Source organism: Musa acuminata, chromosome BXJ1-10, assembly GCF_036884655.1.
Source record: "Musa acuminata AAA Group cultivar baxijiao chromosome BXJ1-10, Cavendish_Baxijiao_AAA, whole genome shotgun sequence".
NCBI classification, from domain to species: domain Eukaryota; kingdom Viridiplantae; phylum Streptophyta; class Magnoliopsida; order Zingiberales; family Musaceae; genus Musa; species Musa acuminata.
This window is the reverse complement of record NC_088336.1, coordinates 33,850,576-33,976,416: the sequence shown is the minus strand read 5'-3', so window position 1 is coordinate 33,976,416 and position 125,841 is coordinate 33,850,576. Positions and strand designations below refer to the sequence as shown.

At 38.1% G+C, this 125,841-nt stretch overlaps 16 protein-coding genes across 27 annotated transcripts; 8 read left to right on the top strand and 8 right to left on the bottom strand.

The window, feature by feature from the left end:
• Window positions 1-3,009: 3,009 nt before the first annotated feature.
• LOC135594632 (ubiquitin-activating enzyme E1 2-like) lies at window positions 3,010-11,369 on the bottom strand. 2 transcript variants are annotated; one of them, XM_065085005.1, is made up of 7 exons: window positions 11,235-11,369; window positions 10,738-11,045; window positions 9,903-10,120; window positions 6,328-7,122; window positions 5,370-6,238; window positions 4,362-4,794; window positions 3,010-4,072 (listed from the first exon to the last, which is right to left on the bottom strand). In XM_065085005.1, the coding sequence occupies exons 2-7, from the start codon at window positions 11,030-11,032 to the stop codon at window positions 3,473-3,475; spliced, it is 3,210 nt and encodes a 1,069-aa protein (XP_064941077.1). In that variant the 5' UTR covers window positions 11,033-11,045; window positions 11,235-11,369; the 3' UTR covers window positions 3,010-3,472. The 2 variants fall into 2 exon arrangements, with proteins under 2 accessions (XP_064941077.1, XP_064941076.1); XM_065085004.1 differs by having other exon boundaries at window positions 3,243-4,072; window positions 10,738-11,330.
• An 8,596-nt stretch (window positions 11,370-19,965) lies between these two features.
• On the top strand, window positions 19,966-23,963 carry LOC103972740 (protein G1-like7). Of its 2 annotated transcripts, XR_010480159.1 has the most exons (3): window positions 19,966-20,604; window positions 22,772-22,938; window positions 23,849-23,963. XR_010480159.1 is itself a non-coding variant. In XM_065085003.1 (2 exons), the coding sequence occupies exons 1-2, from the start codon at window positions 20,070-20,072 to the stop codon at window positions 22,810-22,812; spliced, it is 576 nt and encodes a 191-aa protein (XP_064941075.1). In that variant the 5' UTR covers window positions 19,966-20,069; the 3' UTR covers window positions 22,813-23,055. The 2 variants fall into 2 exon arrangements, 1 of the variants encoding a protein (XP_064941075.1); XM_065085003.1 differs by lacking the exon at window positions 23,849-23,963 and having other exon boundaries at window positions 22,772-23,055.
• Window positions 23,964-27,672: 3,709 nt separating this feature from the next.
• LOC103969544 (PRA1 family protein B2-like) lies at window positions 27,673-28,598 on the top strand. The gene has a single exon (XM_009383105.3). The coding sequence runs from the start codon at window positions 27,706-27,708 to the stop codon at window positions 28,357-28,359; it is 654 nt and encodes a 217-aa protein (XP_009381380.2). The 5' UTR covers window positions 27,673-27,705; the 3' UTR covers window positions 28,360-28,598.
• A 2,990-nt stretch (window positions 28,599-31,588) lies between these two features.
• Window positions 31,589-36,095, bottom strand: LOC103969543 (F-box/LRR-repeat protein 3). 2 transcript variants are annotated; one of them, XM_009383103.3, is made up of 8 exons: window positions 35,158-36,095; window positions 34,579-34,707; window positions 33,894-33,998; window positions 33,407-33,800; window positions 33,200-33,329; window positions 32,778-33,069; window positions 32,436-32,687; window positions 31,589-31,927 (listed from the first exon to the last, which is right to left on the bottom strand). In XM_009383103.3, the coding sequence occupies exons 1-8, from the start codon at window positions 35,944-35,946 to the stop codon at window positions 31,871-31,873; spliced, it is 2,148 nt and encodes a 715-aa protein (XP_009381378.2). In that variant the 5' UTR covers window positions 35,947-36,095; the 3' UTR covers window positions 31,589-31,870. The 2 variants fall into 2 exon arrangements, with proteins under 2 accessions (XP_009381378.2, XP_009381379.2); XM_009383104.3 differs by having other exon boundaries at window positions 34,579-34,704; window positions 35,158-36,094.
• Window positions 36,096-40,640: 4,545 nt separating this feature from the next.
• LOC103969541 (biogenesis of lysosome-related organelles complex 1 subunit 1) lies at window positions 40,641-43,710 on the bottom strand. The gene is made up of 4 exons (XM_009383101.3): window positions 43,545-43,710; window positions 43,347-43,459; window positions 41,720-41,925; window positions 40,641-40,957 (listed from the first exon to the last, which is right to left on the bottom strand). The coding sequence occupies exons 2-4, from the start codon at window positions 43,444-43,446 to the stop codon at window positions 40,868-40,870; spliced, it is 396 nt and encodes a 131-aa protein (XP_009381376.1). The 5' UTR covers window positions 43,447-43,459; window positions 43,545-43,710; the 3' UTR covers window positions 40,641-40,867.
• Window positions 43,711-44,130: 420 nt separating this feature from the next.
• On the bottom strand, window positions 44,131-47,126 carry LOC135581160 (G2/mitotic-specific cyclin S13-7-like). Of its 2 annotated transcripts, none has more exons than XM_065085002.1 (10): window positions 46,902-47,126; window positions 46,114-46,222; window positions 45,977-46,012; window positions 45,834-45,900; window positions 45,545-45,763; window positions 45,338-45,466; window positions 45,011-45,259; window positions 44,763-44,930; window positions 44,516-44,694; window positions 44,131-44,429 (listed from the first exon to the last, which is right to left on the bottom strand). In XM_065085002.1, the coding sequence occupies exons 1-10, from the start codon at window positions 46,942-46,944 to the stop codon at window positions 44,273-44,275; spliced, it is 1,356 nt and encodes a 451-aa protein (XP_064941074.1). In that variant the 5' UTR covers window positions 46,945-47,126; the 3' UTR covers window positions 44,131-44,272. The 2 variants fall into 2 exon arrangements, with proteins under 2 accessions (XP_064941074.1, XP_064941073.1); XM_065085001.1 differs by having other exon boundaries at window positions 45,834-45,897; window positions 46,902-47,089.
• A 1,334-nt stretch (window positions 47,127-48,460) lies between these two features.
• LOC103969539 (rhomboid-like protein 20) lies at window positions 48,461-55,972 on the bottom strand. The gene is made up of 8 exons (XM_009383097.3): window positions 55,822-55,972; window positions 55,627-55,727; window positions 54,791-54,931; window positions 54,545-54,611; window positions 52,407-52,555; window positions 52,208-52,309; window positions 50,583-50,702; window positions 48,461-48,863 (listed from the first exon to the last, which is right to left on the bottom strand). The coding sequence occupies exons 1-8, from the start codon at window positions 55,844-55,846 to the stop codon at window positions 48,693-48,695; spliced, it is 876 nt and encodes a 291-aa protein (XP_009381372.1). The 5' UTR covers window positions 55,847-55,972; the 3' UTR covers window positions 48,461-48,692.
• A 3,052-nt stretch (window positions 55,973-59,024) lies between these two features.
• On the bottom strand, window positions 59,025-62,856 carry LOC103969538 (disease resistance protein RGA2-like). The gene has a single exon (XM_009383096.3). It carries the CDS (start codon window positions 62,586-62,588, stop codon window positions 59,244-59,246), a length of 3,345 nt encoding a protein of 1,114 aa, XP_009381371.2. The 5' UTR covers window positions 62,589-62,856; the 3' UTR covers window positions 59,025-59,243.
• Window positions 62,857-68,153: 5,297 nt separating this feature from the next.
• LOC103969535 (uncharacterized) lies at window positions 68,154-71,971 on the bottom strand. Of its 2 annotated transcripts, XM_065084999.1 has the most exons (7): window positions 71,820-71,968; window positions 71,569-71,705; window positions 70,843-70,943; window positions 70,144-70,229; window positions 69,981-70,041; window positions 69,540-69,626; window positions 68,154-68,541 (listed from the first exon to the last, which is right to left on the bottom strand). In XM_065084999.1, exons 3-7 carry the CDS (start codon window positions 70,921-70,923, stop codon window positions 68,449-68,451), a joined length of 408 nt encoding a protein of 135 aa, XP_064941071.1. In that variant the 5' UTR covers window positions 70,924-70,943; window positions 71,569-71,705; window positions 71,820-71,968; the 3' UTR covers window positions 68,154-68,448. The 2 variants fall into 2 exon arrangements, with proteins under 2 accessions (XP_064941071.1, XP_064941072.1); XM_065085000.1 differs by lacking the exon at window positions 71,569-71,705 and having other exon boundaries at window positions 70,843-70,941; window positions 71,820-71,971.
• Window positions 71,972-72,594: 623 nt separating this feature from the next.
• LOC103969534 (uncharacterized) lies at window positions 72,595-75,876 on the top strand. Of its 3 annotated transcripts, none has more exons than XM_009383090.3 (4): window positions 72,595-72,794; window positions 74,925-75,337; window positions 75,411-75,527; window positions 75,616-75,876. In XM_009383090.3, exons 2-4 carry the CDS (start codon window positions 74,963-74,965, stop codon window positions 75,691-75,693), a joined length of 570 nt encoding a protein of 189 aa, XP_009381365.2. In that variant the 5' UTR covers window positions 72,595-72,794; window positions 74,925-74,962; the 3' UTR covers window positions 75,694-75,876. The 3 variants fall into 3 exon arrangements, with proteins under 3 accessions (XP_009381365.2, XP_018674641.2, XP_064941070.1); XM_018819096.2 differs by lacking the exon at window positions 72,595-72,794 and adding an exon at window positions 72,822-73,463; XM_065084998.1 differs by lacking the exon at window positions 72,595-72,794 and adding an exon at window positions 73,573-73,705.
• Window positions 75,877-76,014: 138 nt separating this feature from the next.
• Window positions 76,015-81,199, top strand: LOC103969533 (transcription factor GAMYB-like). 3 transcript variants are annotated; one of them, XM_018819116.2, is made up of 4 exons: window positions 76,015-76,503; window positions 77,794-78,169; window positions 79,374-80,373; window positions 80,503-81,199. In XM_018819116.2, the coding sequence occupies exons 1-4, from the start codon at window positions 76,373-76,375 to the stop codon at window positions 80,814-80,816; spliced, it is 1,821 nt and encodes a 606-aa protein (XP_018674661.2). In that variant the 5' UTR covers window positions 76,015-76,372; the 3' UTR covers window positions 80,817-81,199. The 3 variants fall into 3 exon arrangements, with proteins under 3 accessions (XP_018674661.2, XP_018674659.2, XP_009381364.2); XM_018819114.2 differs by having other exon boundaries at window positions 80,494-81,199; XM_009383089.3 differs by lacking the exon at window positions 76,015-76,503 and adding an exon at window positions 76,583-76,928 and having other exon boundaries at window positions 80,494-81,199.
• Window positions 81,200-81,842: 643 nt separating this feature from the next.
• LOC103969532 (uncharacterized) lies at window positions 81,843-85,902 on the top strand. Its single transcript, XM_009383088.3, has 3 exons — window positions 81,843-81,978; window positions 83,201-85,252; window positions 85,349-85,902. The coding sequence occupies exons 2-3, from the start codon at window positions 83,284-83,286 to the stop codon at window positions 85,663-85,665; spliced, it is 2,286 nt and encodes a 761-aa protein (XP_009381363.2). The 5' UTR covers window positions 81,843-81,978; window positions 83,201-83,283; the 3' UTR covers window positions 85,666-85,902.
• A 2,897-nt stretch (window positions 85,903-88,799) lies between these two features.
• Window positions 88,800-90,997, top strand: LOC103969531 (F-box protein At4g18380). The gene is made up of 2 exons (XM_009383086.3): window positions 88,800-89,127; window positions 89,493-90,997. The coding sequence occupies exon 2, from the start codon at window positions 89,728-89,730 to the stop codon at window positions 90,790-90,792; it is 1,065 nt and encodes a 354-aa protein (XP_009381361.2). The 5' UTR covers window positions 88,800-89,127; window positions 89,493-89,727; the 3' UTR covers window positions 90,793-90,997.
• A 1,556-nt stretch (window positions 90,998-92,553) lies between these two features.
• On the bottom strand, window positions 92,554-94,630 carry LOC103969987 (uncharacterized). Its single transcript, XM_009383616.3, has 2 exons — window positions 93,077-94,630; window positions 92,554-92,943 (listed from the first exon to the last, which is right to left on the bottom strand). Exons 1-2 carry the CDS (start codon window positions 94,628-94,630, stop codon window positions 92,554-92,556), a joined length of 1,944 nt encoding a protein of 647 aa, XP_009381891.3.
• Window positions 94,631-100,187: 5,557 nt separating this feature from the next.
• Window positions 100,188-109,784, top strand: LOC103969530 (ADP-ribosylation factor 1). Of its 3 annotated transcripts, none has more exons than XM_009383085.3 (7): window positions 100,188-100,328; window positions 100,530-100,702; window positions 105,232-105,302; window positions 105,561-105,680; window positions 107,885-108,003; window positions 108,779-108,860; window positions 109,476-109,784. In XM_009383085.3, exons 2-7 carry the CDS (start codon window positions 100,555-100,557, stop codon window positions 109,479-109,481), a joined length of 546 nt encoding a protein of 181 aa, XP_009381360.1. In that variant the 5' UTR covers window positions 100,188-100,328; window positions 100,530-100,554; the 3' UTR covers window positions 109,482-109,784. The 3 variants fall into 3 exon arrangements, with proteins under 3 accessions (XP_009381360.1, XP_009381359.1, XP_064941069.1); XM_009383084.3 differs by having other exon boundaries at window positions 100,201-100,328; window positions 100,444-100,702; XM_065084997.1 differs by having other exon boundaries at window positions 100,215-100,328; window positions 100,536-100,702; window positions 109,476-109,615.
• Window positions 109,785-110,802: 1,018 nt separating this feature from the next.
• LOC103969529 (phosphatidylinositol 3,4,5-trisphosphate 3-phosphatase and protein-tyrosine-phosphatase PTEN2A) lies at window positions 110,803-125,266 on the top strand. Its single transcript, XM_009383083.3, has 13 exons — window positions 110,803-111,096; window positions 112,958-113,450; window positions 115,435-115,536; window positions 115,613-115,669; window positions 117,942-118,007; window positions 118,745-118,921; window positions 119,022-119,108; window positions 119,204-119,268; window positions 119,351-119,427; window positions 120,678-120,724; window positions 123,320-123,450; window positions 124,085-124,154; window positions 124,445-125,266. The coding sequence occupies exons 2-13, from the start codon at window positions 113,031-113,033 to the stop codon at window positions 124,985-124,987; spliced, it is 1,842 nt and encodes a 613-aa protein (XP_009381358.2). The 5' UTR covers window positions 110,803-111,096; window positions 112,958-113,030; the 3' UTR covers window positions 124,988-125,266.
• The last annotated feature ends 575 nt before the right edge of the window (window positions 125,267-125,841 follow it).

Below are 125,841 nucleotides of genomic sequence, written 5' to 3'. Positions count from 1 at the left end.
AAACCAATTATGTTCATGCATTTTCTTTTAATCTTTTTTGGCAACATTCAAAACTGAATCTTGATCTTACACCTCATTTATCAGCACTATTCGTTCAAAATTCATATGAGATTATTCAATATTTGTTATCCATACACACACGGTGAATATATTGTGGTACGATAATTATTCACGATCAATCAAGACTCGACATATGAAACCCGATCAACTAGAAAATGCTAACATGCCAAAGACATGACATTTGAATGATTATTTTTGTATTAGTACGCCGATGATGGTTATAGAATGAACATCGAGAGAGGAGGGCATCCAAGTACGTGAACTTTTTTCGATCTTCTTCGGGAGATCTTATTCGATTCACTTACGATACAAGTTTTGCAAGAATCATCCTAACAAAAATTGAACAATCAAGATTTTTGGGTTCAACCATACGTCTCTTTACCAACTTGGAACGATAATAAAATTCAGGAAAAAAAAAAAAAGAGTCATTATGGATCAAATTGATAGTAAGGCATTATTTGTTATTGTCTTTCACGTATCTGTTTTCTCGACCGACTTTGTGATTCATACATTGACAATTATCCAATGATGATATGTATCCAACGTGACCGGTGCATGAGATATAATACCACTAATTGAAATATGATGTAGACGACGCGCTTGATTGTAGCCGCAGCCGTAGCTGTTGGTTGAAGTTAGTCGTCTTCGCAACGTACGCATAGTAGAAATCGAGATGCTTGTTTCCATCTAAACGGGAACTATTCAATTTCCACGCCTCTCTTAATCGAGGGTTGGCGTAATAAAGCGTGCAAAGGTCTTAAGAGCGTAGAGAAGCAATCAGCTACATCGTAGACTGTCAAAGATGGCGGCTGTCTTCACTTGGACGAAAGAGTGCTTTCCACCAGATGGCTTCTTGCTGTCGTTTAGAGCTGCGGCTCTCTAAACGATTGTGATCGTTGACGACATTTGATCCCCCCTCGTATGCGTCTGCAAAGGTTGCTGAGAGTGGTGGTCACAGGCACTCCATCTGTTCTCTTCGTTCTCATCCTTCGAGGACTCGAGCGTCCCCGTCAGCTCGATATCTAGTTGACTATTGTTTTAGCCTGACGTGTTATCTACGGAGCGTATTGGCTATGATGCATTCGGGTAACCCTTCGTATCCAAAGAACGTTCGATGGTTATGCTAATCGTTTATAAAAAGGATTTTAGGGACATTTCGAATTATATTTGTAATTAAATATCCTAATTTGATCGTCGAATTAGGATGTATACGCTCGACTCGTATGTCATTCGATCGAAGCCTCTCATCATTTGAATACCGATCTTGTGACGAGAATTTCGATCATTGGCACCTTTTGTTTTAAGTTTGGTTGATGAACTGAGGGAAGTACATTATGTGAGGTGTTACATCTTAAAATAATAATGCTTCGAGTATTGATTTGTTGTCATGTTCTTCTGCCATCACTCGGGTTACGCTTTGTTCTTTGGTGTGCTTCAGAATGAAGCATACTACCAGCGTGCTAATTAATCCTCGGTGTCTTATTTAGTGCATCTGGCAACAACAGCTTAACACAAAATGATAAGGTTAATGCATGACGAAGCCATGTATTACGTGGCTTACCTTCACGTCAGCAGAGGAGGTTGATCTATTATTGGGCGTGTACTGGATGGACACCAATAGAAGAAGTGCAAGAGGGGTGTTTTGAGAGCCACCGGTTGCTGTGGTGGCCATGTGAGGATTTTAAATGCATGAGGCAACATGCACAGGTCAACAACCACCATCAGAAACTTCTTTCTTCGTGATGTGGACCATGCAAGAACCCTGTGATACCCATGCCTCGTCATCCATACATCCATGTCATGCTGCGAAAAATCCCTTGACCAATTATGGTGTCTCCGCGCTTTAGATTCACAAGAGACCATCCATGTATAATCAATCTAATGACTGTCCTCTTGTAGGTTTTATATCATGACTTGCTGTGCGAGATGTGACGAGCGTCCACATGCATCATCAATTTCAGCCACAAGATAGAGAGTACATCTCTTTTGTAAACCCTTGCCGACCATTTATTTTTATGGCATCGTACTGAGTTAGGTAGCAGTCAAGACCTTGCCTCCCATGAGATGGGCCATAAGTTCCTCAGCATGCTACCTAAGCTTAATATTTCATGACCTTCGTGTGAGTTGGGGAATCTCCTGTTGAAAGAAGAAGATCGCCACATTATTGAGATGGAAATAAGTGTCTTCTCGACCTGAGGGAATGGTGCATATATGTTGTTTCTTCTGTGTTTGATCAAAAACATAAACAAGAAATTGATCATTTTGTGACCCTTTTGTTCTCACCATTCGTTTAGCTTATCCTTTTGCCTGATCTGGATTTAAATCAATCCATTGAGCCATTACAAATTGCATCAGATGACATCAGTTTTGTGACTACTAAAATACTCTTTTAACAGTAACACTTACTATTCAATATTTTAGACTTTAGCTCCAACATGCTATTGCTGAAACACGACATGTCTTGATACAAACTAGCTAAATGAAAAATTCTTGAATGGCGACCAACCAAACACTATTATTCACATCAAATGAGTCGAGAGTTGAAAACTCGATCAAGTTTTTGCAGTAACTCCAGAAATCAAGACAACTGCGAGTAAATAACTAAAAGGTATTTTATTTTTGCATATTACTAGTCCAAATATTTATGTTCTAGATTGATTGATTATATATCATGCACGTACCTTGACATACTCATGATCGATCTCGTTCCCGCACTCCATTAAGTCCGAATGTGGCATCGTCCAACATACTGGCTGAACAGAGATCCTATCAGTGATCACAAAACATTCATATTTCATCCTGTTTACCAGTTAAAGAAAAAACCAGAATAAAGCAGGCCATTAACCTTTACATCAGAAGCAAAACCTCATAATTGCATGTAGGTCAAGGAATCTAATATCCCACATGAGAAAACAGTGCCATCCATGTTAGAGAAATAGGAAGCTTAAATTAAAATAAAGATCATATCCCCAGGTAAATTGCTCAGGAGTATTAATCAATCTTTAAAAAGGACCTAATATAACCAACCTGACATGTGCAACAGTGATATAACATCATATTGAACACAAAATTTCAAAAAAAAAGGACGGAAATACAGCGACACCTGCAGCTGCATGAGAGCTATGAGGTTTGAGGTTATTGTAACACCAGTCGCATGCTGGAGCATCTGAGTGACATGTACATGTCTGCAACAGATGGATCACTTAATTCTATCCACCATGCTTATATGTTCTTCAGAACTAGTTACGGAAAGATAAACCAACAGAAAATACAGTGGAGACAGTCTCAGGCTTTGCTTCCAATACAGTGGTAAAGCCAAGTAACTTCACAACCACCCGTTTTGGGAAGATATAATAGCTAGACAGACAATATTTTAAGTCTTCAATTGTGTTTCTTCTAATCTCAAGCTAGACTACCGGAAGTAAATTGATATCAGTGGGATATCTACGTCACTGCCATCCTCCTCGTCCTCACAGGCCACCACAACATCCACATGGCGCCTGTAAGAGGGAACTTCTACCTTGGCGACCTCCTTCACCAGATCAACCACCTTCCTATCCATCCTATCCTTGTGCTTGGGAAACATGCTATTGTAAAGTAATGAAGTACCACAAGAAATGCTGTAAGCGCTTAGTGCTTTGTCCTTGAACCATTGAAGCAGTTCCCTTAGGGTAAGGTCACCCTCGACAATCCAGCGATCCCATACTGTCCAGCTCATGTCTCGGTGCTTCATCATCTTCGGAGGAACCGGCTCGGCCATCGAGAAAAGTGGGAGTGCAAGGTTGGCAAATGTGTTTCTGTAGTCCTCCAGCTTATGTCCACCACCTAGCACTTTGTAAAGCTCCAGGCACACGAGACCAGTAGCCATGGCTGTTGATGTGGCAATTGCTGGGATGATCCTACCAGCAATAAATTTTGCCTTCAGCTTATCAACTTCTGGAATGCCATAGTTTCTTGCGCGCATGTTAGCTAGCCCAGCTATAAAATCCATATGGTAGTTTGTGTCATCATCCTGCATATTGAATTCCAGAAACATGTCGTCTTAAGAAACCCATACAGGAAAGTAAATCCATAGACTTACCTTATATAAGCTACAGATATGACGAGAATCAAAAGTAATGGCTAAAGTGAGCATAAGAGTAATGCCAATAGTCAAGGTATATGGCACAACAAAGAAGGAAGCGGAATCAAGCACATCAAGAGCAGAACTCATCAATAAATGTATTGTGGGATTCAAAAAGATTAAAGCAGAACTTTAAAGTTTGAAGATGACTGAAAAATGAGAGAGGAGAATCATTTACCTTCTCAAACTGAATAGGATTCATACGAAACCCTGGGGGCAGCCTCTTGGCACACTCTTCAAGTTTTGGAATAAGGTCATTAATAACAGCTGCATCATCGATAGAATCAACGGACAGGCTAGTAGCGTTCTCATCTGTTACAATTTTAACACCTGCCCTGGGCTGAAAGTCAGGAACTAATACCTTATCAACAGCATCAGCTAACTTCTTTGAGTTTTTGGCCCATTCAGGAACAGGAATTCCAAATGTCTCGGCTCTAAGAAGGGAAGCAGCCATGACAAATTGAAGGTGGCTGGGGTCACTAGATGAGAATTGCAATGGTTGTGGAAAACGTTTAGGAGCAGACCAGAAAGGTGCACCTGTGCTGGTGGCTGCATCCTCAGGGAAAGTAAAAGTTAACTGCTTCACACGATTGGAGAAGTAATCCTCAAACCTGAGGCATGAATTAATGTCTTAGTTCAATAACATACGAAAAAACAGAAGAAAATATGTCGCATGACCAAAACAAAAATGAATGTCTTTGAGTAAAGTATCAGATGCCTAATTCTGCTTGAACAAAAATTGTCACATCAGTCATCAGAAATATAAAATAAAGTAAAATAGAACTTCAGCGCACCAGTATGGTCCTAGCATTGAACTTTAGGACCAATACATGTATAAACATTGAATTTTTTTTATTACAATATATTAATTATATGCAGGTACAAAGGGCTACAAGGATATCAGACACCAAAATTAGGTGAGATATCTAGGGGTGAACATCAAATCCAAGTTTCAGAATAACACATCCCTCTGATAACAAACTGAGTCCACAGCCTTGTTAGCTGTCAGAAAATGTGACAATAAGGGTGTCACACTAAGGAGATGCAAACAGTATAGAATATTAAGCCCATAAAAAATAATGCGGTAAAAAGATTGAAAATATATATGCATTACACAGGTGGAAACAGACATCCATTAGGAAAAAGCATAGTAACAAATCTCACACATCAAGGACAACAGACTCACCTTAGCCGTGCCCAGCGAACACAATCTTGGAATGTCTCACATCTATCCTTATCAAGGCACTCAAGGACATGTTCAATAAGATCCCTAGCCTGAGCGTCACCTGCATTTCTCATTGACGAAACATATGCACTTGGATTAGATAGAAAGGTATTTACTTCATTAGGTGTTTTCTCAAGCAAACCCTCAAACTCAGATCTGGCCCATGTTAGACAGTGATCGATATTGTGGGGAAAAGAGTGAACTGTGCACATAGGTGCCTGTTTCTCAGGTGGATCTCTGGAGGCCCCATAATTCTCCGTCAAGTGAGGAATGACCATCTGTGTGTTACACTTGGCACCTAAAGTTCCAGATTCTAAAAGTGGCTTCTGGAAGTATAAACACCGACCATCAATGTACATTCTGGCAGTTACATTATCCAGTGCATTAATAACTGCATCTAAACTCTCCCAAAATGCATCATCAAACACATCTTCTGTCTCTGGGCTTGCTCGGTTCTGAAGAGCCTCAATATGGAGACTCGGGTTTATCGACATTGCAGCAGCAGCAGCCACAGTGGATTTGGCTTGCCCAATATTCCAGTCACGGAAAAGAAACTGGCGACTAAGATTACTCTTTTCAATGACATCATCATCAGTTACAGTAAGCTTCCCTCTCGGACAGCAGGAAACTCCCATTAATGCTAGATTCTTCAAGAACTCGCAACCCAGGGCACCAGAACCTACAATAAATACTCTGGCCTTTTCCAGTTTCTTTTGAAGCTTGGATCCAAACACCGAGATTTGAGCATCATACCGACAATTTAAAGGCCTTAAGTCACCAGATTCCAACGGTTCGACAGGGAGAGATTCAAGTGAATCAAAGTAAAAGAACTGCCAAAATTCACATAAAACATATGTTAGGTTGTGAAGCCTAAAGACAATGAATTAATCGAACAAGCCCTAACAGACATTATATTCACCTGCAAAAGTGGATGGAATTTTCCTGAACAGGCCTTAACAACCTCTTGCCCAACAATACCACCAAACATTGCAGCCATAGGATTCAAAACAGCCCGGGAACCATAAGCAAAATGCTGTAAAATTTTCTTGTCAATATCTTCTAGCTTACCATCACCGAGGCTTTCATTGATATTGACAGCAAAATCTATAAGTTGTTGAGCATCGTCCTCTGATCCAGCAATCGGAAAACGTCCTTTATCATGCCTAAACTTGTCCAAGGCTTGAAAAGCCAAGTGCAACAGAGGTGGACGATCAAATTTGGAGAAGTCACTCAAAAGGAAGTCACCTGGATCTTTAAGAGCATCCCTTAGAGGCTTGAATCGAAGGACTTTAGGTTCTTTTACCTGTTTAACTATACCACCTTTCTTGTATACACCAAACTGAGTTGTGTCCTCTTCGAGAGTGAATGAATATGGCCTCGCATTCTTAATTTTTCTGGGCTTTCCGTCGTTTAATTCAATCATCCCCTCGACTTCGGAGAAGACAACAAGATCTCCATCCTGGAACTCAAGCCGCTCATCATCGACACAGGATACAATTGCTGGATTGTCATTGCTGATGGATGCAATTATACCAGTATGTGGATCTTCACCATCGACATCAAATACAGTAAACTCTGGACCAAAATCACAGAACACACTGCCAAAAAGTCCTCGAATTTCAGATTTAATGAAGCAAATTGGAGGCTGGTGATTATGACAATAATCATCATACTCGGTCGCTTTTTCCAAACTCAAATCAGTAAAAACAACAGCCTGTAAAGTACAAAAAGTTACAAACATGAAAATGTCCGAAAAATTTACAAAAATGAATCACTGAAGAAAAGATGGTGTTTGAATCAATCTTACTTAGCACGCTCAATAACATAGCAAGCTCAAGTTTACCACAAACATAGGTCATGTTTCATTAGGATTACTAGATTAGAGACATCAATATCCTAGAATGATAACAGAAACATATTCTTAGATTTCCTTTTTCTTAGCATTCACATTAATCTGATAAATTACACACAAGACTGCATCTAGCATAAATGCCTAATACATTTAATGAATAATTTTCTTCAAAACACAGAGTGTTGAAAGTGATGCTTTAATTTCAGCAAAAAAAATGAATAAGGGTGGAAGTTTAAATTTCACCAGCAAAATTAATTCTTATAATAAATTGGATGGCTCGTACCAAAAGAGGAATAACATATCCCAACAAAGAGGAAACTGGTAGTGATAATCAACCTTGCTTGTAATCAATTCCAATAAAAAAGTTTGACCTGTAAAGATCTTTAGCTAAACACAAGGGATGGGTACATCAAAGTTACATATTACAGCCAGAAGGGATGTGGCATCGGATATGAAATCAAGAGTGTGACAAACTTAGAAGTAGGCACTTCAGGATAAAAAAGATAAACAAAATCCCCCACCGAAAAAAAAATTTCCTAAAGACACCAGGAGTGTTATAGCTAAGTCACAATTGACCCAAGGAAAGGATTAGCTATAAACAGGCCTACTGATATGATTTGAGCTGTTCAACACTGTAAATCATAATTGACAGGGATCATATGGAAGCAAAGTAAAACCTTCTTTGATCATTAGTTCAGCCAGTTGGAGATAGTGACTCAAAAGATTGACGTTCAATTTTACATATTATAAAAAAGATGTAGATAATTTAACCACAGCTTAAGAGCTGCTGAAAAGAGACTAGTGAATTACACAATGACCAACTGGATCTCTAGTTGACGACCTATAGTAACTATAGCAAGAAAATGCATACACTGCCACCAAAACCGACAGCTAATTTCTTGACTGAAAATAAACATGTAATATATTGTTAAAATTATGCTCATTACGAGAGTGTCAGACATGTTTATCCTTCGTAGACACAGAGGCCTCCTTTAATCAATCCATAATAAACATTGTCTTTGCGGATAGAATCCACTGTGAAGGATTGGAATGGAAGTTCCTGCACCTTGGGAGGTAACAAATAAGTGGTTATTCAAGTCAGTGTTTGGGGCATAAAATAATTACACTGGTAAAAAGTGGCCCCAACCCTTGAGAATAGGGTAATACATCAAAGATATTATTCCATCAGGTGCATTGTCCCCTAGAATTCCCTAGATTTGGAGTTGTCATATGACTAAATTTCCATACGGGGAATGACAAAAGTTGGGCATCATAGTCAATATAGCCAGGTTGGATAAGGAGGCACCAAATACATACAGTGAGCCACAATAATAAAAGCCTTCTCTTTTTACAATAAATGTTCCGACACAATGACCAACTCTCTCTTGTATCTACAACCTTGCTCTTAGAGTCCTAAAATTTTCTTTTTTCATGCGCCTAATTTTGGTATTCATCAAAGATTATACGGTATAACAAAGTTCCCATCCATCTTCCAAATTCTTTTATCCTACTACAAGAAAACCTTGTCTTATCATCTTTTAAAAATTCCCCCGGAGTTTTGTTAAAACAACTTACAGTAATTTGTTTATTCCATTAGCATTTCCATCCATCTACCAAACTCTTTTCTCAATTAAAATATCTTGTATTATCATCTATTTAAAATTGCATCAAAGTTGTCATAAAAGGACTTACTATAATTTGTCTTGTTCATCACTAAAACAATGATATGTTCATCATTGTGTTAGACTCTTCACAAGCAATAAAAGAGCTAGCAAAAGTTTTCTTACTAACCAGCTAAATTAATTAAAAAGGATAAAACATAGAATGATTTAGCAATATAGATTAAAATCAAAGCCAGTTGTTTGTGAAGAAAAATATCTAAGATTTTACCTCCGATAAGACATCAGAATTGAAAAGAGAATATCAGGTATCTTTATATCCATAAGGAATGACTAGCAGAATCAATGAAATATCACCAAACTAAAAATGCACTTTGTAAGCTTATGGAAACCAATCATGCAGTTTCCAAAAAATCACAATTGAAAACCAATAAATAATATCAAATACAAATTACAAAATGCACCTGATAAGCTCATAGAAACCAATCACGTATATATTAAAAAGAATATCACAATTGAAAACCAATAATATAATATCAAAGATGACATCAGGATGCACCTAAGGGCGAGAAAAGTTCATCAATTATCAAAATTATCAGTTAATAGAGTAAAAAATCAGATGCATACAGTGTAAATGATAAATTTTCACAACCCTAGAAAGATAGCTTATCATCATCAACCTAAAAGTGAGTGAGGGCAAGCCTTACAAAAATATACTAATAAATTTAACATCAAAAGACTAGCAATTGAAAGCTTTTTTACATAGTCCTTCATGTTCACACTAAATCTTGACAGGTAGTCCAACTTAGCAATGTATAGTCAGAAAACTTGTTTAAGACTACTATATCAGAAGCATTTTAGTAAACTTATGCATCTAAAGCATTCATAATATTGTTTGGCATCACTGATATTAAAAATAAACAATAGCAAGTGAAAGGAATAGCAGTATTTGCACTTTAATGTAGATGGCCACTGAAAACAAAGGAATAAACCATCAGAAGCACGGGTTACTGGGCAACATACCTGAAAATTAGAGAGCTGCTCAATAGACAAACTTCCGCTCAAGGTAGAAACTGTAACAGCACTGTTAAGCTCTTGTAGCTTCATAACACAAGCAAGGGCTCTGTTCTTACCCACATCCTCCTCAGAGAAAAAGAAATTGCCAGATAAGTCCCACAGTTCTACATTCCCTTCATCATGCAAGGTGATAGACTTGACACCTGCAAGAACAAGATTCTTCGCTGCACGGACAAAAGTTCATGTCATGATGAGCACACCACTCGCAATTTGCACAGCACATAAATACAGATTGGGAAGCCAGATGATTAATTGGCTGATGCAGGCTTTCATGATTACACACATATCAGTGGATAAATTTAACCTGCCATTGTACGTACCCAAGTCCAACAACCTGGCATCATATTGGAACAAGGTGCACCTAAAAGAGAATGTACTCTGACTAATGGCAAGCAGCAAGAGCTGATCAAATTGAAAAAGCTTGACATGATATTCTCGTATATCTTTGCCATTTAATTTGATGATTAATGAATTTGAGGACACTTAACAACACGACTAACAATCATTTAGTCAGCATCACACAACAAATCACTAAACTCTCGATGGATGAATGTGACGAACACTACACGGTAGTTAACTATATGCAATACGGCAGCAACCAAAAGAAATGATAAACTCTCGCATATTATGTTCCATGTAATATTAACGATCAGAAAATGAGGTCCACCAGATCTTGAGATCTACATCCCAACTCCAAGAAACACCCAAATCCATAAAAAAACACAGAATATAAATTCAAGAATTTAGACATGAATTAAGAACCGTTGTACAAAAATATTACCAATCTCGGCGCCAAGGCCCTGGAGGCCAGAGACGAGAACATTCGACGCGAAGAGCCGGCGCATGGTCTCTCGCCCGTACACCGCCAGCTGCCGGCTGTGCAGATCCTCGTCGATCTCAGCCTGCTTGCTCCCAACCGCATCGATCTCCATCCCGTTCGCCCAGCTGTTCTCCTCCTCCATCGCTGCAGAAGAAGAGATCAGGTCGCCCCCCCTCGTCTTCTTCAGCTGATCCTCGTCCGCCGCCGCCTGGTTCTCTTCGTTCTCCGCTCCCACCACTCTTTTTCTCGGAAGCATATAAAGCAGCACGCTGCTCACAACCCCCACCCCAAGTATCAGAAACAAGAAATCACGACGAGACAAGAACACGTCGCCGTCGCGGCCCGCCGCGAAAACCACCGCGAGGATCCCGACGAGAAGCGAAGCGGAAAGCCCCAACCCCAATCGAAACCCGATCGCCATCGGTCGATCGGGAGAGACGGGGAAAAGAGGGACGTACCGAGAGATCGAGAGAGAGGGCAGGAGGGAGAATCGAAGTGGAGTGCGACTTTCGCTCTTCTTCCTTCTCCGATCTGTTCCTCGTCTACCTTTATCGCTTTCTTCTCTTAGGGCTCCGATCGAGGTCGAGAAAGAGCGAGAGAGAGGCAGTTGGGCTTTGATAGTGGAGGCCCTCTGAGACAGTGTCTGGCTCCCATAACCCGTATACTTATGCGGAAGATAGAAGAGATCGCGACACCGTCTCTTCTTTCCCCGACCGGATACCCGTCTTCCTATGAACCGGGACCCACGAAGGCTAGCGTTCCTGTCACGGTAGGCAAAGGTGTTGGCCCGTTAAAATGTCCCGCAGGTACTGTGTAAAGAGACGGTTGCTTGGAGAGGAGGCAAGCAATTAAGATCGCTACTATTATAGGAAGCTTTAGTTACTTACCCGTAAGATTGTATTATTATGGTGTCCCAGTCCAACTTATGAGAGTTTAAATTTTTATTTAATATATTTAAATATGTTAGCTAACTTAACTGGTAATTTTTTTATTGTAATATCGTAGGTTTGAATCCTGTCTTTATTATTTAATATTTATAAAAAAAATTATTTGTTTGTAGTTAGAGATACCGAAAAAGTTACGAAGCATTTGATCTATATTATATTAGGAAAAAGTTATTGTTGTCAGGAGATTGTCTATTTCTCGTGATATTTGAAAAAATCATCATCTCATAATTTTCTTTAAAAAAGGACAAAAAAAATAATTATTAAATTAAATTTACAAAGAATAGATCAATCTTTATTATATCAAGAAAAATTCTTATTACTAGGAGATAATGTATTTCTTGTGATATTTGAAAAATCATCTCATAAAATTTTAAAATAAACTATTTGGAAATAATTTTTAAAAAATATATTCAATTTCCCAAATAAATATAAATAACAATTTATTTGTAGATTAATAATTATGCAAGAGCTATTGGCCATGATCCTTTTCTATCTATTCCATATTAGATATAATTTGTTCTCATTACTCTCTTATAATTCCACATCTAAATTTTAATTATTCACTTCTATTTATAAAAATAAGCTTATTTTCTAAATAATATTTTTTAATTAGATTCATAATCTTTTTTGTTAGGATCGAAATCAGCATTAAGAGGGGGGAGTGAATTAGTGTTTTCGTAAAATTACGTCGGTTTGAAAATTTCATTCGATGAAATCATATTAAAAAGACGTTTAAACTTAAAATATTTATAAGAATAGTAATGACTAAGTAAAGTAGTTATAAAATAAATAAACAAACAGAGAAAGGGAGGCACGCCAATTCTATAGTAGTTTGGTCATTGTGATATGCGTCCATTCCTGATTCCTCCTCCGTTGAGGCCACCGATGTCCACTAACAGACTTCCTTCAATGGGCGAAAATCAACTACCATCTTACAACCATTTTCTCCTTTTCACGGGTTTAGGAGATAACTTTTACAACCACTTAGCCCTCTCTCAAACAAAAATTATACTTTAGAAGGAGGAACTCTCAATATTGCAATTGTATTTTCCCCAATTTATATTCTCAGTTCGTGTATAAACCGAGCAGGGATGAGCAGGGTTTTTATAGGCCCTAAGTAGATTCAAATTTAGAGCCAAAAATTTGAATCCTCGGGATTTCAGGGTACTAGCGATACCACTGCCTTACATTGAGCAGTACCACCGCTTGGACTGATGGTTCTACCACCTGACCCAACTTTTAGGTCATTGAATGAGCATTTTATTTAACCCAAAATAACCCTAATTCGGGCTCAATAGGCCCCAAATTGAGTTGACTTAATTACATTCTAAACTAACCCAATTATAACTAAACTATTTCGATCTAGATAATTATTATAAAGCATTAATCACATGTTGTCCGACATGTCATTGGTTCATCTGGCACTTGTATATGTGTGACATGTCATATTAGGAGACCAAATCATAGAAACATCTCTCGATAATATTAAGTCGGTAAACGTGAGGCAATTAGATTGACCCACGTGGCCTTCCATCGTTATAAGTAGGAACCGATTCCCGGTGTAGATTGAGTTGGTCGAGTCCCTCGAAACTCACCTATATCGCGATTCACTATCTTGTTTACGACATAGAGATGTCACCGGTGACCTGAGGGCATGGTATACTTGGTCGAGTCCCTCGAGGGTATATCATCAAATCGGACTCATCTTGTAACGAAGGTGTTGACTTAACCGAGCATCATGGTTGGTCGAGTCCCTCGAGACCATGGTGATTCGGAGGCCGAACAGGACGGGAATCACAAGGAGTTGTGATCGGCAAGAGTTGCCTACCTTTTAGGCTTAGTGTGATTGGTCGAGTCCCTCGAGATTACACTAAGACGCTGATTGGATCCTGATCCCCACTAGAAGTCTGCCGGAGACTTCCGTTTCACGTGCTGAGGGTGTCGCGTGACTCGTTAGTAAAATAGTGGGAGTATATTAAGATAGAAGTCCATATCTTGATAGTTTATTTCTTGCAAAATCTGCATGTTATTCATTTCTGCTGCATCTTTATTTTCAGAAAATGTCGTTTTCAAATCCCTTACGTGGCATACTTGATGTCAACCGCCTCACTAGTCCAAATGCAAATATATATACTTATCTAGTATGTGTATAATCAATTACACCAGATGATCATGGACCACAACCTAATGTGATTAGGCCCGAGCCAGTAGGCCTAATCACTCACATCAAGATCTATGTGTGCAACGGTGCATCTCCATGCCCTGTGATCATCCATCTCGTCCTCATCGGTTCCGTCGACATCTTGATGCATCTTCATGCATCACGATCGTCCGTCTCGTGGGTCCCGCTATCGCATCCACGCTCCCGCTGTGCCTCCTCATGTGATTACAACTTAATCATAGGCACGCAGGCCCAACAATAAACAAGAAATATAATGGAGGCTCGCAAACCTCAATAATAATAATCACCAGTACGTGCATCGTTCTCTCCTTCGGCATATTGCTCAATCGACATGTTGTTTTCCCGCAACATCTGATCTCCTTGGCGCAATGTCCCATCTTCTTGGCTCGATACTCGAACTCATGGCACAAAGTCTTTTGCCGATACATCGACCGATCATTCGGCTCAACGTCTAATCTTATGATATGTTCCACTTTGGCCCAACATTGATTCTTTCTGCTTTAATCAAATTGTCTATCTATGATCGAAGCTAGTCCTACATCACTCAAAATACAAATTAGATCACAAACTCATCAATTGATTTCATCGTCAAAATATGAGATTCAATACTTATTTATCTATGCTATATTATCCAAAATACTATTATTGATTGAATTTATAAAATATACATTAATTTTGTAAATAATATTTTTAATTAATAATATAAAGGAGCTCTTGTCCAAAATCCTTTTCCATCTTTAAAAAACATGTATTTTTATGTTCAAATGGTTACGAAAATTAATCTCTATTTTAATTTATGTTAACCTAAAAGTTCATCGTCAATATGAATTATTGGAGTGCGAATCTTATCACCCAATGATACGGATAATCAACACAAATGTAAATAATATATATTTTAATTTATGTTAGCCTAAAAGTTTATCGTCGATACAAATTATAAAGTTAGATAGTTCGATTATGATATGGCATATTTTGGTACCACCCCCACGGCAACAATCAGCAGCCACGTTCATGCCAACATAGAGCCTCAAGGATAATATGGTGCACTACGTCAATGCGACACCTCGGACTCAAATGGGACGATCGCCTGTTCCCGTGTTGTCTGAGGCTGTACAAGACAATGCCACATAGTACAATGACGCTTTGGAAAGCTCAAAACAGTGTCACATAACACCGATCATGTAGGTCGGTCGACGCCTACATGGAAGGTACGAGTCGATTGCCCGAGGAGTCGACGACCATTAATAGACCATATACGATCGATTTTCGTTCACAGGTATAAAATCCAACCTCTTGACCAATGTCAGGATTCAAACTTCGAGCACCTCAACGACGGAGGAAGAGAAACTTCTTGCTCTACGTTCGATCGATCCTGGAGATAAAACCTAGACCCGACTTGATGACAACCACCCTAATTTGAGCAACCACATGGGTGTCTATGCTTACTGATCCTATGTCGTGTTGATCCATCGATCACAGCATAAAGTTGCTCAACAGATTACAAATCTTATCATGGAGTGAGACAAATAATCGGCACCTAGGAGTTGAAAGACCATTGTGGCTTAAATTAGGTGATGCCTAATCGAAGAGGAACTTATTTAGAAAATAGAGAACTAATGGGAAAAAATACATTTTACTAGTTTAAACTAAATAATATATTTCAACTTGTACTTGTTGTGCCTAGAAAGATATTTATCTACCCGCATGTGACTAGGAAAAATATTCTTTAAATATTTTAAAAACTTGATCATATTATTTTATTCTATTTGTTTACAATTAACATAGACCTATCAAGTCTTCATGAGGCCATAAATATTGCCCAATTCAATTTGATCATGACAAGGTGGATGAGCTATAATAATGGATGTTACCGAGTCCACATCCTCCGCTTCTCTTTTTATCTCTCGCACATCACCATGCTGTGATCACTGTGACCGATCACAGTGAAAGGAAGCTGAGAGATGGATCACAAGACCACTGTCTGCGTCATGGTCGTTCGTTATTCTCGACCCTGCGCAAGCTTTTCAATGCACAGGAGTCTTCTTTGACCGCCCTCCTCCTCCTCGTGGCTCCTGCTGCTGCTGCCTTGCCATGGCAAAGCATGCAGGAGTCGTCGTGCATGTGCAGCCACCGAAACAGTGCAACCATGCAGTTCTCAGAGACTGTTAAGAATCCGCCATGGGAGGGAGGACCGCACGAGAAGACGGAGGAGGAGAAGGTACAGTGCCTGCTCTGCTACAGTACGGGGGTGGTAGAGCTGCCATTTGAAGGGAAGCCTGGAGATGGATCTCATGATCTGTTGGCTTGAGCTTCCGCTGGGTCCGAGTAAGTACGTGGTGGAGGTGACCGGTGCCTGCAACCACGACGGTGTGTCTTCTAAAGAGGCGATAGCGTCTCGTGTTCCTATCGTACCACTCGACTATTTCCTTCGCTCGTCTCGGCTTGCGTGCTGCTGCCGCTGCAGCACAGTGCAATTTTGAGCGCCACCACAGCATCCGTCCAAAGTTTTGAATGCTTTGCCTCGATTTTATCCTACAATTTTGTTTGAGCGAATTGTCGAAAAAAATCGTTTGAATTATCCAAAAAAGAAAAAAAAATATCTCTTTTATATTTTTATTCCGAATAAGTGCTCATTTTAAAATTTATGATCTTTCTTTGTCTACACTTAAAATAATTTTTCTTGTGAATCGGTCCAATTATAATATTTTTACATCGTGTTATAGTGTTTTCAATAATATTAAAAAATATTATAATATACGAAAAAATCTATAATTTTGTAAAAAATAATATATTTATAATGTTCTTACACTATATTATAGTATTTTTAATAATACCAAAAAATACTATAATACAACATAAAAATACTATAATTGAATCGGTTTATAGAAGGAAGACAAATCGGGTTATAACTGAATATGTATTTTACATATCAAATAAAAATACCGTATAATGAAGGTTTTTTTTATTTATCCTTTTTTTGCTATCCTTGATGATGATTAAATTTTAAATGACATTTTGGAGGACTTATAATGATTTTGCAAATATAGTTTATGAATCATATAAGCACTCTTGTAAAAAAGTTAGTAACCATTTATTTCATCTCTGTTTGTGATCTAATTTGCCAATCTAATAATTTGATTGATCACCATAAATAAAATAATATATATTTTATAGGATTTTATTATTAGTTTTAAGTTTTATTATGATTTTACAAATTAATTTATACTACAATTAACTTATAGTTTTGAATACTCTTTTTTTTTTCCCTTATAAAACAACATTTCAAATCTTTGTCAATTACTAATCTTCAGAAGACATTTCCTTCGATAGTTTAATATATATAAATTAATATCAAAACTAGAGCTCAAATGGTGCCTCTAAACAATCATCAAGTCTAAATTTACATTAATAAATATTCTTAATTGGATAATCAATCATTTCCAAAAAAAAAACCTAATATATTAAGGAAATAATCGAATATAAAAAAGTTGACTCTTGAAATTAAACTCAAATTATGTCATGCAAACCAACTAATGAGAAGGGATAAATCAATGATAAATCCCAAAAATCTGAGTTTTTAAGATTTAACATGCATGATCAAACCTTAAATTAAAAATTACAATCTTTTATTTGTTTTAGACATCCAATTAGTTAATGTATTATTGCATGTGTGATAGGTCATAAGTTTGAATCCACATGTAAGTAATATATTTTATATTTATTTTTTAAAATAAAAATAATATTTATCGAAATCATATTAAACCCTCTATTGGCTTGCTAGTCATGAAATATCAATTTAAGCTTGTTCACCAATGCTTCAAATCAACTCATACAATTAATGTTCATGGGACCTACTTGTAGAAATTGGCTGAGTTGGATGACGTCCAAAGTTATCGAAGGAATCGTCCTTGATGGGGTCACTTGGGATCATGATAAAGGAATCAAATAATAACAAAAGGTTTGGTGGAGAGTTCGGATTGGGAGCCTTGGAATCTCTCATGGGGGTTTTTGAGGAGTTTGAGAGGAGGAAGAAGAGGAAACTATTCGCCACTTCATGGATGATGACGATGGTTTTGTGCTTCTCTTAAATCCGTATCCAATGTTATTGGCCATTAAAAAGGTTTTATAAAAAGATTATATATATTTTTGATTAAAAATATAAAAATTAGGATGATTATAATATTCCAAAAGATTGACTTTATTTTTTAAGAAGAAGAAATAATGGTTGAAAAAAGTTTATTAATGATTTAATCAATAATTCCAGTTGATTGGGACTCCACACATATAATATAGTCGATCAAACCTATCACATCAATATTAGATGTAAAGATAATATTTTTTTAAAAAATATTTCTTATTTCGATATAAAAAAAATTTCTCATCATTCTATAGAGGTACTCAGTTTGGGGAATACATATTAGTTCTTGTGATCTAATAACTTTTAGAAATTGGATCAGGTGGATGCAACATTCATGTGATCAAAATTGATACCATATATATTGTCAATCACCAATTATTTTAACTACTGAAATGATACCCCATTTATGCTTAAAATTTCATCAGAAATTTCATGTCCAGCTAAATGAATGTTGTGAGACAATATGATGGCCCATAATTTGGCAAATTTCATATTATTATTATTATTATTATTCAATCTTGTAAAATATTATGATGTCTTTTTCTCTATTGGTCATTTACACTTCATACAATGTGCCCTTCTCAAGGTATGAAATAGCAAATGAAACCTATGTGAATGAAATAAATGATAAAATGTTCAATGCAAATGAAAACTATAAAATATATAAAATGATAACCAGTTTTTCAAATATGTCACTGTAATTAAATCGTTTAACTTTGATACATATAATCTTCTCATTTTCTTTAATTCAGTAAGAAGATATAAGTGAGGAAGGGAAAAACTATGTTGGAAAATTCCACCACCAATTTATTTCTATCTACCAAGATGTGTATGGTTAGCCAAGGAACAAATCAATCTAATCCAAGCTTTGACTAAATCAAAAGATGTTGCCAGAAGACCATATCCCTTCTTGACCAAAAGAAGAACAGAGAATTGGGGAGATGCATGTATGAAAACAACCTAAAAGGTTCCTCCAAAGTGAAATCCAAACGGGAATATGAAGTGAATTAGTATATTAATCTAATAATTACAGTGTTTTGTGGGTTATTTTTATCCATAAAACACTGTGTAATTTATTTTAGAAAACACTATATAATGATTTTGTTTAAACATACTGTGACATAAAAAATATTATTTAGTATTTCTAAAACAAAACACTATATAGTTTTTTAAAAAATATACCATATAATATTTTAAAAACACTGTATAGTGTTTTGTGGATAAAAACCAACTCACAAAATACTGTAAACAATTGACAAAAAAAAATTTAAATTTGGGCATAAAAAAATGACAGGTTTTTTAAGAGATGTTTTTGGAACATTAGAGATAAGGGATGAAGGTTTTATAATTTAAAAAATGGTACCATCCTAGAAAAACTTAAAAATAGAATATTTTTCCTAACAATAATATATATATATATATATATATATATAGAATAATAATGTAATCTTCATAATATTTAAATCTTTTGCAAATGCCACTTTCATTAGTAATCATGATTATAATGAAAAATTAATATTGTCACACTAATTTTCTATTTTAATTAAAAAAATATATTGAAGGAATATATACTTAATTTTCTTTTTGAATTTTTTACCTTATTTATTCAAAGATTATTATTATTTTATTGGTAGCAAGATATACTTCTCACAAAGTGGAAAGTTTGTGACATGATAGACATTGCATCACCCAATTTATGCAGCCAATTATATTGTGAGACTCATTGTTTTGCCTTACCAAGGTTGTCAGACCCAAATGTATACACATCCTCGACTCTGTTCTTCTTCCTACAGTGGAGAGCGCCATAAGTGACATCCCAATCCCCGGGGGCCACCACGTGTTCTCACACACCCATCTCCCTTTTTGTTGTCCTTCCCATATCGCATCTTCTATCTCTCTTTCTCTCTCTCTGTCTCTCTCACTCTGGCTCTCTTTGCTTCGCTCCTCCTCCATTCTCTTCAGTCGGAAGTAGAGAGAGAGAGAGAGAGAGAACGTAAAGGGAGTGGGGAGCAGTGGAAGTTGGTGCATGGACTCGGCGGGGGCAGCAGACACGTCCACGGGGGGCGAAGGGCCGTCCAGTGGCGGCGCGGGGAAGGCCGGGCCGCAGAGGGGGGCGGCGGCGGCGGCGCCGAGCAGGTACGAGTCGCAGAAGCGGCGGGACTGGAACACCTTCCTGCAGTACCTGCGGAACCACAAGCCGCCGCTGGCGCTGGCGCGCTGCAGCGGGGCCCACGTGATCGAGTTCCTGCGCTACCTGGACCAGTTCGGGAAGACGAAGATGCACGCCCCCGGGTGCGCCTTCTACGGCCATCCTAGCCCGCCGGGGCCCTGCGCCTGCCCCCTGCGCCAGGCCTGGGGCTCCCTCGACGCCCTCATCGGCCGCCTCCGTGCCGCCTACGAGGAGTCCGGCGGCACCCCCGAGACCAACCCCTTCGCGGCCCGCGCCGTCCGCATCTACCTCCGCGACGTCCGCGAGAGCCAGGCCAAGGCCCGCGGCATCCCATACGAGAAGAAGAAGAGGAAGCGCGCCCCCGCCGCCGCCGGCCAAGCCCACCCCGCAGGTGAGTCATCCACCTCCACTGTTCTCAGTGGCGGAAGTTCTGGTTCAGGGGCCGGTGACGGATCTGGCGCTCTGCTTAGGGGCTCCTCTAGTTCCTGAGTCGCTCTCTCTCTCTCTCTCTCCCTCAACCTCCATCTCTCTTCTATTGTTCTTGGCTCGTGCATGATGCTGTCATTGGCGATTCTCTACATACCTAGTGAAGAAAGAGGGAAGAGACGGCAACTCTCTGTGTCTCTCTCGAGCTTCTTGGAACTGAATCCGACTACTGCCGACATTAATTGATCGCAGATCGCTGTGTCTTCCTCTTGTATTGAACCCTTTGGTAATCATCGTTCATTTGTTCCAAGAGACTAGGATCAAAGAGATGTGTCGTGTGGAACTCCTCTCTTGCCTTCTTTGCTGTGTTTGATCTGCTTGAGAATGGAAAGTAGAGAGAGAGAGACGAGATATCTCAATCCATCTGCTATCAGAGAGGTGCAATAACTACAGTATGTTGCCTTCTTTCCCATTCCCACCTCTTCTATCATAATCCCTGTCTTCTTCGCACTCCGTCTCATCTTGCTGCACCATCTTCTTCCACCCAGTGTAGCCTTCATCATCCACGTTCCACACTGACGCAAGGCAACACCAGTCATCTTCCTGGATCGATCGACTGTGCTCTCTGCATCAGATTAGGGTTGATGACGAGAGAAATCGATGGTCCCCTACTGGTTCAAGCCAGGTCTCGCCACACGTGCGGCCTCCACCTTCTCTGACTCAACCTTGCTCACTCGCTCACTCTCCCCAGTTTGGCAGCGATAAAAGCAGGCTGCAGTATTCCTCCTTCCTTCTCTCTATTCTGCACCTGATCTCCTCCTCCTCTCTCTCTCTCTCTCTCTCTCTCTCTCTCTCTCTCTCTCTCTCAAAGACCCTCTTTGCAGTAACGTTTGTGAGCATTACCACTTTCGTCATGCCTAGTTCTTCGTGACAAGTCACTGAATCCTTTTTTAGTAATATCTATGATCATTGCCTTCTTGTTCGACTTCTATCTATGTCGACTGCCTGCCATCATCTCCAACCCCTCATTGCTTGATGTCACATGTTCATGTGATGGGTCGTCCGTGGAGCAGACCGTGTCACAAGAACAACAGTAACCTCCTCTCTCTCTCTCTCTCCTTTCCCATGGACAAACCTTTAAGAACAGTATGCTCTCTTCTTTGCTCTTCTCGGGATAAAGCTTCTTTCCTCCTTTGTTTTCCTTTTGAATGGGTAAAAGCTCGATCTCCTATCTTTGTGGGGTATGAGACTGTCTCTGATGAGATTTTGTATTCTTATTCTTCAATGATGTCGTAGTGGAGTAAGAGAGCAACACCACCGCACGTCTAGTCTTGTCCAGACTTATACCGCAGGCTTCAAAGGAATATATCCTATAAACAATTGCGACCCCATTACTCACACTTTGCACCATCAAGAATAAGCTAATGAATATGATCTAACTTCATACTATCTAGTTTGGTGTTCTAATCTCTTGCGGTGCTGTTTTATGAACATTCCTTAATTTATTTTTGTTGCTGAAGCAGTTTCATTAGGGTTTAGAGTGACACTTGACGATATCTTCAACCATTGTGTGGCATGAGCTATGATTAAGCCAGTGATATACATGGCTGCGATCTCATATTCTGACATTTCTACTATAAGTTTATTTCCTCGTATTTATGATATCCATTGAGATCTTATACCAGACATGATGTAGTATTGGACTACAGATATAGAATTGGTTGGAGAGGCAGCTGGAAGTTTATCCCAGACAATGGATAGTGTTCTTTGCTTATAATTGCCGGTGATGTTGATGGCTATCAAAAGGTTAGATCTAGGGAGATCTAACACTTCTTTTCTTCACCATCATCAACTTGTCCTATTAATTAAACGACTTTATCATCTCACTCGTTGGCTGATGCCACCTTTTCTAGAACTCACAGTCGCATCAACCACGAGCACGAATCTTTGTTTTATGCATCTTTCAGCATCTGCAATAGATAACAGACAAGTGTTGGTGCTGTGGCTCAACTCCTGTGGAGAAGCTAATTGAAGCTTCGCATGGTTCTAAATTCCTCTGGCATCAGTTCTTTAGAGGTTCTGATCAGAATGAAACATTCTCTAGTAATACATGCTGTCTTTGGTTGATGAAGAGCCTGGAGGATCAAGTAATGGGGGAATTGGACCTCACTAGCTATAAAATGAAGAGGATTCAGTTGATGCTCCTCCCTTGGAAATGCGCAGAGCTTGGAGAACTTGCTGCAGAAGTTGAAAATAATTGATGAATTGCAACATGGAAAGGCAGCATAGTAATCTCAAGGTAAGAAATGATTATATTCCATGAATACAGCTAAACATAAAAGAGTCCAAAACCTTGTATGCATCAATATGACTTGAATTTTCCAAGTAACTCAAGAGCAATGTTCTTTTTCTTTTTCTCAGAAAGCAATATCAATCATTGCCATTGATGTTTAAATCATATTCCCATGAAATGCATAGGATTCATGACTTAAAATTTAAGCTAAATGTGGATTAAGTGGATCTCAGCTCTATGCCTTACTTGAATAGTATGATTGACATCAAAGGATCTGCATTCAAACATTGAAGGCTAAACATGGACTACAGTGAGAGAACCGTTTCTTCTATCAAGATTCTTCTGTAAGTCTTGGAATGAAAAGAGTGATAGCCTACAAGCAGTTCTTTGGTGCATGTGAAGTTACCCACAGTGTTGTTGATATCAGGGAACTAATCCCTGGTCCCACAGATTGGTTCTCTTCTTCCTACTCTAGTTTTACTTCCATCTCTCCAAACCCTTAATAGAATTGTTGTCTGTGCTTATCATGCAACATGTTGTTTTACTACTTGTGTTCTTTTAATTCACTTGAAAGCTTTTCTAAGATGATATGGTTTCTCAAATGAACTGTGCAGGCTAATAAAATGCAGTAATAACATAAACTTCATCCCTAGCTGAGAGAGTAACAGAAGTCTAAAGTAACAACATGTTGTTTTTCCTCCTCCAATTCTCTCACTACTTCAAAAAATGTTTTTTTGGGCATGTCTTTATATAAAGAAGCAGAGTTAATGGCCTATTAATTATCTACTTGGACTTTAGATGAGGTACTGTAACTTAAATACAAATTATCCGGATCACAATGAGCAACCTACTTATAGTTGATATGGCTGTCGCAGTCCTTGATGAGATCAAGATGAGTTTAATTTTCTTAATGCAGACTTTGAACTACTCTTCAAGTTGGAGCATCTTCTTGTGAAAGCTTTACTAGAAATTTCAAAGTGGAATTGAAGATCGGAGACCAAGGGTTTGCTATCTTCATGTTGCACTTCACCACCACTACAAGAACCTATTGAAATACCAGCAGCAGGCAGGTTAATCTAAATGGTTATCTGGAAAAGCTGCATGCAGCATTACTTCGTTAAGCTTCCTTGAGGGAAGCAAACACCAGATGTGTAAGTATAAATTTGGTCGTCAATTCGAGGGCTCCAAGTTCATCTGGCCTGGTCATCCTTTCCGAATCTTGTCGCCTGCGAGTTGCTAATCCGCCTAGTCAAGCTTCCTTCTTAGACCTCGATTTGGAATCTCGACCTAGATCTTTCTTTTCGATGTGATATTGGCCTAGGTATCTTGAATTGAGCTCCTCGAGATAGCTTGGCTTGAGACTCGCTTCTTCCGATAAACTGTTAAGTAAAGGAATCATAATATGATTAGAATCTATAATGCACTTTCAGAAACTACTCACACCAACACAGGTTTCATGGGGGAAGACGATAACAGGCGAGTCATCGAACAGTTCATGCTCATCTCCAAGCACTGACATGATCTGCCCATGTGGGTTCTGATCCAAATACCTGAGGAGCATGGCGGTGCGTCCCGTCGACGAGGTCACGGGAGCCCCGGGGCCCGATTCCACGCCCTTTGACTCGGTGTCGACTCAGTCCCCGACAGAGTAATCTGCGACCCGGATTCGACAGCTTTGCCCGAGGGGCCTCCTCCTGGAATCGGTCGCCATGGGAAGCAAACTTTCCCAGTCCCACCGCCACCGCCATGGCCTACGTATTGTGTGCATACACCTGCGTAGTTACCTGTTGATAGCAGATGGGGCAGAAGGTCATCAGCGGCGCGCTTCATGTCGCAGTCTCAAGCAGGCCTTCCTATGAATGCTGCTGCCTCTGTCTGTGTGTGTCGGTGCACTGCGGAAAGCTGGGGTAAGTGCTGTCACTATCCATCATGGTTTGTGTTGTCTAACTTAGATCTTTTCCTTGCCATTTGTGTCTCTCAGGAATCACCCTTCTTTAGTGAAGACTTAATTGATGTGGGGAAGCTCACAAGTGGATTCTCGAAGGACATCCAATCAATAAATTCGTTGCAGTTCGATCAACTCAACTTTTAGAATCCCAATGCTATAAAAGGGTCTCTCTCTTGTTTGGTGCTCCTATGTTCTTGTATTCGTTCTATTTTGGTTGTTTATTTTTGTGGATTATCACCTCCACATTCACCTCAATCTTAGTAATCGATGCTTCTTTTCTTGGAAGAACCTATCTCGAATGCTGTAACGGCTTTAATCACGGAAAGTGATATAGATATGCTCTTACCATCCATTTTGAATGGGCCATCTCAATTCTAACTGTGGAAGATGATGGTTAATTATAAAAACTCGCAGACGAGCGACGGAGAAAGCAACGGAGATTAAAACATATTTGATTTAGAGGTGGGAGAAAAGAGACGAGGAGAGAGCAGCAGAATCAAAGATGCTAATTATATATTATCCTCTTATAGATTGTGTCGCATCAGTTTTATCAATAAAATATAAAAAGATAATCTTAACGTTTTAATTAGTGATAACGGATGACGTTACTGGTGACGGAGGATGACACTGCTCTGCATCTATATCAACGCTGACGTAGTTGCAGAGCGATGAAAGGATCGCTTAGCATCTACGTCGGGTCGACATAAACGTAGATCCTCCCTCACCTCTTGTTATCGTTATTCTCATCCATAATAACTATCTGTGGTCCTCAATGACGTTGTATTCATTACCATCAACAAAAATGTTAAAATTATTTATTTATCTTTTTTTTTTTCTTATTTCTATTGATAAAATTAATTATGTTAAGATAAATAGATTTAGATGTTTAACGTTCGTAACTATAGGGATACTGATATAACTTTTAAAATATAAAGATCGAGATATAATTATTAACTATAAGGGGATAATATGTAATTAGCTAAACGAAGATATCGTTGCTTAACCTCTCCAGCAACATGAGGTTTGAGGGTATCCCCTCTCTTCCTTCTTTACTCCACTCTCACTATCACTTCTTGCGTGTCTCTCTCTTTGAATGTCCCTTCCACTACTCTTTTCTCGATGCAAAAAAAAAAATCCTACTTTTATTTTATAATTCTAATTTTTAAAATTGTTTCAGTAACATATGCAACGCAAAAAAGGGAAAAAAAAATCTGATCCCTTTATAAGATAACACTTTTGTGAAATTAGTAATCTTGCATATAATGTTATTACTTTCTATTAGTTTTTAGCTTATTTTGATGATTAAATAAGCCAGTGAAGTAGAGTTGGCCTATGACACTATTATAGGTTGTGCAAAGATTAATTTTATGGCTGCTCAAATGCACTGGTTTAAGACATTGACTGTTTATTTTTCCCAATTATGCAGGGTTCAGAATTTAGATGGAGTGGCTCCATTTTAGATTGATCAAATCTTGACTAGAAAGAGTATGATTATTTCTTAGGAAATAATCATAATCATTTGATAGGGAAAGTAATAATGCTAGCGTGACAATGTCAATTCACGTAGTTAAGACTATCATCTAGGCAATGACCTGATCGAAAGAGCACGTGCCCTTCCTTACGATCATCGGTAGGAGTACAATTCGTTGGCTCCTACCCAACTCGATCTCCTTGAGGGTAGCATGATATCATCGTAGAATGCATTAATCTATGACAGTGAGATTCGTCCCCTTTTTTCTCTTTCCTTAAATCATCCATCATGAGTAACTTGACACATCTCGTCAAACCATAGTTTTGGGAAGGCCCACACGCATAGCAGCAAAAGACATTAAGTCTAAACAATGTGGCCTAGTTTCTCTTCTCTCATTTTCCGGACGCCTAGTGTACGAGGCTATTCCTGCTTGTCCCAAACAGGCCTCGATCCCAACAAACAGTACCCCTATTGTCATCCTTCCATGATGCCACCCACAAAGAGGTGCATCCGTCGATCGTCAACATTAATGAACCCCGAGATAACGTAAGAGGCACTCCAACCTATCATTGGTCTCACATCAACGACAACTCAAGTATAAAAGTCAGCCTTCAATATTCAAAGGAGGCAGTTGGATTATTTTTCACTTCTATACTAACTTAATCATCGGAGAGGTTGGGTTAGAAACATCCCTCCGACGTTGATCGCTTATGCGAGCATCTTGGCAAAGCTTAGAGGCACTTCAGGACAGCTCTAGAACATGTTTCTGGCGAAAAAACAGTACCTCGAGATTGTGCCAATCGAATCCGCTTCCTATTCCGATCTCCTCACATGACCCATCCCGTGGACCCCTTTGGACGAACTTGTGCCTTCGGGACCGAATCGAGCCATGTCGACTCTCCGATCAACGACATCAACAGTAATAACACTGACCATAGCCCCTTATTGAACGGTGATATCGATCATATTTTCTCTATCACGATATTACTTTTAATTCAAAAAATATTTATGACTTTAATAAATCGATTTTAATTTGACGATAAGATTGTTCATTTGCTATTCGAACCTTATGTTCGATAATTTACAAATGATAAAGCGACCATCGTGTCGTTTAACCCATTAGTCGTATTGAGCCTTATACCCAACCCAATTTATGCTTTATTTAAATATTTTCCTTCGAGTCCGTTGACCATGCAAGATGGTTCGTTGCCGAGTCCATTTTCTACTCCCAACCGTTCGTCCTCTAGGAAGCACGCGGGACCCGTCGAAATGGCATATAAAACCCCTCCCCACCCGAATCCCGTGAGGGCAGGAAAAGGAGTGTCTCTCTGCTTCTAGAGTCTTCCTTTCTCCGATGATGTCCTCCGCCCCCTCCCCGGCTCCCCTCCCCATCTCCAATCCCCCCTCCGTCGCCGGTGCCTCCACAGGCCCCGTCTCCACCCCCGCCTTCCGACTTTTCCTCTCCCGCATCTCTGACTCCGTCCGCCGCTCCCTCGCCGAGCGCCGCCCATGGTCCGAACTCGCCGACCGCTCCGCCTTCTCCCGCCCTGACACCCTCGCCGAGGCCTCCTCCCGCCTCCGCAAAAACCTCGCGTACTTTCGCGTCAACTACGCGGCCGTCGTCGCCGCCGTCCTCGCCGTCTCCCTCGTCACCAACCCCTTCTCCCTCCTGGTCCTGCTCGCCCTCCTCGCCGCCTGGTGCCACCTCTACCTTTTCCGCCCCTCCGACCCGCCCCTCGTTCTCTTCGGCCGTGCCTTCTCCGATCGCGAGACCCTCGGTGGCCTCGTCCTCCTCTCTTTCCTCATCGTCTTCCTCACCTCGGTTGGATCCATCATCATCTCCGCCACGGTGGCTGGGACAGCCATCGTCGCCGCCCATGGGGCCTTCCGCGTCCCGGAGGATCTGTTCCTCGACGAGCAGGAACCCGGCGTCGCCACCGGGCTCTTGTCCTTCCTCGGCGGAGCTGCCTCCTCCGCCGCCGCCGCGGCCACCCCTGGCCGCATCTGATGCGTGGGATCTGATGGATTTTGGCTTGATCGGTGCTAGTTAGATCTTCTCCCTCATGTTTGGGTTTGTTTCATCCTCTCGCATTACAGAGCGAAAGAGGTCAGACTATATCCTAAATTTTGGAATTTTGCTCGCTTACAATATATTATTCATTCGATTCTTTTGATGGATAACTTATATCTGTAGATTCATTACCATTCTACATGCCTCTGAATGAACTGCTGCTTTTGGATCTTGAAGTCGCCATTAGATCTGGATCTCATTGTTATGTTTTATGCTTTCGATGAATTAGTGCTAGATGTATCAGCAGTATTGATGATTGCTGCATGGATCTGCTAATTGGCAGGTCTGTTTTTCACAGATCTGAATGTGATTCATATAAATTTCCGATCTGAGTATGAATATGAAGTTAGATGGGCTAATTACAGATTACCCATACGGTTAGTCATCTTTAACATCCTGATTCCTAGACTTAAAAAGGTTATGAAAGTAAAACATTTAACCTCATTTCTCCTCATGTTGTCAGCTTTACTGACAGAAGATATGGCACGTGCTGTCATGTGCAGGAATGATATAAAAAAAAGGGGATAAAAAAGTAATTTTGCTAATAAAAATGTCAAAATCAATAGATGCTTTAATAAAAGGTCGAAGAGCATTGGCTCCACTATCACTACCTCTTGTTAGTCGGAGAGGAGAAGGTCACGGTATATATCGCGATGCTCGGAGAGGACGTCAAGTAGGGGATCGATCGAGTCATAGTAGCGGTAGAGTGTGACATTGAGGAGGCTAACATATTCCTTGATGAGGGCGAACTGGTCCTCGAGCACTGACACCATCTTGGTTATATGGCGATTTCCCAGAGAGCATCAACATCGGGCCGTGTGATGAGGTCGTCACCCGTGCGACGGATGCAATCCTCGGTGATGAAGAAGCCGACGATTTGCGCGAAGAAGATCTGGTGCGACTCGAGGAAGGGAGTCAAGGAGGAGACCTGGAAGTGAGAGGTGAGTTGCAGTTTGCGATTCTTAAAGTAGTATCGCCAGAAGCACTCCTCGAGGCAAAGGATTACGTAGATGTGGTGGGCACGATAAAGAGGGGTGAGATCGAGGGTCAAAGCTTTGCTATTAGCAGTGGCCACGGTGAGGTAGTTGGATTTGTCACTTGACTAGTCCTCCTCCTCATCTTCAAGGCGGAGGGAGTATGGATGGTCGTGGAAGATAGGGGTAGTGATGGTGGAGCCGAAACGAAGACCTTGCTCTTCGACCTTTTATTAAAGCATCTATTGATTTCAGTCTTTTTTATTAGCGAAATAACTTTTTGTATCCCTCTTTTTTGCGCCATTCTTGCATGTGACAGCATGTGCCGTATCTTTCGTCGGTAAAGTAGACGACATGAGAAGAAATTGGGTTAAATATTTTACTTTCATAACTATAGGGATGGAATGTAACTTTTCTAGGTCTAGAGGCTGGGATGCTAAAGATGACTAATTATAACGGGTAATTTATAATTAGCCCGAAGTTAGATCTAGAACTTATTTTGTAACATCCCAATTTAGTCTCATATAGAAAGTGGGTTAAAACTTAGATTGATAGGTAAACTATTATTAACATGGGATTCATGCTCAACGAACTTGACAAGTGAGTTATCATATCAGGCCAGGTTACTACAATTAGTATCGGAGCATCAAGAAACTCGAGTAGGAAAGGACTAATTGTGAACATGGGATTAGTGGACACGTCATCACGTGGAGCCAACTATGTTTCATATACACCATGCTAGAGTTTGATTTTGAGTTTTTGGGTCTTGACGAGGATGTCAAGCCCTTGAGCATGGGAGATATTATATAGTTTGTAATTTATTTTTCATTTGACACATTATTTGGTTGCTAACAAATTTGGAAGATGTGGTGTTGCTTTCCATCTTTTTCTTAGGTAAGGAAGTTGGATGATTTTGAATGGTGTTTGAACTGGACCAGAAAAGTGAATCTTTTAGTTGAATTGTTGAACCAGGTTTCTATTTCTTTGGGGAAAAAGTAAATTGGATTATTCATATAATAGAAATGTTGCAGTGGTGGTTGTAAAATCAAGTGAATATAAGCTTTTTATGTCACCAAAACACAAATTGACATGTATCAGATGAAAGGGGGAAAAACTCCAAGACACTTTGTTGATCGATCTAGAGTTGTTGGTGGAACCTCATATGACTTGACCATCTGACATTAAACCACATTCTTTCTTAATAACTAAACAGTAAGCAAAACAAAAATATTTGTGTTCAGAAATTGAGGGATCTTGGAAATTTGATGTTTGAAAATTTTGTTGTTTGGAATTTGAAGTGTTAAGCACGGTAGTAAAGATCATGGGATGGTCTCAATGACTATTAATCATCTTTGCGACATGTGGATGCTAAGTTACAGTGACTCAAATCAAAGTGATGACTGTTATTAGTGGTAATCCCTTTTAACGTTGTTATGTTAAAAACAACTTGAGATGGGACTTCAACAGGTGTCCTTAACTGTAATGCTGCAGATGTATCGTTGCTCTCTTTGTTTCTTATGATTGAATAATTTTAGGGTGATGATCCTTTGGCACGATGTCAGTCAGGATTCCAAGTAATGCATCAAAATTGAAGAATGAAAAAGGCTACATTTTATTGTCTGATGTTGAGCGTACGAGGCTACTTATCCTATCTCCAATCAACATTGTTATGTTAAAATAACTCGAGGAAATATATATATATATATATATATATGTCCTTAACTATAAAGCTGTAGATGTCTTGTTGGCTCATTGTTTCTTATGAATGAGCTGTTTGATTAGTTTCCAGTGCTCCCATATGTTATCGCATAATGAGCTTCTGTGCTGGTGGTATGTGTGACCTATTAATCCTGGGTAAACACTTGCAAGCAAGTTTCCCTTCCACAGCACCTGATGTGCATGTGCAGAGTTGAATTGACTTAGAAATATCAACTGTATATTCTTTATCTGTTACATGCCTGCGTAAAGGCCACCACTGTCACAAACGAATGTGCCGCTTACATTTGAAGAGTTAGCAACTTTTTAATGTTTGTTTTTTCCACAAATTTTATTACACGAGTTAGCCGGAAATAATACACTCTAAATGCTTTTATCGTGTTTGGCAACTAGCAGTTTCTCAGTGTATCAAAATTGACACCAACTTTACGGATTCTTAAGTTGTTTGTACTCCTTTAAGAAAAAAAGTGATGCTCTTGTTTTTCAATGTTCCTGGAAGAATTTTGATATTTAGAAGTGTATAGCATCGGTTGCAGGGAGTCTAGTTTCGCTACCATTTTGAAAAAAAAAAAATATATTTTTTCACTCTTCCTCGCACAGAGGTAGTGTACATCATTACTGGTTCAAAGCTTCTGTTTCCTCTACATTTGTGGTTGTGACTTGCACTTCCCAGCTTTAGTTGAATCATCTTCTGACTCGGAAATACTCAGTGTTTTTTGGTCAAAGACGGTCCTGAGATCAGAGAAATTTTTTTTTTTCTACACATGCATTTCTTGTGATTGCTGCTTCCAAACTTCACTTGGCTCAAGTTCAACCTGGCAAGAGAAATCCTTATCAGTCAATTAAATGAAACAGAAACAACCATAAAATGATAAATTGCTTGTTTTTGTCAACTCAAGGGTATACCGGAAAGGTATAATCTTATCCGTTACAAAGTGACCCAATGCTTCTCTAAGTTAAAAATATATAAAATGACAAGAATTTATAAGCCATTCATCCTTGGTAAAAATTCAGGGAACTAACCCTGATGAAAAATTGTTGAACTCGTGTCTTCATTATGTGAATTTAAACAAATAACAACCATAATATGAACAACAATTTGTCGATCCTGGATATTATAACTGACTGTATATCAAGAGACAACTCAAGTCATCTTGCTACTATCATTATTTCAATTGTATACATTAACACTCATATCTAGAATTCATGGATGTGACTACAAATATAAATGAAGAAATTGATTAACATAATCAAACATTTGGAAGTACCATGGGCCAATGAGAGAGAGAAAGAGAGAGAGAGAGAGAGAGAGAGAGAGCATACCTGGAAAGGTTTGTCCCTCCACTGGAACAAACACCCCCTGGCTTCGACGTGTTCAAGAATAGGCTTTGGAATCAATGGTTTAAATGATGAGTGGAGTTTCACTTTTGTTAGACCGCCACATGCCACCAAAACAGCGGCCAAGCCATTTGATGTAAGCCCCCCCGAATGTAAAATTGTCATGTTTTGTAGGCAGCTGACACTAGCAAGTGCCAGAAGCCCCACATCTGTTACTGAACAATATGACAAATTTATCTGAAAATTTGGCACAATAATATCACAGGATTAGGCACAATGATCAAACTATCAAGAGCCACAAGATAGAGAACACAGAAATCGAAGTACCTGACGCAAATTCTGGGAGAAGCGAGCAAGTAGAAGCATTCCAGCATCATCTACGAAATAGCATTTCTTGATGTCAAGCTTTGTGAGTTTTCGACATCCCACAGCAACGACAGCAAGTCCTGAAGATGAGACTTGGCAACCACGAATCTCCAGTGTATTCAAATTCGAGCATTTTGACAATGATCTTAACGAATAATCAGTTACTTCTGTGCAGTATGATAGATTGATTATCTGCAACAGAGGGCAACCACGAGCTATTGCCATAACACCGATGTCCGTTATTCCTACAGACCTGAAGGCATAACTCATATTCGTTAAATCTAATCTAATCAAGAGCATGCACACAAAACCTAACAACATTATGTCAATCTCCAATCAAAGTATGAAGACCTAGCAGTTTGTTCTACCCAAAATTAATTTACCTGTACAGATCAAGCTCTTGGAGGTTTGGACAACCTTTTGCAACATGAATAAGACCTTCATCGCTGATCTTCAAGCATATGCCAATTTTTAAGACAGAGAGATTGTGACATCCTGAGATGGCTCTAAGGCCTGCATGTAAGAACATAATGAGCAACTGGAATAGCAAAAACTAATAAATTCACATAGTTGAGACAATCTTGGAAAACCTTCATCGTCCAAGTCATTATCAGTAAGGTCTAGTTCCTCCAAGAGATGACAATGCTGGCCAATCAATCGGAAACCCTCCCTAGAGACCAGGATGCAAGATTCCATGCTAAGATTGGTAAGAGAGGTGCACGAACTAGTAATGCTGGCCAGCGAGAGATCGGTTATATTGCGACAGCATGTGACATCTAATTTAACCAGTCCCTTGTGTTTCGTCACGAAAAAAGAAAGTCCTTCATCTGTCACTCCTGAACACTTGCTCAGACTAAGTTCCCCCAGTGATCTGCAAGAATTTGCCATAGTTTTCAGTCCAGAAGTAGTGACCTCACAACCATCTAATTTGATAGACTGCAAATTGTAGAGCTTCTGTAAGCTGCTAGCAAGTGAATGTGTTACCTGCACTAATAAAAAAATTGTAAGCACAAGTTGGAAGAGAGAGCCAAAATATTTATTCAGATGACAATTTAGTACATGAGCAACAGTCTTTACCTTGCAGTAGTATGCTAGACTTATTTCGCGTAATCCAGGAGTCTTACTCAATAAGGAAGAAAATCCAGCATGATTGACATGTTGACAGTTTGACATATCCAGAACCTATATCAAACAGATTTGGATCAATACATAGTGACCAGCAAGATTCAGTTTTGCACATGTAGATGGTTTTTAAGGTAATATGATCCACATAAGGTAAAAGGCATCCACAACAAACAAAATTGCTCATGAAGTCATCCTAGAACATGGGAGCAGTTGAGCAGAAAGATTCGATTTTGCACATGTTGATGATTTTTAAGGTAGTATATAATGAATCCTACACCAAAACCACAAAATACGATCCACATAGGGCAAAAGGCATCCACAAAAAAATGCTCATGTAGTCATCCTACAACTTGGGAGTAGTTGCCATAATAACAATGAAGAAACAGTGGTTATGGCCATGGCAAACATCCAAAAGCACACAATCCTGTATGTTACACACTTTTTCCCTGATAACATAAGATACAAAAGATGTTCTGCCAGTCAATTTGACCAATTTTCCAATTCCTTGAAAACAATATAAGCATCGAATATCTTGTATCACTAAACATCAATTATAGCAACAAAATTTTTGGTTGTACAATTCCTGACAACACCAGCACTAGGTATAGGCATCCAGAACAAAAACAGATATGCATACCTGAAGTGACTTGGACTCTTGCTTGACAGACATGAGACCTTCATCATCTATACTCAGGCATCCTACTAAAGCCAAATCTTCAAGATGTGGTAATTGTAGGACAGCAGGAAGGCACTTTTCTGTTATCTGCTATGCACAAAAAGGTAAATATCAAACAAAATATTCATCAGAATTAGGTTTTCTTCTAAAAGTGCACATAGGAACATATAAAGCAAGAGTGATTGGAGGAGAACAAGTATTCTCCAATACGACTGACAATAAGCCCGGTAGAACTATGTCTACAAGTGGCCAAAACTAAATAGATCGGATCATTACTCTAAATTTCAGAGCGGCTGCCTTTTTCCTTTTTTTTCCTTTCTTTTTTTTTATTTTTTTTCTTCTTGAGGTTTGAAATAGATACATAGAGATAAAAACATTTTCGAGGAATATATCTACACTATTCCTTCCTAGTGAGACCAATTGGATCAGTTACACACAGATCAGCAAAGAAAGACCATCAGATTAGCAAATCTCTTGAACTTTATGCATCGGAAAATGAAGAAAAATGGTGCTAAATTAGGAGAAATGTTCAAAGAGTACCGGCACGAAGGAGAGATCCAAACTCCGTAGCTGCTTGCATTTTACAGCCACCAAACCGACCCCCAAATCCGAAATCCCCAAGCACCATTTCAAGCAGAGCAACCTCAGCTTCTGGCAGCCGACCGCGATGCACCCGATCCCCATATCCGTCACCATCTTACACCTCGCCAACCACAGCTTCTCCAGATTCCTGGCCCGCCCGATCGCGGCCGCGGCCGCATCGTTCAGATCCGTGGCGTTGGAGAGGTTGATCTCCACCAGAGCCGCGCAGTTCACGGCGACGCTCTCGATCCCGGCGTACGAGAACCCCCTCGACCTCGAGAGGTCGATCGAGCGCAGCGACGATCGGAGGGCGCCGCCAACGGAGGCGAGGGCGGCATCGGTGACGCTGGGGCAGAGGGAGAGGTCCAGCCGCGAGACCGAGGGGTAGCGGGCGAGGGCCGCCGGGAGGAGGCCGGACCGGAGCGGCGTGAGCGCCCGCCGGTGGCGTGACTCGGCGGCGTAGAACGACCTGCAGACGAGCGAGAACGACTTCTTGTCGAGTGGGTCCGATTCCAGGCGATCCAGGATCAAGAAGAGGACCTCCTCGGAGAGCGAATCGAACGGGTTGCTCCGGTTCTCCTCCGCAGCGGCGGCGGCAGGGGAGACGCAGCTGACGCGGACCCGCTTCGCGGATCTGGAATACGAGCAAGGGTTAGGGTTTGGGGACCCGGAGAAGAGATCGAGGGTCAGGGTCGCGAAGCCATCGGAGCGGTCGATCCTACGGCAAAGATCGCGGCTCTTCGCCATGCCAAACGAAGACACGAGCGGATACAAAAGATAGGGTTCTATCTCCTAAGGGTCCGCGACGGAGATGAGGAGCAGAAGGTGAGCGAGCGAGCGCGCGAGAGAGAGAGAGAGAGAGGGGCAAGTTCTAACAGAAAACGGTGGGCGTTCAAGAAGAAGAAGAGGATGGCAGGATGAAATTACCCAAAAGGCTCTGTGAGTGCTCGAATCCAAGAACCGTGAAGAGCGATATATTAGCCTAAACTGACTAAAATACCCCGAGGAATGACGGTGACATCTGTCAGCAATCAGCGGAGCCCTGAGGGTATAAATGAAATAACGGTGATATAAATCCGTACCGGAAGGACGAGTGGGAGGGGTAAAAAGGGGAGAAAGGGGGTGCGGTAAGCATTGGGATGTGGGAGAGGGGGATGTGGGGAAGGACAATGCGGACGCGTACGAACGCGAGCAACGCGCGGTGGGGAATATAATAATTGCCCATAAAAGGACAAGTTCGGGACGGTCCCTACGATCTATATTTTATTCGCCGAATCCCACCTTGGTCACTCTCCCCGGTATGCTTACCTCCATTTTTTTGTTTTTTCCCATCCTGTTGCATGGCTTATTAATTGGGTTAATTATAAATTATCTATGTACTTATTAAAACTTTTAGTAGTCCGATTATCGATTTAAAAAATGTATATTAAAATTTTTATAATTATAAAATAAAATATTAAGTTCTATTTATGATAAGAATAATAATAATAAAAAATTTAATGTTTCAATCGATGATAATGGACGACTTTGGTGATAGTGGACGACGAGGTCGTTAAGAGCCGTGGGTGACTATTGTGAATGATAAAAGTGACAAGAAAAGATGAAATCTTCGTTGCATATGCATCAACGTCAACGTAATTATCGAGCGGTAAAAACGTCTCTTGGTATTTGTATTGGTACCAATATAGATGTCGAGCGACTTCGCTCAATAATTACGTTGACGTTGATACAAATATAAAATGGCTCTCATCTCTCGTTGTTGGTTTCCTCATCAACAACAACAACCACTTGTGGTATCCTAGCAACATTGTCATTCATTACAACTGACATTGTTCGTCATTACTAACTGAAAATATTAAGATTATTTTTTTATTTATTATCTTTATATTTCTATCGGTAAATTCGATAATATTAGAGTAAATATATCTAAATATTTTACTTTTATAACTATATGGATTCGAATATAAATTTTTTAAATCTAAAGACCGAGGTTAACTATAGAATAATTTATAATTAACCCTTACTATTTGACATGCTCATGGATTAGTCCAATTTCAATTATAATTTTAACTCTCATTAAATAATAAAAATTAAAAATAATTTATTGAAGAGCCCGACTCCACATAACGAAGAATCAGATGAACATGTCGACTATTTTTTCTAGCAAGATTCTGATCATCGATTATTATTTTTATTATTTATCTTTATTCGAGAAGAAGGAACACCAAAGAGAAGAAATCTTGGAACGTGGGGAGGCGGGTGAGATTGTCTTAACGTAGGGGGAGGTGAGCATATGCACGAAAGCAAGTGGAGCAGAAGAAAGGGATGGGGTCGGAGAGAGGCGAATGGGGTTTACCGTACTCAAGAAGGACCTCCTCCGGTGTACCGAAGCGTCCAAATCGCCGAGGCCAGGCAGGCGGCATCCTGGGGAGGCGCTGCCTCGTCCCTTTTGCCCCGCCAACCCGGGGCCCACACCTTTGTCGCCGCTCAATGAGTGGGCCCTACGTGGGCCCGACGCTGGGTGGGGTGGGTGGGTTCCTCCAATGAGAAGAAATCGGCCGCTGGGAGACCATTAGGTGGTGAGCGGCGAGAACAAGAACGGTGGAGGTGGCACCTGAGGGCTGAAAGCTGCATTCCCGAGTGAGAAACGTGTGTGGACCAGCTGTTCGGATACATCAGCATCTGATATTTGACTGCCATTAACACCCATAAGAACCTTCACTTATTTTTGTAAATAATAATCTATATTTAAGTCTTATCTGATAATTTTTTATATCTTAAATATTATAATTCCGTAATTGGTTTCCTTATATCTTAGCAACCAACTTCTTACCGTTTAGAATTAATAAGAATTTTCACATATATTCCTCATGTTAATATTTATGTAAAAAAATTCATATTAATTGTAGCTAAAAGTCATTTAAATTGACTAACTTAATTATTTGATGTCTCTTCAATTTTTTTTTTTTTTTTTATCGTTGTTGCTAGTATAAATTATTTCCTAAGCCTAAACATATATCACGAATCCAACATTAAATGATGTTCGGAATATCAATTCTCATTTTAGATTTATTGGCTAAGATGATCATATATGCTTTGTATGTAAATTTTATTTGATAAAAATATTTAGACAGGATTAGAAAAATCAATAACTCATAAGTTTGTCATATCATCCTTATCCAAGTATTTTTCTTTTGGGAGCTTAGACTTACCAATGATGGATCGATCATGACTTATCACCGTTCGAATCCGATCCAATAATATATATATATATATATATTATTGCTAAGAATAATATATATATAGGGAAAGAGAAAGCTGCGAGATTGCTAAGAATCAGGTTGTGAGATCAAATATATTATTGAGAATATAAATCAAATATTCTCTCTCACTCATTAATATATTCTGACAATGACTGATCATAAAATGTGATATCAGACTAATATATCAGACTAAGGATTTGGTAGAAAACAAACAAAAAACAATCATAGAGAAATTTATTTCAGATGTCACTTGTGGAGCCACAGAGAAATCACAAATTCTAAAGTCCCAACAAAAGTCAGTACTTTCACTGATGGACGCAATTAATTTGCATAAGCTAATTGGTGTTGCTAAGTCACAAGATTTAAGAATTTAAACAGGTAGAACATGAAAGCAGGGAGTTTCCATTTATTAGGTGAGTGTTGTGATTAGATACAGGCATCTTGTTACTGCCAGGACCTTCATTTCTTATTCTTCACTCCAAGAAGTGGCACTCTTTCCAATCTTCTGCAGAACCCTGATGACTTCTTCTGATGTAACATTTCCAGTCACAGTGATCTTGTTCAGCTCTGCGTCAAGCCTGTATGTCTCAACATCTGCACCAAACAAATTAAGAATGAGCGGCTGCAAGCTTTGGCAACAGAAGAACACAGCAAATAAATTTATAGTAAAAGAACATGAGCTGATTAATCTTCTTCTCTCTTACTTTGATCAAAGCTAAAACATTTTTTAGTTCATGTGCTGTGTCAATGATTAGATATGAGAAAGATTAGGTGTTTGTAGCAGGAACTTGATTTAGATGAGGCAAACATTACCCTCAATTTTCTTGATGGCCTTCTTGATTGCTTTGATGCACTCCTCACAGTGCATGCCGACCTTCAGCTCCACCAACTGATATCACATACAAGGACATCAGTCGCTTTGGGTTCATCTCAAACGAAGAGAATATAACAAGCACTAGATGAAACTAAAACAAGGAATAGTGCTGTTTAAAACAGTGAGAAAACCAGAGAGTAACATGAATTGTGCCACCAACAAGAACACACACACACACACACAGAGAAGATAAAAATAGGTTTAAGCAGGAGCGTGATACAAAAATAAATGCTTACAGCCATTGGACTTCAGTTGCAGAATGAGGAGCTGTGGTTCTTGGGAGAGGATGCAGATGGGTGTCTCCACTCCAGCTTTGGAACTTACATGGCTGACAGATTCCTTTCTTTGGAGCATGGTAATGCTGCTTTCTGTAAAGTGATCTGATTGATGTCAGCCATTTCACTTAGTAATCAAGAGAAGGAATCTGTTTGTGACAAGCTTGAACCGTTCTTTTCCTGAAGCTTTGACTTTAAGCTAGTTCAATCATTATTCCTCTTGCAGAGATTAACTTCAAGAAAATGATGCAAGTGGTTATGCCAAACCTGAAAGGTATCCACTTTATAGGGTTGTGGAAGACTGATGCCCGAGTTCTCAGCCTGTAGATCAGTAGGATCCCTCCAATATTGCTTGGACTTATTCATAATCTTCTAAAGAATATATTATTGGCATGTTAATCTATCAAGTGATATTAATGGAGACGTAATATATAAAATAACATTATTGGGAAACTTTGCCCTGTCTGAAACATTTTCTATGGCTCTTACAACCATATATCATTAACAGGCAACAAAGTATGGTGTTCCAAACAAGATTAGATAAATTCACTGTTGTTTCAGTATGGAATTATGATATACTTTTCATTGTTCTTTACTTGAACTCTAAACCTATTTTTGATACCTCTTCTTTTATCCTGCTGCTCTTGACAAGAAGCTTGCTTAGTAAAAAGGCAAAAGACATGCTACTCAGGCAACAAAACCCTAAAAATAACAGGAAAAAGTATATGCTTTTGAGTTTCAACCATTTTTTGGTGTGGAGGATTCCAATCAGCAGAAAATCTAGTGCTTATCCAATTTATGAGAATATGAAGTAAAGCACCATTGAGACATAGTTTGCAAAAAATGCTCCATTTACTAAAAGAGAACCCACACTCAACAGCATATTGCCCACGTACACGGTATACTGGTTCCCTAAAGTGACACACATTCATCCAAGAGATCAAGTCATGATGCATCAGGCTATCCCAACTAATTAATTCTACAAGTAGCTGCACAATTTAAAACACACAAAAAAAAGAAAACAAAATATTCTTTAGAAAAAAATTCACTTTATTGTTTTCAAAATTAGCAGAGTCTTAACAACCAAGGTTATCAATTCAAACAACAGCAATAGCCAAAGTTGCATGCTAGTTGTTCATCTACATATGTTTTGCTGAGCAAAACAGCAGAACCTTGAGGGTCATTTGTACCGGAATATGCACCACTGGAACTTTGAGACATTAACTTGGCATGGATTATAGCCCTTATTCATGAGTTCACATCTGATGGATATTTCGGATGGCAGCATTTATGCTTTTACAATCAAAGTCCATTATCTTCATCCAGTTCTCAAAGTCACCAATCTCCTGTGATAAAAACAGACATAAGAAAAATATCGAGAAAAATTTAACTTTTATTTCATATATATGTATTCATGAGCATATTAAAAAAAGATAGATAACATCGTTAAACAGTTTCCTCCATTTATTTTCCCAGAAAATAAATAATAAATTATCCTTCTAGTAGGAAGACAATTATGAACTTAAATAAAAACAGGACAGCAAGCTTTAGTAAATAGTGCCTTACAACTAACCAAAAAAACTTTACCAGTTTCTGGTATCAGCCAAAAATCTAGAATGTTAAGGAGCTGATTTAGTGTCCCAAAGATGAACAGTCTTCTGAACGATGCTTCAGATTGATATTAAAAGTTGTTATTTTATTACTCATGAAAACAACACTAGATTCTTCATGAAGCAAAATGGTTAATAGTCTCAATCCATTTCACCTTACCTGCAGTAAAGAAGCTAGAGAACAACAAAGTCTACCACTGAAGAATCAGCCACTGAAAACCACCTAATTCAAATATTTTATCATTTTCCTGGATCCTCACAAAGGTCCCCAGAAATCAATTATAACTCTAGTGCATATGGACATCAGTTGGTCAAGCATACATCACTCGTACCCTAGAGCCTGAGATAAATAGCAGATCAAGGACTTCTTCTGAGTAGATTTAGTCAAATTTAGATATAACAGTGACTAACAAGGTCTAAAGATTCTGAGAATCACCATTGCCAATGTATATGATAACATAATGAAATATTTTACAGAGCATTTTTAATGGAACAAACCTTTATAACAGTGTTCAGTGCATGGGAAGCAGCAAGCCACTGGTCTGTTTGCTTCTTGTAGCGCATGATAGTACTAGCTAAAGCACGAATTTCAAGTTCAACTCTCTTCTCATTTATAAATGACTCTTCAACTCCTCCATTAACAGTGTCAACCAGAAGCTCAGAAACCCGCATGGCGGTTCTGAGAGCATTCTTCTTTGCTTTATCTGTGAGACAAAGGCACAGTATGATTAAGATATACCAAGCTCTCCACTTGATTTACTAAACAGTGAACTTGTATCACTAGCTGCAGTATTTTATGTCTTGCATATAAAAGCAGGTGCAGCATCATATATAGAGTCATTCTAAAATACATAATTAAGTTATCTAATCTCAGTATCCTTTATAACTCACTGAATGCTGAGTTATGTGCAAGATTCAGCTCATGGGCAAGCAGTGCTCACTAGGCCTTTCAGGCTTTGCATCAAATTTCAGACAGCACTCTTATAAATTCACGCCAATAGAACTGTTATATCTGATCAACCACAAGTATTGCTCCACGAAACTGAAACGTCAAGCCTTGTTGATCCATCAAATGTACAGACCTCATGCAGTCAATAAGTTACATTGAAGAATCATTCTAATGAGAGACATACAAGACTTACATTGATGTTTTTCTTATGAAGCTAATAATCAACTGTTCTCATTATATGGGCTACCATATCATTCTCGAAAGCTTGCAAAACCCTTTCTTATGAATTAGAACCAGGTTAACTAAATGCTTGTAAAAATATTTGATTACCTGGGATAAGATAAGAGCCGGCATAAGAATCTAAACTCGCATCAAGCAAGCTCTTACGGTATTCAAGTCACATAATAATTACATGATTAATCACTTCAAACCCAACATAAAATTACCATAAATATTATTAATTGTTTTGTCTTTTGAAACTTTTGTAGAGGTCAACACTCACTATCAATAACAACAGAAGACATTTCACAATTTACTCCTTTTCTTTCAACTTTCAACATGAGACCTATACAGCGATGACCAACAACCAATTAAATGTAACTCATGACAAGAGATCATCAAATAAGCAAGTACATGGACCAAGTCACATAATAATTACATGATTAATCACTTCAAACCCAACATAAAATTACCATAAATATTATTAATTGTTTTGTCTTTTGAAACTTTTGTAGAGGTCAACACTCACTATCAATAACAACAGAAGACATTTCACAATTTACTCCTTTTCTTTCAACTTTCAACATGAGACCTATACAGCGATGACCAACAACCAATTAAATGTAACTCATGACAAGAGATCATCAAATAAGCAAGTACATGGACCAAGTCACATAATAATTACATGATTAATCACTTCAAACCCAACATAAAATTACCATAAATATTATTAATTGTTTTGTCTTTTGAAACTTTTGTAGAGGTCAACACTCACTATCAATAACAACAGAAGACATTTCACAATTTACTCCTTTTCTTTCAACTTTCAACATGAGACCTATACAGCGATGACCAACAACCAATTAAATGTAACTCATGACAAGAGATCATCAAATAAGCAAGTACATGGACCAAGGTACTGGAGATTCTGAATTGGTGGAGATGCTGGAGATATACCTGTTTGCTCTCTGGTCCAAATGGACCTCTGTTGGTGTTCTTGGACGATTTGGAGAAGCGACGACTCCAAGCTCCCCATCTGCGCCTTCGCTCCCTCCATTCCTCCCTAAAATCTAAATCAAGAGAAAAATCTATCGGGTAACAAGGATCACATGGCACATCTAAAAACTAAAGGGAAAAAGCAACGAAGGAATCTACCAAAGCGACTAAGCGGCGGCGTGCAGGGCGGGCGCCGTCGAAGAGGCGATCGATGCTAGCGGCGGTGCCGGAGGGGATCAAATGGCAAATGAAGGGCAGCGGATTTAAAGGAACTTGATAGTACCCATTAACTCTTACCCATTCGTACCTAGTCGTTTGATCGAATGTCACATCATGTGGGCCCCACATCATTCCTCCAACAACAGCACAGGTAGCCAAAGACGACGTGCAAATATGCAAAACAACTGCAAACAACCATGGGACCCACAGACGACCTCTTGTGGAGCCAGGGATCGTTCCAGTCACCAAGTAGGTAAGTGAAGGGTAGAATAAATGACGTGTCATTTAGAAGATTTATAGTTTTAAATCAAATTATTAATAATTGCATGCTCTTCAAGAACATGTATTATTAGTCTTCAAGAACAAAAAATCAATAATTTTTAGTCCCTAACACAAAAAAGAATTAGCATTTCAAGAAAATATTTTTCGCACTATAAAGAAAACACCATTAGCTTCAATGCTATATATATATATATATATATATATATATATATATATATATATATATATATCATATTTGCTTTTCCCAAACTATTCTGAGTGAAGAGGACATCAACCCCCAAAACCAAAAACAAAATAGTCCACCATGCTCTTCTTGTTCCCTTTGCTGCTTCCAGCCACTCTTTCATAAAGAACATGAAACACATGATTTCATTCTCACTTGGCAGTCACTTCCCAGCCTTCATCATCTCCTTCACCAGTTCGGTTGCTGGCTGTTGCAATGCCACAGCTCCAAATTGCTCACCACAGTACTTCTTGTACACAACCTTCAGCTTACCCTCGGGAGCAACCGCATGGGAGTTCACTAAAGTCTGTGTGCAGTCCCTGCAGCAGCATCCAATGCGCGTGCGTATCAGTCAGCATACGATGATATTATACTACCACTGAATCATGAAGGGAGCAAGACATACAGTAATTGTCGCTCCGTGAAGCCTGTGTGGCGTTTTAGTGTTTCGGTCCACAGAGGAGTCTTCTTCAGAGTGCAGCGGGCTGCGTACACCGAAGCAGCTGCAACCATGGACGGGGAGTGCAGTGCCATCGAGTACTCCACCAGAGCCAACTCGGCAAAGAAGAACACCATACGTTCCATCTGCAGTTTTAGCCACAGATGAGAAGCATGCACATCAACACACATCGAGAATCGTATCCAGCTCTCACCTCCTCGTCACGATGGCACGATGCAGCAGCCTTCAAGAATCTCACGAGAAACACGTACGGCGTCGGCACCGTCAAGTTCCATTCGAGCCTGTCCAGGATCGCTTTCTCCATCCCAAGGATCTGCTCTCTGGTGTACGCCCGATCTGAGATGCATATGAAGTCATTCACCTGCAACCAGAGATCCCCCCGTCCCTGTTCAGCTCAACGACACCGACGAAGCTTGTTGCGGGCGTGCTCTCTTTACTTACCTCCGGTGCCCAAATCTCCTCGTACTTGCTGGCAATGAGCATGGCAGACACCCCCACGAGCTGCAACTCTATCCTCAGAACAGTCTCCATGGAAAGGTACCGATCGATGATGTGGAAGGTTAAGTAGAGAGTCTCAGGCGTCAGCTCGAACTTGTGGTGCACTTCGATCAACCAGTCGGCAAGAATAGCTCTCATCTTGGCGTTGATCTCCACCTGGGCGCCCATGTAGTCGTGAGGCCTGCTTGATTGCTGCATCAACAATCGATGTCATCACAATGAGAAAGGGAGCTGCTGACAAGGTTTTGACCTCGACGATGAAGTACGTACCTCGGCGGATTTGTAGAACGTGTAGATGTCCTCGACGTAATCCACGACGGCCAACTGGTCCTCCGTATCGGCCGCGTCGATGTCGATCATCAAGTCCTTCGGCTTGTCAGTGAGCAGTCCACAGGCAGCCTTGAATGAGACAAACATGCAGATTACAACCAGTGCAAGTATCTACCGAGTAAAGAGATGCTTGGATTGGTCGTATACCTTGCTTCGAGCCGTGAGCACAGATGTGAGTGCAGTAATCTTCTTCCTGGAAGATCTGCTGCAGGATGCTTGCTTAGATTCCTCGTTCTTATCGGGGCTTATCACGATAATCTTCTCCTCCTTGGTGATCTTCTCCTTCTTGCTTTTGATTACAGCCTTCTTCGGTGGTTTTGCTCCACCTCTGCCTGCTGCTGCATCAGGTTGAGTAGCTACAGGTTTCTGCAATTGTGATGATGCAGATGGATCAAACACAAGACATAGAAAGAAGAGACTAGTGCTGAGGAGACACCTTATTGGCAGCAGTAGCTGCTGCTTCTGCAGCTTGTGCTTTCGCAAGAAGTTGAGCGCCAAATCTTCTGTAAGAAGATCACAGATGTAAGAGATTCTCGCGACAAGAATTGCATCCATCAAGAGTGTGTTCACTGGATTTACCTAGTAATGGGACGATTGATTTGGGGTTCCTGCTTCCTGATCACATGAAGATGTGGTAGAGTGGCATCAGAAGATTGAACCAAATGACTGTTACGTGAATCTTAGAAGGAAAGGAGGAGGAGGACAGCTGCTCGTACCCTTCCACCGCCCGGACGTTGACCAGATTACCGATGTCTCCAAGGGCTCGGCGATTCTTCCCATCCGCAGCCGCGTTAGCTTTTTGCTTGCCTGCTGGCACAGCCCCACCTAGTGTTGGCATCACAAGTAGAAAAGGTATTAAGGTAACGACTTTGAATCCTTGTATACGTGCTCGAGAAAATGGCCACAAAGCAGAGGAGTTAACCCAAGAAAGAAGCAGCAAGAACAGAAGTAAATTTCAGATCAAGGGGGAAACATACTCTTGGAACTGAAAGCCTCATCCTCACAGATAAAGGGCAAGAAGATGAGAAGAATAAATCACCAGAAATCAGCAAAAAATTTCCTCTTTGGAGTTCGGAGCTTCTAAAGGTATGCCATCAAGCACATATGAGAAGAAATTCCCTCTCAAATAGAGGAAAGAAATCGGCATCAGAGAGGAAAATCGATAAAGACTGGTCCTGATCGAACAAGAGCGATATCAGTCGAACAGAAACCGAAGAACGATCAGAAGAAAGTAGACAAAAAGATGCAGCCCAAATTGAGGAAGAAATCCACATCAGAGGGAAGACTCGTTCAAAGATTGATCCTGATCCAACAGGACTGATCTCAATGGGTGCGAAAAGAGACTTTTATTGGGTACTATGATCATCATCAGACCATAAAAGATGCTTCTTTTATACCCTGTCCTTGTGGAGAAACCAAACAAGGACGGGAGAAGAAAGAAGATTAAAATCCGATCGAGAACAGAGGGTTTCTTGATACCCTGTCCTTGTGGAGAAACCGTTACCTCTCTGTTGCTGCGAGACGACGGCCTGACTCCTGGACGCCATGTCTTCTCCCCCTTCGTCGCCGCTTCCTTCTTCTTGGCTCTGGCGAAAGAGAGTCGAGAACAGGGATGATAGGAACGATTGGAGGCGAGCCGCCTTCGACTCCCCGTTCCCTTGCGCTGTCGGATTGGCCGCCACTCTCACTCTCTCTCCCCTTCCCTCCGCTCCTCTTCGCTCTTCCTTCGGTTTCGTGGGGTTTAAAGGGGGACGAAATGAGGTCAAAAGGGGGAGGGTAAATTCGAACGGTCGGATGTTTTCGAACTCGCAACGGTCCGATCCTCGAGATCCTACGGCTGAGGACACGCGCCGCCCCCTAAAAGTGGAGTGTGAGAAGTTTGGGTTTAAAGAATTAGCATTGTAATAACCAAATTTCCATGTGTATTTTAGATGAAGAATTAATCCCTAGCGCTCATATAAAAAAAGGTAAAATGAATTAATTACTTAAATTACAATTTCTATTTAAAAATATATTTAACAATAAAGTTTTTTTTTTTGTGATTTTCATTCAATTTTTTAGCTTTTTTGAAAATTAAGAGTTTTCGTTAATTTCACTATTGAATTTGACAGTGTTCTATCTATCTTTCAATTTATCCATATGTTCTTTATACACCTTAATATACTTGATTTTATAAAAAAATAATCCTCATAGTAATTTTAAAGATGGAAGAGAAGAAAGAAGAAGATATCATAATTGTGTTATATTCAACACATAGTTATCAAATTCACATGGAATGGACTGATTAGATCGGAAAAAACTAAAATCTTTATTTGTCATCATATGTACTTGAATTTAAAAAAAAAATATTTAACTCATTTTTATTATCAAGATGAATGAGAAAAATACTCATATTTATAAGTGTCAATTTTGATCATGAAGAATTATTTGTTTTAGGAGATGAATGTATCAACATAATTTTATCCTTATGAAGCATAGACAAATTCGACAGATTTATGAATCTTAGTTTCATACTCTATAATCAACGTGGGATTAAATGATCTTATCATTTTAATCACTCTCGTGATCAGAAAAGATATTCTCCGAATTTAACCGATGGAAAAAATCCGTGACATTTCCTTCACATAGAGCATCATTATTTCCAGTGGATGCTCTGATCGATTTGATCGTAGCAACCATGCTCTGATCTGCTCTTGCAGTGACAGGACTTCAGGTTTTTTGTTACTCTTGGTTGGTCGGTCTTTGGTTGATATGTATGAACGGAACTTAGAGAATATATATGACAAGAGAATTAATTATATGTTATGACAAATATACTCCGCTGTGGTGCATCAATGCCTTCTGATGTGATAGGCGATAAGCTTGTACTTAAACATGGTTTTGCATATCTACAATGTTAGTGTGTGGCCGGTCCAACAGTTTATAGGGTCAACAACACAATCTACAATCAACGGTACTAAAAAGTACTAAAAATCTAGCCTGTATAAACCTTTGTGAAACATAATTTAACCCTTAATCAAGTTGCAGGCGCAGTTTAAAGTTCGAAATAAAAAGCTTCTAACATAAAAAATCAGAGTAGTCCATTAAAATTGTAGCATATTAGTTGTGTACATCAATATCATTACAAGGATTGCCTACCTAAGCTATCATATCTTTTTACAAAGTGCTATAACCCAGTGACGTTATTGTTCGGGCAGTCAAAATATTTGACAAATGAATATGGCCCCAAGTAGTGATCTGACGACTTCAGCAACCGTCGAGCTTCGAGTTCGGTACTCGTGTTTTTGACACAACATTACCGCGACTGTGATTCAAGCAGCATATTTGTGGCAGTATTGATGTCATTTCTAGCATGTACAAGTGCTTGTATTGCAGAATCCCTGTCGAATCCCATAGACACTAATGTCGCAACCGAAGTCTCAGATGGCTCCATGACAGGAATGCGTGGTGCAGAAGGATAACCACCCTGCAAGGCAGTGAAGAACGAGGCTGAAAGATGTACGGCAATGTGACAAATATTGAAATAAAACAACTTCATCGAAAGACTCATGAAAATAACAGAACACCCACAGTTTACTTGAGCATCTACTGAAACAAGCACAATTGCTATCCACTCTGATATAACAAGAAAATGATTTATACAAAAAAATGTCTTGCAAATTATATAATCGATATACTGGTTTGTAATGGAGTCTTTGTCCAATTTGACGGCCGTTCCCAATATGCACAGAACATTTTTCGCAATAGGCAATTATGGTACAATGTCTGATCCAGTTTTTCTTATACTCCTTATGGGATCAAGATGGTTCCTGTTCTACTGGCCATGCCAAATTCATCCACTTTCATGCACTTATTTGATGCTTCTAAATTTATTTTTCTGCCTGCTTGGTTCAGGATCTACCTTCACATCTGTTGACACCTATTGGTATTTATTTGTCAAAGTCATCTGGTTTGCAGGATAATGGACCGTAGCAGAACTTTTCACAAGTTTCTTCAACATGATCTACCATCGAATTACTCTCTTAATAAAGTCACTGCTCTCCCCACAATTTGTTTATCATGCATCATTAACATCCAAATGTATTATAATGAAATCTACTCAGAAATGATTAGTAAAAATTGAAGCAAAAGGCCAAAAATAAATTCTATTAGATCTTCTAACTTTTATGATACAGAAAATTGAAGGTCTAGAAACTTGATAAATGCTCAGGTTAGATCCATAGCTTTTTTCCAAAAAAGGAAATGAAATATATTACTTCAAAATTCTACAAGATAAGCTAGACTCCTCAGAGAACAAAATTGTGGTGCTTGGTTAGATCCATAGTTTTAATTATGGAGAAAAAAACTGTAATGCCTTTGATATTGGCCCTGCTTATACATTTGTGACAACCAAATGAGGAAACCAAGAATAGGACCTATCTTGTGAACATATTTCCATTTTTTTGTTTTAGGAACCTTTAACTATATTTCTGAATATTTTAAAGTAAAAAGAAAATTGCATTTGAAAATTCAAAGTCAAAGAAAGAACCCACCCACAATATTCCTATCTCGAGAACATGACCTCCCTCTGACCCTCTTCTGATTTCCATCAGACACTGAATTTCCACTTCCAAGCTTGTTTCAATTTCCATAAAGAAGAGTTAAAAAAAGACAAAAAAAAAAGTGTTTCTCTTCTATATTCAAGAAAAAGTAAACATTGTGTGACATGTCCCTGTCTTGCACAAGCCTATCATATTTTTCTTATTATTTGATTTTGCTATCAGAAATCATGTGCTCATAGCTCAAACATGGTTTACTTCTCTATCTTGAAGCTGTATTCTGATAGCTATTTGGCCGAGTTTAAGTTTTAAAATTAACTTTTCTATATAAGATCTTGCTGATTTCCAGTTCATCTAGTCTATTTCCGCATTTATGGAATTTGAGAGAAGATATTATCCGGTCATAATAATATAAGCAGTGAAATACATTATAGATGAAGATATTATCAGGCTTCAATTACTATCATACATAATCTACAAGCTCCATGCTGAATGGCATGCGAATCACTATAAAAAGAAAAACTCCAGACTTGGGTGATGGCGGACAGATTACAAGTTTTAGCATGGAAGAATGAATATATGAGAAGAACAGCTATACATCAATTATAATAAATAAAACATTTAGCCATGAAAGCATACAGATTTACCTCCATCTGATCAGGATATGCATGTACATTTCCTACAATGTTCCCATTTGATGATGTTGGTGATGAACTACTTGAGGGCCAAGATAACCGTGAAAATACTGACAAAAGTGCATCTGGAAACTGCACAATTTAAAAAGTTCAGCTATCAAAAGATACATTTTGGAAAGAAAAATCACGCACAAAAAATTATTGGCATATAAATCATGGTTATGTCAAAAATAATATAAAATAATAATCTGTAACACTATAATTTAAAGCAAAATTTTGAATAAAATGCTAAATCACAAAAAAATACAACTATGCATATCATCGACCCATTGAATTAGTTGAATGCTTTTCACTAGTTGGGCTATCTATCAGAAACCATCTTCATGGCTAAGGAGGATAATATTTTCCTCCAAGGTGCAAGGTCAACATTGCATGTCACAAATCCAAATTCAAAAATGATAAATAAATGAGAGAAGCTCGAATATTAAGATCACAAAATTTTCTTTCTGAACTTCTACCTTGATAAACTTTAACCACTATAAATTTGCCACCTCTGGGAGAGCTAAGCAAATAAACAATGTCGATGAATTCAGAATAATTGTCTCTCACTTCTTAGCTATATTTTGGCATTGCTGGAACAGTGTAAAAACATTTCAAAGGTTTCAGAAGAGTAGACTGAACCAATACAATTCTATACTCTTCTAGTTATCTGTAAAGTGTATATAAGTCTGGAAGGAAAAATACAAAACTTATAAACTTATATTGACTGAATAATTTGCTTACATCTGCTTGGTCTATTTCTAAATTACATATTTAATCTATGTGTTGTTATATTCCAGTTTCTTTTTTGCTCTTGTCAAGTCAGACACCACACAATTGCAACAATCCTCACATCTGCATACATGAAATACTAGTCATTCGATGATGACTTTGGTTCTTATTTCTAAGAATTCCTATACACTAAATTTTACATTACAAAAGTATTACCAGATATTAATCATTGCATCAGACTTGTTATTATATTGTATTTCATCTAGTGTAGCCCATAGATAGTATCACATAGTTAGATATTAAAGGAGATTTAAGAATTGAGACAAAACCAGTGTCTTGTGTTGTTTGAAAAAAATGAATATAATTTCTAAAATCTCAGTTCAACTTGCGTAATAGTTAGTATATGGTAAAAATAAGATCAAAACACTAACAGTAATGTATAATACAAAATCAAATGCAACAAAAGAAAGCAAAAAAATATTAGATGGTGAAAAAAGAGAACATATTATGAGGAAAAGAAAACAATTGAAGGATGGAGAATAGGTGAGAAATTTGAGTTAATATAATTCCAAAAGCTTCTTCATCAATCTGAGGACTTTTTGATTTGGCCATATACACCTATTAAACCTATTAAGAGTTGTTTAATTATTGTCCAATTCTTAAACAACAAAAATAGTTATATCAAAGTAAATACATATTAATTGCATTTAAATAAAATTTCATATTAACGACATATACACCGTCCCACTATAAATAAAATTTCCTTGGGAAGAATACACTAACATGCATATTAACTGCAAGTAACAGCTTTACAAAAATGACACTAATAAAATGATAAAATAACTGAAAAATTTTGTGGCATGAACCTTTATTTTGCGGATGCCAAATGCATTAAGACGGTATAAAGACCCAGCAAGCAAACCACATAAACCAGGTATTAGAGACCGTTTCCAGGATGAGAAAAGAAGCTGAAGATAAATATTAGAAAACCAGATGAGATTTTCTGACATCATATGTAAAACTGAATCTTCTACATAATAGATGAGTTTCAATATTAAGTTTCACCTGAAGGCCAGCTAAATATATAAATGATTTGTCAGTGAAATTTATCCCAAATATACGGAACCGCGATGAGACTGGAATATCAAAGTAAAAGGGCATAAAAGCAGCAAATATAAGACCATATGGTCCAGAAGCAAGGTTACTCAACGGATCTGCAAAAAAGTTGATATAAGCTCCCTACTCAAGATAACATAATCATAAAAAAAGCAGCAGCATAAAATAAAAAGTAATATCTACCCATCAAATAATCTAAAAATGAGAATGACAACACTTGGCCAATAAGGTTTCAGAGTCAGCTGCACTTTGTCAGACACTATCATGACTGGTCACCAGCAAAGAACTATTTATGGAGAACATGCCTCAACCAAAACAAATAAAGATATTTAGTTTGATGTAGTTTACAGGCAAGAAAATTGTAGGAAATGAATCCATAAAAAATTCAAAGAAACAAAATCTGGGTAAAAAATCTGATGCTGGATTTTGTTATCAGATAATCATTTACGCGTTAACTTCCTTTAAATAATCAAAGAATTTCACTTCCTACATGTTGTAGCTGATGCTTTTTCTGATCCCTTTTGCTGAATGAGCACCACTTTAGTAAGAAAGGGGAAAGAGATCAGGTCGTTCCACTAACTAGATAACTTTTCTTTCGATAGTCACTTTAGAGAAAACTAATAGCTGGAATGATTTCAAAAAAAGGGTGGCCTATGGTCCTGGGAATAATATCAAGAAGATACATTAGCACTCCAGCTTGATGTAGTAAGCCCTCCGTTCAAATTTCTAGAATCTTATGCAAATAAATTTCAAGGTGGAAAGATGTGATAGGGGTGTGAATAAATGATCATATTTTAAAAAAAGAAAGATATATCCATTACATTAAATGGTGTACATGACGCTCACATGTGAACTCAAACTTGAGACCTATCACTTGTACAACAATGCACTAACCAATCCAGATGTCTCAATAGAGATTGTGTAAATGATCATTATTGTTCTTTGAAGATGTAACACTCTAGACCAAGGTTTTAATTACTGGTCAGAAAACTATTGGATATGTATGGTATCAAGTGTTGGTATATCATTATACCAAGTATTTAATTACTAGTCGGAAAACTACTGGTATGGTGTTATTATACCAATCAGTATCCCAACCTATACAGTCCAATAACATTAAATAAAATAATTTAAAAAAATGCATAAGTATTGGTAACAAAATATACATTTCGACACCGGTCCGACCTGTAACTGAAGCCTTGCTCTAAATATTAATATGTGCATCATTTGTAATCTCACATATCCATCCAATCATCATTTCCTTTTACTCGATACTAAGTAGGAAATAAGAACTTAAGTTTGGTTTCTTATTTCTTAATAAATTTAAGTCTTATTCCGAAAAAACAGCTACAAAGCATCCACATCAGGCAGCCAAATCAGGGAATAATTATGGCAGGTAGCTTAATAGAGAAACTAACATTGAAAAAATTCTTGGATATTTGACCCGTTAGAGGATGATATTAATTAAGCACCTATACATGAGGTGATTAGGAACCTCACAGATGATGCAAAGGAATTAGGTGCAAAAAAAGTCAGCCAAACACCTTTCATGCTTTTTCTAGATTGTATGACGAGGTGATGTCTCAATCAAATAAAGAATAAAAAGAACAATAAAATAAAGGGTGTTGTTTAGTCCAAGTGTAAATTGCTTCTGAGAGTGGCTGTTCCATCAAACAGGAAAACATTTAGTCAAAGTATTAGAACCTATCAATTTCAGAAAAAAACATAAAAAAGGTGTCAAAGAAAAAAAAACACCTTTCATAGATTGTATGGCAATGTCATGTCTCAGTCCAATAAAGAATAAAACGAACACTAAAATAAAGTGTGTGGTTTAGTCTGAAGTGTAAATTGCTTCTGAAAGTGGCTGTTCTAGCAACCGGGAAAATATTTAATCAAAGTATTAGAACCTAACAATTTCAGAAGATAACATAAAAAAAGGTGTCAAAGAAAGAAAAAAAGCTAACAAAAAAAGTAGACATAGCAAAAAGAAGAATGTCAAAATAAGATACTATTTTTGCAAGTTGAAACTACTGCCCTTCAAACAAGTAATACATGCTAAACCAAAGTGATTTGCTGATAGTGCATACCTTTGAGGTACGCCAAAGCTAGAATCTCCAGTAATAATGACAATATGACAGAGAATAATATGAAGATCTGCATATCAAACATCAGCAGCAGCACAACAAAGTCAGAAGAAGAATGATAGACTTTGCAGTAAACACATACACTTTGTAAAGTAAATTAATTCACTTTGATGAAAGCTTCAAGTGGAAGATGAAGATGGAGTTGTGGATATTTCTGTACAATCATTAGTTCATAAGCAACACACTTACTGTATGTTTATTTGAGCCTATCTGCCTCTCGAAGACCCTAAAGTAATATAGCAGATAGAGACCAAAAATCATCTCAGGTGTTGATGAGAAAGAGAAGATGGAGGCAAGAAACTTCCATAGTTGGAACTTTTGAAATATGTCCTGCCATAACACATGCAGAAGAAACTGAATAAGCTTCGAGAATAGAGTCCCCAAGATTGCTAATAAATAATTACATTTACCTTTGAGGATTACAATTGGAAAGTATACGGACATAAAATTTAAGAGCCAATATACTAATGTAAATGGCCAATGCATTTCGACTTAATACAAGAAAGTTAAGAAAAAGAAAGAGCAGACAGGTGATATTCATCCTTCCTTTCTGAATCTCAAAATTTGTCCATTTTCCCCAGGATAATCACCACGTTCCCTGAAAGACCATATAGTTGTCGGTATCACTCAAAGTAAGACCAGAATGAATAACCCAAACTCATCCACCCTCCAAACACCACTCGGAAACTCACATAGAGACCCAAGTCGACAGATTTAGTTCAATAATGTGCCTCTGTCTTACATAAGGTAAAAACTAATTACTAAAAAGCAGGTAAAAATATACATACAGGAAAAATAATGAATAGGTAGTCATTCATCTAACAGATGAATGCATAAATTACAAGACCCTAACGATCCAGGTAAATAACAAGAAGTAAAATGAAACTATCTTAACAATATCTAAATTGGCTGTCCAATTTACCAGATCGATCAACTCTAATATAGAGATGAAATTTCCACCAACAGAATAACCATTCATATAACAGAGAGGAGGCAAAGATGAGATCTGAGGAAAAAGGCAAAACCTGATACGACAATCCAAGCTTGAGAGAGCGGCCTTGGAGTCCCAACAGAACCGTGAGGAAACCGCTCGCGAAAACGAAGGTCTTCGTCACCGGAGCATTATCTACAAGAGATGGATCAGAAGAGAACGGAAACGAGATCGAAACGAGAAGAAAGACGATGTTCGGAGAGAACGAGGGAAGGGGAAATCCGCTTACGAAAACCAGACGGCCCGCCGTTCATCTTCCCGGCGGCGACGACGACGGAATCAAGAAAGACGGGGCTTCCCTTCCACCTGTTTCTCGTTCCTCCTTTGGGAAGGAAAGAAACGTTATAATGCACCACAACGGATTATAACTGGCGTGATATATCAGAAATCATTATATCGGTTGTTATTTAATTCCATTCCAAATGTTATGTTAACGAAGGCCGTTTGCAATATTATGAATATGATAAGGGTGTATCAGAAATTTGACATTGTGTAACCTTACAGTGACTTGGTTCAAATGTGACACTGTCAACGATCAAACCAGCTGGCCCGTTACAATGCATAGATTATAACGGGTCTAGCCTATCTGAAATCGATATATCGGCTGTTATTTACTCCGAATTCTTGCAAAAAAAAAGAACTGTTTCTGATATTTTTGAACATGTAGGGGCATAACTGAAATTTTACATGATGCCAGTTATATGAAAAGGTCAACGATCAACCTGACTTCGGCCCATTTCAAATTGGAGATGGGCTCACCGTCTCTTGGCGAATCAATCGGCCCAACCTGACAGGCTTCAAGGAGTACGACAGACTGAGGTAGAGGCGGGCAAAACGTTCCTTCTTTTTCTTGATCTTTCTCCGTTTATTTCCACAGGTCTCGTCGATCCCGCAGACAAAAGCATGGAGCACGATGGAGGACTGCTGTTCCCCATGATCCACATGAGAGGGAGCCTGGTAAGGACGAACTGCTACGCCTCTTCAATCATCAAGATCACGATCCTTATGAACCAATCGATCCTTTCGCCTTCTGTGTCATCCTTTTTTCTCGTTGCTTTTGACACTGGCATTCTCCTAATGAACCGATTTAGGGTTAATTTGTTGATGTAAAGTTTAGTATGGTGCTCTATAGCTGCTTTTAGGATGGGGTGTGGTAAGGTAACAGGATCCTTCTTTGGCTTTGTTGAGGTTTCATTCTTTGTGGTATGTGCTGTATTCGTGTTATCAGGTGGTAGGTAGCCTTACTAATAAATTTACTGTACATAGCAGACAACATGCCTATTAGCTCTCTTAAAGAAGGAATGTGAACCCAAACACAGATATGACAATTTACATGGGGATATAAGTCTCCTAGAAGCACAAAGAGATGCACATTGTAGGTGGAATATAGCTTCTTCTTGTCTATAAGATAACCCTTGGAAACCCATGAAGTGATCAAGAGACTGATGTATGATCGATCCTTCCTATAAACTGCCCCTCTGGAAGAACATTCTCTACTTGAATCTTGTTCTTAGTATGTGCTAATGATACACAAAACAATCTGAATAGCCTCTCTTAAGTTGATTACTAACTTTCGAGTATTGTCATGGAACTTGAGCTTTTCTTTTCTGAAGATAATTCAATAAGTGGAAAGCCTGAAATGAGGACAAGAAAGCTGGACAAAATGATGAATGATTCACCTGGAACTGCAAAACCATGTGCAATGTAAATCTTCAGTTGGTGAAGCTAGAGTCTGTTCTTACACTAAGATGTTATTCGTATATCTTAAACTGAAATGGAAAAGGGCTTATGGGTTATAATCATTTAAGTTAATTCTGTAGGTCTTAAGGACTTCTGCTCCATTCTATAAACTTGGTTAATAATGAACAAATGTATCAGAGTATGTAGCTCAAGTACTTCACAGATCTAGTGTACAATGTAGACCTACCGATAACATATTTTCTTAATATTATACTATTTTGAGAATTTGAATTTATTTACTAGGTTTTATGTTTTGTCTCAGCTTTAACTTTTTGTTTTTTATTATAACAAGATATTTTTTGGTTGTAAGAAATTTCAGAAAATTAAGTTTTGGTTTGCTATTCCAGTTTTCTGAGCATTTTTAATATAATTTGCTAGTCTATATCTGGAAAACAAGGAGCCAAAAATAATTTATTATCTCTAGGCACCATCTAGAATCAGTCATGAGCGGATGCAGTAACACTAATATAAGGCAACCTGAGAATGTATAATAAATAAGAAATCTAAGAATTCAATAAGCCCGGTTTTTTTGTTGTTTAGGAAGATGGAATAGATCAGGTTCTGTAAAACTGTTCCATGTGAGGAAGACAAGAGGGCATCCAAGTTTTATACACTGTGACAACATCACAAAGTACAGGATAATGATCAATGTGTTTCACTAAAAAGACAAAATATCAAATTATCATATTAATATGACAAGCATCATCATTAACAGTTGAGGACAACTTCACACATGTGCATAATGCAATATCCATCAAATTAACACTATTCCATTACACTAATTTAGTAAAATATGCATTCATTTAAACATCATGCTACTACAAATTTTTACCTGTCTTGGTATGCTATTAGGGATAGCCATGTGATTTGTATTTACCTGTCTCTTAGGGATGACTATTTGGGAAGCCAAATAGGAGTGAGGAGCAATATAAATGGCTGAAAGGTGGGACTGTGTGTGGCAAATATGAGAGGAAAAATAATTAAGATGAAGGATTTAAGATAGGAGCAACTGAGATGAAAATTCTGAAAGGAATGGCTAGTGCCTAGTAGCAGATGAGATGGCAAGCAGAACTTCAAGAGATGAAGAGATCAGAGTCTTGACATAACGTGATGATGACAGGGCATTAGCATAAAGATGGTAAAGAGCCAAGCGAGATGTTAGAGATGGCAAACAGAATGGCAAGAGATGAAGAGAGCACAATCATGACATAACATGAGATGATAATAGGGCATTAGCACTAAAGATGGTAAAGAGCCAAGTGAGATGTTAGAGTTATGATCTTTTGCAACTCGTCCTTACCTGCTTTTATGGTGATAATAAGCCACATGCTAAATCTAGGGTAAGTTTGATCAGAAAAATTGATCTTTATTTGTGATCCTTTGGATCCAAAGTAGGATTTTCGATCCCACGCAATCCTAAGATTCAGATCTAGATCTTATCACAATTTCACCAATTTCATATCCTACAATGTATTAGATGGTGTTGGTTGGTTCAGGTTTGTTGGATCCTAACATAGGAATCAAGATTTTGACACATAAATTTAATATAATTCATTCATACATGAATGTATGCATTGGCCTACAAAAATATGAATGATTGTGTATCGGCATATAATGACCCGATCAGGCATCACTCGAGTGCCTTGAGCCTTGCCCACCACCTAGGTGGTAATCAAGATGATCAAGTGACCATGTAACAATACCAGAACAGTAGTATGTTATATTAAATGACTACTGTCCATTGAACAATGTTGTGTATGGACAGGAACAATGGTTGATACCAACTTTCTCATTGGATGTAGTGATTGAAGGATTAAATAAAAGTAATTGTTGGCAATGGACTTGGTATCATCATAGTGCATCATGGCATTTTTCTTTGTGCAGGCTGTGCAATGATGCAGCAGGTTGCTGTTATCCTAATCGCCTCAGAATTAACTCATCAATTTCTATTCTGGGGATGTGAACTATCTTGTGCCAGTCTTCTCCGGTTCTCTCTTGACAACGCTCTTTCAACAATGGACATTCTTTGATGCATAATTCTTGCAGTTCAATGGGTAGGCCTGCCTCTGGCAAGTACTGGACTTGTTGGCAATTGACTATGGTCAGAGTTGTCAGTGAAGAGAGTTCTTGAATCCTGGCAGGCAATAGTTGGAGGTTGATGCAATCAGATATCCCAATAAACTTAAGTGTGATAGGAAGTCCTTCCTCCGGAAAATAATACAGGTCAGGGCAATCTTTGATCCTCAGATGTTGAAGATATGAGAGGTGCTTAAGCTCTTCAAGTAGCTTTTTAACCAGTTTGGAGCATGAACTTATCCTAAGATCTTCAAGTGAGCTGGGAAGCAGGGCTCTATCATCTTCCCGAGTCCCAAGTTTGGGGCAGTTGTAAATGTGTAGGCTCTTTAGTGAAACAAGGCTTCTGAAACCTTCTGTAGGGAGTTTGGCAAGCTCTTGGCAACCAGTGATTGTCAACTGCTCGAGAGCCCTCAGTTGCTGCTCAAGAAGGCCTTGCTGCAATGATGCCAGGTTCACACATTCATTAATTTGCAGGACAGAGAGTCTCGGCAAGTGCAATGAGTCCGAATTCTGCAATCCTGGAAGAAAATTAATCCCTATGTCTGAAATCTTGAGCCTTGTTATTGTTCGAGGGAGACTAGGCAGCTCTCTTAGCTTTGGACAATCCACAATTTCAACTTCGGTAAGGCAAGGGAACAACGAAACATAATCTGAGCAAATCCATTCCACAAGATCAGGCATATCATCAAGTAATAGTTCAACCAATGATGGGAACCCTTGGATATCAGTGATACCTGAAAACTCTTCACTGATTCTTATCAATCCATGCACTCCGCTGATATCCAGATATCTAAGCAGGGGCAACTGTCCAAGAGGTGGAAGAACTATGCATCTTCTGCAATTGGACATGTGAATGGTCTGTAAGTAGCAGAATGATGGATGACCTAGCCAACTTGGAAACTTGGTACCCGCATAGCCCATGATTGTAAGCTCCTTCAGATCATGGTGTGGTTGAAGGGCTTCAAGTACTTCCTCGTGGAGATTTTCACCTTCACAGTTGACATTTCTCTCATCTGACCACTCAAGGCTGAGAGTATGAAGGAACTCTTTGGCATATAAGTTAGCCTCACTTGCCTGTTTTCCATTGAACACGTTCTCAAGCTTTTTAATTCGTAGATTTCCTCGAAGCTCGTTCATTTCTTTCAACTCTTTTATCTTGTGTCCTCTAGCCTTGCGAACAGTGAATTTCTCTAATTCTTGGAGGCAGGTTAGGTTCCCCAATCCAGTTATTTTGGTGATCAACTTTGTAGTTGCTTCAAGATGTCGCAAATTGATCAGTCTGGTAATGCCATCAGGTATTTTAACCAGTAAATTGCAGTTTTTTAAGTTCAGTACTTGCAGATTATAGAGTTTACCAATTGACTGAGGTAGTGTTTTGATGTCAGTACCGGAGAGGCCTAGGTACCGAAGCTGAATCAAGCTCCCAACAGAATTTGGCAACTCATTTATATCTCTACGATGCAAGACCAATACCCGCAAAGAACTGAGTTCTGTAAAGAGGTCATCTGGGATAGGTCCAGTCTTGGATTTGTATCCCTGAAGTAACAGAAGTGTACGTAGTCTCTTGAATTTATAGAACTCCACAAAGGAAGTTGGCACTGAATTAGCACATGAAAATGATAAATGATGAAGCTTTTTCGGGTCATTGTTTCCCAAATCTTCTTCCATCTTGTGGCATTCTCCAACGGACAGAGACTGTGCAAGCTTATGGATAGCATCATGCATCACATAGTTTCCATTATGAGACTGAAAGAAAGATCTAGTTACTAATTCATCAAAGTAACTGTTCCCTATGTCCTCCAATCGTTTGCTTCGATGTGGCTGAATGAATCCGAGTGCCATCCATATCTTAACCAGTATGCTTCGTTCAAATATATAATCTTTATGAAAGACCGAACAGAAAGCAAAACACTGCTTCAAGTGTGGAGTTAAGTGCTTGTAACTCAATCTTAGAGCTGGTAAAATGTTGTTTTTACCTGGAGTTAACTCCCAAATTTCACTTTTCAGGATGTTCTTCCAGTCTTCTTCATTAGTTTTGGAGTAGAGGAGGCTCCCAAGTGTCTTCGCTCCAAGAGGTAACCCCTCCAACTTCTGGACTATATCCCTGCCTATCTTCTCAAGATTTGGGTAAATTCTGGAGTTTCCATTAAAAAAAGCATAATTTCTGAACACTGTCCAGCATTCACTGTCTGATAGTTGTTTCAATTTGTAAGGAGATACGCCACCCATGATCCTCCCAACAGATTCATTTTGAGTTGTCACTATGATTTTGCTCCCTCTATTCCCAGATCTGAGAGCATTGCTATATGTATACCATTTATTAGGGTCCTCATTCCAAACATCATCTAGAATGAGCAAGAAACGTTTTCCTTTGAACTTTTCAACTAATTCTTCATGGAGCAAGTTTAAGTTTCTGGTGGTGCAAGAATACCCACTAGTTGTCGCCTCTAGTGTTTCTTTTGTCAGCTTCGTCTCATCAAAAATCTCAGAAACACACACCCATATTCTCAACTGAAAGTGCTCTTTTACCCTGTGATCATTGTAAACAAGCTGGGCAAGAGTAGTTTTTCCTAGCCCTCCCATGCCAACAATAGGGAGAACAGAAACATTGGGAGTTGAGCCGGCATCAGCCAGCAAAATCTTTATTATTTTTTCTTTATCTGTTTCCCTTCCAACTACGTTAATATCATCTACTAGCGAGCTAGTCTGTGGTCGCTCTGTTACCTGAAGTTGGTCTGTCCAATCTAATATTTGGAGGCCGAGACTCTCTCGTTCCCTTGCAATCTTATCAAACCTCTCTCGGATTGCTCTAATTCTATGTCGCAACTTAAACTGTAACAAACCATGCCAACAAATATTAGCAAAGCAGCTACATACCTGCATACTTTGAGCTTCTCTTTCCGTCTTCCTCTTCAAGACTTCTGCCGTGTACTTATCCAGCAATTCATCCATATCGTAAGCCACATCCTTGAGCTTTGCCAACCAGTATCTGACTGATTTATCTTTTAATTGCTTCTCCTCTGCATCCTCAAGCAAGGCTTGGATTGTTGGGAGTGTGGTTGTCATATTTTGTAGTTCTCCATGGGCACCCCAAAGTGATCTTGTCTCATCTAGAACAGTAGTAATTATCTTGTCAAAAAGTACCTGCATAAAAGCTCCTAGAACTGCTTCTCCTGCCATGGGTTGATCCTCCTGCAGCTATAGTACAATGGCACAAAAGAAGAACCATAGTGCAGGCAGCTATAGGCCTGAGTTGACTTTTCAAGTCAAGCAGATCGATTATAGCTGGATTTATTAGAAGTGAGTGAGCTTCGTGGAAGCCTTTCTGTCTTCTGACCAAGTCGGCATAGCTCTAGTGGTCTACAAACTATTCTCATTGGATCATTAAATGCATCTTTTATTAAGTTGATGTTGGCTTTGATAATGAAATGGACCAACTTTTTGTTGACCTCAAGTGTAGAAAGTTATAATCACTACTGTATGCAGCATATTTGCAGGCACAAAGGTTCATGGTAGATGACATATGGATGCTGATATGGTAGAATTGACATGGCCGACAACGTTTTCTTCGCAAGTCGACATGTTGACCTCGTCCGATTGACATGTCAGGAACATTTGGGTGACCAATCGACCACAATGGTCGGCACTTTGTGATATGGAAGACGTGTCAGTTCTAGATGGCAAGCCAGCTAACGACGTTTTACCACTCGAACCCAAACAATCAGTCAATTAATAAATCTAGCTGGCCTTCCCCGATGAACGCCACATGGAGATAGTGATTCGGTGCTAGATGACAATGGTTTCAACCGAATTTCATGCCCTCTATTATCACACTAATTGCACAATAAATAGGTGTAACGTTCCAAATGACAATGGTAAGGAAATGCTTTTATTTCCGGGGAATGAATTTATTGTACTTAGTTTCAGAACAAGGTCTTTTCAGGTTATAAATAATATCGTACAGATCAGATATCTCAAGTTATTCCAGTCAATCCCCAAACTCTCAACCCTTCCCTCTGTGTTTGGTTAAAGATCTGCAGAGTAATTGTTTGGACTTATTCTTTCTTTTGCTTAATATATTTGTTAGGATTTTGTATCTGTCTTTCATGACTTCGATCTCATTTGCTAAGTTTAGTGCCAGCATTGACAAGGAAGACACTGTAAAGTTTCTTGTGATCTCGATGAAAGGAGTGAGTGAATCCTTTATTGTACGATCGTTTAAATGACCGAATGACCGAAGATCTTTCTATTTTTTATTGTTAATTATGCTTGTGTGATCTTGAAATTATTGTTGCAAAGTATATCTGCACTTTTATCGGTGTCATATGAAACTATAAAGATGTTAGAAGAGATCGATCGAAAGAGTGTTGTATGATTCAGACAAAAATATTTAAGCTCTTGAAAGATAATAGTCACGACCTAATAAGATATTGCAATGTTGGCTGATCCTTGTTTCATGATTTGGACAATTTCAAGTTAGTCCAAGCGAATTTGGAAGAAAAAAGATTTTGTAAATAAATTAAATTTGTTCAGCTTATAAGAAAATAATTTCTTAAATTTGTATTGATAGAAGAAATAAAATTATTGCTGAATAATTTTTTCAAGGTAACATTTCTAAAAATTAAATAGTTTTTAGAGCGAATTCTCAAATTTTTTCGTAAAATATTCAAACTTTTAAAAAATAATCAAATCATGTCTCTAACCACGTGAAACGTTGTTTTACCCTTATCTTCACGGGAACTATTGTCATTTTTGTCATTGTCTTTATACTCTCGTCGGATCTTAAAATCATCATGCACGCACAGGGGGATGACCAATGGGGTCAACCCATGCGCGAAGATACAGGAGACTAGGAGAGTTTAGTATTATAGGTCAACAATAGAAAAGTCAAGTAAGCTGCTCGGTGCACAAGTAAATAAGCTTCCGTGAGTTCTAAATTTCCTTACAATTATAGGGGCTAGCCCAAACGTAGCGAGGCGATGGTCGAGAAAGATAGAATGATCATATTTTTTTTAAATTATCTGATTTTTATAAAAAAAATTGATGTAATTCACCAAAAAAAATTCTTAAACTTATGAATTTCATTCTATTTTTTATTAAAAAAAAGAAGAAAAAAAAAGAACCCTACTGCACAAGCATTAATATTGGACGGAAGCAATCCAACCGTGTCGACTTCGAGCCTTGCCCTGTTCTCTCTCGCTGTCGCTCTTCTTCTCTTCCGCCATCGATCCTCCTCATCAATCCTCTCAGTCGTCGGCCTCTCATCCTCTCCAGAGCAGGAGCAACCACCAAACCATCCCTTCCTCTCCTTCTGATCCCTCGAAGCTTGGAAGGAGAAAAATAGGGTGATCTTTTTACCCTTGTTCCGTTTGGAAAGAATAGAAGATGCCGCATCGGACGCGGCCGATGACGTCGCTCCTGGTGTTCATGGGGTTGAACTTGGTCCTCGTCAACACACTCTCTCCGGTTTACGATTTTGTTTGCTTCCTTCCCTACTGGGAACGCCGGGTACGCTCTTCTCCTTCTCCTTTGATCTAGACTGCAACCGATCCATTTCCATCTTCAGTTTCGAAGTTTTGGTGTTTTGGTAGCGAGCGATATTGCTGTGTGTAAAGTTGAAATTAGAAGTCAAATTGAGTTCTATGTGTAAGTCTGATTCGGTCATGGAATTGATTTGATGGGTTATGTACATGGAGAGAACTTTGGCTTAAAATTGTTGGAGTTTAGGGCTAACTGTTAAAGATGTTGCGGTTTTTCTTTCTTTGGACTTGCAGCAGATGACTAACTATAAAAATGAAGCAGTATATGACATGCACAAAAATGCTTTCAATTGATTGATTTCTGCCACATTATTTCGATCTGTCTAGTGTCATCTCTTATCTTTTTCTTGTTGGAAAATTGGGGAGGTGGTCGTGTTTTTGGGACCGCTCTTCCGATTTTATTTCCCTTTGAGATTATGCATGAAATGAAATATCTTTTTTTTTCCAAGAATTGAAATTTTGGATATACGAGTGAAGCATCTCATGCTGAGGCAAGAATGAGAGCTGGTATAGGGTGTCTTGACCCTTGAGCACTGTATCATTTAAAGCTACTGTGTTCTTGGGCTGCATTGGCCGTAGCAGTGGTGCACAATGTTGGTTCTGGTTTTGCATGAGACTATGGATGAAGTTCTTTTTCTGTTTTAGGGTCTTCAGATATGTTCAAAGGTGAATTTGAGTTTTATAATCCGTAATCGAACCCAACTAAAATTGGGTGAACCCACACCCAAACCAGACAAATCTGAGTTGGACTTGGGTTGGGCATCTAGACCCAAACTGGTCGATGCTGTAAGTTTTTTTTGAAGTCCCAGAGGCCAGAACTATTCCACCTATCGGATGTCATAATCCTCTCACCAGAGCCTTTGACCAATAGGAAGCAAAATTTACATGTATGAAGACAGATAGGACTTTCATTATGTGATTGGAGAGAACCACTCCTGTGAGTGACCATGTTATGGTGTTTAAATTGGACATGATGGGTACCCAAAACACATTCTATGTTTTTTTATATTCAGTGCCTTAGGCTTCCGACACGGACATTTTGCTAATATCTGGCTTAAGCTCATGTACCTGAAATTACAGCAAAACTCAACCAATCACCATTGAGGTTGTGTATGGGTTAAGCATTTTTCATGAACCATTAAAGTTCAGTTCATAACTGATCCAGCCTGAAAATGATTCATCTTAAAGCCAACACAACCCTATCTTGACTCAACTCACCTGTGTTCCCAACCTCATTTCCCCCATAATAAAAGTGTTTTCTTTTCCTCTGTTTTTCTCCTGTTAATTGCCATACGTCCATTTTTTTCCTGCATGTGTGATTGTTTCAAAGTCAGTTTGCATTAATATTTATGCACAAGTTGTTGGCTTTACGTGATTTACTTGCTATCCTATTGCACCTTTGTTTTTGCAGTAAACCTCAATGAATTAATATAGTCTCCTTTGTAGTGTTTTCCTTGCTATTATTGTGCACCGCATCTTCATTATGGTTTGTTCATTTTACAAGTTGAACGAGGATTTGAGTTATTTATGTTAGAGTACAATTTGGTCTAGAATTTAAGTTTATGAAGAACATTGGAGGACTGTTAGTATACTACTATGTCAGAGTAGAAGTTGGACTCAAAATTGAGTTTATGAGATCTCATTCGAGGACTGGTTTTCTAAGAATGTGGTACTGTTATTCTCTTTTTTTGTATAGGACTAATTTTCTTTGTAGAGAACTGGCTTTTTTTGGTAGAGGACTGTTATGCTAATGGCTTGTGGTTGTATTATTATCATTGTCGTCGATGTCATATGTTGGAATCAATAGATACTTGGTCTAGTCAATGTGGACTATACATGTTATATTTCAGAACTTTATTTTTGGATATTTTCCATTGCGCATCCTGTTCTTATCAAGATCTGATGTATTGGTGTATATCTTGCCATATAGGTAACATGTATCTTAATATTCATGCTCTGTAGCTTGGGGGCAGTAGTAGAAGAGAGTGATGTATTTTCTTGTGTGCCAAGGAATTATTGGCTTCTGGCTATTTATTTGTTTCCGATCCAGTATTTGTTTGTGGAAGCTCTTCTTCCTGCTGCTTTCATTTTTAAACATACCGGAGTTTGTTCTTAGTTTCCTGTGCTGTTGCAGAGGGAACGACGCCGAAAGGAGCGTGAGGCTGCTTCTGAAAAGGTTTCTCAGACAACTTAGATGCTCTTGCCAGGTTCTTTGCTCCAATTCTCCTTAAAATAGTGATATCTTGAAACCCTAAATTGATTTTCCATCTTCTCAGTACTGGAAACGAACTTATGTAAGCTTCGAAGGGTGAACTCCTTTGAAGACGTGGTTTCTGTTGACACCATCATAGATGGCAATTTATGTAGTGGAGCAAACACTAGGTTATTAGCAAGGTCATTTAGTGACTATGTTGTTTGGAGATGCCATTAGGCTAAATATCGTACTTCCAAGAGAAAAATATTGTAGTTCCAATTTACTTTGCGGATGCTCCCCCCCCCCCCCCCCCCTCCCAAGTGGAACTCTGTGCTTTGTCAATAATGCCCTTTGATTGCTTTTACCTATTAACAGCCTATGTTGATCGATTCATGTTATCGTGAACTTTGTGTTATTTTCCTGTATTATATATATATATATATATATATATATATATATATATACACGAATGAATATGTGGGTATCATTCATATGTTTGTGCTATGGCTTGCATATTTCAGCACAAATATCACGTAACCTTTAATTCTTCCTTCAGCAGAGATACTAATAATAATAAATCATTACGGGAGGAACTTGACCTGCCAGAAATTATGATCGATGTTGTCCAACTGATGTATATGATGAATATAATATTCTTTTACCAAATTGGATGACATAAAATAATGTTCAAGGTCCTATAATGTGATTAGTCTTAACCGGTGTGTTCCCAAAAATCTACCAAAGGCTTCCATCTGGGTAATTAGAACCTTCAGAAAGCTTTCAGTCTAGCGAAAGCTGCCTCCGACATAACTTGAGTAATTAAAATCTTCAGAAAGACTTAACACATGTGCACATGTCAAGAAAGGAGTTAAGAGTTAAAACTCTCTTACGAAGTCGAGCAGATATTTATCGAATAAGAAAAAAAATCAGAGTCCTTCAGCATGAAACAAATTAGTTCGAAGTAAATAAGAAAAAAGAGAATAAAGTGTATGAAAGATAAGGCAGTGGAGAGGCAGCTAAAAAATGATATGATAAAACTGAGAATTAACCACCATGTTAGGTTTACTACACAAGCATTTCAGATGCATCAATCAGCAATTAGTCAGTGAAACAAATGGGTCAGTCATAGACGCTAGTGAGAAAATTACGTATCTAAAAACCGACACTTCTCCCCCATGTATTACACTTTCAGGAAAATAAAAAACAGAGGAGGCAAGAGAGAAAGAAACCCAATGGCACTGCTTCAAATGAACACAAGGATCGGATTTGAGAAGAGAAACTTCCCTTGATATGCGGTCCAGCATGTTCACAGATATTTTCTTGCAAGAGCTCGGACTTTGGTATCAAAATGTGATGATGTGATGCGCGACCCAGGTAAGTATAGGGGATTTAATAAAATCTGTTCATGCGAAGTAGAAAGACACGTGATTTAGCACTTTCTTCAATCATCAGTACTCTCAATTTTTTTTTTTATACAGGAAACAGAAATAAATACTCAGCATTGACCACTGGAGTTACTAACTGCAACATTGAAGCAGAAGGAACCAATATTAATGATAGCATGTTATAAAACCAGCAAGGTTGCCCACTGCTTTGACTAAACAGTTGATACCATTAAATCCAACATCAGTCTTACAAAAATAATAACAAAACCATAATGTCCAAACTATTTGGCTGGCTTCCACTACATGGATCCTTTCTTGCCATTGAGCTCTATATAAATACATATCTCTAGTTAAATTAAGAATAATTAAATTTTTTATTTATGATTTCTAGTAAAGTACTACTAATAATAATTGTTTTAGCTTTTCTAGCCTATAACATATATAACATCTATAGATGTTCTTAGCGCATCCTTGAACGATTTTTCTTCATTTCATCCTCTATTGAAGCTTACGAATGAAAATTTTCTATTATTCTTAATAACTACACACATCCACCAAAACAATCTCTCATTTCAGCCAGCCACAGAAACATCCGTCCTCGTATGCTATTTGTAAATCTCCCATACCTTGCTATGACAGTTATCTAATTTAGAAGTGTGATGATTCATGGTACTACAATATATCTGGTTACACAAGTATTAGTTAATACTACAAAGAGAGAGAATCTAACATGAATGATGCAGATTCCGCTGATGCTAGATTCTCTCTCTACATGAATGATTATTGCTAATGTCTCCATCAATATATATAAGATGCTTTCAGATTCCTAGGGGTGAAGAATTGTGACATTGTTGGGTTATGTATGCAATTTTACCAAAATGAAATTGTTTCTAAATATAACAAACTAGTCCCAAGTACCTTTGGCTTCATGCTCTATCCTAGGAAAGATGAATCTAAAAACAAGAACTCATGCAAAATATTCACTAACAAAGAAAACAAATAAAAATGTTACCTTTATGTAAAGCTCCTGAACCTCTTGGAAGAAACTCTTTATCCCATCCTCATTGCGGGAATCATGTAGCAACATAAATCTAGTGTGTATGAATTAGGTGTGTTAAGGAAACACAAAAGTGGCTATGATTTTGTTGTATGATAGAACTAATAGATCCTGTATGCGACAACAACACAATTTCATGAATCATGATTTTGCAGAATAGGTATTGACTTACAATTTTGATGTTTGACAATGCAAAAAATTATGTTATGTTCGTGATATCTGTGAATATTCATCTAGCAAGATAGTATTAACTTTGAAGTAAGAAATTTTATGCACTTTGCTGACCCATGAAATGAGGACGGATAAAGAAAATGGTAAAGCACAGTTAATGCACTTTAGAAGTCTTGATCAAATGTTAGTATGAATGTTTCGTCTAAAAACTGTTGTTAGGATATGACCAGCAGTAACATATACAGAGACCACAAGATCATTGAACTTGTCCACTGCCTTCAAGAACCTGCAGGAGCATGAGATGTGCAAAAAGTGCAGGTACATTATCGAAGGGAGTAATGATCAGTTCACATATACACCGAGCAACAGAAAAAATATTGAGTCTCACATAGCACTTGTTGTCCATGCAAGGTCTTCGACAATATCCAAGGCAGCATGTAAAATGAACTGGTGCTGCTGAGCAGCTTCTTCTTTCTGTCAAATAATAAGATAAGAACTTAGTCAACTTATGCAGTCACTTGAATTCCCAACAAGAACTATGAACAAAATTTATATTTATTTGTAGATTAAATTAGTACAAAAAATGCACAGAGCCTAGAGTTGAGACTACCATATGAAGCAACAAAGACATATCTCATACAATACATAGTGGCTATGAAGTCAATGTGTAGTGGACAGGTAGATTCATATCCAAAAAATGTGCCCAAAAAGACACGTATGAAAAAATTGAAACAAACATGCATAGCTCTTTGCATGCATATCTTATGTGCACACATCCGTATTCACACCAATCCCCACATTGCCTAAAGGCTATGACATCACGAGTAGTATTCACTACCAAAATACATCCATTTAAAAAAACTGGAACAAGCATGCATACCACTTATGTCAACATTCACATCAATCTCTATGCTACCCACAAAATTTCCATCACAAGTGATAAACCGTGAAACATTTAGAAGAGCAAGGATTGCTGCTTTGTCCGGTTCAGCTCATGCCAACCAGTAAGGATGTAATACTTTCATTGCAGACATCTTAAGTAAGATAAAGTAACCACCAAAAAATAACCCAAGTAAGCATGTAATACTTTCATTGCAGAGCCAACTTCAGCTTCATAAATTGGAATGTCATTTCTGCTGACAATAATGAAGCACGCTGTATTAGCCATCAAATATTATTCCCAGACCTGAAAGCAAAAACAATTCAGTATAAAACCTCTGTAATGACAAAGGTTCACTTCAACATTTTTTTCTTGATTCAAGTAGGAAATCTTGTTTACAATGAGTAAACGCAATTGTACATAGAAGTATGTTAAGGATAACCAAGAGAGCAGATCTTTCAGTAGCAAAACAATTCTGGATCGTAAATAGGAACTACATTAAGCACCAACAACAAAGCAAAAACACAAACTAAAGGCATCAAAACTGTGTCTAATGCTAAAAGAAACTTGAAGTTCAAACCAATTCAAAGGTGGGGAGGGATCAAGATCGGATTTTTTTGTTTTGGCTTATGTCAAAAGGATAATCGAATATCGTGCGAGTTGAGGGGAAGGATCGAAGGCGACAGAGAGTAACTTATCGGCGACATGAAGATAAAAGCGAAAGATCGAGAAAATGGCTGGCCTAATCGATCCGACGCCGATCTGACCATCTACAGTAAGGAACAACTTAAGCCGGAAGTGTGACATTTCATCCACGAAAACATGAAGAAATTCCAACAAAATCACGGGAAATAATTTCATCGAGAAAGCTAAATTCACATGCAACTTCGATCACAATCAAGAAAACATCGAGAAGAGATTGGCTCCATAACTCGGGTTACGGCCTCGTGAAGTCGGAGTCGAGCTGCACTTGCGAATCGCACTCTCGCCTGCCGCGGACACGACGAAAGAGGAAAGGGAAAGATCAAAAGAAGTAGCTGGTCTATTCGATCCGACGCCGATCTAACCGTCTACGGTCAGGAAAGATGTAAGTCGGGAGGATGCAATTTCAACCACCACAGTACGAAATAGAATGCAACTTCGATCACAATGAAGAAAACATCGGGACTAGATGCGCTCCATACCTCGGCCACCGGCCTCGAGCGATCGGAGATGAGCTGCACTTGGCGAATCGCACTCCCTCTGCCGCGGTGACTGATCCCCTGATCTCTCTCTCTCTCTCTCTCTCCCCGATCCCCCTTTCGACGATTGTCTAGGGATTCCGTGAGTCGGGCCGTGGCCGATGGGCTTACAGTTAAAGTCGATGGCCCAGATCCGTTATCGGGAACCAACGGATCCACTTCTAGGCGTCAAGAAACGGAAACGCGAAACGGGTCAGATCGGACCGCCGGCTCGGTCACATTTGGTTCGGTCGGAACCAGCAACTGATACGGCTCATTTCCAATTACGTTTATGCTATTCCTCGAAATAATGAAAATTATAAGCTATGTTGAATTATCTCGTTGGAATAATTTTATAACATGTAATTGAAATCTGGCTTTCATCACTTATTTTTATAATAAAATATATATAATTTAATGTACTAATACGAAGAATATTTTATATTAGTGGTGTCACAACACCGTGAATTACTAACACCGTGAATTCGCATCGTTAATCAATGTGCGAATCTTGAAGCAGCAGTCAAGTAGTTGGGATCAACGACGATGCTCGACGTAGAAGACGGGATCACAGAGATCCCGCTTTAAGTTTTGTGCAGACGAGAAGATGGAAGGAACCTCCAAAAGCATCCTTTCGTAACGGACGGTAGGGATGTACTTTCATCCGTAATCTCTGCCGTCGGATTCATCATGCGATGGGGAAAAACAAGAAAAATCGTCGGCTACCGAACTCCAACCTTTTGGGTAAGAAAGCGAGCGAGCGAGCGAGAGAGAGAAAGAGAAGCAAATCCACGAATAATTCCTCTGCTTATCCTCCTACTTTCGTCAGCTGGAATCATCTCTCGCTCCGACGTTGGGTCAGAAAGAAGCAAAGGCGGTGCGCTCCGTCCTCTCGTTTCGGGCTTTGGCTTGAAGACAAGAGAGGAAGAATTCCGTAAGGTGAACTCGCTTCCGTTTGTTCTCTTCCCGCCTCTAATTTCTAGTGCCACACAGATGCTTTCTTGTTGGCTTTGGGGACATCCATTGGTTCGTGACGAATGGCTTCGTGGTTTTCTTGTGGATCTAAACTAGATGAGAAAGTTCCCTTGATAGCTGTGGATGGGATATTTGGTGCACACCTTCTTAATGAAATAATGCTAATAAGGATTATAGGCAGGTATCTTATAAGGATTGTATTCTAGCAAGCTTATTGTGGGTACCTAGCTCCTTACATCTCTTAACAGGTTGGATGTTAAGTGCATGTGCCTGTTTAGTTGGGAGGAATGGCTTTGGTTACCAGGTTGATGTTGGTTAAGGATGGCAAAGGCTTGGGTTTCTTATCGATCCATATAGACCAGATTCAAGAACCCTTTAATTGGGTTTGAGATGGGTTTGGGTAGAACAATAGGTGTCCGAGTCGGCTTTGGTTCATGTTTGATACCCGATAGTCGGGTTCCTATAACATGAGGTAGGGATGGTAGTGGGTAGGTTTGGGTATCTAGGTTAATCCTATTGATTCGGGTAGTGAAGTAGCTACTTGGGCGAGGATTTGGGTAAAATTCATGAGCATCGAACTCGCCGTTATCACTAATGTTGGTCCAAGTTAGCTGCTTATTTGGAGCATTTGAGGTTACCTTTAATTTTATCTGAATATCTCTTGCTGGCTCACAGTTACCTTTTATTTATTACGTGTTTTATCTAATATGTTGAGGAAAATGGTTAAAGTATGTACTAATTGTACCATCTTTTGTTGTAGGTTAATGCCAACCTTTGTGCTCAATTACAATTCATTGGAAATGTGTTCCTAATGTTTATACATTAGTCACTCAGAACCTATGTCGATTTCTTCAATTAAATTACATATCAATCAGGTAGCACATAAGAAGAGTGATTTAATTGTCATAAGTTGTTATGTAGCTTTGATGAACTTGGTCTTCTAGTGATCCTGTTCCTAGTGTCTGTACTCCATATGCGACGTCAAAGGCTTCATACAACTCTAGGATAAATCTGCCAGAACTGTCGGAAGAGCTAAATGTTTATTTGAAAACATAAACTATTGTGAGCTTAAAGGAAATAACATTATTACAACTTCGCATCATATTTTTTGTAAAGGCAATAATGAGCTAAAATATCAAGGAGTTATGGAACAGATTAAAAGCATGATATTAATAAGTTTTAATAATTAATATTATGCACAGTTATCATGATTTTATATATGTATCGAAACTATTCTTCATGACTTTTGTCAATTACCTTTAGATCTATATACCCAGTATTGCAGCTGATGTGAAAAGTATAAATGAATTTAATAGCAGTGCTGTCTTTTTACTACAAATTGCAGTATGACACTATAACAATTATTGGGCACTCGCTATATTCCAATAAGATTTTTTGGTTCATGAACAAGAAGAATTTTGAAAGTAACTACCAGATGTGGGTAAAAGGAGCAACAAATAATGGCATTACTGACTCTTTCATCTTTTACACTAATTAGAACTTCGAACTTACAGATGTGCAAAAGAAACTGGTTGAATGCCTCTCAGATGAAACTAGGTTTGGCGCAAGGAGTTTCTTAGAGGATGTCCATACTAAGCCCTGCTCCAAACAGAGTTCTTGAAGGACAAAGAGTATTTAATGGTTGACGACTTGGAGTAATTCACCACTCCGACCAGATATGGGCATGCTACCATACTCGTATCATTTAGTTAGTGCAGACCAGTGTTTTGTAGGTAGCACAACTGAATACAATAATGCAACTTAATAGTGATCTTTGTTAGCCTAAATAGACTTGTGACATTTAATCTGCACACATTCTATAGGGCAACCATTGTTTCCAGTTGGACTATAAAAAATTAAAGGTGCATTTACTATATATGACAATATAACAATGGCTCACTTTGCTGTAAATTTGCATCCATGAATCTACTTCAAATCATTGAATTGATGTGTATGAGTTTGCATTAGTGCCTATGACTTGGTTTTGTTTTTCAGCACCATGCTATTTAGATATCTAAATTTTTGCAGCCTAGAATGAAGGATATAACTACTGGTCTTTGTATCTCTATGTAATTTTCAACCTTTGATCTCCAGATCGAAACTGTCCAAGTCAAAGCTGCAGTAAAGCATTGATGGCTGCCACTGCCATGTCTTTGTGCTTTTCTAATCGTCCTCCTTGGATGATGCAAATGGCCGTAAAGAATCATGGAATAAAGCCAGTCATTCAGCACAGATCTTTATCTCGATCTATTATCCACAGAAGAAGCCGACACCATGTTGGTCGGCGTTCAGGCTTATCATCCCATAGGTTTGCTGTGTTTGCAACCACTGAAGGCTCAGCAAAATCAAACAAGTCAGATGAACAGATTCCCTCTTGGGCTAGACCTGATTCCGATGAACCTCCACCTTGGGCTCGTGATGAGGGCGACAAAAGCACTTCTCAGTCATCAGTCAAGATCCCTTTTTTTGTGTATTTACTTGCATCGGCCATAACAGCAATAGCAGCGGTACTTTTCCGACCCTTTTCTTCTCCTTATATTCTTAGTCATCCTGTTTCTAAACCAGTGATTTCCATTACAGATTGGTTCGGTGTTTGAGTACGTAAACCAGAAGCCTGTTTTTGGGGTCCTACAATCAGACAGTGTCTTCTATGCACCATTGCTTGGTTTCTTTGTTTTTACTGGAATACCTACCTCGGTAAGCTGTTGTTGTTCTTGAATTCACCTTTAGTTTTCTCCATTTATTTGATATTTTTGTTTACATAGAAATATGCTTTGGCTTCCAGGCATTTTTGTGGTTTAAATCTGTGGAAGCTGCAAACAAAGAATCTGAGGAGCAAGACAGGAGAGATGGATATCTCTAAAAGTCAACAGCATTACATGCATTTCCTATCACCTGTTGCAATATTGTTCATAAAACCAGAGTACATACGAATTTCCTTTTTCTTTTTTTTTTGCTTTGTCATATTGATCAATGATGCATGTTCGTATTGGGTGGAAAGTATAAGAGATGATGAGTTAACTGTGGCATTTTATGATTTTTTTCACTGAAATCGCAGCTATCAATCATCTGGTTGGTGGAAACTATTTAACTGAAATATTTACCTATCTTTGATTGTGAGCTTGGAATGTGTTATTTGTCTCTAATCCTTTCTTTCTATTTGATTCTGTTTCCTATTTCTCTCATCTTTTGTTTTCTTTTCCTATCCTTTTCTTTTCTTCCATGGGTTGGTTTTCTGTATCTCCTCCATTGAAGATGCTTCTCTTCCTTCATCCTCATAGTGGTTTATGTTTGTTTTGCATGTCTTCCTTGTGCCTGATTAATTAGGTGAGTTTATCCGGATATCCTCGTAGTAAGTTTATATTGTATAATTCTTAGGCAGGTGAATATATGTCTACAACCAAATGCGGGCGTGCACATATGATTATTAGTGTTCTAAGATTGCTGTTTTAAATTAGGTTTTCATATGCTCCTTAATCTGTGTTTTAAGATGTTAGGCGACGCATATCAGACTCCTTGCATCGGTGTAATCCCCTCGGTAGATGATTCGTCCAGGCTTCGACCGTTGGTTGATGCAACCCGCATCGGTCTGCGCCTTGAGCCGACGTGTCAGAGCAAGGAATCATCGTCGTTCTGTAAGAATCCTGATCGCTGTCGTCAACATGATTTGGAGGTAAATAAAACTCATCTCGCAATGTACTATAATAATATCAGTGCCGATGGTCAACGTCAACATCAACATCAATCAGCATCCCTCTCGTTCTGATGCCATCGACTTCACTGTGTCGAGGCATCCATTTACGCAGTATCGGATCGGATCTGGAGTTGGATATCGGGTTGGGATGGGATGGGGCGTTAGTTACATGCCCGCATCCGCAATTGGCAGAGAGAAGTTTGAGAGGGAAAAATATTAAATATTTAAGAAAATTAAAATAGGAAAAACCTATACCGATCCCTCTCTTTCACCTCCCTCTCCCCCCGGTCCTCCGCGCGGAGCTTGATTGGCTGATACTCCGATCTTCTCTGGCTGTCTCACCATATCTCCTCCGCGTTCCTTGCTCGGTCACCGCGCCAATTCCTGCACGCTCTTCGAATTAGGTTCAGAAGATTCGAATTTTGATTTCCTTTTTTTTCCGCTAATTTTAATCATCTTTTATTGCTTGATCTTCTTGGTTGCCCTAAAAGTATGAGCTTCGAGCCCCGTCACTCGTGCTGCTTAGGAGGGGTCTTACCTTCGTCCGGTAGCAGGGGTTTGGTCCGTCAATTCAGTCGCGTCATCGAGTTCTGCGATCCTGTTCTAAAGGATCCGAGCTCTTTGTTACCGAGAGGGGCTTCTGTAACCTGGTGATTCCTGGAGCACAATGTAGAATGGAATGGGTTCGTTTGGGGATCTGTACCTTCTAGTTTAGGATGGGAAGTAGGACCTTTCGAGTGCTTATAGTATCTTGCAGCTCAGCTTGGAATAGCTTATGGATGTATTAGGCTTCTTACTATTTTTAACTTATAAGCTGTCATCCGAAGATTTTTTCATCTTCATACGTTTCCTCAGTTTCAGTCTAATTGTTTTTTAGATCTCCTCCATTTATCTTCATCATCACTACCAGATTTCGAGTTATCATTTGATTAGACTTTGTCATTCTCTTCTTGAATTCTTGTTGTGTCTTTAAGTTTCTAGGTTGACATGGTCTCCAGCATATACTTAAAGACTTGTGGATCTATCAGATATATGTCTGGTTTTTCTCATTCTGACTGACATACGTATTTGGAAACCCGAAAAACTCATTGCTGCTGTATCATTTTGTTACCTTTTGTAGTTCAGTATTATAAAGATTTTCAGGTTGACTCTTTTTGTGGTTTTGACCAGATTCTTGCTTTTTGTTATATCATCAGACACTTTATCTTGTTGTTATGTGTTTCTTTTCTGAAATTGTGTTGGATACTGAAGGTTTTGTTATGGATCTAGGTCTTGGGAAATGAATCATTTGTCAACTAAGAGTGATATGGAAATGATTCCAGAAGACCACATGGACATGCCTTCAGTGGATGAAGGTAGGAGAGGGAAATCAGTGAGTAAGGATGGTCAGGTTTTGAAGAAGGGACCTTGGACATCTGCGGAGGATGCACTTTTGGTTGAATATGTTAAAGAGCATGGGGAGGGAAATTGGAATGCAGTTCAGAAAAACTCAGGGCTGTCTCGATGTGGTAAAAGCTGTCGTCTGCGATGGGCTAATCATCTCAGGCCAAATCTAAAGAAAGGTGCCTTTACGCCAGAAGAGGAGCAACTGATCATTAAACTTCATGCTAAGATGGGCAACAAATGGGCTCAGATGGCAACACAAGTGAGTTTTCTTCAGATTATTTAATATACTTAATTGGTAATGTTCTCTCATATATTCCTTTTGTCTTTCTTGTTGTTGTTTGGCTTCTGCTCTGGCTGGAGAGCTTGTTGTTTAATCCCATAGTATCAATGAGTTCCTTTTTCTTTAATTTTTGACTTGGGCACCATATTTCATATAATGAACTATAATTGTAATAAAAAAATGTTAGATATAGCATCTTATTATGATCACTAATGTTTTGTTCACTTTGTACTCAAAGCTACTGGACTTCTGATTTTGGTCAGAAGTTTCAAGAAGAAAGTAGAAAATTGCCTTAATCAAAGCATTTTTTTGGTTTTAATCGAGACTTAATATCTTTATTTATTTTTCTTCTTTTTTCCTTTTTTATCCCTAATGGGATAAGCTTGCTGCCGTGCTGTTTTTACCAGAAAAGAGAAAAAAAAAATAATTAAGCTTTTATTGAGATCTTGCCTCCATCTCATGCTTATTGACCAGTATGTACTGTGCCATAATGTGGTTGGCATAGTAAATTTTATGTATATGTAACGTGTTCATGGACTTTGGTAATACATAAATTTGTTGACTTGCCCTGGGACTATATATGTAGGCATTTTAAGTATGGATTAATAAATTAGAAGGACGATGTTCAGCAATCAATTAGAATGATAACCATGGAAATATAATTTAGGAATGCATCTAGTATCATGCATTTGCTACAGGAATAACTCAAGGGGGAAATTTTATGGAATATTATGGAGGTTGTTATCATATTGTGCAGCATCATACATTTACTATAATATATAAAAAAAGTGAAAAAAGAGTTTATAGTATGTCACAGGGATTGTTTATCATATTTTGTGATTGCTGTTCTTGTCTACTGCCAAATGAATATGAAATTACGTGAGATCAATTTTATTGGTTCAGCTTGATGTTATGTCTACAAGTTTTTAGTTGGACTTGAAAGTTACACTAGGTTTCCTAACCACATCATCAGTTTTTTCCAAAGGGGAGTTGATAACAGTATACCTCCTCCATGCATGTGCTGTCTGCTCGTTCATATTGAAGATTGAGCGCATATGATACTTTGATTTGGCACATTCTTTTTGTAGTTTTTTCGGTATATCTTGATTCCATGTACTTTTCATTGGAAGAATTTGATGGAGCATTTTAATGATTCTATTACTTGTTCCAACATTTTCTGCAGTTACCTGGCCGCACCGATAATGAGATTAAGAACTTTTGGAACACACGAATAAAGAGACTCCAGCGTGCTGGTTTACCCCTGTATCCTCCTAATGTTTGTTGTCAAGCTTCAGATGGAGATCAGCAAACTCAAATTGTCAGCTCTGTAACCCAACACCAGAATGACATCTTGCAGGGAAACAACTTCAATTTTCCTGATATTGTATTTGAGAACTTCGACCCTGATCATGGGGATTTATCTTATACCTCCTCATTTCCAGATATCTCAATGAGTCGCATGTGTCAAGGGTTTGAATCCCAAGACCATGGGTACACGAATATGTTGAATAATGTTGAACAGCTTCGAGACTCCGAAACCATAAATGTTGGCTACTATAGCACTTTCTACAGTGGGCTTCCCTCAGTATCTCAATTTCCATTTGAGCCATCTGGAAAGATACAGTTAGCATTTGGCTTAGATAATCCATATGATCCTGATGCCAACATCAAGAACCTGGCAACTTTTGGAGGTGAAATTTCTCTCAGCCATGCCTTATCAAATGGCAATTTCTCTGCTTCTAGGCCCCTTTCCGGAGCTTGGAAGTTGGAGCTCCCTTCACTCCAACATGCAGAAATTGATGACAGTAGCTGGACTGCATACCATTCCACACCACGTCTTGAGGCAGTTGATACATATGTTGAATCCTCTCCAACAGCTGTCTCATTGCAATCTGAATGCATTTCACCAAGGAGCAGCGGTTTACTAGAGGTGATGCTTCATGAGGCACAGGCACTAAGCAACTCAAAGAGACATTCATCTCAGAAGAGCTCGAGTTCTTCTGCTATCACACATAATGAAATGTTGGAAAGTTCAGGCCTTAACTTCTTTGATATCGGGTGGGAAGATTGCAATGACCCAATTTCTCCCTTGGGCTGTTCTGCTGCTTCTATCTTCAATGAGTTCATGCCTCCCATCAGTGGCAGTTCAATTCATGAGTTTCTACCTTCCGAGTCTACAACCGGTGCATTTTAAATTCTAATGCTTTTTCCTTTTTTTCTTGTTTTTGCTTCTTGTACGACTTTCTGCTTTAGTTTTTCTGTTTTCCATAAATTGATCTCAAGTAAAAGTTTCACATGGGCAGTTTCTGCAGGTTCACTAAATATCATGGCTGTTGCTGAACAAATTTCAATCCCTAATGTGGAGGAGAAACACGTCTTATCTCAAACAGATTTCCCTGAACCTGAAGCTGTACTGGGATCAGGTTGGCTTGAGGAAAGTTCTCAAGCTGGAAAAGATTGTTTTGTTTCGAATGATGCAATAGCAACACCCTTGGATCAAGACTTTTGCAAAGATACCAAGATGGTGCCTGCTGGGGCATCATCTAATCCTCTGCAAGGATTTGGGCTTGAATCTTATCCATGGAATAAGATGCCTGATGCGTGTCAAATGCCCGAGCTTCCTTGACCTTGATAGTGGGACTCCAAAATTCTGCTTACCATTGGTCACAGGTATGAAGTTTTCCTGAGAAATGGTCATGGAGGACTTCATCTTGTTGGCTCATATGATCATTGTTAATGCTTCTTTCAGATTGATCATGACAGGTCGTGTGTTTTCTTGTGAAAATTGTTGCTGCAAGTAGGCTTTTCTTATCGTGTAATAAACACACGGGCCTGTTCAGCATGAGTGCTATCTGTCACGTTTCTCCTTAGAACAGTTATTAGTACTGTGGATTGTAGTTTCTTCACGGGTTGGTTTTACTGTCATGTAGCATTTGTAATTGCATGAATGATTCTGTGGATTCTTTAGAATCATTTTGTTGAAGAAGAGAATTGTGGTTCTCATGCTTTCTTTGTTATCTATAGTTCTTGCAGTGAGTGCAATCAAAACAAGAACAGCATACATCAACTATCTCCTGCTATTTATTTGCAATCAAAACTCTATTGTATGCCATTTAAGATCTTCCGACATCAAAGTTTAAGAATGGATATGCTAAGCAATTTAGATTGGGGATAGAAATCTAAGAGAATTCATCTAGAAAAATTAATTCCTCTAGAAATTCATAGATTTAGTCCTAAATTCTCAAAATTATCAGATTATTCGACTAAAATTCGATCTAGAAAAGATAGAAAATGCTTAAATAATCGGGCTAATGTCCTAATTATTTAGATTTAGTTCTGGCAGTATAACGTGACTTAATTTAATGCGATGTACCAATTGACCAAAGTCAACCATGATTAGTGGCTACCGAAACCCATCAATCCGACTCGACCGGATAGAATTTACCCGAACCATCGAGTCCACCGGTCAAAATCGGGCTGGATTCGGTTCAAGCACAGTTGCCAACTTCCTTCTTTCTGGTTTCCTCAGAAGAAGCCCGGGTTAGGAGATGACTTAGACCAATGACGTAGCGCCACGTGGTTGGTAACTGGGCCTAGCAAGCTCTTCTCGTTCTCCCAACCCCTATTTGAATTGGCGACCCAATTGGACGTGCTCCGTTTCCGATAGGTTTGAGGAGCTCCTCTCTCTCTCTCTCTCTCTCTCTCTCTCTCGCATTCAATTGAATTCCATTGTTTGGAGAAGATCTTATCTCCGAACCGACGGAGGTGCAGAATCTACCGCCATAAATGTAGGTCATCTTCTTCCTGGGATTTATGTTGTGTTCTTGGACGACTTCTTTGGAACGCAATCCATTATTCTTTGATCCATGTTGGTAAATGATATGATTTTTGGTAGATTAGAGGTCTATTTGCTTTAGTACATGGTATTGCGTTGAGAGATGTGTGCACCGATTTTCGCTGCTGCCACTCGTACAGTTTCTATCGATTTTGATCGATAATAATGGAGATGATGCATCTCTCTCTCTATGTTAAGAATCGCAAATTTGACAATTTTCCGTAGATGAGGGATATGATTTAGAGCAATCGTCTGTATTCTTCTTTTATATGGATTTTGTCTTCAAGTATGAGACAAAACATTGGATGTTAGAGAGCAAAAGATGAGACATTTTTCCATGCCTGATCTCATGGTATGATAAATATTTTTTTCCTGCATATTCTTTTCACATTTTTCAGGTTTGAGGAGTGAATATATAAGGGATAACTTTGTAGAGGGATCTGCAACATATTGAGATATTAGATTCTCTTGCCTACATGGAAAAACTTATGCTTTTTTCTTGGAAATCATATTATTTTCTTGAAAAAAAAGTTAATGATCCTGTTTTCATGTGACACTTTTTTTGCATTGCTTTCGATCATTGCAATTCTCTTGATGTTGGACCACCCAATTGGAGTCTTGGATGAAACTACAATCGCCTCATAACTATGGTATTATATATCTTCATAAACTTTAGCCAGTATATAATGGTTCTCGCAGTTTCTTTCTTGATTATTTGACTAAGTAGGAGTTCAAAGGAAATGGTCTCAACCTGACACTACATATATAGCGAGAGAAGTAAATATTGGTATTCTTCGTTTGGTGTTTATATTCTCTGACTTGTTCATGAGAAATGTTCAGACGTGTGGATTTTAAGATTATTTGCATATTTATTTGAGACTAAGTTGGTATATTTAGATCCAAAAATGAAGAAAGGAAAAGCAAAGTATCTTAAAGTTTTTAGTGAATTGATGCACGGCTTCATCCACTGATTTGTAAATTAGGTTTTGTTGAACCATGACTTCAAAAAATGAAGGCAAAAAAAAAAATAGTATGTATTGTATCATTTAAATTTATCTTCTCTGTAGCCATTATGAATCTTTGTTTTCTCAGCTAAGAAGATTTTACAACTGGAATTCCTTTGCTAGTTCAAAGTTAGTGCCATATTCACTTTTCTTTCCTTTTTTTGCCTACAGATTCCTAAGAGGAGAAACAATAGAGAAAAAAGATCTTAGTGATTGAGGCTGTGGTCATAGTACTGAGTAAAGAAACAGTTCTAATGTGGTCGAGGAAAAGAAGATGGATAACTGCTTGTTATCATCCGTACTCTGTTGGTGTAGTTGCCCTCTTGTTTATAGTGTACAAGTTTTTTCCTTCACTGTTTGGTCTTCTTGTAAATTCTTCCCCGGTCATTGTTTGCACAAGTCTTCTTCTTGGAATCCTTCTGGGTCTTGCCAGACCGAATGTTTCTGAGAATGAAGAAGATAATAAGTTAATTGATGCAAGTTCATCTCTGAAGAATGAGTCAGTTGCAAATGATCTTGTGGCCAAGAATGAGGAAAAGTTCAAAGTCAGATCTCGTGTAGGGAGTAAAGGAGCAACTAAGAGAATGACAGTAAAGACAATTGTTTTGGGTGGTAGCAAGCTTAATGAGCTGGATCAAACAGATGCTACTTCTGTTTATTCAGTTGAGGAAGATAATAACTTGATCGAAGATAAACATGCTGCAAGAAGGCTGGTTGAAGATTTGATAGAAGCCAGTGAAGGTATTGGTTGTGCTGAAAAGATCACTACAGTTCTTGGTGTGAATGCTGATGAAACTAAATTGGACCGATGTCATGACTCTTGTTTGGATTCTTCTTGGCATCACATCAATCACAAGGATGCTTCTTCCGATTCTGAATCTGATGGAACAGATATCTCTAATTCTTCTGTGGCAAATGCTGTACCGATTCTTGATGAGCTCGACCCGCTCGTTTCAAAGGACAATTCTGAAGATGATTCTGTAGCATTCTCACAGAACCATGTCTCAGATGATGGTAGCACAGAGGATGAAGCTGAAAACCAAGATGACGAAGATGATGAAGAGTTACAAGAGGAGAAAGATGACGGAAACAAAGTCGTTGTAACATGGACTGCTGATGATCAGAAGAATCTCATGGATCTCGGCAAGTCTGAACTCGAAAGGAATCGCTGGCTGGAGAACTTAATAGCTAAACGAGAAGCAAAGAAGGCAACAGAGAAGAACTTAATAGATTTGGATGATAACATGGAGGAGACATCACAGGCTTATGCTCAACTTCCATCTGTTAGTGCACCAAGAAGGAATCCGTTTGATCTTCCCTATGATTCGGATGAATCAATTCCTGGTTCAGCTCCTTCAGTACTCTTACCGAGGCAAAATCCATTTGATCTTTCTTATGAGCAGATATATGATGAGGAGAACTCAAACCATGAGTTTGTTGCAGTTCCACAGCGTGATATGTTTATCAGAAGGCATGAGAGCTTCTCAGTTGGTCCTTCATTTTTCAGTGATTTTAAGGTTGAGAAGCGTGCTTCCCGGTTCAAGGCTTATTTTGGTGCAGAAAAGAATGAGCCTCAGGAGACAACTTATGCTGGTCTGCACAGAGAATCAAGTGGAAGTAGTGATTCAAAACTGAGTTCTACTTCAGAATCTGATGCAGTTTCTTCAGTCATTGATCAGGAACATCAGAAAGACTTGCTTCTAGGGAGTGGGTCTTCTACTAAACATGAAACAATTCCTATTGAACAAAACAGCCAATCCTTAGAGGATGTTAAGTCAGTGGATGTTCAACAAGTAGAGAGTCAGATAAACATAATTAATGATCACGCAACTCATCCGAGTGACAGCATGCTCATGGAAGAAACTCATCAAGCCAATGAAAGCTTTGGAACAACCAATGATGACACCAGCAGAGACTTGGTACTGAATTTGGCCGATTCTTTTGCTGAGAGGGTTGAAGTGATCGATGAAGAGTATGAGTCGAGTTCCTCTACTCCATCAGAAGCAGAAAATAATAGTCCTGACCTGGAACAAACGAGTGATGGTTCCTCAAAAGGCTCAACTGCTTCCTCGAAGACCATTGTAGCAGACTCCGATGTTGTGAATGTGGAAACAGATCATGTTCATGACAGCCATATTGTGGAACCTGTTTATGATTCCAGCCCAACAGCAACTGAAAGATCACATTCGAATTCGGCACTTGATGAAGCTTTCTGTATTGCTGGTAAGAAACTCTGTTGAACTTTTGTGCCATTGTAGTTCTAAATCATTTCAATGGCATTCATATTTCATAGCCTCAATGAAGCATCATCTTATGCAGATAAAGGAGGTTCACCTTCAAGTGCAGCAGCTGAAAGAATTATTTCATCTGGTGGAGGAACAGAAGAAAGCTTGACATCCACCCAGGGGACTCTCTGGGTTGTACCTCCAAGCCTAGCATTTGTAGACCAGAATGAATCAGTATCAAGGGAGATATCAATAATCAAGGAGCTTGATGTCATTGGAGATGAGTTGTCTAAAGTTCATGAAGATTTTGGTGGCCCGATTTTGCCTGTTTTACCAGATCCAGCAGCTAGGCAGAGCATGCTTGGCTCAAATTTGTCATCGGTGGAGATTGAAACAAGTGAAGATAGATAAAACCAACAGAGAACATCGATGGACATTGTTCAACTTTATGCTATGGTCATTGTAGCATTCTCCTCAAACCAATACGTACACAGAAAATTACAACAAACATCTGAGTGATCATCTCAGCAGTCATTTATCCAATAGCAAAACTAAAATTGTAAGTTTATATCAAAGTTCCTGCTTGCTGAATTTATCAATGAAAATGCTAATAAATTGAAGCTTTTTAGGTGGCTATTTGCATCTGAATACTAAGGTTTATTATACGAGAATTTTTGTGATGTAATTAGCAAGATTGGTTTAACTTTTGCTTTTAGAAACATGTTCTTGCCTTTTCTAAACTTGTCCACTTAAATTATAGGGGAAATTGCATATAGATTTCTACAAAAATTTGGAACTGTGTATTTGTTCCTTCAAATTTTGTGTGCTCATATATAAAAATATATATGATGAGGTCAATTTTATTGTGAATTGTAAGAGGCTAAGCTGCCACTTGGAATCGACCAAACTCATAAGCTGTCTGATGATGTGGCAGCAACCAAGTGGATGAGATGGTCCCAAGGTGAAAATAATATTTGAATTTTTTAATTAAGAATCACAATAAAATAAAAGATCATGTATATATGCTTAGAAAATGTGAAGATACACAAATGATTGACTGATCTGAGAAAGGACTGGCATCGGATCATATAATCTTGGACTGATTAATATTTAATTTTTGATATTATTTTCAGTTGATACTAAGGGGTACAGATCAGCATCCCGCTTGGATTACAGAAACCAATACCAGATCAAGATTAAAAATCTTGTGTTAAAGTAGGTTCCTCATCTTCTTTAGTGTATTCAAGCTATAGTCCTCCATCAAATTCTAGCTTCATGGCAGTGGATGATTCTACCAACTTGCCATTTTTGGTTGGATTCAAGAAATATTCTATGATCCTCTTCAAACATTCTACATGATCATATATCTGCATAATAACCTACAGTGTAGCTTCTGATTGGAAAAATATATTCATGAGAAGTTTGGTTTTGTTAGATCACCTCTTCCATCATATTCTATTTCTTTTTCCATTCTTTCTTGTTAGGAAACCTGATAACTTCAAGGACCAAATGGATGTAAGGAAGAAGAAGGTTCATTTCACTTGATTGATGAACTACTTATTTGGCATTTTTTCTGATTTTTGTGTTTCCATGTATCACTAACAAAAGAAGTTTTGATCTTGTGGAAACATAAATAGACAAACTAGTTGATTAAACCAAGGGAGAATGTTTGTCATCAGGAGAGAGAAATCAGAATGTCATAGCAAAAGATTTCTTTGTGATATCCTATTTTTTCTCTAAATTATTTTCTGAAATAAATTTGTGAACAAAGGAAATGATTTCAAAAGTTACGGACATGCCTTATGCCTCTGTTTCAAGTTTCTCTTCTGAGAAAAAAGATGACACAGAAGGGAACAAAACAGACAATCCTAAAAGAAGTTACACAAACTTCCCTTGGCACAAAGAAAAGTAAAAGAAACAGAACTGGTCACTTCTTAAAAGCAATTAGTTTTACAACCACTGCTTGCTCTTATAACAAATCTAGTTCATATCTGACAATGACAAATGAGACAATTCAGATGTTGAATTTCTGCATTAGAACCAGCTACTTGTTGTTGTTAGCAAGACAAGGAAGAAGACACTCTGTATGAACCTAAAGTTCCATTTTTCTCAATCAGAGAAAAACATATCATGCAGAAGATCTCTTGATTCTGAGAAGAAAGCATCACTGGTAGGAACAAAGTGATCATGAAAGGTAGTGTATCTATTTGATATGATGGAATAAGTTTAAAAGACCATATCTCTTCTCTCTCGGGAGAAGCAAAGCACACATCTGGAACAATTTAGCTCAATATGAAGATAAACTGCTTGCTAGATCTGCATCTGCATGTTGAAGTTGGTGAGCTCTGATGCCATCCATGGTTCATATGAAGAGGGAAACTGCATGGTTTATGCTGCATATCAGCGCATGTGAATTCATTTCTTTCTGAAGTGAGTACTAAAAGAAGAGGCCTCTGATATGAGGTTGGTGGCTGTACCTGATGAACAGGTAAAAGTTGGAACAAGTGCAGGTAGAATTTTGTGGTCCTCTGCTTGATATCATTACCTGGACACTAGTTAGATCCATGTCAGCCTGATCTGGCAGAGATTGAAACTTGATGAATAATCATCCCCAGAGCATTAAAGAAATACTAATTCTGCATCTATTGATCCAGAAGTATTCTCCTGCTGTACTACATTTCCATTTCTGCATATTAGGTGGCCAAAGAAGTATTCCTGAATCCCCAGAGAGTTGAACTTTTAATCCTTGATAATATGGGAGAAAGATTCTCTGAGGAACCCTAATTTATAATGTATGTGTGTACATGTACACATACATTATTCCATATGTGTTTCTTCTATCCAAATCTTGAAGATGTGCAAGCTGATCCATGCCCTCAACCAATTAACTATGAAAGCAATAAATCCCTTCTAATGTTGTCCTTTATGATCTTCACAGGATATTATAACTTCAAGATGGCTGTTCAAAGTTGGCAAATTATTATGCCAAATACCTAAATGCAGCACCTAATGCTTTCCATTTATGAGGAGGAAGAATCATGGAGCCATCAGTGCTTGTAGAATTGTTATTGGAAGCAAATTGCTAATTATTAAGTCAACCATCTCTTAAAATAATAACAAAAAAATAAAGAAAAAAGGTTGAGTTGTTTATCATAGAGATTCAAGTGTGGGAAGACTTCAAGGCCTTCCCACTTGATTGAATAATTAAGAGGAAGATAAATCTAATGTATATTTAATATTTAAGTAGGCTTATAAAAGGATATCTATATTTGGAGGGATATATGTAAATATGAAAGTTCTTAATTTTATAGGGATATATATATATATATATATATATATATATATATATATATATATTTATTTATTTAAACGGCCTCTACCAAACGGATATTTTGTAGATCTCTGTGATCTTCCGGAACTAACGGCGTTAACTTCGCTTGGTACTTCCGTACCCTCGGTCACGTGACCCAACGGCGCTGTCAACTCTGGCTTTTTATCTACGTCGGTGCGCGAAAAGGCCATATGAAAGAGAGTAGGACGAATCTACAGAGAGAGAGAGAGGGAGCACTACTTCCCTTTCGAGAACCCTAATTCCTTCCTGGAAAATACGCCAATTTTCTTTGGTTTTGCATTCAGCGTGCGACATTCCTTGGGCGAATTCCCCCTCGCCCGGAGCTCGATCGACGTGTCTCGGATCGACCACACTTTGGGGGATTTGTAGACTCGGATTGGGTGGGTCTTTTGGATTGGAGATGGAGAGTTATCTGGTGCTGTTGGGAGTGTGAGGAAAGTCGGGTTTTTGGATCGTTTGGTGGGATTCGTGTGGGCGGAGATGGGTTTGAAGGGTCGTCCTAATGGGTGAAGGACTTTTAGGTAATGTTCTGTCTCTCGGTATTATCCTCTTCGCTTTATTCTCGGCTTATGGATCAGGTTAAAGATCGCGTCTTTGATTGTTTCTAAATGCCTAGTGTTGATCTTTTTGGACGAAATTTTGGTGATTTTACCAGCCTCCTGGATTTTCGACATCTGGTTTTGATGGTTCATTGCGGCCTGGCGTCGTTCTGCTGTTGAATTTTAGTTTCCGGTGTGCAGATTCACCGTCCAATTTAGAACATTTCGTGTTTACATTTTGTTTGCCGTAGGGTTTGAAGCTGCTGATTCAGAAGGTTTCTATAGATCGAGATTTACAAGTAGAACAGTGGTTCTAATTAGCATTTGTAATTCTTAATGTTCTTCAGGCCATTGCTTCGGACGCGCAGCAACAGTTAAATAGAACGTCCATAATTCATGTTTACTGTCAGAAAAAAATATTGTGATCTTCCAACTGTGGTTCACAATCGTGAAATCTGTGGCTTCGGCATCTTCAAATTTCAAAGAACCGCAGTATTTTGAGCTGCAAAAGTCATTTTATTGTGAAGGGTTTATTGAAGTCAGACGGAAATATCTTTCTGTTTGGAGAACGAATTTGATAAAATGCAACCCAAAGCAAGAGTATATGCTGACCCATCCCGTGACCTGGATGAATTCGAGCGGCTGCCTGACTCGATTGTCCTCCTCATCTTCAATAAGGTTGCAGATGTCCGATCGCTCTGTAGCTGCTCTGCTGTTTCGAAACGGTTCAATTCCCTCGTATTTTTGGTCCATGATGTCTATCTTAAGATCGACCATGTGGTGACCATTGATGGTGATTGTGATGATCCCTTGAGCCCATCCTCTCCCAGGCATAGGAGACTCTTCTCCAACTTCGTAAAGCTCATTCTCTCTACTCTTCTAAAACCCTTCCACAACCTTCACAGCACCAATGGCGGTAACAAACCTATCGTCCCACAGCTCTCCCATCACTCTCCTGCACAAGTTCTCAAGAACTTTGCCCATGTCCGCAACCTCAGGATTGAACTGCCTGCTGGAGAAGTTGCAACTGAGGAAGGGGTTATTTTAAAATGGAGAGCTGAGTTTGGGAGTACTATCCAGAATTGTGTAATCTTCGGGGGTACAAGAGTTGACCGGAAGCCGGTCTTCTCTGAGCATGAATCGCCTGTAGAAGACAGCGGAAGCATTCCTGACTCTTTCTACACAAATGGAGGACTAAAGCTTCGTGTTGTCTGGACAATCAATTCTTTGATTGCTGCTTCCAGGAGGCACTATCTTCTCCAGCCTATTATCAAGGACCATCCAACTTTGAAGAGCTTGGTCCTCAGCGACGCTGATGGGCAGGGAACACTAAATATGGGTGTAGGACAGCTGAAGGAGTTCAGAGAAAAGCCACTGGTAGCCTCAGCAGCTTCAAACAGGACACAAGTTCCAGCTTCCAACATGAAATTAAAATATTCTCCCTATTTGGATCTCCCTGGTGGGATGGCATTACAAGGTGCCACCCTAGTGACTATTAAGCCATCTTCTGATGGAAGCAGTGGCACTAACACCAATACGACTGAGAGTGACGCCTTTATTTTTGGAGCATTTGAGGGCCCATTCAAGGTTGCAGCAAAGTCACTGATGAAGCGACGGACTTACCTTCTGGAAATGAATGGTTTCTAGATTACTGATGCAGCAAAATCATTTTGTACACAAATGATGGAATAGCAGATGTATCATTCACACTTTCTTCCCGAAGGTGCAAATCACAAGCCAGACATGGTGAAGGTGTGGATCAGCTGTGTTTTTGTGTTCTTTCGCTTGTATTTGTATAACAATAATGGAATCCATGTAGAAATAACATGAAAATGTTTTTTGTTGTTGTTGTTGTTGTAGTTTACTAATTTATGTGTATTTGATTTATCTGCTGGTATTTTCATGTTTTATTTTGGTCCAATTTTACTTAGTAACTTCCATATGCTTCTGAATTGTACTTGGAGTGACCATTATTTATTTTTTTTGTTCAACCAGGTAATAGTCAAATAGCCTCTCTAAAATTTTATTCTTAAAAGAAACAATGTCTGGTTATAGTTAGTACAAATGCTACTCTTTAGAGAGCTTATTAGCTCAATCTTTCATGAAGGGAAACCTCTCATGACTTCGGTATTCCTCTTTTTCCTTGATATATTGTTTTCTTGTTGTGTTTTGGATTTGGATAACAGTATCTAGCAGAGCCTTGAGTCGTGCTGCTTTGTTCGATGCTCTTTAATCTGTTGTCATAGCTTTGCATTGAGAGCTGCCTTCCTATGGGAAGACATTTGAGACTCTGCACTGCTGTAACATCTGCATTATTCCTTTGAACACTTAACTCTGTGGATAAGTTATGGTTCATTGTATACTGTGTCCAGAGTTTGTAGATTTGATGTTGTTGCATTTGTGCCTCTTTCTTGGAGTAGGATCAGCTTAAGTCACCTGGGTCTACTCAGCTGCATCCTCAAACTCTGTTTCGGGCCATTCGGTACCGCAACCAGGACATGCCTTCCAACTCTAGTGATTCATATGAACCATTAGAAAGAAGGGAGATGTTCTCCATAGATAAATGAGTAATTAGTAAGCTGCCACAGAAATTGCACAGTGCACAACTATTTTTCTTAGAACACAAGTAATCATGAATAGTCAGTGAACAAAATGAGGTAAAATGCATTCCTAATGTGGATAGTCTAGTCATGTTGATAGGAGGTATGCAAAACTGACATGTTAAGCACTCCATGAAAAAATTGTAGCTTTGAATCAAAGTACTACAAACAGCTACAGTGTTCTAAGCCATTAGTCGCATCAACAGAAGATAGTTCAATGTCTTATTTTTGCTGCCTGGAATTAATCACTAAAGACTGAGAAGTTTAGGGGGTATTTATAGATATTTTGAGGTTTTTTCTTACTCAAATTCATGGCATAAAAAATTGGAAATGATCTGCTCTCTCACTATGATTGCTCAGCTCTGATGGATCTTAAATTGAAACCAAGAGGCTCTTATATCAGTGTACAAAGAATATGAATTCCATGGTTTACATGTTGGCGAACCATGGTTAGAATGACATTACTTGTGGAAGCAATAATTCATTCATACAATATACTGTATGGTGGAGTATTAGAAAAGAAAGATCCATTAGATAATGAACTATTGTTTCTTTTCTTGTGATATAGGAGTATTTGTTTGAGAAGTAATAAGCCCCTTTGACATCTCTTCATCTATGAAGAATTCTCAACTTGAAAATACAGAGACAAAGTACTTGTCTTTGAATTGGAAAAAGAATGGATTTCTCCTGTAAACATGTTGAAGTTTTTTTTTATATGCTGAAATATAGTGTACAAACAACTAGAATTTACATCTAAAAAGTAACACATACAAAGAGAACCGATATGGATGGGAGGGAAGGCATCACATTATTTCTGTTGAGACTCTTCCACTGATGTAGAACTACAAATGAGGTCAAAAGGTTTCTCCAGGCTATCTTCTAGATCAGCAATCTGCCCCTCCTTGGTAAGAATGTCCTCCTTGAGTTCTTCCGTCTTCTTTTTGAGAGAAGCAACATCATCTCTCAGATCAGCAATCTGCCCCTCCTCGGTAAGAATGTCCTCCTTGAGTTCTTTCGTCTTCTTTTTTAGAGTAGCTACTTCATCATCAATAAGCATAATGTTCTCTTTTGATTTCTTCACTTCTTCCCACATCTGGTTTCTCTGCTCAGTCACCTCTGAAAGCATACTTCGAGCTGCAGTTAGCTCCTCTGTGTACTCTTGGGACTCAGTCTCCAGTTGTTTGATTTCTAATTCAGCCTGCACAGGTAGAAACAGAAGAACATCAACAAGAACACAGCAATCTAGTCGACAGAGACATTGTCATTGTTCACATGCACTACATAACAGTTCCTCTTATTAAGATTCAGAGATCACAATATGTGGCCTTCACCTCTGATTGCTTCGACATGCTGCTACCTTCTGCAGGCAGTGACTTCTCATCTAAAATTTTTGCTACAGTTTGTAGACTAATTCTGAAATTTTCATGTCTTCTACTCAAGCTTTGGTTTCTGATGGTGTAATCAACAGGTAAATGTCCACTGGTGTCATCTCTGGGCTCCTGCTTTTGTTCGACTCGTTGGCTGTCGAGGAGTCCTAATAGGTCGCCGAGCAAGGACAAGCCCTCGGTCTGCAAGCAATCTACTCGAGCACGAAGCTCCTGGTCCAGCTTAATCCATGAGACGTCACCGCCATTTCCAGCATCTTGCAAACGACTCAACAGGCCAATGTTCTCGTGTCTAAGTTTCTCCTGTTCATGCTTGCAAGTCTCCAACTCCTTCCTCAGCTTCTGTTCGACCCCCGTCAACCTTAGCTGCTCCATCTGCAGTCTGCTTAGCTGATCATTCTCGTCTGTCGGTCTGCTTTCGACTTCGTTGTTATACCCTAATCTCAAACCACCAATAGTCCTCTCTTGTTCGTCGCATTCTTGTTTCAGACTCGCAACCAACTTCTGCAACTCGTTATTCTCCTTTTCTTTCTCGCAGAAGCATCGTGCGATACGTCGCCGGTCTTCTTCACTCGCATCGAGCTTCTCCTGCAACTCCGACGAGTCTTTCCGAAGCTTGCCATTCTCCGTTCTCAGTTCCTCCACAGCAGCCTTCAGGTCAGTGATCTCCATCTCAGAATTCGCAGTCGTAACTTGGTTTTGCTTGCCACCGCCTCCAAGCCAAGAAATCTCACGCTGGAGTGATGCGCTTTGCTCTTCCAGTTCCCTCACCTGTTTCTTAAGCTCCTGTTCATCCACCAGAAGCATTTTAAGCTTCATGGAGTAGTCGATCGACCTCCTCTCCAGTTCTTTCTCCAAACTAATTTGGACTTCACTCCTCTCCCACTCCAATCTCCTAGCCCGAGCGTCCAGGTCCATCCTAACTTGTATTAAATGCTCTGCTCCTTCAAACCTATCAGCGATTCTGCCCCTCAATTGTTCTGCTAACTGTAGCAATTGGTACCTCCTGACGTCTGCACATTCTCGAAGTGCATCAAACAATGCTTGCTTAGGTATCTTTCTGATCTGGATCGTCAGGTATTGCAAATCTTTGTCGGCTAGACATCTTAACGTCTCCTCTACGGCTTCCAAATTTTCTCTTAGCTCGTCATCTGTACGTTGCGGCTCAGCACCAGTGCTGTATAATTCGTTTTCAAGAACCCAATCACGTCTTCCATGTCTGACCTCATCCTGCCATTCACAAAAATCGTTGAAGTTGTCCCCAGAAATGGTTGTGCTGTGAGAGTCATCGTCTCGGGAATCCATAATTGCTTTCCCACGAAGTGTATCCATTGGCTTCTTTGCACTCGTTTCTGCCTCGTGATCATTTCTAGTCCAGGTTCGTAGAGGGAGGTGATGAAAGGCACCATCTTCCTCCTCCATGAATGAGACTGTCGTCCAGGTTTGTACAGGGAGGTGAGGAAGGACACCTTCTTCCTCCTCCTCCTCCTCCTCCTCCATGAATGAGACTGAGACTGTTCTCGGATCCTCTTCTTTGTAGGTCGGTGAAGGCAGTGCTGTAGGCTTACCTTCCTGTTTCCTTCTTTTCGGAAACCATGGTACACAACCAGCGCTGCATTTCACTGACCTTTCCGAAGCAATTTCGCACTCTCTTCTTAATACACTAAGAGAATGTTGGTTTCGAGACAGATCATTCGTTTCAGGCCTTGTGGCTCTCTCTCCTGCAAATTGATGGCATCTAAAACATAGAGAATGAAAGAATTGGATTAGAATTATCGGAAAAGATATCAAACGTCCAAATCATAATAGCACATGTAAATGATCCAAATATAATTAACACTCTCGGCAGATGTAAAACCAAGAAAAACCAAAAGAGGAACAATCTGTTTGACATTTATAATTATCAGCATTAACCCCTCAATTAGAGCTGCTTAGATTATCTGCAGTGTGTATTAGATCTCTTTAATCACATCAGAGTATGATGGTGTTATGTTTCTGAGGAGTTCCTTAGATCTCTTTAATGCAAGAAACCTATATTATCTGATTTCTTCCGAGAAAAATGTTCTTTCCTCTCCTTTGAGAACAAATTTCCTGTGGGTTGCAGTATCTCATTTCATCAGTTCAAGTAGAATACAGAAAACCAAACCGGAAGAGACTGGGAAACACACGAACACAGATGAGCATAACACCGATGAGAGCCAAACAAATGCAAAGAAAAATAGTAGCAAAATTGCAGCACTCACTGCGGTTGGCAACCATTTGCATGGATTGGTGTGCTCCCACATCTGGATGTTAACCTGAACATCTCACCCAGGGAAACACGATTCCCTTCTCTCAAGTAGCTGTTGCTTACACAGAGTGGATACGTATGTCTTCTTCCAAGCAAACGAGATGCACCCTCGCCTTCTTGATGTCGGCTGAGAGGCTCACGAGTCACGCCTTCCACAGTTGGAGGATGAAAAGTTGGACGGTCGTCGCCTAGCAAGTCATCAAGCAACTCATCAGAAGGTGGAGGATATGCCGGTGAAGAAGTGCATTGGCTATAGGTGCTTCTTGATCCCGAAGATCCAAACGAAAACAGCTTCCTCGCCTGTTCATGCAACGCACAGAGTAACCCTACGTTAAGGAACTATGTTCGAGTTCTAGATATCAATCAACTCAGGTGGCTTTAAAGAAACATTGCTCTAGAATAAAAGATGAACTTCCATGAACGAAAAAGAAAAGAAGGTAGATTAAACATCTACAAGATTGGTGTTAGATCGGGTTCATTCGGTCGAATCTATCTAGAATCACCCAAAATCGTCTTAAACTGGTCTAATTTTGAAATAGATCGGTTTCGACTCAAGCTATATAGGCCTAAATTCACTCTAACTGTTTTGAAATGACCCAAAACCAATCTAAACTAACATGAAATCAATTTATGAACCTCGTTGAATCGATTGGGTTCAAGTCGAATCGCTCAAACTCAATAGTCATTCGTTTCTTAGTATTTTAATTTAATTTGAATATTATTTTCATTATAATAATATAATGAAGACATGAACATTATTAATAATTTTTACATCATAATATAAAATCTCAAAATAACTATATTAACATTAACAAATAATCAAAACATATGAAGACATGAACATAATTAAAATATGGTATACTATTTTTTAATTTAAAATTTATAAATATCCTAATTTGATAAAATGTTTAAGAAACTAATCATCGATAAATTTAAACTAAAATAAAAGATCGATAACCTACTATTTTCTTTAAGAGCGATGATCTCTGCTTGATCTTCTTCATGGTTATTCCTTGCGATATGAGAGTTGAGAAGAAAATGGAGGTGTTCGCAGAGGTTTATATAGGGGTCAAGAAGGAGCTACATGAGTTTTTTTTTCATATCAATTTTTATATTTATATAAAATCAAAATAGATTTTTCTATTATGTTATTTAAGAAGTAAGAAATAAATATTGAATGTTGAGATATATTCCTTACGAGGGTATGAAATATTGGGAGGTACTAATGATGGTGAAGTGAGTATCATTCATGATTTTTCAATATATAAAATTAAGGTAATTATATTTCTCCTCCCTTTTTGGAATTTGATTCCTGAATTCCACTTACCAAACGTGGATATTTCTCTTTCCATAGTGGTTTCATTATATATATATATATATATATATATATATATATATATATATATATATATATATATATATATATATATATATATATATATAAATATAATTTTTTTGGTGCAATGTCCGATCATTTGGTCCGATACTTGAACTCATGGCATGAAGTACTGTCAACACGTCGACCAGTCATTCAATCCGTCGTCTAATCTTCTGACATAATTCACTCCGGCCCAACGTTTAATTCTTTTTGCTTCAATCAATTTACCTTTTATAATCAAAGTTAGCCCTACGTCACTTAAACACACATTAGATTATAACTTTATCAATTGATTTCATCATCAAAATCCGAGATTAAACAACGCTTAATGTTGGCAACTAAAAACTCTTACACAATAGGAGTTAGGTTGACCACGTTGGTAGAGGTTGCCCCTTTGGTGGCAAATATATCGAGTGGTAGGTCTTCGTCACTTACGACGGACTCATTCAATTCCAACTAGGTCATGTCGACCTATCATATTATGACAGAGTTTGGACTTATAGCTACTCAACCAAGTGATTGACGCTATGAGTTGTGTTACTTCTTTTGTACTTGTGTTGATGTATTGAAGTTGGGACTTTGCTTCTCCCTCCACCTTTTTTTTTGTTGAGACCTTCCATTACTCGAAGTTCATTCCACTTAGATGACATTGAACTCCGAGCACTATCTCACAATATTCGTTAAGGAATGCAAAAAGCATCATATCACCTAGATGCTAACCCTATTGCTTACATGCATGCTATAACATGTGCTTTAAAGGTTTAGTCTACTTCCTCTCTGCCTACCATGGCTACAAACTCAAAGGGGATTCAACATCAAATAAGGGCTATAAAAGGAGGTTTTTCTTTATTTCTTCCCAAAATGGATGACCAATCAACTTGGGTTGGTTGACCTAGAAGTTCTCCAATGTTGCCTCGAGTTTGCATGGGTCAAAGAAGGAACAATTCTATTGAATTGTTCTCTAGTTGTCCAAGTCCACTACCATCCTCTAGATGAATGAGCAGTGGCTCATTGAGGCAAGCTCTAGCTCTGCACCCTTTGGTAAGGTGATAGGGTTCTTCCTTCAATCCTACGACCAACTCTATATTCTTTACAAACATGAATATCCATGATAGTATCATCCAAGCAAATATTAGGTGCAATGTTAATATGAAGATGGTGGTGTCGTGCCCCTCTTTATGGGCACATCGAGAGGAGGAAGTTGGGCGAGAACACAATTGCCCAATCAATGAGGTCTGAGTCTTTTCAATCATCGAACCAAACACAAGTGTCCTGTGATGCCTTTTCCCACCCCCATTATCTGTAAGTTAGTGCCAACGAGGCACTCACCAACTCAATTATGGGAGAGTCCCCAAGGAGGAATGAACATTCTTGCTCCATGGGAAGTCGATGTGAAGATCGCTCTTCCGAACAACAACAACAATAATAGCCACAACAATACCGATAGAGGTTGTAATCCCTACTGAAAGGATCGATGGCTCCCTCGGCACCCTATGGTGTCTCGTTGCTCTTAAATGTGTTCAAGATTTTGCCTATACGGTGGAACTTATATTGCTGTGAGTCGACGATAGGTGGCCTAAGAGAGAGAGGAGGGGATAATGATCCCCGCATGGACCATCATCGATAAAAGCCAACTCTTGGAGGTTCCACGATAGGTCTCATAATGGAACCTTGTCATGTTGCACCCAAGGTTTTACTAAGGGCCTCTATGCGAGCGAGGCCCATTGAAGATGTTATAGCCAACATGCACAAGCAACTCATCATGGAATGTGCTCAACCTAACAACTTCCTTTTTCTCTTTTGCTTTGCATTGCACTCATAATTCATTTCTTCTCGCAAAATCATCACATCACGACGATGATGATTGACCAAGCTCGAGATTCCTCCACCGCCATGGCACATCTTCTCTGGGAGAATGAGTGACTAAACAATGAGCAAGACAAGCCAAAGAATGAGGTGACAAAGTACTATGAAATATCGATCTGACTGTGAACTTAGCTTGACGAGCTAGAGAATCAAATTGAGGAGGGAATAGATATGGTTATAGAGCTTTACAACCAAATTAATGTCCTTATGCAATTAGCTGACGAAGCTAGGGCCAAGAGAGTTAGGTTTAATAAAATGGCTTTGAAGTCTGATGCTAAAATCATTATCTTATAGATCAAGGTAGGCTCCCTTCAGCCTATAATAAAGGGGTTGACGAAGTAGTTGGAGGAGGAGGCTTGCCATCCAAAATTGAGGCAAGATAGGTGACCAAATTCATGCCTTCAACTTCGGATATCAACTCGTGATTTCCTGAGCTCATTTTGACCACATTGATATCGATCTCCCAGAAGACTCAATGTATCTATGCACAACTAACGATTTAATACCTCTAGTTGGTGCAAACAGCATCGACAACTATAATGAGACCATAGCTCCTATGAAAGAAGTTGAAGCTAAGTCAAACCTAGACTTTGATTATCAACGCGTGAGCTATTTATCACTTCAATTTCATGTAGTCTTGATATCTTATATACTGTACAAATATTAATGATATAAGAAATGAAAAATATCTTTCAACTGAGGATCATCTTTACAATAAAATTATTATAATAGTATAATAACAGTAAAGATATAAACCATTTGTCATTAGAATAATTTCAATGTAAAACAAAAAAGAGTGCTCTTAGCACTGTAAAATTAGTAAATTTTTTCAATTATGAATTGAAGTCTTCAATCGATAACATCGATAAATCATCTTCAAATGCTAATAAAAGACTAGAAGAAATGTCAATGACTATAAAATATATTTATAGTATTCATGAAACCTTATATTGTTTCTGAATCTTTAAAAGGAATAAACTAACAACAACAACAACTAAGGAGGTATATTGAACTAAAATTTCTCATATATTTAAATGTTTCATGTATGATAAAGAAAGGAAGAGGAAAAGAAAAAGGATAAGATGAGAGAGAGAGAGAGAGAGAGAGAGAGAGAAAATAAGGAGCAAAGAGGTCTTCTTTTACCTGGAACTAAAGTAGTGCAAGCCACGTCTCAAAGTCACATCCCATTTAAAACAATGTATATTAGGACAGCTATGAATCGAAACTACAAAACCAAATCATACCCCATTACCCATTTGAATGGTCATATAGCCACTCCACTGTTTTAAACCGGAAAGAAAGTAGACTCGAACAAAAGTAAAACGATTACGTAACAACTGGCCGTGGAAGAAGAATTCGCATCATTTTCTGTGTCTATTTGGGTCTCTTTCCACGGTCCAAAACGCGGAGTCGAACCGGATTCCAAGACCCGACTGCTGACGTCGATAGTACGACGTGGGCGGCTCCTATTGGCTGAAATCTCTCGCGGAGCGGTCGCGTGCGTGAGGTTCACGCGCGACGGCATCCCATCCCGCTGTCTTCCCCCCCCCCCCCACTATAAAGGCGGGGAGACTGCTCTGCGCCCTAACACAAGTTGTGGTGTTCGATTTCTTCTCCTTCTCCCTCTTGCGACGATAGAGAAGCCTCGTCGAAGAAATCTTGTGGTAATTCCACTGCCGCCTCTTCGATTGGATTTTCGTTTCGATCTATTTGATCTCAGAACGATCTATTCGCCCGTTCTTCGTCTGTTTTTGATCGATTGTCATCGTTTTCTTGTAGTTCATCCTGTAGACCTGTGGAGCTCCTCCTCCCTATCGTGTTTTGGGTGCTTTGTTGTTGATTCCGGCGTCTCTGTTTGTTGTTAGCGTTAGCGTTAGCGTTGGAGACGAGATGGGGCTTACGTTCACAAGGCTGTTTAGCCGACTCTTCGCGAAGAAGGAGATGAGGATTTTGATGGTAGGGCTTGATGCGGCTGGTAAAACCACGATCCTGTACAAGCTCAAGCTCGGAGAGATCGTGACCACCATCCCCACTATTGGTCAGCATCTATTTCCGTCCCAAAAAACTTGTTCTTTCTCTTCCTATTATTGTTTCTTATATATCTTATTCTTATCGTTCAGTTATGTTATTAGTCCCATTCTTCTGATACCTTTACTGAGCTCAAACTTTGCGATCCCTGTTTGCTGCTAAGAATGTCACATGAATATGCCTCATGAATGTTATAATTGACTGAACAAGAAGCTCGTCAGAGTGAACCTGTAGGTCAGTTTGAATTCGTTCTTTCTGGATACTGAATGATACAATGCTCTTAATTATTGAGACAGTTATATTTTTTCCTAGATTAATCCTTAATAGTGAATTTTTGTGTAAATTGACGGAGTGATATATTCAGATTTTTATTTGGAAAGAAATAATTAAAGACAAAACAACTACATGCTTTTTTATTATCACGTGTTTAATTATTTGAGTTTAATACTATTCAAGATGTTTTACAAATTTGGAAATTTCAGAAGTATATTAAGTAATCTATAATGTTAAGATAAGTTGTGTTTCATCCAACCTAAAATGTTTCCAGGTCTTTTAGGAACATTTTTACATGCATATGTATCTTCACATCATTGGAATTAGTTCTCATAAATTTATTTAAGTCAATACACAAAAGCTACCAAGTCTTTATATTACTTGGATGTTATCCAAAGCAAGGTCTGTCATACCGAATCGTACCGCCCGGTACGGGCGGTACATACCAGTCCGACAGGCCAGCGGTACGCGGACCACCCGGTATCGGTCCGCAATGTAGCAATGCAATGTAGCACTGTAGCAATGCTACAGTGCTCGATGAACCTGAGTGTACCACTGGGTACACCTGGGTGTACCGCTCGGTACATCGTACCGTACCGGTACCGAGCCCAGGTCGAAATACCGGTACGGTACGATATTGCGAACCTTGATCCAAAGCAGGACTTTGTTGGTGAAGCGGTGATCACAGAAGGGCTATCTGATGCATGAATTTTTTTGTTTTGAATGATGTGTCTATTCGTACTTTGATATCACCTTATATTAGACTAAATGTTACTTGGGCCTTCCATACTAGACTTGTGATGGTAGTTTTGACATTTTTTTATCAGAGGATTATTCCATAGTATTTAAGAACTCGTGGGGCTACTAGTTAATATCTATTAATGGTTCACGTTACAGTCTAGAATTTTCTAAATTATTTTGTAAGGATCTGTTTATAATGTAAGGATATATTTTGAATTGTTTATAAGGACCTATTTGTAAATATAAGAAATTACAAGGACTAAATTGCAAAATGTATAAAAAGGGCCGCCTCTTACCTCATGCCTTCAGCTTAAAGGAATTAAAGGTGACTTCTTTCAGTAGAGAAGAGAGGAAGTGAGTGAGAAGAAGAAGAAAAAGAGATGAAGAAGTGATTTAGCTCAAATCCTCTTATTTGGGATCAAATCTTTCTCAAGCAAGTCTTCTAACCCCTTCCTACAGTAATTTTAATCTTGATCATTAGTAATTTGAAGGGTTTTGGCCTTGCACTTGATACCAATCTCATTCAGAGATAAAGCTATGAATCTGAAATTTTTGAGATTTATGATCTATCTATCTTGTTTTAGCTATAATTTTTTGTATCGAATTCTGATTTAAGCAAAACTTATTTCTTTAGAAACTAGACTTGTAGATCTTTCTTTCCATATCTTGATTGAAAGATTTGGAGTTCGAATGCTTGCCCAAACTTTATTTCAATTGACCCTATGGATTCTGCAAAATATGGATCATAATTTCTGACTTTTCGATACTAAATTGCTTATAACTTTATGTTGGAAACTCTAATTAGTGCAAAATTTGCTTCATTGGAAACTAGACTCGTAAATCTTTCTTTATATCTTATTTGAAAGATTTGGAGCACAAATGCTTGCCCAAACATTTGTTTTAATCTCCCCCACTCGGGCTTGACGTCCTCGTTAGGGTCTAGTATAGCCTAGATCAAACCCTAGCATGGTGCATATGAGGAGTAGTCCAGTGGTGGCTCCATACCATGATGAGTCTTCTGACTCCATCCACGGGTAGCCCTTTCCTACTCGAGCCCTCTCACCATACCCAAATACTAGGTCGACTCTTATACTACCTCTGTCATACCTCTCAAATTAACACATTCAAGAGGTGTGAACCTATCATAAATCAATAATATTATAATTCAACTACAATCTAAATCGAAGATCCAAAATGACATTTGAGGACACTAAAAAGCATTCAAACATCATTCACATCCATAACCTGTGCAGTTTATAATCATACACTACATTACTCGATAATTCACGAAAACCCAAGTTCAACTCAAAAAATATCATCAACCACCACTTATAAATCAACAAGCGTAAGAATTTATACAGTCATAAAACTAACCTTTTACCACAAGTTTATATCGTCGTAAAACTAAATTTAACATTCTAAAATCCTAAACATGATAGGCCTTTTAAACTTTTGCAAGATAGATCAATTTAGATTTGTCGATAATATTTCATTACATGCAAAATATATTTATACAACACCAGCATATCAACCCATAAAGACTTACCCAAAATCTGAATAGCTTTCCACAGCCTCAGCCCAATCCAAAAATTTTAAAGAGTGATAAGATAACCTGAAAAATTTATACAACAGGGTGTGTTACAAAGCTCAGCAAGTGACTAATATATCTATGGCGAGAGATGATAGTTCATACGGCCTTAATATCAAGGTGCAAGGCAGAGACAAGAATTCATAGATATCATTTCATTAGATACAAAAATCACAATGTCATTTCATCATAAGCATACTTTGTTCATTACATTGGAGTAAAGAGTATTTAGGAGCATATCAATTGCATAAGAAGCATTTTGGAGCATATCATTGGTGTATGAAACATTTAGGTGCATATCAATGGCATAAGAACATTTAAAAGTATATCAATGGCGTAACGAACAGTTAAGAGCATATCAAGAGGACAAATGAGAAAATAAGCTCAAGTGTTATATTTGACGTTGCATTCATTTCATTCTTATCCAAAGCGTATATAGAAACACATAAGCAATACATTGGATAACATGACAAAAACATAGAGGGTGAAGTGAGATCATAACATAATATAATCCATTTAAATCTGGATGACCATTAACATAAGTCTCCCATATTTGGGAACTCCATCCATCCATGTCTGGATGAAGTCAGAGGGGGCCGACAAGAGTATCGCGAGCTTTAAACATAACTCCATTTCTCATTTCTGGCGAATGTTAACATTTTCCCACAAACACCAGAGCAAGGTCTGCAATTTCATACCATACCGGAGTTTATATATATATATATATATATATATATATATATATATATATATATATATATATATATATATATATATATATATATATATATATATAAGGCGACGTCGCCTTTTCCTTCCCCACGCGGGGCGACGTCGTCGAGTTTATATATATATATATATATATATATATATATAATTTTATTTTATTTTTCGTTCCGCCCGGTAACGAGCAGTCCGCGTACCAGTATGTCGTCGGACCGGTATGTACCGCTTGTACCGGGCGGTATCATTCGGTATTGCCTACCTTGCACTGGAGAATAAAAGGAGATTGTGAGCAAAAAATTTAGCGTGTATAGGAAGCAAATCTGAAATGAAAATATACATGTTGAAACAATATGATACAAACATAAACTTTTGCATAATGCATTCATATATGATAAAAATCAATGACAAGAGATATAAGAGTTTAAAACAATCATACAAGGCTCAATTGAGGGAAGAATTCTATATGAATTCGGTTTCAAAGAGATAGAAATAATAATAGGTAGAATTAGCAAAATTTTGTACTAGTATAATCTGAGGCACTTTGCACGAATTATTTGAACAACCAAACATACTCCAATTTACTCAATGAAGATGTCATTTGAAAGATATAAAGTCTTCAACAGGGAGTTACAAGTAATTTAGTATCGAAAGGTCAGAAAACATTATCTTTGTTTTGCAGAATCGATAGGGTCGATTGAAATAGATGTTTGGGCAAACATTTATACTCCAAATCTTTCAAGTAAGATATAGAAAGAAAGATCTACGAGTTTAGTTTCCAATGAAGCAAGTTTTGTACTAATTAGAGTTTCCAACATAATGTTGTAAGCAATTTAGTATCGAAAGGTTAAAAATTACGGTCCCTGTTTTGTAGAAGGCATGAGGCTAGAGGCGGTTGAAGAAACCTCTTTTTATTTTTTTGCACACTTTGCAGTTTAGTCCTTGTAATTTTCTATAGTTACAAATAGGTCTTTATAAATAATTCAAAATAGATCCTTACATTATAAATGGATTCTTACAAAAAATTTCAGAAATCAGGGATATTACAAGTTTCTTGGAATTTGGCCTAATTTTCTTTATAATAGGAATGTTTCCTTGTCTTTGAGATGATGATTTTGGTCACGCTGGTAGGGTGAATTGTTCTTGTGAGATCATATAGTCTTGTTAATATCAAATATATATTTTCAGTTATGAAATCTGCTTCTTTAGTTCAGGCTTCAATGTGGAGACTGTAGAGTACAAGAACATCAGTTTCACTGTTTGGGATGTTGGTGGCCAAGATAAGGTTAGTTGGAACTATGTTTGACACTCTGCTTTTACTTGGTTAAGCTTGGAATTTGGATCAAATTTCATTGAACACCCATGAATTTATGGAAGCTTACATAGATCTGAGATCTCAACAAAATTTAAGCTTGAGAATACTGATTTTAAACTTAATTGTCTTTCTGTATGGTATGTTTGGTTTTTTTGGCCCACAAAATGTGCATAAAAGCTTCATATTTGCTTATTTTTGATCTATTTGTTCTGTGTTTCATTATAACAGATCAGACCTCTATGGAGGCACTACTTCCAGAACACTCAGGGTCTTATTTTTGTGGTTGATAGCAATGACAGAGACCGTATTATTGAGGCAAGGGATGAACTTCATAGGATGCTTAATGAGGTGAATTCATCTGGTTTGTTAGCCATAATAAATGCTCTCTAATTTAGCATAGCTGTGGTATATGACTGTCTCATACAATTTGATGATTGGATGTAACCTACGTTTTCCTGTGCATTTCTATACAAGTGTGTTTATCACTAATTTTGAATTGAATCTCCTCTATTTTATTACTACCTTCTTGCTTGTGGTTATAGTTGGTTATTAAAGAAAAGTTATAAGCAACTTAAGATGATTGTCAAGGGTGACATGAAGGGTTCAAGGAAAGATGTAGTTGCAATAGGTGGAGCATCAGGGTTCAGAATAAAGGGTAGTAATGACATCAGAGCGAGTGAGAACTGGGGAAGAATGGTGATTCCTCTGCCATTTTCGTTTTAGACTTGGTTAGAGGGAGGAACCAGACTATGCAAATTATGATGTTGTTTCTATTTTCTTCTATAAATTCCTTTTTCAGTTGATGTTGCAAGAAGAATGTTATATTTCGAAATGAACATCACAACCGTTTATAAATTATGATGACTATTGTATGACCATACACTGGGATTTGCGGTATTCATCATCATGCCTAGGGCCTCTGAATTTGTTGGTTGCTAAATTCCTTTTTCAGTTGATGTTGCAAGAAGAATGTTATCTTTGGACATGACCATCACAAGCTTTTAGAGATTATGATGACTATTGTATGACCACACACTGGGATTTGCTGTATTTATCTTCATGCCCAGGGCCTTCAAATTTATTGGTTGTGTTGAATAGAGTAACCGACAAAACCATGCACATAATGATTTTGATTACGACTCGACTTTGATTGGATAATTGACTTATTGACTTTGTTAAACCCATACCATTGACTCAAAGTCCCTAAGTCCAAGTTAATAGTAGTGTATCCATCATCCCTTTATAAGTCAATCTAAGTCTTTAAACACTTTTGATATAGAAATAGATTATAATTTTCCTTAAAGGTTTGACATCCTTGTTCATCCAACATAGTCAGAATATGACCTTACTATGGTGCATGTGAGGCATAGCCCACTAGTGGCTCCATCCCAAGACACGCCATTTGGTGTTATCCATACTTGAGCCTCTCACCAGGCTCCAATATATCAATTGTCACAACACCCAGTTTGGTGGAATGATTAGCCTACTAACTTTGTGGACTCATACAAAATGCATGAGCCTAAGTTAACAGTACTGTATCAATATAAATCTTTAGACACTCTCAATGTGGGACTAAACCTGGGTATGACATGATTTGCAATATTCATCTTTATGTCAAAAATATTTGAGGTTTATTCAGTAAATTAATTGTCCATATTTAGCTATTCTTGAATTGGTTTTTGAATTGAATATGCAACTAAGTTATTGTGTTTGGTGGCATTTTTTTCATTCTTTAGTGGTGGAAATCAGTGCTTTAAAATTCAGATAATTGGCTTACCCATTAAGGTTTAGTGGTTTTCCATACTAGCATTTGCTGAAGCTTGTGCTACTCCTTTCATGCACAAGCAGTTATGAAGCACTTGTGAGAAAGATGCTATGGTGGAAACCTCAAGTAAACAACTATTTTTTACTTGTGATGTTGATGGTTCTACTTGGGGTTTGATTCTTTTTCATAATGTTAAGCAGTGAGGTTTATCTGTGAGTTTGTGTCAAAGATTTTGTTTTCGCTGATGTTGTCAACATATGTGGAATCTGATACTAATTAGTGTATGCATTTTGCATACAAAAGTTGACCGCAATCTAGTATGTGTTTCTGTAATTATAGATTTGCAGAGTTCATGTTTCTTCTTTTATTATACATCACGTTAGAACTAACCTGAAATATTTTATTTTTGCATTGTAAAACTAGTTTGATTCAGCATTAAATTACACCAATATTGTAATTGTCTGTGAATTCTTTTGGACTTATTAGTAAAAAAAATGGCAAACCCAGTGCACTAGGCTCCCACCAATTAAATATCATTTTTAAATTGTATAATTTTCAATTAGTTACTGGGACTTTTGTCAATGGTTGTTGTAGCTCTGAATGGTTGTTGTCAATGGTTGTTGTAGCTCTGAATATGAATTCTTTTTATCATTTTAGGATCTTCTTGCCATTTATTAGAAATTGGAACACTAAAGTAGTGATGATGATTAATGTTGTATTATTTGATTTGCTAACTTAATTTTTTACCTTACTTTAGATCGCTGACTTCCTTCTGGTATGTGTGCAGGATGAGCTACGTGATGCTGTGTTGCTTGTGTTTGCAAATAAGCAAGATCTTCCCAATGCAATGAATGCAGCTGAGATTACTGATAAGCTCGGACTGCATTCCTTGCGACAACGACACTGGTATGATTGGATCCCCATTTTTGCAACAAGGCACCTACATTTGTGTCATATAGAAGCATGTGCCACAGCATTTGTGATTAATTAGAATATCTGAAATCATACTTAAGCATAAATACGAATATGCATAACAAGTCTACACACGTGATTACATTTTAATGCTTTCATAGACCACATACCTGCAATAATTTTTTTATTGCACATATACAATAACAGTGCATTTCATGTTTTGGTGGGTTGAATTGTCCGTATAAATGTCAGTGCCGACATTACCACCCACAAACTTGATGAGTGGAACCTATATGGATAATTCAAGACAGGTCTGTGAAACTACCTCACCGCTGAAGTTTTTCAGGGGTGCCTCAGTCCACTTAAATAGCATTTTCCTTGGTGGATCTTTTTCTTAGTGAGTTATCACTATCTTTAACAAACTATTTAAAAGCATCAGATGCCTGGGAGGCGTTTGTGGAAGTTGGTAACCTTTAGATGGGTATCTGCTGTATTTGCTAGTTCAAGGTTTTCTGTGGAGATTATATATGAAACTAGTGGCAGACTAATTATGTCATATAGGAGTCTTATCAGCAGGCAAAACTTAAAGAGTTCTCCCAACAATAAAAAGTTGACTTGATGTCTACTGTTGCCTTATCATTCGTTCAATTGGGATGTTAATTGGTCTTTTGTTTTGTGCTGCTTTTTTTTCTTCCAAGTGTGTCAACACAATATGTTGCCTCTCCTTTTCTTTCTGTTTAGCCTAATGATCAATATGATATGTTTGTAGGTATATACAGAGCACATGTGCCACATCTGGTGAAGGGTTGTACGAGGGGCTGGATTGGCTCTCCAATAATATTGTCAGTAAGGTATATATCGTCAATTTTTTTAGAACATTTTGTTCTTTATCTTTTAAGTCAGTTTCCAAATATCATTCTAAGGTCAGATGTGACTTTATACTCATAGACTGTGAGATTTTTGCAACATTTTTTTTTCCGATGATAAGCACAGTTGTTGGGAAGATCGCTCTACTGACACAGGTGGCAAACCTTCCTCAACCAAGTTAAGCATTTCTTATTTGAACTGTAGTCAAGCATGGGAAACCAAGTAGAAAAATGGAACATAAGTGTTGGTGGGACAAAGTAACTTCGGTTGCAACAAAGTATGAAGATGAGTGGAAAACAGGTTTCCCCGTAACTATGATTTGAACTGGGCTTGAGATTCTCGATGATTAAAAAAGGCTTCCGTCTGGAAAGTAGGAATGGTCAAACAGAGCAGCATCATTTTGTTGTGTCGATGGTCCATGTTATAGGAAATGATCCCCTTCTTGAGCATCACTTACAGGCCAACGAAATGCTTTGACCTGGCAAAAGCTGACCTGTCTTTAATGTGTTTCCATATGGCAATTTAAAACTTTTCGGTGTCTTGGAACTTCTGCCACGTATTCAGTACTGTATTAACCAACTTCTCTTTTGTTTCTCCAGGCTTGAAACTCGTGTCATTGTGGTCTAAGCTTCTACTATTGCTCCGTTAGACATGCACCTTCCACAGCGGCTTGGGTATTGCTTTGATGACATTCCCAGGCAGCTTGTTGCTCGTGGATAAATCATCCTGACCTCGGTTATCTTTTCTCTTCTCAACAACATTTTTATTTTTTTTGTAGTAATCACACTTCCGTATCATGTATAAGTTTGACAAAGATTATGTTATATAATATAGTGTGGCATGGTTGTAATGGTTTCCGGTGTGTTTATAAGGATTGTAGAACAAAATTTCAAGTTCTTATTTGTAGATATGCCGCAGTCTGATGCAGGTGGACGACAAGAAATGATGCAGATGGGTTTAGGGGCTTTGCACTTGAATGAAATTAGTTTTCCCTTCTTTACAGCTTTACGTTTGACCATAGTGAGGTTGAATTTAGTTTAGTGATTTTTCTTTTTTTTTGCAAAAATGTATTCAAATGAACAATTCAGATTCTTATAAGATTAACATCAAAACGAAACAAAAATCATTTATCAATGTGAAGAATAGTAGGCCATTTTTTGAGAAAAACTTTGGGTTTTTATAGCATCATGTTTTTTCATTTCTATTTTTTTCCAAATAGATATTTTTCTCTTTGTAAAAAGACAAATGTTTCTTGTCAAAATCAATTGGTATAATATTACAATATTTTTATTATTGTAATATTAAATAAAAATATTGTAATTCTGCTAAAAAAATATAATAATTTTCTGAATTGCCATATCTAAATTTAAAATAAAGTGAAAAAATGTCAACACCTTTATATATCTACATCTAAAACCATTTAAATTCTCAAATATTAAAGCTATCAACTATAAATGAGTATATTTTTATCACTTTAAAAAGTTGAAACTCTTCTTATATATTTAAAAAACGAGGGAAAAATTCAAAAAAAAATCGTGAGTAATATTTTCTCAAACGGGTTTGAATACATCAAATTTTTCGTAACATAGGAACGTTTAAAGCCCTCCGTCTTCAAGGCCGACCCAACAAACTCCGGTTCCTAGACATATCCAATGATCACTTGCGGTACAAGCTCGAACCGGCCCACACACACCACTCATCTCTCTCTCCCTCTCTCTCTCTCTCTCTATACCGTCTCGTCCTCATCGTTGACTCAGATATAAGTGGCTGGTGTGAACTTTTATGTAAATAACAAAAAGGAGAGTGGTATTTATGAGAATAAATGATTGTGATTTTTTTTACGAGTTTGCCCTTATGTGATCAACCGAGTGAACAATCCGAACCGGCCAGTCGAATCCCTTCCCCGTGGACCGGGCCGCCGCCTTTTTATCATCCGCGTTCCATCTCCCTGAAGCCCACAGATCTCTCCCTCGCGCTCCGTGCTAAGTTCATCTTCGGTCTGATCTCGAGGTCGAACGCCGCGCGCCAACGGATCACGACTCCGCAGCCCCCACGCGCTTGGATCCGCGTTTCACGTCGCCATCGATCGTAGTTTACCCTTTTAGTTTAGTCCAATTATTTAGAAGATCTGGTTCAAGCCTGCGCCCTCGACCGCCCTACATCGGCTTCCGGATCGCATTCCGCCAACAGATTCGATTCCGCCGACCCTAGCTCCCCGAGGTCAGTCTTTGTTCTCTTGATCTCTTTGCTGCAGTAATTCGATTTCTTTCTCTTTCCATCATCTTGTAATCGCTTCTTTTGAACCTTATTGTGGCCATCGAGACTCTCGATAAGATTATGAATGTGACAGGGTAAAAGAGATTCGAGCCTGATAATCTTTAGTGTAAATCACCGAAAGTAGGAAAAGTTGATCTTGTTAAGGTTTTCAGGATTCAATTAGGGCATGGTAAGCTCAAGAAAGCGAATGTATTTTCTTCTTCTATTCTGCTTGACTTATGTTTTTTCCTTTTTCTTTGGGAAATGTTGGTATAAGAAAAGTTAACGACAGAAAAATGTTGTGAAGACTCACTTACCCAAACCCGGACACTACTATAATCACACTATGGAAGAGATGGGAGATATCTGAAAGGAATGGAGTGCAGTTTTGCCGGTGAGAGATTGATCACGAGACTCATTCTGGCCGGCAAAGGTTCTTCCAAGGCTTGATAGCTTTTGAAACAAATGTGGTTGATGAGGCAAGGATTTCGTAGAACTAGGATCTGAAGTAATCAATATTGTAAACTTATATGGGCATATACTTCTAGTCTGCTAAAAGAATTTGGATTTGAATGCTAGACATATGATAAATTCTTTAATCATACTTGTTTAAATAGACATGGGTACAAGGTGGATTTATGACAAATATGGATTTGGAATGGAATCTTGATAAGTCAATAGAGATGTATATATCTCATGAATCGGATGCATTACCAGTTTAAATTAGGACATCAACTCAAGCCTATCAATGCTCTTTCTTGGATAGGAAGACCTAGAGCAACTATGAAAGGGAAGAGTGAGTAAAAGAGAATATGTTCACCCAGAACAATCCATCAATAACACCTACCTTAGGCAAATATATGTAGATAAAACCTCTTGAAATATGTTTGAATATTAGATTATGGATATAGACATTCAGTAGCTTGGTCTATCCAATCTCTCAACACTAACAAAAGTAATTAGAAAGTCTCAAACATGCATGCCAAATTAAAATTTATATATCCATGTATGTACTTAAAAATATAGCTTTTCTTTGCATGTACACACTTGTGGATGTACAATAAAATGCTATTGTGAGTTTTAAAATGCACAAAGATTTACTAGAGGAATGTGTTTAATGATCAAATAGTAAGAGAAGGTTATTATTTAAGAAACCAATGCATATTGGATCCTTGAAGCTCAGTCCACAAGTTTAGGAAACAGCAGTTACGGTGTCTGTTTGTTCAACATATCTGCATGTTATTCCATTCATAATTTTATTTTAATTTTCTAGATTTGAATACTTTCAGATGGGGTGGTACAAAAAACTGCTACCTACAATGTTATATTAAAAAGTATTGAAATAATTCCATCTTTTCTCACTGGTCAGGTTTGTCTCGATTCAACTAGGTCAATTGCGATCGGTTGGCTCATGAGACCATGACAACGTTATTTTACCTTACAGCTTATTACTAGATTATAATAAATATTGTGTAAGCATATCTAAACTACAATCAAGAGCTGAAACTGTGGCAGTGCAAAAGTTACTGCCTTGGTAAATAATATCCTGAAGTTTTTTAAGTGCACAAATAGACCATGTTAAGTGTGTTCACTGGTTGGGTAGCCTTGGTATTATTCTGTGGATTGAATGCTTAGCTTAACAGAATTAATAAGGGTGCAAATATTAAGACTATAAAAAGATACATGTTATCTATTACTCTATTTTCCATAGTATATTAGTCCCTCAGTGTTTTGCAATGGTGTTCGGCTATACAAGTTTGTTTTATACAAAATTTTCATTTCATTTGTCAGTTTATCTTTCTCATTCAGTATAGTTATTTTGCAGATATGCAGCATGTAATTTGGTGTTTTAAAAATTGACAAACATTTGTGTTTTACTTGGGGATTCCTTGAGTACAATGGAGCCACAGCTACTTGAGCAAACATCTTCACCTCCCGTTACATCCCCTGTCAATCAAAGTTCTACTTCTCCTAGACAAGATGCTTCTGCACGAGACACGCAATCTATTTTTTCCACTTCTGGTATATCCTCATGGGCCAGAAATATTAAATTGCCTCAGTCATCTGGCCAAGACGATGTGCAGTCTGTAAATGCAGGAAAGTCAACATTTTCACGTTTAACTAGTGGAATTGGGTTTCGTTCATCTCCAAAATCTCCTCAGTCTGAAGAGACTGTTGCTGAGGGCACCTCAACAACCACTCAACCTGGAGTTTTTGGATCATTGACAAAAGGCTTAGTTGATACATCGAGAAGTGCAGTAAAGGCTGTCCAAGTAAAGGCTCGGCACATGGTTTCTCAAAACAAAAGAAGATATCAGGTAATGTTGTTGCTATTACGCTTTCCTTACATCTCTATTATCTGTTCAGACTTGTGAGGTGATCAATTTTCTGACCTAAATTTTCTTTGTGTAGCTTGCTCTACTGGTTTCTTTGTGTGCACCTCAGTAGACTAGTTGAACGTTCATGCTAATGCACATATTGTCTAAAGGAACAATTCAATTATTCTATCAACATGGTATAAGCTTCATGAACCACAAAAATATTAGTAAATTGTAATATGCATTTAAAATGCCAAAACAATAGAAGGGCTTCTTAAAATTATAAAGGTAGGTAGTACTTTTAAATAAAAATAAAAATTGGATTTAACATCAATTTTGTGAATTATTAGCCCAATCTTGACCTTACCACAGTCAAAGGGCATGATGCCAATTAAGTTTCCCGTTGTAAATGTGCTTTGCTTTAATTGAAGGAATTATATTTCGATGTTCCATTTTAACAGTGAAGTGGTGGGAAGCAGATTGTATATCTATTTTAAGAAAAATGAGACCATATGAGAATTACTTTAGAGATACACCAATACTTGGGAGAAAAATTCCACCAGCAGCAGAAATATTATCACTTATTATATGGCAGTGTGATATGTACTTGTTTGAAGCAAATTTGGTTTGCTTACCAGAAATATCATATCATATGCTTTTAATCAAGAATTTAATACCAGTCAAACCATTACGTATCAGCCAATACTTATCAGTCTGTGCAAGTAGCGGTATCAAAACTTATAAATTAATTCTGGTACAAATTTTGTTCCTCTTTATTCTTTTATAGGTCAATATACGGCTTGGTGTGTCGTACCTTACTGATATAGTAAGTTGCCAGAATCAGCAGCGGACTGGTATTCAGATTCTTTTTCTATTATCAAAATAAAAGTAATGTATAATGTGTCCTAATGTTTCACATCGGAACAGTGCTAGTTGATGATAGATACTTTGGGGTTTGTTATATGTAAAATTATTTTTCGATGCGGATGGTTACATGACATGCAAGCACAATATGCTAACTAAATTAGTCCCACTTGGTGATATTTATGATAAATAAGTAATGCGTCTTCGTTACCTGAACACTCAAGGAGCTGATCGAAATGCTCCTATGTAGAAACAAAATATTAGATGTGTTGATGCATATGGTTTCATGATTATATTCAAGCATGTTATGCTAACTAAATAGTCCCATTTAATGATTCTTATGTATTTAAGTAATGCATCTGTTTTTTAAGGAACTGGTCTATTTGATAATACCAAAACTAGATATCTTTCTTGGGAACTGGCTGGTTAATTACAGCATACTATGTTTCTCCTGCACCCTCTAAACATTTTTGTTCATATTCTGTCTGTAGTTTATTGAATATGCATATCCTTCACACAGTTTATGCCATGTTATGAGCAACATTAGCACTTCTACTTGATCACGGATGCGAAGTATACCTATGCTCATGTGCATGCTTAGATTTGTATCCTTCTTGTGCAAGTATCCAGTTTGCTGTGGATGTGTTGTGTTCCTGTCCATCACAAGTAAGCACTATGAAGTATTAACCATCTCTTCTTTACTTGTACTGGTACTTAGCAATCCAGCTTCTTTCCTTCGTACAGTTTTTAAATCTTAACAGTATTGAGGCCTGAGGATATCTAGTACTTTCTCTCATGTTCTCGTGCATAAATGTTAATGTGACAGTGGTATCATGTCAATTGCTAAATTTTCTTCTATTTTCTTTTATGACTAGGTTGCTTCCTAGTTTTCTCTCGTTTTGATTTTATATTAATCTTAGTTACCCTTATTATGTAGAGAACAACATGCTTTTGTTTACATGGATTGTAACTTCTGAACAATGGTCAACCTAAATCTTCATCATATGGCTTCATTATTGCTTCTGCTGATATGTTACACTAATTTTCTTTTAGAAAGAAGGAAAAAACTTTGATTTGTTGTATCTTGCATATTACCCCTTTTCTCTTTTATTTATTTCAGGAAGGTGGATTTGATTTAGATATGACATACATTACTGAGAATATCATTGCTATGGGCTTCCCGGCAGGTGATATGAGCTCAGGCTTTTTTGGATACGTTGAGGTACTTTAGAAATTGACTAATTGCCGATAACAATTGTTTTCATTAAGTTCATTTAAAAGAAATATTGGTTTTACAGGGATTTTATCGCAACCATATGGAAGAAGTGATCAAATTTTTTGAAACTCATCATAAGGTATGACAATAACTTGTCACTGTTATTATTTCTCCCGAAGTCAACAAATGATTAGTGTTCTAATAGTATTATTGCATATAATAAGTTGCTTTTTATGACAAAAGAAAACACTACTGATTCTATCATACTTGTGGCATTTGAACCGAATACCATTGCATCTTCTTAAAAGAAATTGAAGTTCCACGAGTGGGAGATAGGTAAGAGATGGAGCATTGATATTCTCTATTCATGTCAAAATTATCTACCAGAGACAGATGCACTATAAAGCATGTTGACTAATTATCTTGATGATCATTCGTGTCAATATTGTTTTATACTACCTTGGTACTTCGTGTATCCTCTGCTTCTGTTACAGAAACCACTTAACAATCTAAACAATATGTTTGCGTCCAAATATGGATGACAATTAATGTATGGAGAAGTCAAATGCTCCACATGTTGCATTGGTTTTTTGTACGTAAAGGAATTTATTTACAAAGTAAGCCAATCCAAGAATTAATTGATATGATCAGTTTGCAGCAGTCATTTGTTACTATGATGTTTGAAGCAAGGTCAGAAATGTTGGTAGCACCCCAATTTTCAGCTGGTGGCTGGCGCACTATGTGTGACATGCCATGGGAAGCCATTATGCTGGCATCCTGTTCCAGCATCATTACAAAAGAAAACAAAAAGAAGAAAAATATACCTTTTCCATGTAAAATAAGAAAGGTAAAAAATTTATATCAGTAGGCTAACCTTCTTTTTTGGTTTCTCCACTTATTTTTCTCTTTTGAGCTCCCCTTCAATTGCAAGGGCTGTTGGAGACAGCAAATAGTAGTAGATTCTCCTCCAAGATGTGTCAGCATAGCTTCTGTGAGATGACACAAAGAATTGAAAGTGGCTTGATCCCCTTCTTTGATGTGGTAGCCCTGTTTTGCCTATTTCTCCTCTCCGATGATCAGATGATGGCAGATCCCTCTATTGAGACTCTGAAAGGATTGAGTTATAAAATAATCGAGTGTTAAAAGTCTATTTTAAGTATTGAACCAATCCATTACAGAAACTTATATTTGGCTCACCCAAAATGAGCACAGCTGACTCAAACATGTTCCCAAAAAGCAATGTAAAATGTTTGTTCATGTTATACTGGATTCTGTCACAAAGTTGCTTGGCTGAAAGAACCACTTTGTTTTTCTGCTTATCCTTTGATGAGGTTAAAAATTGATAAAATATTTTATTGAGAGTATATTTCATTGATGGTTGGTTGCTTTGGATGGCATGGGTGCTTGTATCTTTAATTCGATTTATCTGTTTGTAAACTGAGTAAAAAGACCCTTAATGAATGGTTATGGTGGTAAAATGATGCAAACCTAAGTTTAATGAGAAAAGAAACTGCAGTGAAGAGAATAATTTTGGCAAGTTGAGGTAAACATACAATTTGAAAGGCTGTAATGGATAGCTAGCAGACCAAAGTGACTAGCATTCATCTTTGCTCCTTTTGTCCATCCTTCTTCCCCATGCTTATTAATGCTTGCTTTGGATCAAGACTTGAATTTTTTGTCAGCATGGGGAGTTTACTGTTGAGCCATGTTGTGGTGGCACCAGCATTTTAAGCTACAAACAGGTCAACTTTTGGCCTATATAGACTTACACAAGGACAGGTCAGTCGTATCGTGCTAGGTCATATCATGCCAGTAACATGCTAAAGCCCCCTGGCCTGCCAATTTTTAGTATCTTATTTTAAATAGTGTGGTTTACTGTTTTGGATCTTGTAGAACCATTATTTTTTCTGAAAAATTCTTTGACAAAGGTTATAGTATGGAGAATCTGGAGATGCTCTAGTTACATATTTAATTCTGATGACTTGTGTTGTCTTATGTACTGGCATTTACAACAGCATCAAATATTTGCTATGGAGTTTTAGTTTTTTATTCTCTTAGTATCTATGTACTCTTGGTGTTTGTTCTAATAACTAACACTGATTCATCTATCACCTCTGTTGACTAAACTGCTGTCATGCTTCTTCATGGTATCTCTCTCATGGAGTTGCAAAAGGATTTGCTAAATGTTAACATTTTATATTGAACAGTTTCCTGATAACTAGGATGCCATTTAGATTGTCCATCACTTTTGTGGAGTTTATCCTTTAACAATATTTTATTAGCTTCTAGTATGTTTATCAAATCCACAATTTCCTGAATGAAATTTAGCAATTAAATTCGGATGACTAACTTGCAACCTCTTGCATTAAACTTTCTTGCATAGGTACTTAACTGAATTTCTTTTTTTACAGGGTAAGTATAAAGTATATAATCTATGTTCAGAGAGGCTTTATGATGCATCTCTATTTGAGGGAAAGGTATGTTCTCAATCTTTCTTTTCTCACTGCAATCCATGTGACGCCTAACATGTATCTGGGTTTTGGTGAAAGTTTGCAAAAATTCTATGCTAGTTTATGGAGTTCTTTGAACTTTTGCATTTATGGAGTGCAGAAATTCTATGCTAGTTTTTGATATGTTCCACAAACATGAATATATATATTTTTTCTATCAAAATCAACTTAGTTATGTACCAAATTCTATTTGTTTGAGTTGCTACCTGTCTTTTCAAATAGTACATGGTACTATGCTAGTATAGTTCTTTATTATAAAAAAAAAATATTTTTTCACTTTGGCCTGGGTGGTAGAAAAAAGACAACCAAGAAGAAAAACAAAGAAAAATAAGGTAAGTTTCTAGCGAGAAGGTGAGAGCATATACCCAAGCTAACTTATGTTCCACTTCTTCACCTTCTTCTCATGCTTCTTTTCTGTCACTCCCTCCCTGGAGAAAGGTGGGGGAGAAAGGGAGGATTGCATAGAGAAGTTATGACTTTGTAGATATTGTGATTGAGGTCGATACCGTGATCGATTGGTCTATTAGGTTACTTTAGAATTGTGGCTATCAACTTAACTGAGTAAAACAGTGTCTGGTCTATGCTCAATTGGTATGGACTGCTGTACTTGGCAATTCGGTTTAAGAGTGGAACCGAAGATAGAGGCTGCTCATTAACCAATTTTTTGATATTCTTGCACATCTGAATTTTTTGTCGCTTCTCAGGTGGCTTGCTTCCCTTTTGATGATCATAACTGCCCTCCAATTCAACTTATTATATCATTCTGTCAAAGTGCCTACTCATGGTTGAAAGAGGACATTGAAAATGTGGTTGTTGTTCATTGTAAAGCTGGTATGGCAAGGACAGGGTTGATGATTTCTAGCCTTCTTCTGTATCTTAAGGTAAGATTAAGTTGCAAAATTATTAGGCAACATGATTTGTTGCCAGTTTTACCTAGTGTTTACTATTTCTTTTGATATAAATTAATGCTGTTTCATACAGTTCTTTCCTACTGCGGAAGAGTCCATGGAATATTACAACCAGAAAAGATGTATAGATGGAAAGGGACTTGTTCTCCCAAGTCAGATTGTTAGTCTATTCCTTGCTATAATATACCTTTAAAATATGAAGAAAAATATAAGTTTTCATTCTGACATTTTTTTAAAAAAATTTGGTACTTGCAGAGGTATGTCAAATATTTCGAACGAATCTTGACATACTTCGATGGTGAAAATCAGCCAGGTCGCAGGTAACTCGTATTTCTAGTTTGTTTTTCCCATTAGCTTGTCAATATGCTAGTTTCAGTAACGCCATACTTTCCCTCTTTCCAGGTGCATGCTTAGAGGTTTTCGTCTTCATAGGTGTCCTTATTGGATCCGGCCTTCAATCACTGTTTCCAATCATAATGGTATTAGCTAGTTTGAGATCTCATATTAACACATGAATTACATTCATTTTAGGCACCTAAAAATGAAGTAAATGTTGTATGTCTGATTTGTGGAATTTACACTAGTATCATCTTTTCATTTTCTTCCAAATTTTGTTGACACCACCTAGCAATAAGAGCTATATTGATTATACATTACTAGATAGATGCTAATGTTTCTAGAATCCTCTCATTTAATGTCTGAGGAGGAAGGCTTTACCATTCATCAGATTACATATTTCAAGGAGGGTGTTCACTTTTTTGATAGAATACATATAAATCTCTCATGTATGCCATCCTTTTCGCTTGTCATGATTGCTAAAGACTGAAATTGTTGACATTTCATGTGACCTTAAGATGTTAGAGAGCAAGTTGGCAGATAGACGTGTAAAAATAACTTGATTCGTGATACTTGAGGAAAATTTTGAAGCAAAAACAAAAGCTAATTATTAGCTGACATATTAACACAACCAGCTTGAGAGAATAAGTCCTGATTTAGAAGCTTTCTTAACTGATATTGCTGATAACTTTTGAATACTTGAGAACCAACACTTAGTCTTTGGTTCCATGAAATCAACTGATGCGTGACCTTAGGTTGGTTGTGGTGCTAAAGTTTTTTAGAAGAAAAATCAATATGCGGGGTAATTTGGTCACTAAACATCATGTGCAGGTGTGTGGCACATATCTAAATGCATGTGATTCTTATTTTAGGAAACTTTTAAAAGTGAACATTTTAGAAAATATGAAAGAGCTAGTAATCAATTAGAAAAATAATATACTAGAAAAGCAAATAATATACTAGAAAAGCAAAAGAAAATTCATGAGTCACGAAATTTCATGAGTCACTAAGGATGGTGCAATTCTTGATGGATAGTAAAAGGAGGGCAACAAGTTTGCATGGATAGTAAAGGAAACTAGTATGCAGTTTTATCTTCTGAAAGCAGAGAAGTAAGCATATTATCTCACGTTTTATCTAAAGGCTGTCATACCTTCTTTTATAATACATTATCTGGATCTTAATGATTAATTATTAGTTGCTGAACATCTTAGCCATGCATATGTACCATAAATTTGCATCTGCATTATTAGTTGATCGACATATTAGTATATCTAAGGACAATTAGCTTACATGTGATTTAAGCATTGGGGCATAGTTGAATTACTTAAATGTATACATTTCCTTCATTTTGGATTTGGTACTAAGTGTAGCACCTGCATCTGTTGCAAAACAGGAGTCCTTTTCTCGACAAAAAAGCATCCGAGGACCAAAGATTTAATGGTATGTTCTTATCATTTGTATATTTATTTAATTCAAAGTGTGCTTGTTGCTGTTAATGGTGTATTTTCCTCTAACTTGGTTGGATCTTTTGGACCTTAATTACTTGAGCCAATGCTTGATATGGTTCCATTCAATTTGAACTGCCCTATTTTGCTAAGTTTTCAAGAATGAAGACTACTTAAAGCTTTTATTTCTGAAGTTTGCTACTGGTCATAGAAAGGATACTTGAGGAATTCTGTGTAGAAAAAGTTACCTAGATGTAGGAACTAAATAGAGTGTCACTTAATTGAGAACTAAATATTGATGGGAACACACTGTGGAAGTGCTATTTGCAGCACCAAATTGAATTTTGGATGCTACATAGAAAATTATCTTATTGGGCAAAAGTCATGAAGGGAAAAAATACATATTTTTATAACTAATTTATACTTTAATCCCAAGAAATTCTGACCTTCTGAAACATTCTAGCAGCATAAACAAAAGATCCATATTCCACAAAATTCTATGTAATCTTGTCACTTCTATTGGTAGCATCATTTATTTCTGGTGAATGCATATTCTTGCTACTCTGAGAATGTAGATAGTGTAGACTAGGATTTCAATTGTCGCCTGCTATGCACCCTTTTAAGATATTCATTTAAACTTTGATCCCAACAACTTCTGACATTCTAAACATTCTAGTAGCATAAATGTAAGATTCATTTTCCACAAAATTCTATCTGATCTTGTTAGATTCAGTGGTAGTGTTATTTGGCAAGAATATTCTTGTTACTCTGAGAATGTAGATAGTGTGGACCAAGGTTTCAAATACTGGTACCATATGCACCATACCAACTGGACCATTATGAAACCGTACGTTCCAGTACTGGTCAATATATATATATATTTATATATATTGTTTATTTGGGTTGGCACCAGATTGCTGAATCTGGTACTGAACTGAGATTTAAAACCGTGGAGTAGACCTTGATTAGATGGACATAGGTAGGTTGCCAAGTGATCCGATAACAGTTCCTAACTTCTATAACAGTGGTGCTTATTAATCATTGTTCTAAGAAAAATAAAAACATGGTCCCGGACTGGTGGTGTGCAGGATATGGTATTTGGACAACTGTGCATGATCTGCATTATGTTGAGTATCTCTGTGATGATTGACAATTTATAGCCCTCATTCTTCTCCAAAGAACATTATTTAAAAAAGTGAGTTATTTTACTGTATTGAGTTGGTTTTCACATAACATGAAAATGATGTGCCTATCTTGCTGTATGTTTTCCACACACTCTTTATTTTTCCATTGATGCTCTAATTATGCTGAATGTGATGGACAAATGTATCAAACCATGTGTCATGTTAGCTTGGGATGGATGAGTGGCAATTCTACTATTATATGACCCTATATCTAACTGGTGGGAATTATGCATTGGACAATTACTATTTAGACCAAGACCTAAATAAAATATGGTAGGGTGGATGACTTTATATGCATCAAATTGTCCATTCTATGGTCAAAATTTTATAATTATGTTTGAAATGAACACTTTCCATTGGTTATAAGATTATCGATCCATATCCACATTCATGTTTATATTTAGATTATTCATGCTTAAATGTGTGCATATTTATATTCAGATCCACAGGTGCTTATATATATACACACATGCTTCAGACACTAAATATTTACTATAATAAACCAGGCACCTAAAGCAAATATGTAGTTCAAGTGTTAAACAAATGTCAATGGACTTGTTCACATTTTAATACATGGATAAATTATGAGTATATTAAGTAAATCTCCATGTTTTCGTATTTATTTTCTTTAGAAATTTTTATGATAGTAAAAAATTGTTGAACTCCAATAAAATTTTTATTCTTGGCATTAATGCAAGTGAAAGATTTCAATTGTTAAAAAGTGTATCGAAAAGGCCTTTTTGCTTGTCCTGATCAAGCAATTATCAGAAGAATTTCAATTGTTTTGGCCCTTCAAATTTTGGCGCTTTGTACATTTTGATCCAGAACCAAGCATGTTTATTGCTTCAAACTTGGATTTACTGACAATTAAGACCTCTTCTCTTCTTGTATATGCTTGGCAACATTATTTTAAACTAAGTATGGTTTTTTTTATTCTTATTCAAGATGGACATTTTTTATAATATACTTTCTTTGTCCTGATTCTCTTGAACATCCTTTATGCAAAAAACTGAAAAATCCAGGTGCTATACTTGGGCAGAATGAATTGACTCTCTTCTGTATTCTTTGCTGTTTTCCTTGATGTCTTAACCTATTTTCACTTTCCTGATGCATTATAAAGTTTCATGTCATTTGATCTTTTGTTGCAAGAATCTGGCTAGGTTGCTTGCATCTGATGTTTGAGATGTTGCTAAAGCCTAAACTGATAGAGTTCATCAACTGCTAAATATTATCAATGTGAAATGTAAACAAATTATTATTAAATATTGGTGCAGTAGATCTTTCATATCTTGGCTTATCAGCTGTAGAGGTTTCCAAATTCTTTGGACCTGTATGCTACTTGTTTAGTTTCAATTCCATTTTTTATTAAATTATGTCTATGTCTTACTGATCGTCATGTTTTTTAGCCTGAAGATTTCTGGTTTAGTGCACCAAAGAAGGGGATCATGGTGTTTGCTTTGCCAGGTGAGCCTGGTCTGACGGAGTTGGCTGGTGATTTCAAAATTCACTTCCATGATCGACAAGGAGATTTTTACTGGTGAGGGCAATTTCCCTATTTTATTGATTTCTGGGTTCTCGAGTTCTCTAGACTATGTAAAATTCAGCATCTTGCTGGTCAGCTGCATTGTTTTTCTGGGTTTTTCATCTTCCTGTATGTTCAGAGGATAATATCTTAATTCAGGCCTTTTTTCCTATAGCATCTCAACTGTTACCATTCGCCTGTCTGATTAGTGGCAGCTTGTGTGATGGATAGGAGCGATTAGATAATGTTTCTCTAGTGAAAATATATTTCATTTTTCCTTTATATCTATCGAGATGATGAACATTGATAGAAAGTGCAGCACGTCCAGTTGAATTTCAAACTGCTCAAACATTTAAAGGCCAAACAACTTATGGTAGGTTGTGCTAAATGATCATCCAAATTACTTGTCCATAAAACCATGCAAAATCAATGGGTATTGCTTATATTATTCCAAAGGCTTCTATCTCTTCAGGTTATTAACCTTTGGAGGGATGCATTAAGAGATTAAAGTTTCTCCTAACTTCCTGTAATGTAATGCATAACCTTATGTATATGATAATTAAACAGATATTTGCAGCAGTCAGAGAAAGAAAATTCCTGTTAATTGTTCCAGCAGCTCACTTTTTTTTTTTTTTGTCTCATTGGCTAGCTGGCTAAATACAACATTCATGGAGGACAGAAAGATTTTGAATACTTCTGACCTTGACGGCTTTGACAAGGTAAGACACTGCCACTAAAAAACAAAAATGATCACTAGGTCATTGGTTCAGAAGCATCAGTGCTCTTTATTGGATGATTACATCGGAAGATTAGTAACCATTTATTCTTGACTTGCAACTTAACGGAAAAAAAAAGGTTTTGATCAATTAGCTGTTAGGTAAAAACAAACAATTCATTTTCTTCAGCTGTAGTTAGACTTCAGTGACGCTCTACAGCTATATGATATTTTAATCATGTTGTTGTATCTGTTCTCATTCTTGTAGCTCAACAATGAACCTTCATCTTGCAGAGAAAATTACCTTCTCCGGGATTCCAGGTCGAGGTCGTGCTTGTGAATTATGATGGGTCTAATCCTCCACGACAAAGTAGTTCAAATGCCAACAAGGAATCTGCAGGGGGCACCACATCTGTTACTGCAACAAAAGAAAGTAGCACTCCACCTTCTACAGCCAATAGGGACTCTGGAAATCAAGACAAAGACGATGTCTTCTCGGATAGTGAAGCGGAAGAGACTGGGTCCTCCAAGAGCAAGCGTGACAGGATGGTTGGTGATAAGGATGGAACAACAGTTACAGCAAAGGGAATTGAAATAAAGTCTTCAAAAGAGGAAGCCGCAACTATATCACAAGACATTAGTCAAATTTCACTAAAAGATGAAGCAGACGGTAAAAAGAATCCTGATGCTGCTGATGCGAAAATTGAAGGGAGCAGTAAGAGTTCAATAGCAGAGACCCCTGAACTGGAGTCCACCACCATGAGTGAATTCAAGGCAATCGCCGCAGATGCTTCGGTCTTTTCTTTTGGTGATGATGAAGACTACGAGAGTGAATGAGCCTAGCCATTTAGCATTCATCAGAATGTAAAGATAAATGCATTCAAGGACATATTGATAGAGTTCATATATATTGGAACTTGAATGATGTATGTGTTAATCACATCTGGACAATGTGGAAAGGGTGGGAAATTGGCTTGTTACTTGCATTTCATGGTGTGTCTGGCTCTCTATTCACACCATTGAATACTTGATACCAGTGGGCTGACAGTATTCCCTCTTCTGCCTTGTTCAGACTTGTTTAAGATTGAGAAAACTCTTTAAGATTGGGATTTCAAATGAGGCCTTTTTTTTTGTTTTGCATTCTTACAGTTGATGATTGCTGAGTTCTATCTACTTTAGTTCCACATCAGGAGTTTATATGACTTAAATGGACTTATTAAAGTATATTATTATTAACTCAGGTTTACATATTTTTAGTTAATATTTTTGATTGATCAAATTAATATTTCAGTTTTTCTGTATATAGACTTAAGAGAGATTTACTTGGTAATTAGTCGGGTCCAAATAGGATCATATTAACTGAGGTGATCATCGTGTGGGCCCACTTCGGTCCAACCTGACTCACATTTATTTAACTCAATTTAAATCAGAAGTAGATTTCCTTCAAATTCAGATTGAGAAGTGTACGAGTAGAAAGTTAATACCCAACTGAGGGCGAAATTTGTGGGTTCTTACTTACCAATTTGTTAATTCGTGTCATTTACCCATTTGCCTAATGTAAACTACGGTTAACATCACGACGAGAGTTCGTGTGGGGGTAAAAAGGTAATCGAAACCCCACGAGGGTATAAATGTTAAATAAGATATCTATTTTTAATTTGAACTTGTAACGCGTCCCGCCTCCTCCCTAC

Coding starts and splice junctions, on each gene's coding strand:
- LOC135594632 (XM_065085004.1), bottom strand. CDS start 11,197: ATGGCGATCGGGTTTCGATTGGGGTTGGGGCTTTCCGCTTCGCTTCTC. Junction 10,121..10,737: donor GGGCCTTGGCGCCGAGATTG/GTAATATTTTTG, acceptor TTGTCCGTGCAG/CGAAGAATCTTGTTCTTGCA. Junction 7,123..9,902: donor AGCAGCTCTCTAATTTTCAG/GTATGTTGCCCA, acceptor TGTACTTTACAG/GCTGTTGTTTTTACTGATTT.
- LOC103972740 (XM_065085003.1), top strand. CDS start 20,070: ATGGACTCGGCGGGGGCAGCAGACACGTCCACGGGGGGCGAAGGGCCG. Junction 20,605..22,771: donor CGGCCAAGCCCACCCCGCAG/GTGAGTCATCCA, acceptor TGGTTGATGAAG/AGCCTGGAGGATCAAGTAAT.
- LOC103969544 (XM_009383105.3), top strand. CDS start 27,706: ATGATGTCCTCCGCCCCCTCCCCGGCTCCCCTCCCCATCTCCAATCCC.
- LOC103969543 (XM_009383103.3), bottom strand. CDS start 35,946: ATGGCGAAGAGCCGCGATCTTTGCCGTAGGATCGACCGCTCCGATGGC. Junction 33,999..34,578: donor AAGAGTCCAAGTCACTTCAG/GTATGCATATCT, acceptor TGTTTGATATAG/GTTCTGGATATGTCAAACTG. Junction 33,330..33,406: donor TAATGACTTGGACGATGAAG/GTTTTCCAAGAT, acceptor TCTTACATGCAG/GCCTTAGAGCCATCTCAGGA.
- LOC103969541 (XM_009383101.3), bottom strand. CDS start 43,446: ATGGAGGGAGCGAAGGCGCAGATGGGGAGCTTGGAGTCGTCGCTTCTC. Junction 41,926..43,346: donor TTGGACCAGAGAGCAAACAG/GTATATCTCCAG, acceptor TTTGTCTCACAG/ATAAAGCAAAGAAGAATGCT. Junction 40,958..41,719: donor CACTGAACACTGTTATAAAG/GTTTGTTCCATT, acceptor TTTTTATCACAG/GAGATTGGTGACTTTGAGAA.
- LOC135581160 (XM_065085002.1), bottom strand. CDS start 46,944: ATGGCGTCCAGGAGTCAGGCCGTCGTCTCGCAGCAACAGAGAG. Junction 45,901..45,976: donor ATCAATCGTCCCATTACTAG/GTAAATCCAGTG, acceptor ATCTTCTTACAG/AAGATTTGGCGCTCAACTTC. Junction 44,695..44,762: donor CGTGCCATCGTGACGAGGAG/GTGAGAGCTGGA, acceptor CTAAAACTGCAG/ATGGAACGTATGGTGTTCTT.
- LOC103969539 (XM_009383097.3), bottom strand. CDS start 55,846: ATGAACGGCGGGCCGTCTGGTTTTC. Junction 52,310..52,406: donor TATATTTAGCTGGCCTTCAG/GTGAAACTTAAT, acceptor ATTTATCTTCAG/CTTCTTTTCTCATCCTGGAA. Junction 48,864..50,582: donor CATATCCTGATCAGATGGAG/GTAAATCTGTAT, acceptor ACTGCCTTGCAG/GGTGGTTATCCTTCTGCACC.
- LOC103969538 (XM_009383096.3), bottom strand. CDS start 62,588: ATGGCAGGAGAAGCAGTTCTAGGAGCTTTTATGCAGGTACTTTTTGAC.
- LOC103969535 (XM_065085000.1), bottom strand. CDS start 70,923: ATGGCTAATACAGCGTGCTTCATTATTGTCAGCAGAAATGACATTCCA. Junction 70,230..70,842: donor AAGTTGGCTCTGCAATGAAA/GTATTACATGCT, acceptor ATTATTTGACAG/AAAGAAGAAGCTGCTCAGCA. Junction 68,542..69,539: donor TTCAGGAGCTTTACATAAAG/GTAACATTTTTA, acceptor TCGCATGAACAG/ATTTTATTAAATCCCCTATA.
- LOC103969534 (XM_009383090.3), top strand. CDS start 74,963: ATGGCTGCCACTGCCATGTCTTTGTGCTTTTCTAATCGTCCTCCTTGG. Junction 75,338..75,410: donor CCATAACAGCAATAGCAGCG/GTACTTTTCCGA, acceptor TTTCCATTACAG/ATTGGTTCGGTGTTTGAGTA. Junction 75,528..75,615: donor TTACTGGAATACCTACCTCG/GTAAGCTGTTGT, acceptor TTTGGCTTCCAG/GCATTTTTGTGGTTTAAATC.
- LOC103969533 (XM_018819114.2), top strand. CDS start 76,373: ATGATTCGTCCAGGCTTCGACCGTTGGTTGATGCAACCCGCATCGGTC. Junction 78,170..79,373: donor GGGCTCAGATGGCAACACAA/GTGAGTTTTCTT, acceptor CATTTTCTGCAG/TTACCTGGCCGCACCGATAA. Junction 80,374..80,493: donor ACCTTCCGAGTCTACAACCG/GTGCATTTTAAA, acceptor TCACATGGGCAG/TTTCTGCAGGTTCACTAAAT.
- LOC103969532 (XM_009383088.3), top strand. CDS start 83,284: ATGTGGTCGAGGAAAAGAAGATGGATAACTGCTTGTTATCATCCGTAC. Junction 85,253..85,348: donor TGAAGCTTTCTGTATTGCTG/GTAAGAAACTCT, acceptor CATCTTATGCAG/ATAAAGGAGGTTCACCTTCA.
- LOC103969531 (XM_009383086.3), top strand. CDS start 89,728: ATGCAACCCAAAGCAAGAGTATATGCTGACCCATCCCGTGACCTGGAT.
- LOC103969987 (XM_009383616.3), bottom strand. CDS start 94,630: ATGGAGGAGGAGGAGGAGGAGGAGGAAGAAGGTGTCCTTCCTCACCTC. Junction 92,944..93,076: donor GCATGTCGAAGCAATCAGAG/GTGAAGGCCACA, acceptor CTACCTGTGCAG/GCTGAATTAGAAATCAAACA.
- LOC103969530 (XM_009383085.3), top strand. CDS start 100,555: ATGGGGCTTACGTTCACAAGGCTGTTTAGCCGACTCTTCGCGAAGAAG. Junction 105,303..105,560: donor ATGTTGGTGGCCAAGATAAG/GTTAGTTGGAAC, acceptor TCATTATAACAG/ATCAGACCTCTATGGAGGCA. Junction 108,004..108,778: donor TCCTTGCGACAACGACACTG/GTATGATTGGAT, acceptor ATATGTTTGTAG/GTATATACAGAGCACATGTG.
- LOC103969529 (XM_009383083.3), top strand. CDS start 113,031: ATGGAGCCACAGCTACTTGAGCAAACATCTTCACCTCCCGTTACATCC. Junction 113,451..115,434: donor AAAACAAAAGAAGATATCAG/GTAATGTTGTTG, acceptor TATTTATTTCAG/GAAGGTGGATTTGATTTAGA. Junction 118,922..119,021: donor GCCTTCTTCTGTATCTTAAG/GTAAGATTAAGT, acceptor TGTTTCATACAG/TTCTTTCCTACTGCGGAAGA.